This window comes from Podarcis raffonei, chromosome 13, assembly GCF_027172205.1.
Source record: "Podarcis raffonei isolate rPodRaf1 chromosome 13, rPodRaf1.pri, whole genome shotgun sequence".
In the NCBI taxonomy this organism is placed as follows: Eukaryota; Metazoa; Chordata; class Lepidosauria; order Squamata; family Lacertidae; genus Podarcis; species Podarcis raffonei.
The window spans coordinates 55,049,128-55,185,290 of record NC_070614.1 but is presented as its reverse complement, the minus strand read 5'-3'; the positions used below and the strand labels follow the sequence as shown (position 1 = coordinate 55,185,290).

General features: G+C 50.9%; 10 protein-coding genes, 2 long non-coding RNA genes and 1 other non-coding gene across 20 annotated transcripts in view; 7 read left to right on the top strand and 6 right to left on the bottom strand.

The window, feature by feature from the left end:
• The window catches only part of LOC128400722 (2-acylglycerol O-acyltransferase 3-like), a 12,168-nt gene extending 9,587 nt beyond the window's left edge, over positions 1–2,581 (bottom strand). Inside the window, exons 1-3 of the mRNA XM_053363166.1 lie at positions 2,408–2,581; positions 2,095–2,190; positions 739–846 (exon numbers count right to left, since the gene is read on the bottom strand). Coding sequence (XP_053219141.1) covers positions 739–846; positions 2,095–2,161 — 175 coding nt within the window. The 5' untranslated portion in view covers positions 2,162–2,190; positions 2,408–2,581. The remainder of the gene's footprint in view (positions 1–738; positions 847–2,094; positions 2,191–2,407) is intronic.
• Positions 1–9,388, top strand: part of LOC128400729 (uncharacterized) — an 11,803-nt gene extending 2,415 nt beyond the window's left edge. The window contains exon 2 of the long non-coding RNA XR_008327365.1: positions 8,535–9,388. This is a non-coding gene — a long non-coding RNA (uncharacterized LOC128400729). The remainder of the gene's footprint in view (positions 1–8,534) is intronic.
• Positions 9,389–10,044: 656 nt separating this feature from the next.
• LOC128400724 (uncharacterized) lies at positions 10,045–14,109 on the top strand. Its single transcript, XR_008327361.1, has 2 exons — positions 10,045–10,136; positions 13,335–14,109. It is a non-coding gene; the product is annotated as an uncharacterized LOC128400724 (long non-coding RNA).
• On the top strand, positions 11,512–11,635 carry LOC128401088 (small nucleolar RNA SNORA13). The gene has a single exon (XR_008327436.1). It is a non-coding gene; the product is annotated as a small nucleolar RNA SNORA13 (small nucleolar RNA).
• A 7,393-nt stretch (positions 14,110–21,502) lies between the features above and the next one.
• LOC128400705 (2-acylglycerol O-acyltransferase 2-like) lies at positions 21,503–30,048 on the bottom strand. 2 transcript variants are annotated; one of them, XM_053363137.1, is made up of 6 exons: positions 29,901–30,048; positions 28,585–28,781; positions 25,597–25,801; positions 24,722–24,896; positions 22,988–23,187; positions 21,503–21,700 (listed from the first exon to the last, which is right to left on the bottom strand). In XM_053363137.1, exons 1-6 carry the CDS (start codon positions 29,992–29,994, stop codon positions 21,546–21,548), a joined length of 1,026 nt encoding a protein of 341 aa, XP_053219112.1. In that variant the 5' UTR covers positions 29,995–30,048; the 3' UTR covers positions 21,503–21,545. The 2 variants fall into 2 exon arrangements, with proteins under 2 accessions (XP_053219112.1, XP_053219113.1); XM_053363138.1 differs by having other exon boundaries at positions 28,585–28,763.
• A 1,158-nt stretch (positions 30,049–31,206) lies between these two features.
• LOC128400723 (paired immunoglobulin-like type 2 receptor alpha) lies at positions 31,207–41,644 on the bottom strand. The gene is made up of 7 exons (XM_053363167.1): positions 41,498–41,644; positions 39,330–39,446; positions 36,754–37,140; positions 34,942–35,055; positions 34,654–34,681; positions 33,098–33,162; positions 31,207–32,219 (listed from the first exon to the last, which is right to left on the bottom strand). The coding sequence occupies exons 1-7, from the start codon at positions 41,541–41,543 to the stop codon at positions 32,038–32,040; spliced, it is 939 nt and encodes a 312-aa protein (XP_053219142.1). The 5' UTR covers positions 41,544–41,644; the 3' UTR covers positions 31,207–32,037.
• A 5,740-nt stretch (positions 41,645–47,384) lies between these two features.
• On the bottom strand, positions 47,385–55,222 carry LOC128400715 (paired immunoglobulin-like type 2 receptor beta-2). The gene is made up of 4 exons (XM_053363154.1): positions 54,976–55,222; positions 53,128–53,514; positions 49,519–49,635; positions 47,385–47,507 (listed from the first exon to the last, which is right to left on the bottom strand). The coding sequence occupies exons 1-4, from the start codon at positions 55,190–55,192 to the stop codon at positions 47,467–47,469; spliced, it is 762 nt and encodes a 253-aa protein (XP_053219129.1). The 5' UTR covers positions 55,193–55,222; the 3' UTR covers positions 47,385–47,466.
• A 16,693-nt stretch (positions 55,223–71,915) lies between these two features.
• LOC128400721 (calpain-5-like) lies at positions 71,916–90,191 on the bottom strand. The gene is made up of 12 exons (XM_053363165.1): positions 89,961–90,191; positions 88,288–88,419; positions 87,362–87,570; positions 85,018–85,210; positions 83,581–83,777; positions 82,615–82,692; positions 81,627–81,810; positions 80,606–80,731; positions 78,966–79,162; positions 74,115–74,236; positions 73,474–73,610; positions 71,916–72,563 (listed from the first exon to the last, which is right to left on the bottom strand). Exons 1-12 carry the CDS (start codon positions 90,123–90,125, stop codon positions 72,384–72,386), a joined length of 1,920 nt encoding a protein of 639 aa, XP_053219140.1. The 5' UTR covers positions 90,126–90,191; the 3' UTR covers positions 71,916–72,383.
• A 1,814-nt stretch (positions 90,192–92,005) lies between these two features.
• On the top strand, positions 92,006–98,018 carry LOC128400714 (uncharacterized). The gene is made up of 3 exons (XM_053363153.1): positions 92,006–92,149; positions 93,965–94,070; positions 96,545–98,018. The coding sequence occupies exons 1-3, from the start codon at positions 92,048–92,050 to the stop codon at positions 97,096–97,098; spliced, it is 762 nt and encodes a 253-aa protein (XP_053219128.1). The 5' UTR covers positions 92,006–92,047; the 3' UTR covers positions 97,099–98,018.
• Positions 98,019–98,328: 310 nt separating this feature from the next.
• Positions 98,329–115,735, bottom strand: TAF6 (TATA-box binding protein associated factor 6). Of its 3 annotated transcripts, none has more exons than XM_053363123.1 (14): positions 115,591–115,735; positions 113,471–113,858; positions 111,897–111,983; positions 110,595–110,748; positions 109,555–109,611; positions 109,132–109,251; positions 108,405–108,547; positions 106,693–106,770; positions 105,026–105,127; positions 103,327–103,509; positions 101,625–101,699; positions 101,410–101,535; positions 100,341–100,514; positions 98,329–99,300 (listed from the first exon to the last, which is right to left on the bottom strand). In XM_053363123.1, the coding sequence occupies exons 2-14, from the start codon at positions 113,624–113,626 to the stop codon at positions 98,707–98,709; spliced, it is 2,049 nt and encodes a 682-aa protein (XP_053219098.1). In that variant the 5' UTR covers positions 113,627–113,858; positions 115,591–115,735; the 3' UTR covers positions 98,329–98,706. The 3 variants fall into 3 exon arrangements, with proteins under 3 accessions (XP_053219098.1, XP_053219097.1, XP_053219099.1); XM_053363122.1 differs by having other exon boundaries at positions 113,471–113,645; XM_053363124.1 differs by lacking the exon at positions 115,591–115,735 and adding an exon at positions 114,783–114,883 and having other exon boundaries at positions 113,471–113,645.
• Positions 115,736–115,870: 135 nt separating this feature from the next.
• MBLAC1 (metallo-beta-lactamase domain containing 1) lies at positions 115,871–118,211 on the top strand. Of its 3 annotated transcripts, none has more exons than XM_053363150.1 (2): positions 115,871–115,982; positions 117,293–118,211. In XM_053363150.1, the coding sequence occupies exon 2, from the start codon at positions 117,410–117,412 to the stop codon at positions 118,190–118,192; it is 783 nt and encodes a 260-aa protein (XP_053219125.1). In that variant the 5' UTR covers positions 115,871–115,982; positions 117,293–117,409; the 3' UTR covers positions 118,193–118,211. The 3 variants fall into 3 exon arrangements, with proteins under 3 accessions (XP_053219125.1, XP_053219126.1, XP_053219124.1); XM_053363151.1 differs by having other exon boundaries at positions 115,961–116,007; XM_053363149.1 differs by lacking the exon at positions 115,871–115,982 and adding an exon at positions 115,990–116,119.
• Positions 118,212–118,464: 253 nt separating this feature from the next.
• On the top strand, positions 118,465–125,571 carry LOC128400717 (transmembrane 4 L6 family member 5-like). Of its 2 annotated transcripts, none has more exons than XM_053363157.1 (5): positions 118,465–118,658; positions 121,713–121,778; positions 123,110–123,273; positions 124,315–124,504; positions 125,523–125,571. In XM_053363157.1, the coding sequence occupies exons 1-5, from the start codon at positions 118,473–118,475 to the stop codon at positions 125,535–125,537; spliced, it is 621 nt and encodes a 206-aa protein (XP_053219132.1). In that variant the 5' UTR covers positions 118,465–118,472; the 3' UTR covers positions 125,538–125,571. The 2 variants fall into 2 exon arrangements, with proteins under 2 accessions (XP_053219132.1, XP_053219133.1); XM_053363158.1 differs by lacking the exon at positions 118,465–118,658 and adding an exon at positions 120,822–121,030.
• Positions 125,572–125,679: 108 nt separating this feature from the next.
• On the top strand, positions 125,680–133,481 carry LOC128400718 (transmembrane protein 272-like). Of its 2 annotated transcripts, XM_053363160.1 has the most exons (5): positions 125,680–126,056; positions 128,524–128,633; positions 129,672–129,722; positions 131,921–132,112; positions 133,248–133,481. In XM_053363160.1, the coding sequence occupies exons 2-5, from the start codon at positions 128,546–128,548 to the stop codon at positions 133,466–133,468; spliced, it is 552 nt and encodes a 183-aa protein (XP_053219135.1). In that variant the 5' UTR covers positions 125,680–126,056; positions 128,524–128,545; the 3' UTR covers positions 133,469–133,481. The 2 variants fall into 2 exon arrangements, with proteins under 2 accessions (XP_053219135.1, XP_053219134.1); XM_053363159.1 differs by lacking the exon at positions 125,680–126,056 and having other exon boundaries at positions 128,224–128,633.
• Positions 133,482–136,163: the final 2,682 nt, after the last annotated feature.

Sequence of the window (136,163 nt, the reverse complement as noted above, 5' to 3'; positions counted from 1 at the left end):
TGGATGCACATATCCGAAATACAAGATAAAAAATAAATAAAATAAAACCTACCAACAGGAACAGTGTTTTGTGTTGTGTAGGCTCCTGTGATGTAAGTCAAGGGCCTCACCTGCTAGCCTGTTCCCTTAATTATCCCTGGTTTGCTCATTTCTATATATAGGGTACCTACGACCTGCATCTGGGACGCAGGTGGCGCTGTGGTTTAAATCACTGAACCTGGGGCTTGCCAATCAGAAGGTCGGTGGTTCGAATCCCTGCGACACGGTGAGCTCCTGTTGCTCAGTCCCTGCTCCTGCCAACCTAGCAGTTCGAAAGCACGTCAAAGGGCAGGTAGATAAATAGGTACCGCTTCGGCAGGAAGGTAAATGGCGTTTCCGTGCGCTGTTCTGGTTCTCCAAAAGCGGCTTAGTCCTGCTGGCCACATGACCTGGAAGCTGTACGCCGGCTCCCTCGGCCAGTAAAGCGAGATGAGCGCCACAACCCCAGAGTCAGTCACAACTGGACCTAATGATCAGGGGTCCCTTTACCTTTATCTTACGATCTGCATGGACTGCTTGCATGGCTTTAGATACTTATTAGGTCCATCAATCACCTTATAGCATATATTCAACACAAAAAACAGTGACAATTTGTTGTGGACAAAGGACAGCTGGACATATAAAGGGCCCCATCACCTACAATAGCTTAGGGCCTCATCAAACCCCAATCCGGCCCTGGTTGGGGAGAATCGAACTCACCTCTCTGTGGTGTATGCCAGTCAAAGATCCACCAGGCGAAATACAGGACGCTGATAGGCCAGTAGGAGGTGAAGAGCAGGTAGACCAGGAGAACGGAGAAGAAGGCACCTGGGGGGGGGGAGGAGATTCTGTGGAATCTTGTTTTTATGTTGTATGCTGGATATGTGATTGCAAAATTCTGATTTGAAAAACCAAATAAATTAATTTATTTTTTTAAAAAAACCAGTATCACAATGTAGACTTCAAACCAGTTTTGGATCATATATCGATATATCTTCCAACTCTGAGCGCAAGAGCAGCGCTCCCCCGTCACTGGGATTCAGAGCCCTGCCTGGGACCACAACCCCAATTTCACGGTACCCCCGAGGATGTGATCTGAAGACCTCCTAAACCCAGAAGGACATTTTAGGTTGGAAGGGGCACCCCAGGGTCATCTAGCCCAACCCCCTGCGGTGCTGACTCCCTAGTCCAGACTCACCTGGCCCAAAACTGCTTTGAAAAGAAGAGGGGGTTTGGCTTTTGGGGGATGGATGTGAAATAAAAAATTAAGGTGTTTTATATATATAATAAATGTTTGTAAATGTACCAATCAAACACGTACATAAATATATAAATCACATGTCTGAAGCAGCACAGGAAAACATCCCTGGAACCATTTTGGCTCCCAAACTGACCAAACGATTTCTCTGCAAGGTTAAAGAAAAATGGAAAAACCTCCCCATTGTCTTTTCCTTCACAAATCCTGTCTTAAGGGTATGTCTGTGTATGAATAGGGTGAGCCTGTGACCTGGCTCAGGAACTAAGTATTTCTCATTACAAAAGACTGGCCAGGGTATCCAGTCTAGTGACCATTAAACAGGTAACCTGCCAGACATAAGGTAAACAACGCACTCAGATTTCTGTTGTAGACTGCCCTTTCTGTGATGTAGGTATGATGTGTCTGGGGGTGGTCTTGGACTCCAGGGCAGGCAATTTAAAATGTCTATATAAGGGTGGGCACACCTTTGTTCGGGGTCCTCCTCCTTCTCCTGCCTGTGAAGGGGGCACCCTGTTGCAACAGTTCAATAAAGATCAGACTAGCTTCTTTGCTTCTCAATATTCTCTGCTTGGCCTCTGTTCTTTTCTCCGACTGATGGAGAACCTGCAAAGGACTCTCTAAGGGCACTTGTGTCCCCCATACGGAATAAGGGCAGTTTTCCTTTTATTACAGGGGCCTGGCCTGCCAGAGGACCTCCCAAGGGCCATGGCCCCAGGAAGAGGAGGAGGCCAAGCTGCCCCTCTTCCCTGAGCACCCCCGCCCCTCTTCCCTGAGCACCCCCTGCCCCTCCCTCCCTCCTACTCCAGCTCCCAACTTACCAAAGAAGAGGAAGGTGAGGACCCACTGGAAGACGCTAAGAGCCTCCAGGTGTTTCTTCAGAGGCATCTTCTGACCCTGGGTGGCAGGAAGAGATCCTGGGGAGAAAATCCACAAGGGGGGGAGTTGGGGGGGGATGTGCAGCAGGACTCCAACCAGGAGGGGCCCCTGCCTTGGCAGAAGGGAGAAGACGCAGGTGTGTTCAGCACAGGTGGCCTCTGACCTGCATCCCAAAGCCCAGCTGCTCCCCTTCAGCCGTGCCCTCGGGAAGGGGGCAGCATGTGGGGCAGGAGGAGGAGGAGGAAAGAGCCTCACTTGTCCAGGAGAAGATGTTGTCTTGCCCGCGGCTGCAATGCACAAGTCTCTCTCTCTGCCACCTGCACTTTGGTACCCAGGTGGGCCTGCGATAAGGATGCTGCTGTCACCCAGGTGAGGCAAAGGGGACCTGGCTGAGCTCTCCTCCTCCGAAAGGAGACAAGCCGTGTCAGATTCTTTTGACTCCCAGCCCTGCCTGGCACCTATCTTGCTGGCCCTTGGCTCCCTCCCCTTGGCCCTCATCCCAGGGTCGCCCCGCCCTCTTGGCCCACGAGACAAAGGTTGGGGTGCCAGGATCGATTGCCCCATCTGCCTGCCTCCCTTCTCCAAACCACGGAGGAAGCTGCTCTTGAGGAGATGATGATAATAATAATAATAATAATAATAATAATAATAAAATTTTATTTATATCCCGCCCTCCCCAGCCAAAGCCAGGCTCAGAGCAGCATAAAATGCAATAAAAAGCAGGGAAAAACCGTTTTCAAAACAACAGACGCATTTCAAAAACAGTGAGACTTACGGTGGAACCAGAAAGCGGTATAGTTACAAGGGACCCCCAGGGGTCATCCAGCCCAACCCCTTGCAGGGCAGGAATCACAGCTTTGGTGGCTCTAGGGAAGAAAGAGTGCCTCTGAGCAGGTGAAGAGTGCTCTGAGGATCCGCAGTTGCAGCTGCCTTCCTTTCAAAGGGACCAAGCGCAGCTCCTCCTGACGGCCTTTTGGTGCCCCTGGAAGAAAGACAGGGTGAGAAATCACCAGGGTTTCTGAAGCACCCTGTGGGTGGGGGTGTTGGGTGCAGTTCAAAGGTTGCCCCCTCCTCCTCCTCCTCCGTCTCCTGCCAGGCAGGCCAGTGAGGTCCAAGCTGACCTGAGCCTGGCGGGGGCAGAGGTAGAAATTACGCAAACCTTTCCTGGCAATGACATTGCTTCCTGCCTCAGGGCAGGGCAGCCTCTCTATGAATTAGCATTTATATATCCCAATACTTTCCTCCAGAAATCTGTAAGCATCAGACATTGCATAAGCAGAGGCTTCAAAGAGGTGTATTCTCGTTTTGCTCGTTTTGACACCTCCAGCAACACATCCTTGTAGATCATCCCTTTCTATACTGATGTATCGGAGCCCAATATTATTTTTGGTTGTATAAGACGTACCGTATTTTTCGCCCTATAGGGAACTCCCGCCGGACTTGCAAGGCTTGCGGAGAGCTTCCTGAAGCTTGGAGAGCGAGAGGGGTCGGTGCGCACCGACACCTCTCGCTCTCCAGGCTTCAGCGAAAGCCTGCATTCGCCCCATAGGACGCACACACATTTCCCCTTCATTTTTGGAGGGGGAAAAGTGCGTCCTATAGGGAGAAAAATACGGTAGTTTATAATCTAATGGCACATTAGCCACAGAAGGTAAAACACTGGTTTACAAAAATATATATCCAAAAAAGAAGAACAATCCAATGAAAACATGAACACCCACAATTAAAATTCACAAATAAACATCAGAAGCCTGGAGAGCCTTCGAAATTCTGGGACTGTCCCTGGAAAATCAAGACATTTGGAGGGTATGGCAGGAAACTCTTAATCTCAAGGTTGCGGGTTCGAGCCTATGCTAGGCCAAAGGTTCCTCTTTTTCATTTTTTTTCATTTTCAATTTTACAAAGAATCAAAATGCAAACATATTTCCTTTGACTCCCCCCCCCCTTTGTGGATCCTTAGGTTACAATTTTTGTTCTGCATCTCCTCCCTGACTCCAGTTATTATAAGTCCTTACTCCAATCCATGATTCGAATTTTTACTACACGTTTTCTGTCAAACCTACGAAGGATTGTAGTTCTTTACAATATTTTTTTTTTCAAATGCATATTAAACACTCCCCATTCTTTATTGAAATTTGATTCTTCCTGGCTCCTGATTCTTCCAACGAATCCTGCATTGCGGGGGGGGGGGTTGGACTAGATGACCCCCCGGGTTCCCTTCCAGCTCTACAATCCTATCAGTGTTCATAAGTTGCCCATATATACAATAATAGAATAGCAGAGCTGGAAGGGGAGGGTCATTAGTCTACCCTCCCCCTGTGCAATGCAGGAATATTTGGCCCAGCGTGGGGCCGAACCCATAACCCAGGAATGGGGAGGTGGGTTGGCTGGGGGTGGGGAGAGAGAAGAAAGAGACCCCAGCCAGGAAGAGCAGGGTTTTTAAGGAAGGGGGGGAGGAGAGGGGGAAGACTGATTTCCACCTACCCTATTTTTCGCTCCATAAGACGCACTTTTTTCTTCCTAAAAAGTAAGGGGAAATGTCTGTGCGTCTTACGGAGCGAATGTGTGGTCCCTGGAGCCGAATTGCCCAGGGGCAAAAAGCAGATCATGCTTCTTTTTTTGAAAGAGGGAAGTGGGTGTTGAAACAAATCCTCTGATCGGCAAGCGATCGGAAGGGAGATAAGGGACGCTAGCGGAGGCTGCCTGGGAGGGGGGAGGTAAAGACAGCAAACTTGCAAGGAGAGGCGACAGGAAGACTAAAGCAATGAGGAGAGAAATGAGAAGAAAAGGAGGAGCAAAAAACTGCTCCAGCTAAGGAAAAAACACTAAGCCAAACAAGAGGGAAGGGAGTGTTGAAAGGAAACAGCTGATCGGTGGGATCGGGAGGGGAGATAAGGGAGGCTAGCGATAAAGGAGGCTGCCTGGGAGGGGGGAGGTAAAAGCCCAGGGGTCCTCAGGATTTTAGCATTGGGTCACCCCAAATTCACCATCAGATCACATAGCATGTCCGTGACTACAGCCTGCACCAAAAAAATCACGCACCCACTGTTTTGTGGGGCCGCAATGGCGCAAAAACGTGGTTACAAAGCACAGATCCACATGGATCCTCAGGGTTTTTGCATTGGGTTATAGCCTTTCAGGCCTTTCCCACGGGTCGGGTGTGCATTGCTCCCGTCAGCGAGCCAAGAAAGTTGCCAGCAGGCTGATCAGCTGGATGCGCTGCTGGCCAGGTCATCTTTTCCTGAGAAGAGGAGAAAGCTTTGTTCCTCAGGCAGTATGACCAGCAGTTCAGGATGATGACATAACAGCCAAGAGATAACCATGCAAAACTGATGTCCTACTACTTGCATGAATTGAGAAACAGTCTCAAGATCCAAGCCGTGCTGTGCTGTTGCTGCAACAGCCTTTAGCAAGAACAGATGAGAAGGAATCATTTGTAGAAACCTTATTCTGTATGCTGAACAACCATTGTTGCATCAGGGCCGTAGTCTTCCCACACAAAATTATTACTTGAGACAAAGTATTGCCAACCATTCAGCAAAGGATGATCCAGTTTCTGGGACAGTGGGGGTGCACTGTGTTTGTTTGTTAACAAAGGGGAAAGCAAAGAAGAATCTGGAACCAGACCCCTTCGGCCGCTAGGCGTGGGATGGGATACTGTCTAGCAGCTACGGGATTAGCAGATGGTCATGGGGAGTATATTTCTAGCCATGCCTGAGGGGTTATCTTCGGCCCATAACTCAGGATTCATGAGGCGCCAGTGTTCCCTGTTACAGTGTTGACCTCATGGGAAGCTGCTTTTGTTGGGCCCGGTCTATCCTGGCAAGTCTCTTCCTCCCCTCTCAGGGCCATTGCCCCATATGCTCCCGGCTGGCGAGGTGGGGTCCAGGCAGGTCCCCCGGGGGTGGGGGTGTGCCATGGGTGCCGGTCACAAAATGGCTGCCATGGAGGGGGGGCGGTTGTAGGAGAGGCTGAGCGGGGGGGGGAGGCAAACAGCCTCCTGCCCCTTTTAGGGTTTCAAGGTGAGGGTATTGTTGTAAGAATTCTAAGGTCTCAAATATAAATTAAATGCTCATAAACGTACAAGGCAAACACCTACATAAGTATATAAACCAGGTGTCTGAAATAGTACAGGAGAGCAATCCCGAAGCCATTTGGACAGGCTTATTTTTCACATCCACTGACACCAACATGCTTTCTCTATTTTCTTCCTGCACCTTAGTAAGAAGAATGATACATTGAATAGCGACAGCTGTCTGGTTATATTTCCTAAACATAAAACAAACATTTCATTGATAAATGAAGTGGTCTCTTGTGAATTACTCATACCAAAAAGTAGCTTAGAGCATCTAATATAGGAATTCAGTCAGTGGGCTCCCTTTATGGAGTTTTGCTGGCAAGCTCTGCATTTCGCTGGGGAAAGAGAAGGGCCCTGAGCAAAATGCTCTCTGCCTGTATTGAAAAGTTTTTAAAAGCCGAGTACCTCTCAGGATGCCCAGAGGCCTTTGCCACACACCCTGAAAGGAGCGAAGTCAAAGACCTAAAGCCAAACTGACCCTGTTTATGTGTAATTGGGCTCATTCTCAAGGACCGGCTCCATCTGGGACGCAGGATCAGACCCTCCCTGTCCTCAGACTGTCTGGCCAGAGTGGTGCATGCTCTGGTTGTCTCCCACCAGGACTACTGCAATGCGCTCTACGTGGGGCTACCTTTGAAGGTGACCCGGAAACTACAACTAATCCAGAATGCGGCAGCCAGACTGGGGACTGGGAGCGGCTCCTGAGACCACATAACACCAGTCTTGAAAGACCTACACTGGCTCCCAGGACATTTCCGAGCACAATTCAAAGTGTTGGTGCTGACCTTTAAAGCCCTAAACGACCTCAAAGGCCCAGTAGACCTGAAGGAGTGTCTCCACCCCCATCGTTCTGCCCGGACACTGAGGTCCAGCGCTGAGGGCCTTCTGGCGGTTCCCTCCCTGTGAATGAAGGAGGTGAGGACAGGTGCCCACCTAGGCCCAAAGTCACCCCTCCCCAAAGCAGGCTCAAAGCTTCTCAAAGCTTTTCAAAATCTTTTTATCAGCAGCTAAGCAACTGCTCATTTGCTCTGCTGTTGCAAAGGCAAAATGTTATCAGTATGAGAGAGCTTCAAAAAGGCTAATGAATAGGCTCTGTCATTGCCAAGAATACTCAGGCCTGGGAACTGACTCTTATCTCACTCTAGTTGTAACACATCTTGAACATGCTGAACCGCAAGGCTCCTGAACCCCCTTGGCTTCTCATCCCCTCCTGGGAAGGGCGCCAAGAGTCCACAAGAGTCCCAAGACAGGAGCTTTCTGTTCATGCTCAGGGGAACTCATGGGGCAGGACTCTTGAGGAGGCGGAGGAGGAGAAAGGGGAGGGAACTGAAGGGGAATAAATGCTCTGTGCAAATGGCTGTGAACTTGTGCTTGTTTGTGAACCTATCACACTTGCTCCTTCTACCAGCTGGATGGTAGAAATAAAGCTTTTTCTCTGAAACTATTCCTTGAGTGTCTGTTGACTCCCATTTTCCCCGTCCCGGGCGCAAAGCTCTTCTCACCCGAGGCTAAAAAGGCTACATGAGAAGCAGTTTCAGGGAACCAGGCAGAGGGCCTTCTCGGTGGTGGCACCTGCCCTGTGGAACGCCCTCCCACCAGATGTCAAAGAGAAAAACAACTACCAGACTTTTAGAAGATATCTGAAGGCAGCCCTGTTTAGGGAAGCTTTTAATGTTTAATAGGTTATTGTATTTTAGTGTTCTGTTGGAAGCTGCCCAGAGTAGCCTGGTGGGCGGGTTATAAATAAATTATTATTAATTATTATTATTACTACTACTACACTGCAATGATTTTGCAAAGTTTTTTGCAGATAAAATCGTTCAGATTCGGGATCCCTTCCAGTCGGGATTCAGGCCTCATCATGGGACTGAAGCTGCCTTGGTCGCACTGGTTGATGATCTCCGGCGGGCTAGGGACAAAGGTGAGAGCTGTTTGCTAGTTCTGCTGGGTCTCTCAGCGGCCTTTGACACCATCGACCATAACATCCTTCTGGACCGTCTAGAGGGGCTGGGAGCTGGGGGCACTGTCATACAGTGGTTCCGCTCCTTCCTCCTGGGCCGTGTTCAGAAAGTGGTGGTGGGGATGAGTGTTCAGACCCCTGGACTCTCACTTGTGGGGTGCCTCAGGGTTCTGTCCTCTCCCCCATGCTTTTCAACATTTACATGCAGCCACTGGGAGAGATCATCAGGAGGTTTGGGCTGGGTGTTCATCAGTATGCGGATGATACCCAGCTCTACCTCTCTTTCAAATCAGAACCAGTGAGGGCGGTGAAGGTCCTGTGTGAGTGTCTGGAGGCGGTTGGAGGATGGATGGCGGCTAACAGATTGAGGTTGAATCCTGACAAGACAGAAGTACTGTTTTTGGGGGACAGGAGGCGGGCAGGTGTAGATGGTTCCCTGGTCCTGAATGGGGTAACTGTGCCCCTGAAGGACCAGGTGCACAGCCTGGGAGTCATTTTGGACTCACAGCTGTCCATGGAGGCGCAGGTCAGTTCTGTGTCCAGGGTGGCTTTCTACCAGCTCCATGTGGTACACTGGCTGAGACCCTATCTGCCTGCAGACTGTCTCGCCAGAGTGGTGCATGCTCTGGTTATCTTCCGCTTGGACTACTGCAATGCGCTCTACGTGGGGCTACCTTTGAAGGTGACCCGGAAGCTACAACTAATCCAGAACGCGGCAGCTAGACTGGTGGCGGCCGCCGAGACCATATAACACCGGTCTTGAAAGACCTACATTGGCTCCCAGTACGTTTCCGAGCACAATTCAAAGTGTTGGTGCTGACCTTTAAAGCCCTAAACGGCCTCGGTCCAGTATATCTGAAGGAGCGTCTCCTCCCCCATCATTCTGCCCGGACACTGAGGTCCAGCTCTGAGGGCCTTCTGGCAGTTCCCTCACTGCGAGAGGCCAAGTTACAGGCAACCAGGCAGAGGGCCTTCTCGGTGGTGGCGCCCGCCCTGTGGAACGCCCTTCCAGCAGATGTCAAAGCGATAAACAACTACCTGACATTCAGAAGACATCTGAAGGCAGCCCTGTTCAGGGAAGTTTTTAATACGTGACATTTTAGTGTATTTTTCATCTTTGTTGGAAGCCGCCCAGAGTGGCTGGGGAAACCCAGCCAGATGGGCGGGGTACAAATAATAAATTATTATTATTATTACTACTACTACACAAGATCCAGTGTAACCAGTAGTTCTATAATATCACGTAGCAACTTGTTTGTCTTGTCTATACCTAAGCTATTTCGTTTTCTTGATTTAGGACGGTCGATGGCAAAGAAAGGCAAAGGCGCTGCAGAAACTCAAGGCCCAGTTTGGTGTGTTTCCTGACCCGACGTTACAGGGCATCTTAAAATAAAACAGAGCCTTTCATCCTCTGTGGCCCAGGCAGGGAATCTGCTTAAATCACCAAATAAACAGAAAATGACAAAATGTGTTCATTAACCCTTCCAGGTGTTGGGCAGCGGGGAGCGGAATCTGACCCGCAGCATCTCCACGTGCATCTTGCCGCGCTCCTCTGCCCTGCTAGCTCTAGGGTCCAGCAAGCGTTTGAATGAGAGCAGCGCCAAGAGGAAGGAGGGGGGGAGAAGCACAGTTGGTACATTCCACGTCCTCCTGTTTCGACAAGTGACCCGAGTGCGCCTTCGGTATCTATGCCAGGCCTTTGAACCCTGTCTGGGCTACGACGGTTTCCTGAAGAAATCAAGGAATGGCGCGGTCTGACCTGGTCTTCTCTCTTTCTTTCTCTCTCTCCCCCCCCCCGCTCCAGCAAGCAATGGTTTGGCCCGAAGCGGAGGCTACAAGAAGCGGCCGGAAGCGGAAGGGCGTCCCTTTTTCCCCGCGCGCGAGGGAAGCGGCGGTTGAGGGAGACGCTGAGGGCAGAAAAGCGCGGGAAGAGCGGAGCGAACCAAGTGAGTAAGGCTGGGGGGGGAGAGATGGGGCTGATATGTGAGGCGGTTGGCCGGGGAGGCGGGAAGCAGAAGGCCGAGGGGAGGCGCGGGCCTGGAGGGGGAGCGAAGGGAGCCGGATTCCCACAGCCTCCGCCGGCTCGTCTCTCCCTCGGAAGAATCCCGGGCTCCGCGCTTTATCCCCCCCCCACTCCGCGGAGATGGTATGTCCCGGCTCTTAAAGGCGCCGCTGAGGGGGGAAGAAAGCGCTTCCTTCGAAGGCCTCGGTCGGCGGAAGGGGCGGAGGCTCCGCGCGGATCAGCGCAGTAACGCCGAGGTATGAGAAATAGAGAAGCCCGGCGGATAAAAGTCAAGGCCCCGCTGCGCGCCCTTGTAACTGCGCGAGGCGGGCGCGTGAGAGGCCTCGCCGGCCCCTGAGGGAGCTCGTCCTCTCGCGAGAACGGGCCTCTTCCCGCGTGGTCTTAGTGGGGCCGCGGAGGCCGGCAATGGCGGCGCAGCCTCGCGAGGAGGCGCTGTTGGTTGGGCTGGACGGGGCGGGCGGGGAGCGGGGATGTTTTGCAAACGCACCCGTTGTTTTCTTCCCTAGAGAGGAAAGGGTGGAGGTAATAATAATAATAATAATAATAATAATAATAATAATAATAATTTATTATTTGTACCCCGCCCATCTGGCTTGGTTTCCCCAGCCACTCTGGGCGGCTTCCAACAAAAATGAAAAATACATTAAAATGTCACACATTAAAAGCTTCCCTGAACTGCCTTCAGGTGTCTTCTGAATGTCAGATAATTGTTTACTTCCTTGACATCTGGTGGGAGGGCGTTCCACAGGGCGGGCACCACTACTGAGAAGGCCCTCTGTCTGGTTCCCTGTAACCTCACTTCTCGCAGGGAGGGAACCGCCAGAAGGCCCTCGGAGCTGGACCTCAGCGTCCGGGCTGAACAATGGGGGTGGAGATGCTCCTTCAGATATACTGGACCGAGGCCGTTTAGGGCTTTAAAGGCAGATGAGGTTTTGTGAGAAAGAAGCCGTAGAGCAGGCACCCCCAGACTTGGCCCTCCAGATGTTTTGGTTCTACACCTCCCCATCATCCCTAGCTAGTTGTAGTCCCAAAACTACAATTTTGGGGATGCCTACTGCAGGGGGGGGAGCAGAGGAGCAGTGACATGAATAGAGGGGGGTTGGCAAAGGCTTAACAGTAGTTTTTCTTTCTATCCTTAATCCCCCCCCCACTTCAATATTCTTACAAACAACCAGGCTTATTAAAATTCAGCATGCTGAGCTGCAGGAAATGCTAGTTCCTGTGCACATTTCCTCCTTCCCCTGCGTATAATGTACCCAGCTCCCTGCTTGCTTGGTTCCGGTTCCTTTGTGTCATCTTGCCTTCAGTGTTGCCCGTTCATTTTGGTTGCTAATGAATGTGGTGTCAGAGAAGGCATAAATCAAATCCACCCACTTGCAGCATTTTCCTGCTGCAAGTGGGTTTGCTGTATGTGGGACATCTCTAGGTTTGTTTGCCTATGACTCCTTGAAAGTCTTTTGTGTAGCTTCTTTTAAGTTTTTTGAAAACTTGAAAGCTCCTACCATGATTGCAGATTCAGGTAGGTAGCCATGTTGGTCTGATGCAGTCGAAATAAAATAAAAAATTGTTCAGTAGCACCTTATAGAGCAACTAAGTTTGTTCTGGTATAAGCTTTCGTGTGCATGCATGGTATCTGAAGAAGTGTGCATGCACACGAAAACTTATACCAGAACAAACTTAGTTGGTCTATAAGGTGCTACTGAACAATTTTTTCATTATTTTAAAAGTTCCTGTCTGTATGAAGACTTAATGCTTCAGCTTGACTGAAGGCCCTATTTTCACAATGTGGGTAACAAAGAGCAAAGGACCAAACGACATGATACAATTAACAATTGCCTGAATGTTTTTTTAAAAAAGTAAATTGGCACAGACACCTGAGCAGTGGATAAGGGAGGGGCCCCCACAATGCAGTGGCATAATGTGTAGTTTGCTCCAAAGACTAATCTCATGCCAGTGCTTAGTTAAATCAGCCTCTTTTCAAACTTCAAAATTACTGGGTTGTTATCCCTGGCATAATCATTTGTTTACTTGGACACACTGTTGTACAGGCAACACTTTCTCTGATTCAAGGAACGTGTGGGGAAAAACTGGTGTATATGCACTTCCTTAGCAGGTTCACTCTTCCTTGCAACCACATGGGTTGGTGACAGTGTACTACAGGGGTCCTCAGACTATGACTGCGGGCCAGATCTGGCCCACCAGGATCCTGAACCTGGCCTGCCCAGCAGTTGCAGAACCCGCCGCTGTCTAACGGGTCTGTGGCGAAAGGAAGTACAGCGGTACCTCAGGTTACATACGCTTCAGGTTACAGACTTCACTAACCCAGAAATAGTACCTCGGGTTAAGAACTTTGCTTCAGGGTGAGAACAGAAATCGTGCTTTGGCAGCGCGGCAGCAGCAGGAGGCCCCATTAGTTAAAGTGGTGCTTCAGGTTAAGAACAGTTTCAGGTTAAGAACGGACCTCCGGAACGAATTAAGTACGTAACCCGAGGTACCACTGTATGGCGTCCCGTGCGCGACCTCTGCATCTGGTGTCTATTGATACTTCAGGTGGGTGGGTGGTCGCGGGGAGGGGTGCGCATGCAAGAGAGGGATGGTGTGATCCTGTGCACCTGCAGCAGGCGGGCCAGAGCTTTTGCATTCTCTATAGTCCATGGCTGAGAGTTCCTTCGGCTGCACTGCACAAGGTGAGCGACTCAGGTGAGGCAGCTGTGGGGGGGGGGAAGGTTGGCCGCCCCCCGCTTTCCCTTTTCAGCCATTACGCTCTGAGGCGGGACAGGGAAGTGCCCATTTTGGGCCCAGGGAGCCTCATTCTGCCACCCCTCAGGATTGAGACGGGCAGCTGCTGAGGCATCTCTCCTCCAGCCTCCTTGGTTGGGGGTCAGCCATGACTAGGTTTTGAAATGGGCTCCCATGTATTTAATGTGCATTATCACTAGCATTGCAAGATATATTTGGAAATAGATCCATCAGGTTTAATATAATGAAAATACAGCATGAGCACTGACCATTTGCATTACTGCTCAGTGCTGACGTTTTTTATTTTAGTCATTATTGCTGTTACGTTGTTTTTGTAGCTCTGTTTATTGGCATTTTACTAATAGCAATTTTCAACCCCTAGGAAATCGTTATGTCAAAAAAAAGAATTGATTCTGAAATATTGAAACTGAAATATGGATTGACAACTTGGCAAAATACTTTTGTGAAGCAAGAGCAGCTAAATATATCATCATTGCGAGCAAGTTTTCAAGTTGCCAAGCTGATAGCATGCACTGGCAGACCCTTTGTAGAGGGAGAATTTGTTAAAGAGTGCATTCTTTTTGCTTCCAAAGAGATGTGTCCAGAGAAGACTGATTTATTTAGTACATTGAGTCTTTCAGGATGTACAGTTACACGTAGGATTGACGAAATGGGGGGAAATTTGCATCAACATTGGCAAAACTCCTCAAAAAAAACTTTATTTTTCATTGGTACTTGACGAAAGCACTGATGTTCATGATTCTGCACAAGTAATTTCCATTTGTGGGACAAATGATAATTTTGAAGCCACAGAGGAGCTTGCTGCACTGCAAAGCACCAAGGGAACAACAACAGGAGAGGATATCTTTGAAAAAGTTTGCCAAACTGTGTGATTTGGATCTGGACTGGCTAAACTTGCCAGTGTGACAGCTGATGGTGCTCCTAGCATGATGGGGTCTATGAGAGGAGCGGCTGCATGCATTAACCAAGAGATGGACAAACACAACCATTCACATCCAATAGCCATACACTGCCTCATCCACCAACAAGCACCGTGTTGTAAAAAATCACTGAAGTTTGACTCTGCCATGAAAACTGTCGTATCTTGTGTTAACTTCATTAGAGCTTATGCACTAAACCACAGTTAGTTTCAGGAATTTCTGTCTGAGTTAAATGTTGATCATGAAGATATTCTGTACCACACAGAAGTCATTTGGAATTTTGAAACATTTTTATGACTTACTTCCGCATGTTTCAGATTTTATGCTTATGAAAAACAAAGATGTACTAGTGCTCAATAATAATAATAAATTTTATTTATACCCTGCCCTCCCTGGCAAGAGCCGGGCTCAGGTCAGCTAACACCAGTAAAATTACAGTAAAAACAATTGGGGGGGAACCAATTTAAAATACAATTTAAAATGCAGCCTCATTTTAAAAGTAGCCCATAGATCAAAACCATAAGGGGAGGGAAACAAGGGTCAGACTGAGTCCATACCAAATGTTTGGACATTTGTGGACCTCAGGGTCCTCCATGTGGCATACCAGGAGAGGCAGTCCTGTAGGTACGTGGGTCCTAGGCCGCATAGGGCTTTAAAGGTCAAAACCAGCACCTTACACCTGACCCTGTACTCCACTGGGAGCCAGTGCAGTTAGTAGATCACTGAATGAATGTGATCCCGCAGCAAGGACCCTGTAAGGAGCCTTGCTGTGGCATTCTGCACCCGCTGGAGTTTCTGGGTCAGCTTCAAGGGCAGCCCCACATAGAGCGAGTTACAATAATCAAGCCTGAAGGTAACCATCGCATGGATCACTGTGGTCAGATCAGGGTGAGAAAGGTAAGGGACCAACTGTTTAATACGGTAGAGATGGGAAATGCCACCTTTCCTATGGCTGCAACCTGCGCCTCCATGGAAAGGGAGGCATTGAAGGTTACACCCAAGCTCTTGACAGAAGGCGCTGGCACTAATTGAACCCCCGCAAGAGATGGGATTTGGCCCCCCAACCCCAAGTCACCCTGACTCAGCCAGAGGACCTCTGTCTTTGAAAGATTTAACTTCAACCGGTTCCCATGCAACCATCCAGCCACAGCTTCCAAGCATCTGGTCAGTGTGTCTGGGGCCAAGTCAGGGCAGCCGTCCATCAACAGATAAAGCTGGGTGTCATCAGCATATTGATGACAACCCAGCCCAAAGCTCCGGACAATCTGGGCAAGGGGGTGCTTAAAAATATTAAAAAGCATTGGGGAAAGGATTGTGCCCCGCGGGACTCCACACACCAAGGAGTGCTGCGGCAACAACTTCCTCCCTAGCGGCACCCTCTGTCCCCGACCTGAGAGAGAGGAGCGTAACCATTTTCGAACTGTGCCCTGAATCCCCATGTCGGCAGAATGGAAATGGCACCTTGCCTTTCTGACAGACATAACAGAGCTACTGAACAGTTTCCAGTGTTCAGCTTCAACGAAAGGGAAGCTCATCTGTGATATGTTTTCACTTTTGAAAGCATTTCAAGCAAAATTAGACCTCTTTAAACAAGTGAAGGAGGAAAACTTCTGCCATCTCCCCATGAAACGTGTGGATTTACTGGAAATGTTGCAAAAGGAGTTTCAAACTCGATTTAAAGAGCTTCACACCCATGAGCAGGGCATACAGCTTTCCCAGAACCCATTCTCGTTGACTTTGAAACTGCTGATCCAATTTATGAAATGGAATTGATCGAACTACAGAATTGTGACTCTCTGAAAGATGCATTCAAATCAAGCAGGCTCACTAATTTCTGTGCATCTCTCCCCTCTGAGACATCTGAATCTCAGGAATCATGCCCTCAAATTTGCAACCATCTTTGGCAGCACCTATGTCTGTGAACAGACTTCTCCCCGAATGAAACATCTAAAATCCCCAACCAGATCCAACACTTGCATCACTTGCCACGACTAGCAGTGACAAAAATGGAACCGGACACTGACTATCTCATTAGCCAAAAGCAGGCCCATACTTTCCATTGAAATATAAATTTATGTGATTAAAATTGTTCTTCATTTTAAATTTTGTATTTTTCCTGTTTTTAGTGCACTATGAATAAGATATGTGCAGTGTGCATAGGAATTCGTTCATTTTTAAAAACTAGTCTGGCCCCCAACAGTGTCTGAGGGACAGTGAACTGGCCCCCTGTTTAAAAAGTTTGAGGATCCCTGCTCTACATTGCCTTTTCCTTACCTGTCTTAAGGGTGCATTTGTGTACAAATAGAGTGAGCCTGTGACCTGGTTTCAGGAACTGAAATTTCAAAAGGAAATGCAAATAGGCATCAAAATGTGAGAAGCAGCCAGAGACATTGGGACTCAAAATGCCCTGGTGGATAATTCGCAAACCATGCACTCAAATATCTCCTTTTTCTCTTACGTTTCTCCCACTTTTTGTGGAGAGGGTTTTCAACAACGGCTGGGAGGAAAGTGCACTTTGTTCGGGGTAATATAAGAAATTGAAGTCCCAACAAATAAATGCAGGAACATGTGCATTATCGCACGTCCACAAGCACCAAAACATGCCGCCCCCTTTAAAGTCTAAAAGGACCATGTTATATTTTTTTTGCAAGAGCAGCCCCTACAGGAGCTCCTGCTGCTACTGCAGCCTTGCAAAATAGTGCTTGCTGACACCTTAACTGTCAGCCAGCAAGGGGTCAATTATTACTCCATTTCCAGCTTGTCTCTAAATGAAGTGTTTGCTGAATCTAGAAGATCCTCTCCTGGGAGGCAGGAACTCCTGGATGGATCACCTGTCTGACAGGTGCTTGCCAAAAATAGAGCAGACTTGCAAAGCAGGAATGAATGGGGTGACAATCATCTCTGGGGCCACAGTACTTTTGCCATCCCTAAAGGATGCACTAGGAAGGACTATTATCAAGCATCTTAATGGACAGGTGGGAAGTCACGCCCTCAAATTTTGCTTGCCAATTCTTCCTTCCTTGACATTTTGTTATGCTTTGGGGTGGCCTTTCTGCCAAATTGGGGGGATACTTTCTGAGGTTTTAAAAGGTGCTACACACCTTTGTGGGGGTCACCTTGCAGTTTGGCAGGGAGACACTGCTACCAGGCCAATAAAGATCAATAGTTTGTGTCCTTTTCAGGTTTATACATTTCCTTAATTTCACAATCATTTTAACATTTTAAAACTTGACTTCCTTCATTGTATTTGTATTTTAAACCAATAAAGATTTACCATGTGGGGGGGGGGAATCAGAACTTCCTTCCCCCTCTTTCTGCTGTTCCTTAAAACTATTATTATTATATCTTCTGCATATGCAAATTCATTTAATTTGCTCACCTATTTTAAATATATACTCTTCTCAAACTGCAGGTCATTACAACAATCCTGCTAATGTTTTTATCTGTTTGCAATTTATCTGTAAATATTCAATAAGCCATTTCCATTATTCTATAAAAAGTTTCTTTTCCTGATTTCTTCTTCTTCCATATTCCATAAGTTTTTGTATCCATTTTTCCTTTGTGGGGACTCCCATGTATGTATATCTCCAACCGACAGCTGACCTTGAGGGACTCAAATTCCCTTGGATGGGGATATGGGCTGTAAAAGCCAGCCAGAAGTTTCTTACAACAGGGGGTCTCTCTTCTCTTGTCGCTGGAAGTAGGAACCCTGTTGCGGCACCTGGAAGACCCCCCACCATGAGAAGAAGGCCCAGAGCCCCCCAGGGAGTGGGATGGTGATGAGTGGCCAGTGGGAAAAGACAGGGAAGAGGTGGTGTTGGAAGCAGAAGGGGTGACGGGGCTTAGTGAGCAGGGGGAGTCTGTGGCAGAGAAAATTTATAATAATTTATTACTTGCACCCCACCCATCTTGCCGGGCCTCCCCAGCCACTCTGAGCGGCTCTCAACAGAATATAAAAAACACAGTAAAACATCAAACATAAAAGACTTCCCTAAACAGGGCTGCCTTCAGATGTCTTCTAAAAGTCAGGTAGTGCTTTATCTCCTTGACATCTGGGGAAGGGCGTTCCATAGGGCGGGTGCCACTACTGAGAAGGCCCTCTGCCTGGTTCCCTCTAACCTCACTTGTTGCAGGGAGGGAACCGCCAGAAGGCCCTCGGAGCTGGACCTCTATCAGGGCTGAACGATGGGGGTGGAGATGCTCCTTCAGTTCTACTGGGCCTTTGAGGCCATTTAGGGCTTTATAGGTCAGCACCAACACTTTGAATTGTGCTTGGAAACGTCCTGGGAGCCAATGGAGGTCTTTCAAGACCGGTGTTATGTGGTCTTGGTGGCCATTCCCATTTCACCACTCTTGCTCCTGCATTCTGGATTAATTGCAGTTTCCGAGTCACCTTCAAAGGTAGCCCCACGGAGAGCGCATGGCAGTAGTCCAAGCATGCACCACTCTAGCCAGAGAGTCCGCGGACAGGGAGGGTCTCATCCTGCATACCAGATGGAGCTGCTAGACAGCTGCCCTGGCCATAGAGTTGACATGCACCTCCATGTACAGCTGTGAGTCCAAAATGACTCCCAGGCTGCACACCTGGTCATTCAGGGGCACAGTTACCCCATTCAGGAGCTGGGAGTCTTCTAGAAGTGCAAAATCAGGGGCAGGAAAGGAGGGAGGCCAAGAGGCAGAGATGAGTCAGATGGTGAAAGGTCACAGGTGTCTCTTCCTCCTAATGCAACAAGCTCCCCTCTTTTCAGGGTCTTGCAAAAAGGGAGCCCTGGAGAGGAGGGGACTTAGGTGGCTGTGTGAAGGCAACTGGTCCATGGGGCAAGACCTACTGGGGTTGAGGGGCTGTGCTCATGAGGCCTGACTCCCGACAAACTCTGCAAATAGTGGCTCTGCTAATAAAGAGTAAACTCCATCTGACCGGTGTGATTTATTGCCTGGTCTTTGACCTCAGGCTTAGCATCCTCTGTGTTTACTTAACCTGGTGGCTGCCTCTGATCTTAATCTGACCGATGAGGGAACCGTGAGGCAGTGCTAGTCTGCCGGGGGGGGGGGGCGTTTTTTCTGCTCCCCACGGCAGACAGAGCGTTTCATCACCAGCACCTGTTGGCTGGCTCTCAGGACGTGGAGGCAGATCTTCTCTCTCTTTGCCCAACTCTCTCCAATTCCGCCCTCCGGCAAGGAATCTTGGCAAAGGAAGAGGAATGTGTCCCCAATGAAGGTGGAAGAGTCTCTGCTGCTGCTCCATAATTAATCTGATCCAAATGACAAGAAAGGGGAATCCGACTAAATATCAGGAAAAACCTTCTGGCAGCAAGAGCCTTTCGATGGTGGACTCTCCTTCTCTGGAGGCTTAAACAGGGGCCAAATGGTCACTTGCCAGAGGGTTCTTCACCTGCGATTCCGGCATTGCAGGGGGTTGGACTAGATGACCCTCGGGGTCCTTTCCAACTCTACAATTTGATGGTTCTTGTTTGGTTCCACTGAGGGTTCTAAGTTGGGAGCTTTAAATCTCCTTTGGCAACATTTAAATCATGGTGGGGAGGAATCTAGTGTATTAAATCCACATTTGCCCAGTTGAAGCTGGGGGCTGGGGAATGAAACACGCCCCCCCCATTCCAACTTGCACCCCGAAACGTATTTGCCAGCATCAAATAGCAAGAAGGAGGGAGGGTCTTCCCCCATCCCAAGCTGTTGGGCTTCACCCCAGAACCTATTTGACCACCTTTGCTCAGCACATGCGATGCTTAGCCAAGAGTGCCTCTGAGCATGCGCAGAGCAGCCTTCCTCCTCACCTGACAGAGCTAAAGAGCTGCAGCTGATGTGGCCGGCTGCACAGGGCAAGCGTTAAGCCGCCTGCAGGATGCCAGCTCTGGCTCGGCTCTCGTCTGCGATTCCTGCATTGCAGCGGGTTGGACTAGATGACCTCGGGGTCCCTTTCCAGCTCTACAATTCCATGACTCTGCATGCAGCCAGTAATCATCGGCTTTAGGCCTCTCCGCACCTCCCCAGCCAGCCAGCCCTTGGGCAAGAAAGGTTATTCTTAGTCTTAGAGCAGGCCGCCGCCGCCACAGCCTCTCCTGGGATCCATTTTCCAACATGGCCTTTGGAACAGCTGGATAGGTCAAGCGAGGCTCTGGAAGGGGGAGCAATGCCACTGTCACAAAGCTCAGGAGGGGAAAGAGACAGAGGCAGGATGAGGCCAGGGGCCGACGATATGCCTCCAAAGAGAAGCCAGCAAGCAGGACTTGAGGGCACAAGTCTTCTGCAGCTGTGGTTCCCCTGTTATCTGGTATTCACAGGTAGACTGTTCCTGGGCATGGAGGGTCAGCTGCAAAAAAAAGGCCTCCATAAGAGGAGCCTGCTGAATCTGGCAAATGGCCCACCTAGCACAGCATCCTGCCCCCCGCCCCCCAGTGGCTGAATCAGAAGGGACCTTGGCGGTCCTCTCGTCCAACCCCCTGCAAGGCAGGAATCTTTTGCCCAAGGTGGGGCTCAAACCCACGACCCTGAGATTAGGAATACAGTGGTACCTAGGGTTACGAACTCTTCAACTTAGGTTTTTTCAGGTTACGAACGATTGTAACCCGGAAGTAAGTTGTCGAAGCTCAGAGGCCTCGCTGCTGCCTGGAGGCAAACCTGGACATTGGCGGGGCCTACAGAGCTCTTGGTGGCCTCCGCAAATGCAGGGAACCAAGCCCCGACATCCACGGTGCCTGCAGGGCTCCGTGAATGCCAGGAGCCAAGCCAATTGTGATTCTGGAAGAGGACTCTGAGCCCCCTCCAAACAGTGAGTGCACGTAAGAAAAATACTGTCTTATTTTTTTTATAGTACAGTACATTATTGCCTTCATTTTATGGATCAATGGTCTCGTGAAACAGTAAAATTGGTGTTAAATTGCTGTTTTAGGGGGTGTTTTTCATTGTCTGGAACGGATCAGTCCACTTTCCATTACTTTCAATGGGAAAGGCCGCTTCAGGTTAAGAACAGACTTCCGGAACCAATTAAGTACTTAACCTGAGTTACCACTGTATCGTGCTCTGCCAGCTGAGAAACCCACAAATCTCCACTCCTTGTGCTTCCCAGGCTCTGGAATTCAGACCAGAGCCCTCCTGGCTAGGAGCCATCGACAGCCTGAGGGAGTTCCGCAGTTTAACTCTGCGCTATGCAAATATTTCATCCTTGCCTCTTTCTTCATGCTGTATTTTTCGGGAGTGGATTGGGGGGGCAGTAGGAGAAGAAGGTGGCAGCCCATCTCTGAACCAGCTAAAGGTGGCAATGAGGGCAGGCAACTTTCTGTCTTCTGCACAAACCCTGCACCACACATCATTTTGGAAAGACAGTTCTGCCCTTTATTACTTCTGCAGAAGGAGAACAGGGGGGGGGGGCAACTGCTTAGAGGCTGAAGGAGCATTTCATACAAGGGGGGGCAACCCACACACCCCTTGGTTCAATCCTTCAAGGGTCAAAAATCAGGATGCCCCCCTCCTGAGACTGGGGGACACCCCCCCCCCAGTATTGGAATGGTTCCTCATCCGTCTCCTTCTCCTTCATGCAGTCCAGGAAATAGGCTGTGATGCCCCTCCTCTCCCCACAGGGGATTTCTTTCAGGGTGGGGGGGGGGTGTCCGTGGGTTTCTCTCCCCCACCCTGCCCTACACAATTTCGAGGTGCCTGTCTTCGGGGAGGCCGTACGCGGCCTTGTTCTCCTCAAAGAGCTGGTTGAGCTTCTCCAGGTAAGTTTTGTGCAGCTGGTCGATGGCCTCGGATGACGGGTGAGGGGTCTTGGGCACGAGGATCGGGGCCCCCACTGTGGGTGGGAGACAGAGAGAGTGTTAGTGCTTGAAGTCAGCACAAAGAAGTATCCCAGCTGCTTGGCTTGCCCCAGATTGCATGGGGTTGGGCTGGATGACCCCTGGGGGTCCCTTGCAATTCAGTTCCATTATTCTGACTCTTGGGGTTACCTCCCCCCACACTGATGGCTTCTTTTATAATAATAATAAAATAATAATAATAATAATAATAATAATAATAATAATAATAATAATAATAAATTATTTATATCCTCCCTCCCCAGCTGAAGCCAGGCTCAGAGTGGATCACAACAAACTCCTCTGCTGGCTAAGTGGAAAGAGCAGGACTCAGCGGGCAAGGCCAGGATTCGGCCCTGAAGGATGCTAGTTGCACAGCCAAGTGCTTGACTGCACCCCACTCTCATAAAATCCACACACACCCCAGGCTTAGGGGTGCTGGGGCAAGGGATTCCTTCACTACAACTCCCAGCATTGTGAAAGGGGGCTGGACTAGAGGACCTTTAGGGGGGCCCTCCCAATGCTACAGTTCTATCCCAAGGCAAACGCACCAGCTCCTCCCCCCCCCCCATAGCATTCGGGTCGCAAATATGGAAGCTTGCAGCAAAAAGTCTGGGCAGGGACTGGGAAAGGAAGGCGGCAGAGGGAAGGTTAGCCTTTCCCCGCCAAAGGGGGGAGTGTCAAAGGGTCCGGTTTTTGGCTTCTGCAAAGAGAGACCCCCCCCCCAGGAGTTGCAGCACGCTGAGTCAGCCCAAAATCCCCCCCTTCTGCCAAGGCCAAATTCCAACGCGACAGCTCTGCTGCCAGGAAGGCCCCGAGGGGAGGGAGGGTTGCAAAAGGCAGAGCTGGTAGAGAAGTCAGCGTTGGGGGGGTGTTGCATCAGCCGTGGGGCAGGCAGAAGAGGCCCAGGTTGGGTGGTTAGGAGGGGAGGCCCCACCGACCTCATCCAGAAATGGCTTTGCATAGAATTGTAGAGTCGGAAGGGGTTCCCTGGAGGTCATCCAGCCCAACCCTCTCAAATGCAGGGAGTGACAGCCGAAGAATTCCTGACTAAAAGCCTCTCGTGAGGGAGAGCCTGCCGCCATCTGAGGTCGCAGAAGCAAAGAACCGTACGCGGGTTGGGTGGGACCCCCCAGAGGCCATCTAGCCCAACCCCGGCAATGCAGAGATGGCGGCCAAAGAGTCCCAGGCAGGCGGATTGTCAACTTTCCAAGGGAGTCCACTCTGCTGTCAAACAGGTCAAGCCCACCTGGGAGACCCCCACACTGCCCCAGCGCTCTACCCACCGACGGTGTAGATGGGCCTCCGGAATGGCAGGAGCCCGAAGTTGTACTGGAAGACCCCCCGGGCGTGGAAGAGGGGCAGCGCCAGCCCTATGGCCTTCTGGAGCCGCTCCTGCGCTGCTCGGATGAAGGAGCCCTGGGGGTTGGAGACCTGGTTGAAGAGCTCGTTCTCCCCAAAGGAGAAGACGGGGACCAGGGCAGCTCTGGAAGGGAGGGAGAAGTGGGGGGCAGAGAGAGAGAGAGAGAATGAGCAATGGGGCGCAAGATGGGGGCCTGGCCAGCAGGCTGCACCTTAAGGACGCTGCTGGATCAGACCAAGGGGGGCACCCAGTCCAGAAGCCTGTGGCCAAATACCCCAAAGAAATCTAGAAATCTGCTCTTTGAACAGAAGGTTCCATAAAAAGAGCCCTGCTGGTATAATTCGTAATCAGTTACAGCTATGCTTTAATAATAATAATAATAAATTTTATTTATACCCTGCCCTCCCTGGCCAGAGCCGGGCTCAGGGCGGCTAACACCAATAAAATTACAGTAAAAACATAATAGGAAGGGAGAAGCCAATTTAAAATACAGGTTAAAATGCAAATGCAGCCTCATTTTAAAAGTAGCCCATAGATTTTTTTTGGGGGGGAGGGTACGCAGGGGTACGCATACGCCTAAATATTTTGTGAATCTTTGTACTTTTGTCCATTTACTTTATTTATTTTTCCTGATTTGAACTATAAAATGGTGATTTTCTTGAGTCAAAAATGCGAGCACTCCCTAAGCACTGTCTTTTTCTACAAACGCAGCAAAAAAACTCATGAGGAATAAAGAATAAGGAGTGAATATTTCTTTCTAAATCTGGCAGTGAAGTTGTGAGGTTGGGCCTGGAGGAAGATGAAGGCTGACACTTACAACAAATAATAATTTTTGACTTTTGGGTGGGAAGGAAAAGGAATGAACCTGTGGTGCCTGGATTTAAAATTGGGAAAGTGTCAGCTAGCAGAGGGAGGAATATCTGGGCATTACTTGGGGGATTGAACGTCAGATTATTACGAGGAATTTTGCAGGAATAACTGATGGGCGGATACTTGCAAGTCATTTTTACAGTGGGGGGGGGAATATTTGATTCCCTGCTAAATTCGCCCGTTTGCCCTCTGACGAAGAAATGACCCGTCCATAATTTTAATGGTAGGTTAATTTTAGCTGTGAGAGACAGAATAACAACAGAAACCCAGAAGACAAAAGTCAGAGATTGATGTGAGTTATAATGAGTGAAATAAGTATTTGTGAAGATACCAGGTAGTCCTGACACCTGGCTGGTTGATAGGGGATCAAATACTTATTTCACTCATTTATAATGCACACCAATCTCTGACTTTTGTCTTCTGGGTTTCTGGGGGGTTTTCCTGTTGTTATTCTGTCTTTCACAGCTACGATAAACCTACCATTAAAATGATGGACGGGTCATTTCTTCGTCAGAAGGGCAAATTTAGCAGGGGATCAAATACTTCCCCCCACACACTGTTACTTCTCCCTCCCTCTCTCCTGTTACTATTCCTTTCTCTCTTTCCTCTTCGTTCTCTTTCCGATATCTTTGTTTTGCTTCTGTTGTTCTTGTTTTTTTAATTGCATGTTGAAAAGCCTTAATAACATTATATTTAAAAAGAGCCCGGCTTGATCGGGGCTAGCGGATTTCGCTACGGACAAGTCGCGAGGTGCAACAGCAGAGGTCCCCTGCGCCCCCAAACTCACCCGTGCTGCAGCGCCATCTTGATGAAGCCCTTGCGGTTGCGAAGCTGGAGGGTCAGAGCTCCGGGTCGGGCGTCAAGCGACTCGGGAGGCCCCCCAACAGCGATCACGGCCACCTGGCCCCCACCTTCGTGGCCAAGGAGGTAGGCGGCGCTGCTCTTGTCCGAGGAAACCAGCCCTGCGGGGAAAGAGAGAGAGAAAGAGCTCCCTTCCAACTCTACAATTCTACAATTCTAAAGACAACGAACTTGGTAGCCATCCCCTCCTCCTGTGGCACGGAGTTCCACAGTCTGTGCTACAAGAAGGACTTTCCTTTCTGTGTCCAGAACCTTCCAACATTCAGATTCCCCCAAGTCCCAGTGCTTTGAGAAAGGGAGAAAAACTTTCCTCTGTGATGTTTTTATTTGCTGTTAAGCCCCCACAGAGTGGGTGGGGCAACCCAGTCGGATGGGTGGCCTATAAACAATAAATTATAGTAGTAATAATAATAATAAATAAAATTTTATTTATATCCCGCCCTCCCCAGCCGATGCCGGGCTCAGAGTGGCTAGCAACAATAAAAGTAGCACAACATTCTAAAATCAATTCATTTTAAAATCAATTCAATAATAATATTATTATTATTGTTATATCCACCTTCTCCATGGCACGCATGATTTCATAGCCTCTTGCTTGTCTTTAAACTTAAAAGCCCCCCCTTTCCTCATAGGAGAGTCGCTCCATCATCTCCTTCTGAACCTCTCCCAACTCTTCGATATCCTTTTAAAGGAGAGGCGACCAGAACCGTATGCAATATTCAGTTCATATAATGGCACATGGAGGTTCCTCTTGCCCCACAAGCCCGGCAGCCCCCTGCCCGGGTCCCCCAAGCCTCTCACCGCCGCTCATGATGTAGTCTCGGAAGAAGGGCACCTTGAACCAGAAGGGCAGCATCAGCAGGTGTGAGGTGAGTCCCGGGAAGAGGGCAGAGAAGCCGGTGCCCTCTGTGCAGAAGTTCCCGAAGGCGCCAGCCACCAGCACGCCGTGGGGGTGGAAGCCAAAGAGGTAGTTGCGCGAGGGGTCCAGATCCACCGTCTTCACCAGCTGCCGTGGGGCGGGGGGAGAAAGAGGGGGGCAGGGTGAGGAAGCAGCCAGAAACATGGGGGGCAGGCAGCACAAAGGGGAATGAAGGCAGGCAGGGGAGATTTCTCACACACACCCCTCACTTTTCGGGCAGGGGAGGGCACCTGAAGGTGGTAGGGGGAGAGGGCTATTTGGTGACCCCCGCAATGAATTACCCTAGAGGGATATGGGTGTTTCCCCCAGATGTTGTCACTGGACCCCTGCACTGCAGAGGGTTGGGCTGGATGACCTTTGGGGGTCCCACGAAACCCTACAATTCTGCGGCTCAAAGCCATTCTCTGGTTCCCAGGGCCAGCCCCATTGAGGGAGCCCCACTTTTGACCCCAGATGGAAACCTGCAGCACACCTGTGTGGTTTTATTTACACACACACAAACACACAAAACCTGAGAGCTATTGGTGAATAATAATAATAATAATAATAAGACGAAGAAGAAGAAGAAGTTTAATTTATACCCCGCCCTCCCCAGCCAAGACTGGGCTCAGGGCGGCTAACACCAGGTATAAAAATAATTGATTAAAATACAACATAAAAGCAAGATTAAAACACAACGTTAAAATGCAGCCTCATTTCAGTAGAAACTCAAATCAAAAACTTTTTGGGGATGAAAACGTCAAATCTTCACCCAGGCCAACTAAACTGAAGAGAGTCAGTCAATAAAAGTATTGGTAAAAGCAACTCTTCAGAACAATCAAAGAATAAAGCCAGCAATCAACTAAAAACAGATTAAGACATCGGCTTTCTAAACATCTGGACAGGCCTTGGAATAACAGTTGGAAGGGAACCCAAGGATCATCTAGTCCAGCCCCAGGAATAGGCAGCTATGCCACACAGGGATTGAACCTACAACCTTGGCGTTATCAGCACCACGGTCTAAATATCTGACCTATCCTGAAGGTCTGGCACTAAGCAGAAATGTTCTCAGCAAAAAGAGCCTTGCAAAAGCGCCTGACGGATATCAACAGGCAGGGAGTTCCAGGGTTTCCTTACAAATGCAAAGAGGTTATTATGAGGCACCTGCAGCAGCGCCGGCACCACACTGTGGAAGGAAAGGCACTCTGCGCATGCTCCGCGTCTCAGCTCAGCCTTGCCATTGCAGCCTCCGCCTCCCACACACCTCTCCAATATGGGGCAGACACTGACCCCCCCCTTCCATGGGGCTGCAGAGCTTTTATGGGTCTGCGAAGGGCTCCAGGGAAGACCTCTCTATTCCACAGGACAGAAGGAATGTGGCTTTTCCTGAATGTTTGCTCCTGCTGTTCAAACAGAGGTGGAATTTGTGCCCAGGTCAAGTGGGGCAGAGAGGGAAGTCCGGCGAGGGCATGGGGAGGCGGGCAGTGGCCAAAGGAGGATGTGGAGAAGCCGGAAGGATATATAGATTATATCTCTCTGCATATTAGATTTTCATCACTTTAACCAATTAATTCTCTATTTCTTACACTTATCTCTTATTTGACTTTACAGATAACTTTCTGTCTGCAAGAGGCATTCGACTGACCCAAAAGGCAGTGGGCTCCACTTCCACAGAGGGTTTTTAACAGAACTTGGCTGGCCATCCAGATCAGGGATTCGTTAGCTGCAATTCCTGCAAGGCAAGCGGGTTGGGCTAGATGTCCCTTGGGGTCCCCCTTCCTGCTCCTGCCTTTGGCATCTCTCTGTCTCCTGGGGTGAAGTCTGTCTTTGCAGCATCGAAGTGCACAGGCCTGGGCAGTGTGTCTGGAGGTCCTGGGCCGCCCAAACGCCAAGATCCCTTGGCCTCCAAAGGAAAGTAGGGCAAGACATCTGGCACCAGCTGGGCTGCAATTCTCTGCACGCCACCCTGCCAAGGAGGGCACAGGCCACGCCAGGCCCTGTTGCAGGAATTTATGTATAGGCTGGGGGGGTTGCCCCTCCAGCAGATATCGTGCACATGCAGCCCACTACCAAAATCAGCACAATCACTTTTGTGACTTTTGTGATTTGCCCCCATCACAGTTTCTCCCTATCTATTCAAAGGGCCTCTGCTGCACGATACCAAATGTAAGAATTCACTGATCAATGTACCTATGTACTGGCTCCCTAGGAAAACTTGTCCAGGATGCTCAGATTCCTGCCACCAGACCTCCCCTTTCATGATGTAACCATGATGTAGTTTGGGGGGATGTAACATGGGGATTAAAGGTAAAGGGACCCCTGACCATTAGGTCCAGTTGCGGCCGACTGGGGTTGCGGCACTCATCTCACTTTATTGGCTGAGGGAGCCGGTGTACAGCTTCTAGGTCATATGGCCAGCATGACTAAGCCACTTCTGGCGAACCAGAGCAGCGCACGGAAACGCCGTTTACCTTCCCGCCGGAGTGGTCCCTACTTGCACTTGACATGCTTTCGAACTGCTAGGTTGGCAGGAGCTGGGACAGAGCAACGGGAGCTCACCCTGTCGTGGGGATTTGAACCACCAGCCTTCTGATTGGCAAGCCCTAGGCTCTGTGGTTTAACTCACAGTGCCACCCGTGTACCTCTTAACATAGGGATCAGCAGCTAATAAAAGTTTGGGTTCTCTTGTTTGGGGCTTCCACCTTGTTCCACCTTGTGGCAGGTGGGAGTCCTGTGGCGACAGTCTTCAATCAAGACCAAGCCAAGAGGCTGCTGTTTTGCTCTGGGATTCCTGGCTGGGGCCTTTGTTTTTTTGTCCAAGGGAGAACTCAGATTTCACAGCCCCAAGACACACACACACACACACACACACACACACACACACAGCTCACCGTCATGGGGAAGTAGTCTCGGAAGTAGCGCCACACCGACCAGTTGCGGACCCAGTTGGAGCGACGGCCCCCTCTGGCCGGGGTCTCCCAGTCCAGGTACAGCCAGGCAGCGTAGAGGACAGCCAGCACCCAGCCGTCTCCCAGGAGCAAGACGAGGAACAAGACCAGGCAGCATTGCGCTGGGGAGAGAGGCAGGCCTGGGTTAAGTTAGGTGCCCTCAAGAGGCTAGTCCTCAGCGTTCGCCCCCCCCTCTGGAAAACCAACACACATACAGTGCCTGCAGATCCCACACCACAAGCCCCTCCGAGAGGTTGGCTGCTGGGAAAGGGACCAGCCCCTGCTCCACCGCCGCCGATTCCTGCCTCGAAGGGGGTTGGGCTGGATGACCCCTTGGGGTCCCATTCAAGGGAGGTTCAGTTTGCTCCTTCATGATACATAAAAATGTTTCTCTTGGACATGATATGATGAAAATAATTTTATTATTTATACCCCACCCATCTAGCTAGGCTGCCCGCCACTGTGAAAGGAAAGGCACTCTGTGCATGCTCCATGTCTCAGCTCAGCCTCTGCCTCTGGCTGGTTAACACCCAATACCTTTTGAAATATGTATTTCTTTGTCTTTGCTCTTCTTTATCATTTTGTCTTATTATCTATTTTGCGTTTTTTGGGTGGCATTTTTAAGCTGCAAACCGCCCCAAGACGAAGGTCAGTATGCAAAGTTAAACTATACAAAGCAAGAAAGTGGCGATGACTGTCTGCTCAAACAGCCAGCAAAAGGGACCTCTCACTGCACATGCTCAGAGGCACTCTGCTGTGGCCGTGGCTCTGGAGCAGACGCTGATGGGATGCTGCAGAAGAGACCCCTCTCCAAGCCCCCCCCCACCTGCGCAGCCGACCCAAAGCCCATTCCCTGCTTCCTCCAAATCGACACCCTCTTAGCAGGGCGGATTCTGCACCCTGCTTTCAACCAAGGCGGCAGAGTCGCCCCCTTTCCAAGTGGGGAGCTGGGAGGAGGGACCCCCCCGGAGGCAATGCATGTTCAGCCCAGCAGGGCAGCCCACAAACTCCTTGAGAGGCGCCAAACTCTCCCCGCCTCGACTTCTTTTGTTAATTGCACAGCCCCCCCAAAAGCGAAAATCCTGCAGCCCCCCCTAAAATAGGCACTGGAAAGTCTCTTCTCCCCCCGTCCCGAAATGAATACCTGCCTCTTCGCCACCTGCGGGCAGCGCTCCCCCCCCGAAACCAGCCCCTTCCCAGCGCGCCCCCCAGGTTCTTGCCCCATAGGAGGAGCCCGCACCCCTTTGCAGAGCCCTCACCCAGCGCCAGGAAGGAAAAGACCCACTGCAGCACCGCGGCGGTTTGGAGGCGGCGTCGCAGCGGCAGCCGCAGCGGGGCGAACTGGACCAGCATCGCGAGCGCCGCGGGGCAGAGACCGGAGGCAGAAAACGCCGCCCGCGCCGGAGACGAGGCTTATCAGGGGCAACGTCCCGCCCCGCCTCGCCCCCAGGCTCCCATTGGACGGGCAGCGGCCCCGCCCGCCTCCCAAATAGGCAGGCTTCACCTGGCGGGCCGGCATCCCAGCGGGCAAAAGCTGCGCCGGTTGGATTTGCGCCTGGGAGGCGGGCAGGCTGTTTCGGGCTGGGGTGCGGCAAGGAAGGGCGAGCCTGGGCGGGCTCGGAAGCTGAAACGCCGCTTTTATTCAGGGGCCTAAGGAACCCTAGAATTGTGGGGCTGAGAGGGACCCCAAAGGCCATCTAGTCCAGCCCCACTTCAACGCAGCTGACGAATCCCTCGCAGGTGGCCTGGCCCTCCGGCCTCTTTTAGAAACCTCCGCCACCTTCCCAGCAAGTTAAAGGGGACACAGGCCGAAAAAGGAAGCCACCCCAGGCACAGCCTCCAGAGAATCACTTTGCACGTGCTCAGGGGCACTCCTTTGCCATGAGTTCACACGACGCCCCCTCCCAGCCGACCTGTGTCCCCACTTGCCTCTGCCCCAGAGGGAGGTGTGGTGTCTTGAATGTGGGAAGAGAGCAGCAGCAGCAGCAGGATCAGGCCCAAGATGCCCCCTGCCTCTCCCCCAGTGGCCAAGCAGGTGCCCCATCATGCAGTACTCCCCTGCCCCCCCTCCCATCATTCCATCCCATAATGCCACCCTATTGGGTCAGTCCTCACCTCTGCAAATATTTGGAATGGAGACACACGAACCCGTTGGGACTTTATTATTATGCAAGTAGAAAGGTGGTTTAGCCCCCAAAATCGCCCCTTTCCTTTGAGAGGTTGGGCACCCTGCTCTCTGTTGGCCTCAAGAAAAGCGCCAGGGCTTCATCCTGCACTCACAGGAGGAGGACCTGAGAGAGCAGCAACAGCGGCAGCAACTCTCCTCACTGCTGATTTCCACCAACTGGAATTATTTATTATTATTTCCGAAGCTGTTTATTATTATTATTATTATTATTATTATTATTATTATTATTATTATTAAAGTTTGAAAAACGGAAGAAAAAGCAACATACAGAAATCAACATCTAATAGCAAGCACTATTTTTTACTACAACAACAAAAAGAAAATAAAGGAAAGGCAAAGACTTAAGGTTACCAGATTTTTTTCAATGAATGCAGGGACACTTTTCAACTTCAATGGATTTTGTATGGGGACTGATTTGTAAATCTGGGGACTGTCCCTGGGAAACGGGGACGTCTGGTAATCTTATTCTAACTATCAGCTTTAAAAACTGCAGACCTCTTACTCCATAACAACGTGCAAATTTCCTACTTTCCGTAAACCAAACTTTTCAGTCTTCAGAGCTCTTTTTCCTTTTTTGCACAGGAAGTCCGTAAGGGGTTTCCAATCATTCATAAATCCAACAATGTTTTTTCCCTTCTAATTCAGAAAGTCCACTTGGCCATCTCTGCCAAATCCCTTAATTTCAGCAACCGTTCTTCCACAGGGGGCAATAATAATAAGTCATAGGTCATTGAATCGCGGTGTTGGAAGGGATCATCAAGATCATCTAGTCCAGCCCCCTGCAGTGCCGGAATCTTCCGCCCCACCTGGGACTCGAACCCACCACCTGGAGATCAAGGGTCTCACGCTCGACTGACGGAGCTGTCTTTCCCTCTCTGCGCATCTCTTGCCGCTGTGATCCCATGTTGCAATAATTCGTTCGGGCATTATTCAGGGGCAGTGGGCTGGGAGCAGAGGAGGGAGCGTTTACAGTACGCCCCCCGGGTTGTCTCAGGGCTCCTTACGACACCCCTGCAGAGCAGGCCGGCTGCAGCAGGTTCCCCTTGCAGCCTGAAGGCCATCCACTCAGGGCCCTGATCCTGCAAGGGAGGTCGCTTGCTCCCACCTGGGAGAGGGAGAAGCAAGCGGAAGAGGAGGAGGCTGGCGGCAGAAGGGGGCTGGAGGCAGCCAAGGAAAGTGCCCCCCCCCCGGTCGTCCCTTGCCCCCTCTCAGTGGCGCAGGATGGCATAGGTGCTCTCTTCGCCCCTTCCTCCCTCGGACATCTTCTTCTTGCCTCTGCCTCCGACCAAGTTCAAGTCGGCGTACAGGAGGCCGCCGGAGTCTTTGGGGGCAAGCGGCGGTGGGGCGCGAGGAGGAGGCTGGGGGGAGGCAGGAGGGGGGGCTTTTGGACCTGGAACAGGAGGAGGGAGGGGGACAACGCAGGTTAGAAAGAGGAACAGAATATCACCCTTCTCCTCCTCCTCCTCCCTCCAGTGGCAGAGCAGCTCAGAAAGGCCCTGGGCAGAGGAGGAGACTGCTCAGAGGAAAAGCCCAGCACCCTGTCCTCACAGTGGCCAAATACCCCCAAGAACCTAGGAACCGAGGTAGACTGCCCCTGGGCATGGAGGTTCCACAAGAACATCAGAACAGCCTGGCTACCTGCATCAGGCCACAAGAGACCAGCCCATCTAGTCCAGCATCCAAAGTGAACCCTGCAAGCGGGGCCTGGCTACAAGAGCAACTCTCCCCTCCTGTGGCAGGGAGTTCCGTAGTTTAACTTCACGCTGCACGAAGGTGCAACTTCCTTTTATCTGCCCTGAATTTTCTGCTTCACGGTATGCCCAGAGTTACAGCATTATGAGATTCAGGTAGGTGCTGGTCTGAGGCAGTCGAAATAAATTAAAGAATTAAAGAACATCCAGTAGCACCTTAAAGGTAAAGGGACCCCTGACTGTTAGGTTCAGTCGCGGACGACTCTGGGGTTGCGGCGCTCATCTCGCTTTACTGGCCGAGGAAGCCGGCGTACAGCTTCCGGGTCATGTGGCCAGCAGGACTAAGCCGCTTCTGGAGAACCACAGCAGTGCACGGAAACGCCGTTTACCTTCCCGCTGGAGTGGTACCTATTTATCTACTTCGCCAGAAGTGGCTTAATCATGCTGGCCACATGACCCGGAAGCTGTACGCCGGCCAATAAAGCGAGATGAGCACCGCAACCCCAGAGTTGGCCGTGACTGGACCTAATGGCCAGGGGTCCCTTTACCCTTTACCTGCTTTTCCACCCCAGCTCACCTTCAATGGGAAACTCCTCGTATTCTCTCTCCTCTGGCGTCTCCTTGCTCTGGGGTGAAGCTCTCCTGCAAGAAAAGTTCTGGGTGGTCACATGGGTGCCCCCCCTCGAAGCACCCTGGGGCTGTAGGGGGTGCCTTGCAAGAAGGACTGAATTCAAAAGAATAACTGATGTAAAAGGAAAGAGGCAGATTTTCACCACCAGGCTTAAAACGGTTGTTTATGCCTGTAGCTACAGCAGCTAGAATTCCTTATACCCAGAAATGGAAAGATGAAGAAATTCCCACCGAAGAAGAACGAATAATTGGTAAAGGGATGATGAGCAGCCTTGAATCAGAAAACATAACAACTTAAAATAAGAGAACCAAATGATGATTGTTTCGTGGATGAATGGAAGCTTTTTTCGGTCTATGCAAAGAAATGTTATAGAATGATGAATTTGTGGGCAGAATTTGAACTGAGCAACAGATGGAATGAGAGATTACTGCATTGTTATGATATAAGAGAGGGAAGACAGGGCTGTTGCAGGAATTTATGTATAGGTGGGGGTGTTTGCCCCTCCGGCAGATATCATGCACAAAACACTTCATCACAGTTTCTTCCTGCCTATTCAAAGGGTCTTTGCTGCACGATACCAAATGTAAGAATTCACTGATCAATGGATCTCTGTACTGGCTCACTGGGAAAACTTCAGAAATTCATATCAGTGGTGCCTCGCAAGACGAAATTAATTCGTTCCGCGAGTCTTTTCGTCTTGCGATGTTTTTCGTCTTGCGAAGCACGGTCCGTCACAACTGCGCCTCTTCAAGCGGCTTTAAGAAAAAAGCGAACAAACTCGCAAGACGTTTTCATCTTGCGAAGCAAGCCCATAGGGAAAATAGTCTTGCGAAGCAACGCAAAAACCGAAAAACCCTTTCGTCTTGCGCATTTTTCGTTTTGCGAGGCATTTGTCTTGCGAGGCACCACTGTAGACCTGTGAGCTCAGCTCCTCAGCAGCCCCTCTGCCTGAGGGATAATCCCTGGCATCCTGATACCTGAGTGCCAGACAGGTAGCCATTCCAGATGAAATAACAAACCCAGATGGAGACAAAAGGGTGGGATTCACTTGGCTGGGAAACAGGGAAATGTGAATATCTTTTTTGTTTGGTGGAGGGCAAGGGGTCCAGGATGCTCAGATTCCTGCCACCAGACCTCCCCTTTCATGATGTAACCGTGATGTATTAGTGATGTAGTTTTGGGGGGGTGTAACATGGGGATAAGCAGCCAATAAAAGTTTGGGTTCTCTTTTGTTTGGGGCTTCCATCTTGTTCCACCTGGTGGCAGGTGGGAATCCTGTGGCGACAGCCTTCAATCAAGACCAAGCCGACTGGCTGCTGTTTCGCTCTGGTATTCCTGGCTGGGGTCCTTGTTTTTTTGTCCAAGGGAGCCCTCAGATTTCTCCATTAACAGGATGTCCTGCCCACAGGTCACCAGCCATGGCAGAGCCAATCTAGGGCCACAGTCAGCCCCCCGCCCCGCAGTTAGGAAGGAGACCAGCAGGAGGCAGGAAAGGCACTCACCTCCTTGGGGCACACTTTGGGCAGCAACCTGGGAGGAACAGAGAGGAGAAAATGTCCTTCAGAGAGAGCAGCTCCTGGGGGGGGGGAGCCCTGGAGAATGGGGTGGGGGCAGTGGTTTGGCCCAGGCTGAGCCTCACAGGGCTGGGGTGCCAGGTGTTTGCGCAGGTGAGATGCAGGAAACATCGCCACACTGGGAAGAAGCCCCACCTGGAGGGCCAGGTCAGAGGGAGTGCCGGCCCCTGGCACAGCCACGACCTTCTCCCTGCCCCCCCCAAACAGCCCCCGTACCTTTTCTCCAGGCGACGAATGCCAGCAGGCCCAGAGCAACAGCAACGGCAGCAACTGCCCCGCCGGTCGCCAGACCCACAAGGTTGAAGTTGGGGGGGTCTGGCACTGGAGGACCTGGTTGTGGGGGGAGAGAAAGCAGGGGTTGAGGCAACAGCAGGGGGCACCCCCAAGCACCCTCCCCACTGCAGTGGCCAGGCATAAGGGCATTTCTTCTGAGGAGGGGGGCCCACACCTAGCTGCCCCCAGGTGAAGACAGTTCCCTGCGCCCTGAGTTGGGCGTCAGCGTTAGGCCGAGAGAGGCAGACGCCCGAGAAGAGGCAACATCTTGCAGAAACAGAGAATCGTACGGTTGGAGGGGACTCCCAAAGGTCATCCAGCCCAACCCGCTGCAGTGAAGGACTCGCAGCCAAAGGCCCTTTGACATGTGCTCATCTGACTTCAGTTTAAAAACCTCAGAGGAAGGCAGGGTTGAGGGCTCCTTTCTAGCAGATGGAAACCTTTAAGCACTGTACACCGGCCAGATTGGGTGAAAGGCTGAATGTCCAAAGCTTTGGGAATGAAAGCTGATCGTATTTTGCCTACGGTAGTAACTGGTTAAGGGATGCGGGTGGCACTGTGGGTTAAACCACAGAGCCTAGGGCTTGCCGATCAGAAGGTCGGCGGTTCGAATCCCCGCGACGGGGTGACCTCCCGTTGCTCGGTCCCTGCTCCTGCCAAACTAGCAGTTCAAAAGCACATCAAAGTGCAAGTAGATCAATAGGTACCGCTCCGGCGGGAAGGTAAACTGCGTTTCCATGCGCTGCTCTGGTTCGCCAGAAGCGGCTTAGTCCTGCTGGCCACATGACCCGGAAGCTGTACGCTGGCTCTCTCAGTCAATAAAGCGAGATGAGCGCCACCAACCTGAGAGTTGGCCACGACTGGACCTAATGGTCAGGGGTCCCTTTACCTTTAATAATAGAAAACCTCCAAGGAAGGAGAGGCCTCATGAGTGAGTCTCTTCCACTGTCAAACTGCTCTTACTCTCAGGAAGTTCTTCCTCATGTTTACTCCTGGATCAGGCCCTGTCATCCGGAACGGCACCAGGGAGCAGGCTGGCTCCACTTTCCACAGGGCAACCCTTCAGATGTTTGAAGGCGGCTATGCTCTCAACCTAGGGACGCGGGTGGCGCTGTGGGTAAAACCTCAGTGCCTAGGACTTGCCGATCGCATGGTCGGTGGTTCGAATCCCCGCGGCGGGGTGCGCTCCCGTCGTTTGGTCCCAGCTCCTGCTCACCTAGCAGTTCGAAAGCACCCCTAAGTGCAAGTAGATAAATAGGTACCGCTTTATAGCGGGAAGGTAAACGGCATTTCCGTGTGCTGCTCTGGTGCCGGAGCAGCTTCGTCACGCTGGCCATGTGACCCGGAAGTTTCTTCAGACGGCGCTGGCCCCCGGCCTCTTGAGCGAGATGAGCGCGCAACCCTAGAGTCGGTCACGACTGGCCTGTACGGGCAGGGGTACCTTTACCTTTACTATGCTCTCAACCTCTTGTGTTATTTCTGCAGCCTGGGAGGAGCATCACTTGCGGAACTCCCTGCCTCGGGTGCTGAAATACCTTTGGGTACCCTGCGACCCCTCAGCTGGGGGAGGGTGGAGACCCATTTTCTGGTCTGCCTCAGGCACCACGGCCACACACACACCCCATACTCCTTTGAACCAAGCAGAAAAGAGGGCCAGCCCTGGGGAGAAGGGGGGTGCTGTGGAGAAAGGTGTGGGGCAGAGGGCCAAGAGAGATCCAGGCACAGAGGGGTCCTCCTGAGGATGGGGCAGCTCACCTGCGACCGTGAGGTTTGTCCCCTCGATGTTTCGCCAATACTTCACACCTTCATGAAGTGTCTGTATGGAGACGGAGCAGAAATATAGATTGGAGTCCGACTCCCGCAGATTCTCAATCTGGATTGATGCATCGAGCCCCTTTGACAGGTCCCCGACCAGAGACACGCGCCCTGTGTAGTTCGGGTGGGTGTCCCAGTGGGTGGGGTCGTGGGTGTGGTTGAAGAGGAACTCTCCGTGAAAGTTTCCTAAGCGCCAATACACCTGGGCCGTCTCTTGAGCCTTCCAGGTGTAGTTGAAGGTGCAGGGCAGGGTGACGGATCCCTTTGTCCTGGCCGTGAGATGGCAAGGTTGCCAGATGTGGTATTTCTGGTAGCAAGTGGTACAATCTGCCAAGGAAGCAGAACAGAGAGAGAAAGAAAGAAAAACAGAAGAAAAGACTGTTTATTTTAGTATTGGGGTTAACGGAGAAAATGAAATTTTTCTGGAGGCATAAATCCAAGTTTGGGAGCAAGTACTTTTTGACGAGACAGCCCCAGCAGAGATTTAACATCACAAAACAGGCAGCAGACGAATATAGGCTGTTTTACCTTTAAAATATCTCCTTCTAAGTCTCTTCCCAAAGTTTCCCACCTCCCTTAGCATAAAAATAGACCACCTGTTTGGTAAGTTAAAAATGGTTTACTTACAAAGTCTTTAAAGGTCATTTTCATGTGTTTTCCCATACAGCAGCAAGAGAACACAGGCAGTGCAACTTAGTTTCAAAAAGGGTAATAGTTTCAAAATTATTTGTACAGAAACACAATGGTAAAAAGGGTAAAGGTAAAGGACCCCTGGATGGTTAAGTCCAGTTAAAGGTGCTCATCTCTGCTTTCAGGCCAAGGGAGCCAGCTCCTGCAGGGCGCTTCTTGGCTTCTTATGGTTCCTAAAGGGAGCCTCCATGGGCAGAGCTAGTCTGTCTTAAAACACTGGAGAATAAGAGTGGGAGAAAGTTTTGCTCTCCCCTACTGCCCGGGGCTTTCCTATGTTCTTATGCTCCTTCCCAATGAGTTTTTGTGGGATAAATCCAGCCTTATATAACCAACCTGATTAATTGAAATGGAAATACTTGATTGTCACTTGTACAACTTGTATACAGTGAGATTACATGAGCATCCCCAACTCAGCTCTCTTAGTCTTAATTCCCCTCGTTTACTGACGCACACCCACCAAACCCGAAAGTCCGTTGCCCTGTTGTTATCTTTTCATTCAGCAGCCTAACAGCCCAGGATAGAAGCTGTTCTTTACCCTGTTGGTGCGACTAATCCTGCTTCTATATATCTTCTGCCTGAGGGTGCTGGCTTGGGGGTGAATAATCATCCCTGAGAATTTTCCTCACTCTCCTGAGGCAACGTTCTTCAGTGATGTCATCCAGTGGATTCACGGGACAGCCCATAATATCTCGTGCTGTATTCGCCACCCTCTGTAGGCACTTCCTATCAGTTGATGTCAAACCAGCGTCCCACACCGTGATTAACCACCTGGGTTGTATTTATTTTCCAAGTAAGGTCTTCACTGCGATAAACTCCTAGGAATTTAAAGGAAGAGACTCTCTCCACACAGCGGGGCTAGTTCTCCTCTCTTCCTCCAAAAGTCCAACACCATCTCCTTTGTCTTGCTGATATCAAGGTGCAAGTAGTTCCCTAGGCACCATGTAGATATTTTCTGGACCTCCCCTCTATACACTGATTGGTCTCCACCTGTTATTAAACCCATTATGGTGGTGTCATCTGCAAACTTAATAATTGCAGTAGACGGGTCAGATGATGATCGTATGTATACAATGAATACAGGTAGGGACTTAGCACACATCCCTGTGGGGTGCCAGTGCTGATTTTTAAGGAATTAGATGTTACATGTCCAACCCTCACTGTTTGTGTCCAATCTATCAGAAAGTCTTTAATCCATTTTTAACTCTACTGCACGAAGAGGTTAAGATCATAGAGTAAGCTGTCCTGACAGGTTAGCTAGGTCACATGCCCTCAACTTGGGAGGAAGAGTTATCAAACTCTTGGTTCTTTCTCTCTCTTCTTTTCACCATGTGAACGTCCCAGTAAGGATTTTTGAGCTAGATGCCATGAGCTCAGACCTTGTGGAGTTAGCCAGCCACCTTTGTGTTTCTACGGACGTGGGTGGCGCTGTGGGTTAAACCACAGAGCCTAGGACTTGCCGATCAGAAGGTTGGCAGTTCGAATCCCCGCAACCGGGTGAGCTCCCATTGCTCAGTCCCTGCTCCTGCCAACCTAGCAGTTCGAAAGCACGACAAAGTGCAAGTAGATAAATAGGCACCACTCTGGTGGGAAGGTCAACGGTGTTTCCGTGTGCTGCTCTGGTTCGCCAGAAGTGGCTTCGTCATGCTGGCCACATGACCCGGAAGCTGGACACCAGCTCCCTCGGCCAGTAAGGCGAGATGAGCGCCGCAACCCCAGAGTCGTCCATGACTGGACCTAACGGTCAGGGGTCCCTTTACCTTTACTTTTGGTGATAGAGCCACAGCAGAGATTTAAAATCACAAAACAGGCAATATAGGCTGTTTTACCTTTAACAAATCCGTTCCAGCTCGAAGGGTCGGGTTCCAAGCCCTTGCATCTCTGAAACGCCCCATTGCTCTCGCCAGCTGCCGCCCCATGCAGCGTTCTGGATGAGTCCGTACTCCCTGTTGCGGGTAAATAAGAATAACAATAATTCAAGAGGTGAAGCCATGGATTCAAGTCCTGCCCTCCAGGAGCAGGAGAAAACAAGCCTGCTCCCTCTTCCATGGGGAGATCTTGGGAGATGGCCAATATCTCAGCCTCCTCTTTCCCAGACCCAAAAACGCAGAAGTTTGTGGGTTTCTGCTTTGGAAAGGAAGTAGCAAAAGCTCTTGGTGGTTTCAGGGAGAAGGAAATGGCATCACACGTCAGCAGGGGCGGCTCTGAGGGACACAACCGAAAGTGTCCTGTGACAGCAAATCAGGGGACTAATTTATCATTCAAGAACATATACCAAGAGCCCTGCAGGCTTAGACCAGGGGCCCATGTGGTCCAGCCTCCTGTCCTCACAGGGACCAAGCAGATGCCCCAATAAGAAACCCACAATCAGGATTCGAACACAAGAGCCGCTCTCCCAGTTTTCACCAACTGGCATTCAGAAGCACCGCTGCCTCTGACAAATGGAGGCAGACCAGGGCCATGGATACGTCTCGTCCTCCTTTGAAGCCATCCAAGTCAGTGGCCATCCCTGCCTCCAGTGGGAGGGAGTTCCACAGCCTAACTACCCGCATTTTTCGCTCCATAAGACGCACCTTTTTCTTTCTAAAAAGTAAGGGGAAATGTCTGTGCGTCTTATGGAGCGAATGCGTGGTCCCTGGAGCCGAAAAAACACTAAGCCAAACAAGAGGGAAGGGAGTGTTGAAAGGAAACAGCTGATCGGTGGGATCGGGAGGGGAGATAAGGGAGGCTAGCGATAAAGGAGGCTGCCTGGGAGGGGGGAGGTAAAAGCCCAGGGGTCCTCAGGATTTTAGCATTGGGTCACCCCAAATTCACCATCAGATCACATAGCATGTCTGTGACTACAGCCTGCACCAAAAAAACCACGTATCCACAGTTTTGTGGGGCCACAATGGCGCAAAAGCGTGGTTACAAAGCACGGATCCACAAAGAGCCTCAGGATTTTTGCCTTGGGTCACCCCAAATTCACCGTCAAATCACATGTCTGTGGCCACAGCATGAACCATAAAAATCATAAATCCACTGTTTCGTTCAGAATATTTTTTCCCTTGTTTTCCTCCTCTAAAAACTAGGTGCGTCTTATGGTGAGGTGAGTCTTATGGAGCAGAAAATATGGTATGTGCTGTGTGAAGAAGGACTGGATGGACCTCAAAGGTCTAGACTCGGTCTAGAGGAGCGCCCTGCTTTCCTAGGAGCCAGCATGGCCAATGGTGAGGGATGATGATGATGATGATGATGGGAATTGGAAGAGCAGCAAGATTTGGACTAGGACTTGAGACTCCCTCCCATGAAGCCAGCTTTGGAAATATGAGCCCCAAAAACCAACAAAGTCAAAGTCAAATGGAAAAGCCTCCCCATTGTCTTTTCCTGCACAAATCCTGTCTTAAGGGTATGTCTGTGTATGAATAGGGTGAGCCTGTGACCTGGCTCAGGAACTAAGTATTTGTCATTACAAAAGACTGGCCAGGCTCCCCAGGGTATCCAATCAAGTAAGCATTAACAGCTAACCTGCCAGACAGAAGGTAAACAACAGCACTCAGATTTCTGTTGTAGACCGCCCTTTCTGTGATGTATGTATGATGTTTCTGGGGGTGGTCTTGGACTCCAGGGCGGGCAATTTAAAATGTCTATATAAGGGGGGCCACACCTGGGTTCTGCGTCCTCCTTCTCCTCCTGCAGGTGAGGGGAGCACCCTGTTGCAACAGTTCAATAAAGATCAGGCTTACTAGCTGCTTTGCTTCTCAATATTCTCTGCTTGGCCTCTGTTCTTTTCTCCTCCCGATGGAGAACCTGCAAAGGACTCTCTAAGGGCTCTTGTGTCCCCCATAAGGGAATAAGGGCAGTTTTCCTTTTATTACACCTGCTTCCTTCAGCCACCGTGAGAACAGGATTCTGGACTAGGTGGATGACTTTGGCCTGATCCAGGAGGGCTCCCCTTCTGTCCCCCCCCCCGAGCTTCCTTCCTTCCTCCCTGCCGCTGCCTCGCCCTTTCACTCACCTCCACCCAGCACCAGCAGGAGCAGCAGCAGTCCCTGGCGGATCATATCCTTTGCTGGGGGGTGTTTCTCTGGTGGCTTCAGGGAGCAGGATCCAGATCTCCCTGGAAGCCCAGCTGCAGTTGCAGGAGCCACACACGGCCAAATCCAGCAAGCCTCTTCTCCCTTGAGCGCTGGAGATTCGGGTGGCAGATTGCGCGACAGCAGAGCCCATCTGACAGGGAAGTCCTGTTGCCACAGCCAGCAGATAGGCAACGGAGAAGGAGGAGGAAGTTGGATGTTGCTCGCCTGAAAATCTGAGAGGCCTCTGAGCAAAGGCACCCAAGCCCCCCAGCCCAGCAATGGATGAGGCCCCCACCTTCCTGGCTGCCCCACCAGGCGGGCTCCTACCTCCTTGGCCAAGGACATCCTCACTGGAGATATTTAAGCAGACGTCGGATGGCCACCTGCCTGGAATGCTTTCGCTGAGATTCCTGCATGGTGGGGGTTCAGCTAGATGACCACTGGGGGTCCCTTTCGACTCTCCCATTCTACGGTGCCCTGCAGAGCTGGCTCTCACACCACAACACTGACTGATGTTGTTGCCCAGTGAAGGTGCCCCCTTTGCCCTGAGTCTGCGCGTGTGGGCATTTGGATTTCCGCAGCTAATGCTGCTTCATTTGAAACCAGATATTTCATTTTTCTTCTTCTTCTTGGGATTATTCCTTCATTTTTCTCTTAAAAGGTAAAGGTAAAGGGACCCCTGACCATCAGGTCCAGTCGTGGCCGACTCTGGGGTTGTGGCGCTCATCTCGCTTTACTGACCGAGGGAGCCGGCATACAGCTTCCGGGTCATGTGGCCAGCATGACTAAGCCGCTTCTGGCGAACCAGAGCAGCGCATGGAAACACTGTTTACCTTCCCGCCAGAGCGGTACCTATTTATCTACTTGCACTTTGACGTGCTTTCGAACTGCTAGGTGGGCAGAAGCATGGACTGAGCAACGGGAGCTCACCCCGTCGTGGGGATTCGAACCGCCGACCTTCTGATCGGCAAGTCCCAGGCTCTGTGGTTTAACCCACAGCACCACGCACTTAGGCTGTTTTTATTTCTGTCCTGCAGGGGAAAGATCAGATTCTCAGAAGTGCTTTCAATCAAGAAAGAGATCACCCCTTCTTGCAAGAAACAGGCAAACAGGCATCTGCCGGACCCCCTGCAAGGTGAGAAGGGGATTCAGGGACACAGAACGGCACAGCTGGAAGGGAACCCCAAAAGCCATCTAGTCCAGCCCCCTGCAATGCCAGAACCACAGCTCAAGAATCCCTCTTTGGCCTGATCCTGCCACAATGAGCCAACACATGACCCCCCCCCCGTACCCTCCAGATATTGTTCTCAGGATCCCTTGCAATGCTTGCTGATGCCATCAAAATGCCCATCAGCTTTTAAGTATTTGCAATGCTACAGATGATGTTTCCGCTTCCTCCTTTGCAGTGACACAAGCAAAGTGCCGGGGGGGGGGCAAGGAGGGGGCAGTCGAGGTGGCCCCAGACGCCTGACTCACTGCCACAGAACCAGCCTCCTTCCTTCCTTCCTCTGAGGCAATGGTGCAACTGGACTTGAGCCCAGGGGGAGGAAAGGGGGAAGTTGAAGAGGGGTGGGGAGGGAGGGAGGCCCCATGGCACAAGCCTCCCAGCCTGCGGGGGAGGGGGGTAGAGTGGAATTACGAAACTTTGCCTGGCACCTCGTGCCATAACAGTGGAACCTGCAGACATTGAACAAAGCTGGATCTTGGAGGACTCAGGGCAGATGAAACAAAACCCTTCACGCAGTGCAGACTGTGGAACTCCCTTCCACCAGTAGCAGTGGTGGCCACCAGCTCAGATGGCTTTGAAAGAGGACTGGGCCAATTCATGGATCACATTCACCCGGTGCTATACCAGCTGCACTAGCTCCCGGTGGAGTACAGGATCAGGTTTAAGGTGCTGGTTTTAACCTTTAAAGCCCTACACGGCCCAGGACCCTCGTACCTATGGGACCGCCTCTCCTGGTATATCCCACGGAGGACCTTACCGTCTTCAAACAAAAACATCTTGGAGGTCCCGGGCCACAGGGAGGTCAGACTGGCCTCAACCAGAGCCAGGGCCTTTTCGGCGTGGCCCCGATCTGGTGGAAGGCTCTGTCCCAAGAGACTAGGGCCCTGCGGGACTTGACATCTTTCCGCAGGGCCTGCAAGACAGAGCTGTTCCACCAGGCCTTTGGCCAAGGCACAGTCTGACCCTCTCTCTCCTTCTGTAATCCTCACAGAACTCTAACCCAATGGTTGCCATTAATTGATTTGAATTGATTTTAGAATGAATTGGTTTTAGAATGCTGCGTTACTTTTATTGTTGTTAGCCGCTCTGATCCCGGCTTCGGCTGGGGAGGGCGGGATATAAATAAAAAATTATTATTATTATTATTATTATTATTATTATTATTATTATTAGGGAGGGGGCTATTGAGGGCTGCTAGCCAGGATGGCTCTGCTCTGCCACCACAGTCAGCGGCAGCAAAACTTCTGAATGCCACCTTCTGGAAACAGCAGGACAGGAGAGCTGGTCTTGTGTTCAGGTTTTCCCATTGGGGCATCTGGGTGGCCACTGTGAGAGCAGGAGGCTGGCCTAGACGGGCTCCCCTGAGCAGTGGCATAGCACGGGTTGCCAGTGTCCTGGGCAAGGCAAGCATTGCGTCAACTAAAAGCAGCAACATTGGATACCCACCAGCCCCGGAGGTGGCTCCTGGGTTTGCCACACGCCTCCGTCCGAGGACCACCCCAAGTTGGGCTTATGAAAGCTCGAAGGAGAGCCCGAACCTCGCCCTTTGCTTTGCCCAGGAAACCTGAAAGGTCTCCAGATGAGGGCAAGGGCTGTCGCCGCCTCCACTTTGGAGTTCAACCCCCCCCCCAGCAGCATTTGTGGGAAGGTGGCCCCAGGGTGCCACCTTGCTCCCGAGCTGAGGAGTCGTGACCAACTCTGGGGTTGCGGCGCACATCTCACTTTATTGGCCAAGGGAGCCAGCGTACAGCTTCCGGGTCATGTGGCCAGCATGACTAAGCCGCTTCTGGTGAACCAGAGCTGCACACGGAAATGCCGTTTACCTTCCCGCCGGAGCGGTACCTATTTATCTACTTCCACTTTGATGTGCTTTCGAACTGCTAGGTTGGCAGGAGCAGGGACTGAGCAATGGGAGCTCACCCCGTCACGGGGATTTGAACTGCCGACCTTCTGATCGGAAAGTCCTAGGCTCTGTGGTTTAACCCACAGCGCCACCCTTCTAATTCCTCTTAAAAAGAATAAACACAAGAATCTGATTAACGTTACGGTAATATAAAAGTAGTTTACTCACAGATTCATTCGGGTTCACAGACATATCCCTGAAGGTAGGCTGAGGTTACATAACAACTAGAACTATTCCATAAAGAAGTGAGTCCTGAGTGACTGTGACTAAGCAGTCGCTTCTCCGAACACACAGCAACATCCAAAATGGAGAAGACACACGGATCCGAACATGGAGGCCGTGGGCTCCTCCATGCTAGAACAGCAGGCCGCGTCCTCTTCAAGTCTGTCCCAGCTCAGGAGGAAACTGAAAGTCTTCTTCTGAGTGGGACAAAAGATTCCCTGACACGTCCACTGTAGGAATGTTGTGCTTGACTGCAGTTTTACATCCCACACTCCCTGCACCCCGTTGCGCTGCTCAAGCCCGGGTCTGCCTGCTTCCTCTATAATTTGGGCAATTGGCACGAATCAAGAGGCGCTCCTGAACCAAATTATGCTAATGGGCTGCAATCACTCAGCTGCCAAAAGGACTGGGCTTGGCTCTTTGAAGGCATCTGAATCTTTTTTCCTCTGAAGTTTGAGAATCCTGACAACAGCCTGGGAAGGAAGGGGAGGACAAGGGGCTTTGTGCTTTCTTATGGGTTTCAAATTGTCTCTTTTCTTCTTGTCCTCCCCTGCAAAATGAAAGAGACGTGTGCAGCCGCTGTTGTGCTATTCTGTTCGTTACTTCGGAAAAGGGGGAGAGGCTTTTGATTTATGCTCAGCAAGGAACTTAGCGGGACGCGGGTGGCGCTGTGGGTAAAACCTCAGCGCCTAGGGCTTGCCGATCACATGGTCGCGGTTTGAAACCCCGCGGCGGGGTGAGCTCCCGTCTTTCGGTCCCAGCACCTGCCCACCTAGCAGTTCGTTAAAGCACCCCTAAGTGCAAGTAGATAAATAGGGACCGCTTACTAGCAGGAAGGCAAACGGCGTTTCCGTGTGCTGCGCTGGCTCGGCAGAGCAGCTTCGTCACGCTGGCCACGTGACCCAGAAGTGTCTTCGGACAGCGCTGGGCCCCGGCCTCTTAAGCGAGATGGGCGCACAACCCCAGAGTCGGACACGACTGGCCCGTACGGGCAGGGGTACCTTTACCTTTCTAAGGAACTTAACAAGTCTTTACTATGCTCTCCCCCTCAACCGAGGCTGAATGGACTTTATTTAAAATTATTCCTGGACTGGACCAGGAGCGCTGATGGAGCAACACAGTGAAAAAAGAATGAACTGCTGCCGAACAGATCTGGCAAAGAGGCTGAATTTGAGAAAAAAATCTTGTTTCTGTTTGCCGAGGAAGAACTCCAGAGCAAAATTTTAATGGCAGAGACTGGAGATGCACTCTGTGAGTTATTTATGGCTGCAGCTCATACGCTAGTCTGTAAACAGCGGAAGGAACAGAATTTGACCTTGTACCATCCAGGTAAACACTGCAAAGAACTGAATAATGGAAGATAGTACAGTGATACCTCTGGTTACGTACTTAATTCGTTCCTGAGGTCCATACTTAACCTGAAACTGTTCTTAACCTGAAGCACCACTTTAGCTAATGGGGCCTCCTACTGCTGCCACACCACCGAAGCACGATTTCTGTTCTCATCCTGAAGCAAAGTTCTTAACCCGAGGTACTATTTCTGGGTTAGCGGAGTCTGTAACCTGAAGCGTCTGTAACCTGAAGCATCTGTAACCTGAAGCGTATGTAACCCGAGGTACCACTGTAATGAACTCTCCCAGCACACCAGGTCTGGAACAACAATGTACATGAAGGACTACACGCGTGAAAGGGATTACTTATTTTAAAGATGTAACGGAGGTGCTGTTTGTAAGGTGGGAAAAGCAGCCAGCTGGAAGAACGTCTAACGGCAAGTGAACGACGTCAACAGGACTCTAAATAAGAAATGATGCGCTAATGCGAGGAAATGATGATGATCGTATGCTTGGAACCAGAGCGGAAAACCTGATTTTAAGGAATTGTATTAAATTAATTCAATTTGATTTGTAATAATTTGGAAAACTAATAAAAAACATTTGGGGGGGAATTGCATCCCATTGTCCTTGAACAGTTAAAGAAACAGCGACCCCCTTGCGCAACAGCGACCTTGTCCGTCAAACAGCAGGCAGTGAAGTGGAGACACGGGCTGAGTCCTGTTTTGTGAATGGAAATAGTTTAATGAATGGAATAGCTTATTTGTGAATGGAACTCAAACCAAAGACCTCATGCACAGAGTGAACTGGAGTGGTTCTCTGAGCAACAGCAAGTGTCCTGGAATTTCGAAAGCCACCTCAGCAAAATAAATATCAGGCTTACTAGCTGCCCTGCTTTCTATATACCTGGCTGCAGTTTCTTGCTTTCCTCCTGACCCACAAGTAGACCTTGCAGGACTGCAAGTCCCTCGAGTGAAGCATGGGCTGCAGCAGCGACCCCTATTTTTCTTTAACCCTTGGCCATCAGGAGACAGCTATTATTAATAATAATAAAATATGTTTGATTCATTAATAAATGTATTTATTTGTTATTGTTAATTAAATTTATATACAGCCCACTATGAAAAGACCTTGTAGGCACCTTGTGGTTATCCAGGAGATCGATTTCTGAGACATTTATTCACACACGCCGGCAGAAATGGGTCGGTTTCTTTTGAGCAACAATCATGGCTTTGTGACAGATGGAGAAGCTCTCTTGGCACAGGCTGGGAAAAACAACAACAGGAAAAGAATGAGTCAGATAAAATTGCTATAAATTGTTTTGATGATTGGGAGGTCTAATCTGAAATCAAGATAGATTTAAGTGTAGGGATGTGTAGAGATGCGAGGAGAGAATTGTAAATATCCAACATTACATTTGTTGCTATGTCTGGCATCATCTCTCTCTCTTAACTCGCGGATGTTGGAAAATCTTAAAAAGGCGAAATATTGTTAGAATTGGAGCTGTCAGAGATGCACAAGGGAAACTGCATTTTAATGATCAGGAACTCTGCAAAGTCAAGTTTTTATATTGTGGATTTTAAGCCTATGGGTGGATGTTCTGTATAATTTTATTAATACTCTTGCCGAATACAAATTTGACATGGCCTTTGGCTAGAACACGAAACCAGGGGTCAGAAACCTTTTTCGGCAGTGGGCCGGTCCACCGTCCCTCAGACCATGTGGTGGGCCAGACTATATTTGAAAAAATAATAATGAACGAATTCAAGTCTGGCTGGCAGGAGAGCTCCCAGGGCTTGGACCGGGTGACCCAACATTAAGAGACCGTAGACTTGTAAAGTTGGGATTGTAGGGATGTGAATAGATGCCGAGAGAGCATTAGAGATTATCCGTCCTTCCTTGTGAGTTCAGCAAAGAGCATCCCTTTGCAGCTTAGAGAGGCAAGTTTTAGGCCAGGGGTCAGAAAACCTTTTCAGCCATGGGCTGGTCCACCGTCCCTCAGACCTTGTGGGGGGCCGGACTGTATTTTGGAAAAAAATATGAACAAATTCCTATGCCCCACAAATAACCCAGAGATGCATTTTAAATAAAAGCACACATTCTACACATGTGAAAACACGCTGATTCCCAGACCGTCCACGGCCGGATTGAGAAGGCGATGGGGCCTTAGATTGCCTATCCCTGTCAGGGCTGGCATCTCACAGCCTGGTGGCCCTCCAGATGCTTTGGGCTGCCGATCCTATCAGCCCTAGCCAGCACATCTGTTACACTGCGGAACTCCCTGCTGCGGGAGGCAGTGGTGCCAACTGTTAACGGAGAAATCTGAGGTCTCCCTTGGACAAAAAACAAGGACACAAGCCAAGAATACCAGAGCAAAACAGCAGCCTGTCGGCTTGGTCTTGATTGAAGACTGTCGCCACAGGACTCCCACCTGCCACCAGGTGCAACAAGATGGAAGCCCCAAACAAAAGAGATCCCAAACTTTTATTAGCTGTTAATCCCCATGTTAACCCCAACCAAACTACATCACTCATACATCACGGTTACATCACGAAATGGGAGGTCTGGAGGCAGTAATCTGAGCATCCTAGACCTGCCCCATGGTTCCCCTTGCTCTCCACCAAACACCCATCAAGTGAAACAAAAGAGATCTTTACATTTCCCTGTTTCCCAGCCAAATTAATCCCACCCTTTTATCTTCATCTGGGTTTGGTATTTCTGGCATGGCTACCTGTCTGGCACTCAGGTATCAGGAGGCCAGGGATCATCACTCAGGCAGAGGGGCTGCTGAGGAGCTGAGCTCACAGGTCTAGGTGAATTTCTGGAGTTTTCCCAGTGAGCCAGTACAGAGATCCATTGATCAGTGAATTCTTACATTTGGTATCGTGCAGCAAAGGCCCTTTGAATAGATAGGAAGAAACTGTGATGAAGTGTTTTGTGGGGACAAGTCACCAAAGTGATTGTGCTGGTTTTGGTAGTGGGCTGCATGTGCAGGATATCTGCTGGAGGGGCAACACCCCCCCCCTATACATAAATTCCTGCAACACCACCATCCTAGATGGCTTGGAAAGAGGAGAGGACAAACCAGGCCAGGCTGAGCTCAAAGGCTGCCCCCCCCCGCCCTCTCCTGGCTGGTCCTCAGGGGGCAGAAGGGCTGGCACAGAAATGCAGGAGGGGCTTCCCAGCTGCCGCCTCTGGAGGGCCAGGTTGGAGGGAGAGACCGACCCTAGCGCAGTAACTGCCCCCTCCCTCCCTGCCCCACAACAGCCCCCCTACCTTTTCTCCAGACAAGGAACACCAGCAGCCCCAGAGGGAGGGCACCTACCAGGGTCCCCCTAATCACCAGACCTACAAGGCCGAAGTTGAAGCTGGGGGTGTCCAGCAGTGGAGGACCTGGGGGGCAGGAAGAAAGCAAGACTTAGGCTGAGGCAAAAGGCAGAAGCTGAGGACTGGCGCACACTGCAGTGGCCTGGCACAAGGGCATTTCTTTCAAGGATGGGGGGGGCACCCACAGGAGCCCACAAGCCGTTTCATGCACTCTCAAGGGACTCCTGATCTGGGCACCTGCCATTTGCAATTGCACCTCCTCAGCATTGGGGAGAGAGCGGCGCCTCGTTGAAATATAAAATTGCATGTTTGGAAGGGACCTTCAAGGTCATCCAGCCCAACCCCCTGCCGTGCAGGAATCATAGGCACTTGTGGGTCTACCTGCCTCGGGTGGTCACTTTGGGTCCTCCGCAGCCCTTTGTCTGGGAGAGGGTGGATCCCCATTTTCTGCTCTGCCTCAGGCCCCACTGCCATCCCCCGGGGTCCCCTTTGAACCAAGCAGAATGGAGTGCCAGCCCTGGGGAGAAGGGGGCTGCTGTGGCAATTGCTGTGGGCTGAGGCAGCGTTCGAAATTAGCCAGGTGCCAGGCACATTTTGTGACTGCGGATTGTCAGAATGTGAGCACTTTGAGAAGTTTTGTCATCATGAATGGTGACTGAGGTTCAAGAATAACATTGCCGCCACCGGGAAAAGGCCTTCGACAATGTCTCATGGACCTTTATGACAAAGATCCTAGATTATATGGACATTGGATTGGCCTTTACGAATGGTGTTCAAGCAATTATATTATGAAGCAACCTGTCTGAGCTGCATGAAGGAGTGGGTCAAATTGAATGATGCAAATGTACTGGGCTTAGAAGGAGCTGATTTGCTCTATGGATGGTATGTGTAACTCTGGTATAAGAAAACTAGGGTGTGCAAGGGATTTTTGAATCACATGATTAGAAGGAGTCTATGGAAGGTGTTACAGAAAAATCTGGGTGCGAGGCTGCTCAGCCACCCAGCTCGTCGGACTAAGTCCGCGGGTCCCTGCGGAGGAAAATGAGCTCAGCCGGAGACAGGAGCAAGCTGCAGAAGATCCACGTTTATTGCGCAACAGGTTCAAGGCGAGATTGAACAGCGGGAAAGGGGTGACATAGACTTTTAAAACTTCCCTCCATGTCCCAGAATACAGTGCGAAATACATCATATTTGCGTCATGAATACATTACAGAGGGGTTGGATTACATGGATTACATCATGAATATTTAGGGGGAGGTAGGGTTACACAGATTAACATATGGAGGAGGGAGGGGGAATTATGCAGAGTCGAAGATATGCGCGGATAAGCGCTTCCTGAGTACCGGTGATAGGAGGACAATGGTCCGAGTATGCAAAGTCTGCCACCTGGCAAATACCCGGAGGAAAGGTTGGGCCGAGCGATTTGACCGGATTAGGGTCTTCCTGTGTACGTGACCCCTCGCTTGAGGGATGATGGAGGCAGAGGTAGAGGAAGTGTCGTGGAGTCCCAAAGGAACTGAGTCGATCGGCACCAGAACCAAGGAAATCGGTGTTACGGTTGATTTTATATGAATTTCTGAAGTTTTAGTCCATTCCAGTCCATTCTGATATTGGTAATTGAAGTCGGAAACAAAATAGATACATTGTTGCAAGGTTTGACACTTTCAGGGGTTTACGAGTTTCGGTTCCATTGTTCTCCCAGCGGGGAGCCGTCAGTAGCTTGGCAAGGGGCTAAATGAGGCGTGCAGGAGCTCACTGCGCTAGCTCTGCAGGGAGAATGCATGGTTCTGATTGGTCAAAACGCGGCCATTATAGCGAATGGGAGACACATTTTGACACGATCTATTCGCAGTAATGATAGAGCGAGAGGGAGGCTTAAGAAATGGAGGGCTTATTTCGCCCGTACAGAGGAAAGAGAAGGGCACTTTTGGGTAGAGTGTGGTGCTTGTGTAACAGTGGAGGGCGTTGGCAAGATGGGTGCCTTCGAGGTCATCGCCTCGGACCCTCGGGTGGCCAGTGAAAGGACAAGGGAAGATGCCCCCCCCCTTCCTTCCGTATCAGAAGGTTTAAGGTCCTTATAGTTAAAGCTCTGGTTTTCCCAGTAGTGATGTATGGAAGTGAGAGCTGGACCATAAAGAAGGCTGATCGCTGAAGAATGGATGCTTTTGAATTCTGGTGCTGGAGGAGACTCTTGAGAGTCCCATGGACTGCAAGAAGATCAAACCTCTCCATTCGGAAGGAAATCAGCCCTGAGTGCTCACTGGAAGGACAGATCCTGAAGCTGAGGCTCCAATACTTTGGCCACCTCATGAGAAGAGAAGACTCCCTGGAAAAGACCCTGATGTTGGGAAAGATGGAGGGCACAAGGAGAAGGGGATGACAGAGGACGAGATGGTTGGACAGTGTTCTGGAAGCTACAAACATGAGTTTGACCAAACTGCGGGAGGCAGTGGAAGACAGGAGGGCCTGGCGTGCTCTGGTCCAGGGGGTCACAAAGAGTCGGACACAACTAAACGACTAAACAACAACAACAACATGGAAGGTTTGGATGAGACATAAAGGTATTTTGGAAAGAAAGACTCCTGGTTGGATCTCACCGGTGGAAGTGGTTGCAGTGAAAAGGCTAGACGTGGACAGGATATGTACAAAGATCTCCTTGGATACAAAGATGGCAACATAACATTAAAAGAAAGGGAGGAGGCGTCTAATTGGATACACATCTAGTTTCAATACTTCCAGATAAAGGAGAAGCTTTAGAAAGACAAAGAGAGAGGATTTGTCCAAGAAGGATCAGAATTTGAAAGGGTGATTTTGGGGCCCAATAAAAAACTAATCTCTAAAATATAAACTGCTGCTAGAGTGGGAGACTAAAGACAAACTCATTAAGGAGGCTATGATAAAATGGGCTATTGATATGGGGCGTAATATCAGAATTGATGAGTGGGGAAAATTATGGACAATGAATTTTTCGGCATGTTATCAAATAAGAGAAAATAGATATAAAATGCAGTATAGATGGTATTTGACACAAGTTAAATTGGCTTAAATGTACAAAATAAATTCCAAAAATGTGTTGGAAAAGTCTTGAAGCAGAGGGTTCCTTTATTCATTTATGGTGGAACTGTAAACGGGCCAAAGGCTTTGGGGAGGTGGTCTACAATGAGTTAAAGAAAATCTTTAAATTTACCTTCCCCAAGAAACAGGAAGAATTTCTCATAGGTGTACTTCGGAATGAATTACCAAAGAAAGCCCACAACCTATTTTTATATGCGACAAGGATAGAATATGCAAGAGAGTGGAAACCAAGAGAATACCTAGGGGTATATTTGCAAAAAAAATGGACCTCAAATATAAATTCCCAGTAGGGGGTACTTTGTGACCAACAGTTGTTACTATTAAAATAGGGAGAAGAAATAATTAATGTATTTGCAGCTAAGCAAGATGTAAAAAGAACAGTCACGGAACGCTGGGTGGGAAGTCAAAGAAGGGGATGAAAGTGTAATTGTAAAACTGAAACACTCAAAAATAAGCATCATTTTTTAAAATGTGCCAGCTCACCTGTGACCGTGAGGTTTGTCCCCCCGATGTTTCGCCAATACTTCACACCTTCATGAAGTGTCTGTACGGAGACGGAGCAGAAATATAGATTGGAGTCCGACTCCCGCAGATTCTCAATCTGGATTGAGGCATCGAGCCCCTTTGACAGGTCCCCGACCAGAGACACGCGCCCTGTGTAGTTCGGGTGGGTGTCCCAGTGGGTGGGGTCGTGGGTGTGGTTGAAGAGGAACTCTCCGTGAAAGTTTCCTAAGCGCCAATACACCTGGGCCGTGTCTTTAGCCTCCCAGGTGTAGTTGAAGGTGCAGGGCAGGGTGACGGATCCCTTTGTCCTGGCCGTGAGATGGCAAGGTTGCCAGATGTGGTATTCCGGGAAGCACATGATACAATCTGCCAAGGAAGCAGAACGGAGAGAGAGAGAAGGAGAGAAAGGAGAAAAGACTGTTTATTTTAGTATTTGGGTCAACGGATAAAAGGAAAATTATCTGGAGGCATAAATCCAAGCTTGGGAGAAAGCGCTTTTGGTGATAGAGCCACAACAGAGATTGAAAATCACAAAACAGGCAATATACCCTGTTTTACCTTTAAAATATCTCCTTTTAAGTTGCGTCCAAATGTTTCCCACCTTCCATGGCATAAAACAGACTGCATGTTTGGTAAGTTAAAATGGTTTACTTACAAAGTATTTCATGTGCTTTTCCATACAGCAGCAAGAGAACACAGGCAGTATAATTTAGTTTCAAAAAGGGTAACAGTTTCAAACATTATTTGTGTTAAAACACAGTGATGGCTTGATAACTCCACAAGGCCTACAGGGTGGGTGCCACCACCGAGAAGGCCCTCTGCCTGGTTCCCTGTAACCTCACTTCTCGCAATGAGGGAACCACCAGAAAGCCCTCAGAGCTGGACCTCAGTGTCCGGGCAGAACGGTGGGGGTGGAGACGCTCCTCCAGGTATCCTGGGCCTTTCAGGCCATTTAGGGCTTTCAAGGTCAGCGCCAACACTTTGAATTGTGCTCGGAAACGTACTGGGAGCCAATGAAGATCTTTCAGGACCGGTGTTATGTGGTCTCCCAGTCACCAGTCTGGCTGCCACATTCTGGATTAATTGCAGTTTCTGGGTCACCTTCAAAGGTAGCCCCACATAGAGCGCATGGCAGTAGTCCAAGCAGGAGATAACCAGAGCATGCACCACTCTGGCAAGACAGTCCGCGGGCAGGGAGGGTCTCATCCTGCATCCCAGATGGAGCTGGTACACAGCTACCCTGGACACGGATTTAACCTGTGCCTCCATGGAGAGCTGTGAGTCCAAAATGACTCCCAGGCTGCGCACCTGGTCCTTCGGGGGCACAGTTACCCCATTCAGGACCAGGGAACCATCTACACCTGCCCGCCTCCTGTCCCCCAAAAACAGTCCTTCTGTCTTGTCAGGATTCAACCTCAATCCGTTAGCCGCCATCCATCTGCCAACTGCCTCCAGGCACTCACACAGGACCTTTACCGCCTTCACTAGTTCTGATTTGAAAGAGAGGTAGAGCTGGGTATCATCCGCATATTGATGAACACCCAGCCCAAACCCCCTGATGATCTCTCCCAGCGGCTGCATGTTGAAAAGCATGGGGGAGAGGACGGAACCCTGAGGCACCCCACAAGTGAGAGCCCAGGGGTCTGAACACTCATCCCCCAACACCACTTTTTGGTTGGCCCCTGGGGGAAGAGGATGCTGGGCCAGGTGGCCCCCCTCTGGCCTAATCCAGCCGGCCCGCTTTCTGGTCCTAGGAGGAAGGCCCTGGTTCCCCCTCTGCCCTGGGGGGTGAGAGTGCCCTGGGGGGTTTCTGTGCCCCCTTCCAACCTTGCATTGCTCCATTCCACCTCGAAGGGTCAGGCTCCAAGCGCTTGCATCTCTGAAACGCCCCATTGCTCTCGCCAGCTGCTGCCCCATGCGGCGTTCTGGATGAGTCTGTACTCCCTGTTGTGGGAAAATAAGAATAATAATTCAAGAGGTGAAGCCACGGGTTCGAGTCCTGCCCTCCAGGAGCAGGAGAAAACAAGGCGGCTTCCTCTTCCATGGGGAGATATTGGGAGATGACCAATATCTCCGTCTCCTCTTTTCCAGACTAAACAGACCCAAAAAGGCAGAAGTTTGTGGGTTTCTGCTTTGAAAAGGAAGTAGCAAAAGCTCTTGGTGGTTTCAGGGAGAAGGAAATGGCATCACACGGCCCTCTCCCTTCGTGTCAGCGGGGCAGCTCTGAGGGACACAACCAAAAGTGTCTTGTGATGGCAAATCAGGGGACTAATTTATCATCCAAGAACATAGACCAAGAGCCCTGCAGGCTTAGACCAGGGGCCCATGTGGTCCAGGCTCCTGTCCTCACAGGGGCCAAGCCAGGCAGAGGCAAACCCAGCCCTCCGGATGTTTTGGGACTACAATTCCCATCATCCATGACCACAGGTCCTGTTAGCTAGGGGATGATGGGAGTTGTAGTCCCAAAACATCCGGAGGGCTGAGTTTGGGGGTGCCTGTGAGGACAGGAGGCTGGCCTAGATGGGCCCCTGGTCTAAGCCTGCAGGGCTCTTGGTATTTGGGTGGAGCCCAAATTCACCTTTCTTTAAGGGTCAAAATGGCATTGGAATGAGGAGAGGAGGTTAAAGTATGGATTTTCTACGAATTTTAAATATGTGGCCGCCCCCACGTCATTTCTGTAACACCATCGCTTTATTATTTATACCCCACCCATCACTGACTGGGTTGCATTATGGAGCCTCCAGGGCCAGAGGAAGTCTACCTAGCTTCCTAGGTTCTGAGGGGTCTTTGGCCACCATGAGAACAGGATTCTGGATTAGGTGGGCCGCTTTGGCCTGATCCAGGAGGGCTCCCCTTCTGTCCGTCCCCCCCGAGCTTCCTTCCTTCCTTCCTTCCTCTGCCTCACCCCTTTCGCTCACCTGCACCCAGGAGCAGCAGGAACAGCAACAGCCCCTGGCGGATCATAACCTCTGGTGGCTTCAGGGATCAGAGCAAAGCCCAGCTGCAGCCACAAGAGCCACACACAAGCAAGTCCAGGAAGCCTCTCTCCCCTGAGTGCTGGAGATTCGGGTGGAAGATTGAGCAATGGCAAAGCACATACAGCCACAGCCACAGCCACAGCCACAGCCACAGAAAGGAGGAGGAAGTGAGGCGTCAGTCGTGTGAAAATTGTGCTGGCCTCTGAGCACAGGCAGACTGAGACCCCACCTGAAATATACTCAGAGTGGCAAAGTGATTTCATGCTCTTTATTCAGCTCATAGTGGTGAGGAGGAATGAATGAAAGTCCCCTCAAAGTATCTGCTTTATATACATTATTTACACAATGGGCTGCACATGATTGGCTAATTCCGGAATTCTACTGTAAGCCAATCAGGTTGTGGATTCACTTCTATCTGGAGCATGATTGGGTGGTTCCTGCCAACCAATCATACTGCTGCATTGTTCTAGGACCAATCAGACTGCTGCATTCTGAATCCTATTGTTCTAGGGCCAATCAGACTGCTGCCTTTTGGATCCTATTGTTCTAGGACCAATCAGACTGCTGCCTTTTGGATCCTATTGTTCTAGGACCAATCAGACTGCTGCAGTTTGGATCCTATTGTTCTAGGACCAATCAGACTGCTGCAGTTTGGATCCTATTGTTCTAGGACCAATCAGATTGCTGCATTCTGAATCCTATTGTTCTAGGACCAATCAGACTGCTGCCTTTTGGATCCTATTGTTCTAGGACCAATCAGACTGCTGCTTTTGGATCCTATTGTTCTAGGACCAATCAGACTGCTGCCTTTGGATCCTATTGTTCTAGGACCAATCAGACTGCTGCTTTTGGATCCTATTGTTCTAGGACCAATCAGACTGCTGCCTTTGGATCCTATTGTTCTAGGACCAATCAGACTGCTGCCTTTGGATCCTATTGTTCTAGGACCAATCAGACTGCTGCTTTTGGATCCTATTGTTCTAGGACCAATCAGACTGCTGCTTTTGGATCCTATTGTTCTAGGACCAATCAGACTGCTGCTTTTGGATCCTATTGTTCTAGGACCAATCAGACTGCTGCAGTTTGGATCCTATTCAACTCAGTACATAACACCACCCCACCCCAGCCATGAAAGAGGCACCCACTTTTATAGGTGTTACGGAAAGGGGGGGCATGTCTTCTTCACCTTCTTCTTCGCTACAATATATCAAGTTATTTCCAATTGTCAATGTCAAAAGGGACTAAAATTTATAAAATTCATAGAAAATCAACGTGCCAATTTGCTCAATTTCTCTAGGACTCCATCACACCTCCCCTGCCCTCCATAATCCCTCAAGCAAAGTGTCAAGACCCTAATCCTGTCAAATCACTCTGCCAAGCCTTTCCTCCGGGCAATGCCAGGTGGCAGACTATGCATACATGGACCATTGTCCTCCCATCACCGGCACTCAGGAAGCGCTTATCTGCGCATAGGCTGAGCTCATTTTCTTCCGCAGGGACCCACGGACTTAGTCCGATGAGCTGGGTGGCAGAGTAGCCCCGCACCCAGATTTTAGCCGTAACAGTTGGCGCCCAACGTGGGGCATGCGGTTCTCCCGCGTTGCTGACCGGGGCCCCCGAAATCTTCAGCCGGCACCGGGCCATTTTGCCTGGGAAGATCCTTTGGACCCCCAGCCATCCTCCGGGCGGTAATCAAAAGCCCCAGGAGTTCAGCCGGGGAGCAAAGAGGGATCCAGCCGGCTTATTCATCGATCCCGGGATCATCATAGAAGACACGTGAGTATAAGGAAAAGGAAAAAACCCAGTGCACTGGTGGGAAGGGGGTGGAATCTCCTGGCAACTGAATTCTCTGCCCTCCTCTCTATCGCTCCTTCTCGCCTGTCTCTTGGTCCAATTGGTGAGAGAGACCGTGGACTGCTGCTCGACCCAAAAGGGGGGTTCTGAGCTCTATCTCTTTCTCCTCTCAAACCCTCCAGTCAGCCGCACCAATTGAGAGTCCGAGAGTAAGACGGAGAGACCCGGCTTGGAAAGACAGCCGACTCCCCGCAACGGACAGCTCAGTCGAAAGCGAGGGGCTGGAGTTCTTCTTCCGAACTTCCCGAGCGCCCTTACTGAGGGGGCAGGAAGGGGTCTTGCTTTCTGTCTCAATCCCAGCCGCACTGGTCGGTGCCACGTAACACGTGTATCGTGCGTGAGCCCGCTTCCAAAAGCAAGGGGGATTTTCGGTTCAAAACTCTATCCAGGGATCACCCAATCTGGCACCGCACGGCGTGGGCGTTCAGTAGGGCCCCTTTTCCTGAGATTGTGACGATAGGTAGGAGGTTGCCAGGAGGGATAGCCCATGAGGAATTGGGCGGGATCGGCAGAGTGGAAAAGGACCCCAGGTTATTAAATAGGAAATAGGAAAGGAATAGAAAAAGGAACCGAGTGGGTGAAGCTCGTTAAATTGTTAGGAAGTTGCCAAGCAACAAGGAAAAGAAAAAACCCTAAATAGCCCCCTGTACAAGTTACCCAGATCCAAATCAACCCCTCTCTTTCTCCCTTCTCTATCCCAGAAAAAAAGAAAATACAACAACAAAAAAAGCAACAACAACAACGCATGCATATATAAAGGGGTACCCAGTCAACTAAGCATTGTGAGCCCTGCCAGTTTGGTTAACTGGTGGTGTTTGAAGAGGCAAGGAGGCTCTTAAAACCATGTGGGACCTTCCTACTAATTTCACTTAATGAAGCCAAAGGAAGCAGCCCAACTCCTTGCAATAACCAACTAAAGGATGAGAATATATATGTTTCCATGTTGTCTGTTATGTGTGTTGTGTGTTAATACATATATGAGAATATGAGAATATGTATGTTTCCATGTTGTCTGTTATGTGTGTTGTGTGTTAATACATATATGAGAATATGAGAATATGTATGTTTCCATGTTGTCTGTTATGTGTGTTCCTTCTGTCTCTGACAGACTGCCTTTTAAGTGTGCATAGTTTAAACTGCAAGCTTGCTTCAAAATTTTAAATCTAAGGAAGGCATGCTGGACCTTATCAGTCCTAAATAAGACAAATTGAGAGTGAAGGGTGCAAATGTTTACCCCACCTCTTGCTTTGCCGCAACTTTTGAGATTGTGAGTCTACAGTCTATTTTGGAATGTGAAGTTAACCTAATGTTTCTGCTGCAAAAGCGTAGTTGAGCACAACTGCTCTCTCAAGCTAAAATGCAGTGTCTGTATTTCATTAAGCACATGCCTATGAAAATAGGTGTTCTTTCTAAGAAAATTGTTAATAAAAGGTAGAAGCTTCGATAGACAACAATTGTCTATCTATAGAGTCCAGTCCTGATATCAGTCTCTAAGATCAGCCAGGGTTTCCTGGCTTCTTATTGGAAAATGCCTCTCCCACTTGTTTCAGTCTCTTTCAGGCCCCCCCCCTTTCTTACTTCCCTACCGAGTGAATTTACTCCCGAGTAAGCTTCCTTCAAAAAGGGGGGGGGCACATTCTTTGCTAAAGGTACCCTGCATCTCACTTTCCTATTGAAGGGAGAGGGGAACGGTTAATCATTAATATTATCTACACATAGTAAATTCCGGCACTCTGCTAGGATGGCTACACAAGCTCAAACTCAAAAATGCAGTTATTTGCAAAGCCTAAATCAGACAGGTCAGGAGACCGTTTCCTGTCTAACCAGCTATCTGAAACTGCTGATGCTAGCTACAGGTCAGAAGGTCGTTTCCTGCCTAGCCAAAAACTGCTGTCAACTAAAAACCACTAGCAAGATGTTTCCTGCTTTGCTTCTGCTTTAAGTAATGCAAGATAAGAAGAGATACGAAGGGAATGCTTAGCTGGCAAAAGAAAGACACGTGTACAAGAAGGTGGGAGGGGGTGCTTACTGAGCAGAGAAAATGCTTAACCAGCAGAGGAAGTGCTTAGCTAGCAGCCTTAGCCAGCAAATATTGATATGCCCTAAAAGGGAATGAGTTGAAAACTTGCCAAGCTGATTGGGGAAGTTTTGGGGGGAGGTATGGGAGGAGGGTGAATGCTTTCAGGTATAAAAATGCTTGCTGAACATGGTAACAACACAGTCAGATTTCAGAAACTATATTCTGCTGACTGTCTCTGTGCACAGATTTGCAATAAAACTCTTTTCTCCAAAGAAGAAACTTTCCTGGAATTTTTTATTCTCTTCTCGGTCCTGGGGACGCGGGTAAGCAATTCTCTGGCAAAGTAAAGGGCCTAAGCCTACAGCTTGGTGCGTTGGCTGGGAAATCTGCCCCACCCCAGGGGGGCCGGGAAGAGCCAGGCTCGACCAGGTGAACAGCTCGGACCGGAGTTTGCAGGCTTCAGCGCGCACCCTACTGATTCGTGGGGGAAACCGGCCACACCGCTCCTGAGTAGGGACCTCGGTCGAGGGAGGAAAGAGGACTGGCCAGGAGGGAATCCGCAGCGGAAAACGGTAAGCCCAAGGGAAAGGGCGTGGGCCCCAAGGAAAAGGGGGGCGAGGTCTGATCAAGCCTCACCTGGTTGTGCAGAGGGCCGCCAGGAAGGGAACTGGCCGATTGCAGTAGTTTGCCGCCAGTAAGGTTGGGTAAAAGGGAAACAGAGGGGAAATTGTATTGGTGTGTTTTGTGTGTTGCATGTTGAAATTATAATGGTGTGATTTGTATGTTATATGTTGCATGTCGGATACCCCAGTGACTGAATTGTTGTCAAGTGTGGGTCGGGGCCTAGTGTTCCCCTTGGCCGAGCGATTGCAGGGTTGTGCATTTTCTGCCAGGGCGACCTCGGCAGGTCACAATCTGTAGTGCGTGGAGTGTGAAAGAATTTACAGCCCATTAGGTGCGGGGTATCTGAAAAAAAAAAAAAAAAATGGGGTCTGGGGCAAGCCAATGTAGTCCTCTGGAATGTTTTTTAAAGAACTGGAAAGCGGCCACAAAGCATGATGATTGGGGGTTCAAATTGAGAAGACAGAGGATGAGGACATTGTGTGAAGTTGATTGGCCCCAACAAACTGACTGGCCCTTGGAGGGCAGATTTAATTTGCAACTAATCAACCCACTATATCAAAATATCTTGAAGGTCCACCCAGACCAGATCCCTTATATTTCTACCTGGAAAATCAATGTAGAAAAGAATCCACCGTGGCTGAAAGCCTGCCGAGGCGACGCCCCACAAAATACAATATGTGCAGTCCGACCGGCAGGGAAGTCAGAAAAGCCCCCGGTGATACCAGACCCAGAAGATGAGAAGAGGGGGAAGTCATTAAACCGCCGCCACCCTATGCTCCACCAACTGCCCCTCTAGCGAATCCCCCAGGCCCAGGGCCCCAGGACTAGGGAGGAGCCGGCCCTCAGCCTGAACCCTCCAAGGTTGATGAATTAGAGAGCAAAGAGGAAGAGGATGATGAGGAGTTTATGAAGGGACTAATTGAGTTAGCAAAGAAAGGAAAAATGTGGACACAGTATCAGACATTGAGATTGCAACAGTATGTACAACCCTATGCGAAAGAAGTGGATGTTAGTTCCCATTTGTTGGCAGCAGCAGGATGTTTCCCAACACAAGGGAAGTAATGGCAGAAGGAATGGATAGAAGCAGCAACCAGTGCGTCCCTCTATAAGTCCCATAAGGCACAGAAAAAGGGTGGGACTGCAATGATGCCTCTATGCAGAGTGTATGACCCACCAGCCCCCCAGGACAGGGTGGGGAAGCACCACCATGCACTTATACAGTCCAACATGTGCCTTTTTCAAGTGCTGATGTGTGCAATTGGAGAAATTAGAACCCTACCTTTGAGGAGAACCCAGATGATATTGCCAACGCCCCATTATAAAGGCTGCCTTTGTAGCTCAGGCAGCGTCCAATATTCGCCAAAAGAAAAAATCCAGAAGCATGAGGGGTGCATCGGCCATGGGCTGGAATAGATGTTGAAGTTAGCTCAAACCACTTACAATCAGAGAGATGAGGAGGCCCAGAAAAAAAAGGAGAAGTATCAAACAAGGAAGTTGACGGCATTACAGGCTACCACACCCACCCCTCAGGAAAGAGGAAGTGCCCGGGGAGGAGGGCGAAGCCGTCTGGGGAGGAATCAGTGCGCCATCTGCCGACAGGAAGGGCACTGGAAGAGAGAATGCCCTATTCTATTATTAGGAAGAGATTTGTTGGTAAAGTTGCAAGCCCAAATTACTTTTAAGCCATCGGGAGAAGCCACATTGTCCACTATGTCACTTGGGGAACTGGTTGTGGAGGCACCCCTGAGGGAGTACTGGCGCCTCATGATAATAAAAGAAGAGGAGGGACCCATCCCCGCCAGTATTCTGGAACAAGTGAACCCCCCAGGAATGGCAAAGAATATCCCACCAATAATTGTGAAGCCCAAGCCATTTGTCAATCCTGTTGCAGTAAATAAGTATCCCATCCCACGAAGGGCGACTGAAGGAGTGTAGGTGCATCTAGAGCGACTGCTCCAACATAGGATCTTGAGGCAATGCCAATCACAGTGGAACACCCTTTTGTTACCAGTGAAGAAAGGAAGCAGGCTATTATCCTGATACCAGAGCCAAAGAACTGCAGAGAACTCTGTGGCTTTCTGGGGTCTGCAGGATTTTGTAGGATATGGATATTTAATTACAGCATCATTGCCAAGCCTCTACATGAGTCAACCAGAGGAACTGAGAGAGACCCCTTTGTTTGAAACACAGAACAACAGCAAGCCTTCGTGGATTTGAAGAGGGCACTACAGCAAGCCCCAGCGCTTGGCATCCCAAACCCTGAGAAACCCTTTATTCTATTCGTGGATGAGGACCAAGGGACGGGGAAAGGGGTTTTGTGCCAAAAATTGGGAAGCTGGCAACAGCCAGTGGCATACCTAGAGCCCTGACCCTAGCAAAGGGACAGAAGATAAACATTTATACTCTAAGTATGCCTTTCTGACTTTACATGCCCATGGAGCCTTATGGAAGGAAAGAGGTTTGCTTACCTCCAGAGGAAACCAGGTGGCCCACCCACAAGCCTTATTGGACCTCCTGGATGCAGTATGGGAACCTGAGGCAGTAGCAGTGGCACACTGTTATGGACACACAAGACTGGACCAGGAGAAGTGGTCAGAGGAAATTGACTGGCAGACAGAGTGGCCAAGGAAGCAGCCCGGGAACCAGCCCCCAGCGTCAGTTATTGGAGCACTGGTCCCTGGAAGGATCTTGAACACCGCTGATAAGCCAATATACACCAAAAAGGAAAGGGACACTGCAGATGCCCAGGGGCTGACTATGTCCAAAGAAGGATGGTACCTTACTCATGATGACAGAATATGGATTCCAGAGTCCCTTTCTCAGCAGATTATTCAGAGATACCATGAGTCCACCCACATGGGACCAGATGCCACAACCAGACAGCTGAAGCAGTGCTTCTATATAGCCCACCTTTACCAACTGGCAGCCCAGATCTCCAGGAAATGCTTGCTGTGTCAAAAGAATAATCCCAGAACCGGACCACTGGCTCCCCCAGGGATTCAGCACAGTGGAACGGCACCTATGGAAGATCTTGTCGTGGACTTTACTGAATTACCCCGTTGTGGACCATACCGCTACCTGTTCGTGGCGACCTGCACGTATACAGAATGGGTTGAAGCCTGGCCCACCAGAACTGAAAAGGCATTTGAAGTAACCAGGTGCCTGCTTAGGGAGATCATTCCCCGCTATGGGCTACCTAGGTCAATAGGATCTGACAATGGACCAGCTTTTGTCCACTCAGTTTTGCAATAACCCCCCCCCCTTGCTAGTCAAAATGTGCAGTTTAATAATTATGTGCAGTAATTCTCCCGAGATTTTCTCTCTGTCTTAACAGGTGGACCCAGGCCCATTGCTGTTAAAGTTGCTGACCTCACCCCTTGGGTCCACCACACTTAAGTGAAGAAGGCTATTTTAGATTGGACAGTTACACCAAATCCTGATGATCCTCTGAAGCTAACCATCTCCAGAAGAGCGCCAGACGACTGGACAAGTGGATGGGAGGGACGCCCGCGGGCAGCGTCCCCAACGTAGAGACTTTTTTTTTTCCCAGCAAATTCTGAGGCACCGCCAGGACTTTTGATATTGGGGCCAGAACTCTTTGATATGGTCACTCCGTGTGTCAGGCCTCTGCAAGGGTGGATATATATTCCTGTGGGTATATGTTAATATATGTAGAGGGAGAAGCCCCTTTCGGATACAGTATGTTGGGAGGAAATCATGAGAGTATTAAGCATCCACAAGGACAGGTGGGAAAATTGGTTAAGATAATAGGCTCCTCCTCAGAGAGGTGGGACACAACCTCCCAAAAAGCAAGGCAGCTGATAGAGCACGAGTATCAGTGGGCCCTTCAGCAATAAAATAGATATGTCCTAGATAATATTTCAGTCACCATCAACCACATGGAAACAATGATAGCCAGAAACCCGCTGAAAGCCACAGGGAGTGATGCATGGGGTTGGTTGTATTCCTGGCTCCCTGATGGCAGTTGGCTCAGGAATGTTATAGTATTATTGGCAGGACCGCTATTAATCCTTTTGCTTCTTTGCCTCTGTATCCCCTGCTTATTGCAATGCTTGCAGCAAATGATGCAAAGACTCCTGTCACGGAAGCTAGGACCCACAGTCATCGCTGTGATGAGGGAGTATAGGCCCATACCCCAGAACGAACCTAAGTATTAGGTTGTTCAGAAGAAGAGGAGGGAGTGAAGGGAGAGGGGAACGGTTAATCATTAATATTATCTACACATAGTAAATTCCGGCACTCTGCTAGGATGGCTACACAAGCTCAAACTCAAAAATGCAGTTATTTGCAAAGCCTAAATCAGACAGGTCAGGAGACCGTTTCCTGTCTAACCAGCTATCTGAAACTGCTGATGCTAGCTACAGGTCAGAAGGTCGTTTCCTGCCTAGCCAAAAACTGCTGTCAACTAAAAACCACTAGCAAGATGTTTCCTGCTTTGCTTCTGCTTTAAGTAATGCAAGATAAGAAGAGATACGAAGGGAATGCTTAGCTGGCAAAAGAAAGACACGTGTACAAGAAGGTGGGAGGGGGTGCTTACTGAGCAGAGAAAATGCTTAACCAGCAGAGGAAGTGCTTAGCTAGCAGCCTTAGCCAGCAAATATTGATATGCCCTAAAAGGGAATGAGTTGAAAACTTGCCAAGCTGATTGGGGAAGTTTTGGGGGGAGGTATGGGAGGAGGGTGAATGCTTTCAGGTATAAAAATGCTTGCTGAACATGGTAACAACACAGTCAGATTTCAGAAACTATATTCTGCTGACTGTCTCTGTGCACAGATTTGCAATAAAACTCTTTTCTCCAAAGAAGAAACTTTCCTGGAATTTTTTATTCTCTTCTCGGTCCTGGGGACGCGGGTAAGCAATTCTCTGGCAAAGTAAAGGGCCTAAGCCTACACTATGTGTAGTTATTAAAATAATAGTAGTAATAATAATAATAATCTAAATTAGGCTTACTACTCCTCTGCAAGTTCAGGAAAAATTGTTCACTTTTGTATTCCCTTTAAATCAAATCTATGGCTGTTTTAATTATGCTTAATAAAAGATCCTCTCCCTATCTTAGAAAAACTGTTCACTTCAATCTTCCTTTAAATATCATTTCACTAGGAACTTGCATTCTTTAGTCTAAGGAAGTAAACTCTCACTCAGGCTGGCTTCAGGATCTGCTAGAGGGGTTCTGTATGGGGCTGGGTACTTTTGTTTTCCTCTTCCTTGGTGCATGATGGGAGCATTGATTGTGCTCTCTTCCCCAGTGGTGCCTGTGTGCATGGGTGTGTGTGTGTCTCTTTGGTAGTGCAGGTCTTGCTGTGGGGTCTTGCTGTGAACCCTATGTTTTGGAGGGTTGGACTGGATGACCCCGGGGTCCCTTGCAGCTCTCCCGGTTTGTGGCTGTGTGGAGGGACATGTGTCCGCGGGCATTGGAGGGTAATTCTTAAATTCTGGTGTGGTGATGGAGTTGAAATTCAGCCTAGCTTTGCTCTTTAGTTTTAAAAAGTGAGAGGTGAAGCTGTGATGTTTTGAAGCACAACTGGTAATATCAAGCATTTGAGTGATTACGGTGTTTATCATTTTGTCTACTATTTAAAAATCAGACTTCAAAGTCAATTCAAAGTTTAAGCACATACAAATACATATGGGCCTTGACCAATCCTGTAAATAAAGGGCAGAAAAATTTTGTCTGCAAATGGTAAGGCTGAAATGACTTAGAATGTTAAAATCCTATGAATTCTGACTCTCTGGCCATTTTTCCCATATATAAGGGCGTGGCATTGTTCCGCGAATGATCACACAAAATGATAGCCCTTTCCTGTAAATAAAGGAAGCACTCCCTTGCTTGGGCTACAGGAAACATGATCCCTTAGAAAATTTCTAGCTTTGGTAAATGCTTGAATTGCGGAGTTTCTTGTTTTGTTTTAAATCTAACCCTATTTTAAAAATCTACTCCTTATCCTTCATTTCCTTTATTCAAATGGTAATTTAGCCAAAAGATTCAACATTTTCAATAGTATAAAAGGTTTGCTGAGACATGAACTCTGCACATGCACAGAGGCTAGATCAGCTTAAAAAAAGGGAAAGAAAAAGAGAGAGAGAGAGAGAGAGGAAGGAGGGGGAACTGTAGGGGGGGAGAGGAGGTTTGGAGAGCTTGGGCTGCAGGGAGAAACTTATCCAAATTTCCTTATGTAAAACTTGGAACCATTGAGGGAAATCACCCTTAATGTACCCTTAAGTACTGGACCATCAAAGTCAAGAGGTTGCCAAATTTCAAATCTTAACATGCCAAATTCTTTTCACAGGTAAATATCAAAGCATTCCCCCCTCAATGGGATTTAAATCACAGACTTTGTGTGCATTTTAGGAACAGCATTTCCTGACAGGCTTCTCACATGAAATAATTTTCCCTTTTAACAGGACATGTGAACCCCGATAACAAAGTGTTTGTCCCTTCTTTTCTCCCACAGCAACTTTCTTTCTGTTCTGTGAAACAAGTCTGAATCCCTGCTATATTAGTGACTTCCATCTCTTTGTGGCTTTGACACTTTTAAGTTACAAATAATCTGTTTTCATTTATTTAATCCATTTTTCCATGATGTCTATGAAATTAATCGAAGCACAAGCAAACATTATTTGTGGAATGGTATTTGTTTACCTTTTGCCTGAGCATTTCTTATTGATTCTGTCATTTTGGCTAGTTCAAGGTACTTGCAGAACTTTAAATTGTCATTCATTTTTTCTTGGTATTAAGTCATTTCCCAGTATTTTGCTATTAACATCCTAGCCGATATTGTCACATCAAGAAACACTCTTTTATTTTCATTGTTACTGCAGGTTTCTTAAAATTGTGTGTCTTAGCATTTATTTATTTTTGGTTCCTCATAGGTCATTGTGTGTGTGTGTGTGTGTGTGTGTGTGTGTGTGTGTTTTATTATTATTTTAACCTTGTATTTTTCACAGTTCTCTTTTTAAGTTCCCAAAACCCTGCCCCCTACAGGATATCACTTCTACAAATGTGTTACTACAGATCCAATGAAAAGCTTCGCCACCACAAGACCTGCAGCAACAACAACAGACACCAAAGTTTTCAAAGTGGCCACAGCAATTCCTTTCAAAGGGGGGTGGAGTAGAATTGTAAGGACATCTTCTCACTTTTGAACCTCAAGACTGTGCTCCAGGATTCAAAAGATACATACATAAAATATCACAATTGTCTCAAGATATGCAACTGATACTTAATTAGTTTGTTTTGTATTATGTGTTATTATGTAGGAATGTTGAAATGTGTCTGACAGTGTGTTATTTCCACAAATGGGGGGGGGCTATTTTGTGGCTATTTTTGTGTGTAATTGTTTTTATGTTTAATGTCTTATTCCTTACAACCCAGTGGAGGATTCTCATACATTTTATGCTTTTAACAGACCAGGCTATTATGTAGTCCAATGTTTAGAACTAGATAAATTTATAACCACATTTAGTTGTTTCACCTGGCACTCTGCCAACTTCCCTACCCATTTTAAAATGTGCTAAAAACTCGCTTAACCAAAGAGAAGCTGATAAGATACATGAAAGTGCATATGCTTTGGTTTAGCAGGAATAATCCCTTATAGAGTTAAATTGACTTATTTGGACAAATGCCCTCTAAGAATGGTTTTATTTTAACAGATTGGTTTGAGAAGTTGGGAACCATGGGGCAAGATAAATTCAAATTGGACTCATTTTGAATTGGGCAAGTGTATCCAGGCTGCAATTAGCTTTTTGGTCCTTAAAGTGCAAGTGAGCAACTTCCCATGACTGCAAGACCAGAGCCTATAATAATAAAATCCCATAGAATGGCCAAGGCAAGGACATTTCCCTCATGACGTGCCCAAACCTGTGCCAGCTGGGGTGAGTGCCAGGCAACATGGTTAATATGAAAGCCCTAAGTGGATTCACCAGGGATTGCCACTACTGTGACACCAGGCCGGTGTGAGACCACAGAAGAGCTACCTTCGCACCTGAGAACACAAAAACGGTGGAGCTAAAAAAAACCAAACTGCATTTTTTTTCAGTCAGTAGCGGACCTTCCTGCTAAATGTAAAGCATAGACCACTATTGAACAAAATACAACAGGTGTTCTTTTATGTGATATCCTATATCCAGCTATCTGCACTACTATACTTGCAAATGACCTTAAGAGGCATGGCTTGCAAGTCCCCTTCAGGTTTGCACAAACCCACACATCTAGTACGGTGGATACCAAGTTATTAGTGCATATCTATATAACATACACATACATTATTGTATTGGTCCGTGTTGCTCCCTCCTTTGCTGCCCTGCTCAACCCACCTCCTTTTCCATTAAAGCCTATTCCCACTCACAGGGCACCCCTACCTTCACCGAGATTTAGGGTGCGGAGAAAAGATTTGCAAGTTCTTACAGAACTTTAATGCAAATCTATCTCCGAATGGGGGACTGTTACGGAAAGGGGGGGGCATGTCTTCTTCACCTTCTTCTTCGCTACAATATATCAAGTTATTTCCAATTGTCAATGTCAAAAGGGACTAAAATTTATAAAATTCATAGAAAATCAACGTGCCAATTTGCTCAATTTCTCTAGGACTCCATCACACCTCCCCTGCCCTCCATAATCCCTCAAGCAAAGTGTCAAGACCCTAATCCTGTCAAATCACTCTGCCAAGCCTTTCCTCCGGGCAATGCCAGGTGGCAGACTATGCATACATGGACCATTGTCCTCCCATCACAGGCACTCAGGAAGTGCTTATCTGCGCCTATCTCCAGCTCTGCATATTCCCCCCTCCCTCCTCCATATGTTAATCCGGTGTAACCCAACCTCTCCTTAATGTATTCATGATGTAATCTGTGTAACCCAACCTTTCCTTAATGTATTCATGATGTAACTGGGATGTGTTTTGCACTGTATTCTGGGACATGGGGGGAGTTTCAAAAGTTCATGTCACCCCTTTCTCGCTGTTCAATCTTGCCTTGAACCTGTTGCGCAATAAACTTGGATCTTCTGCAGTTTGCTCCTGTCCGGCTGAGCTCATTTTCTTCCGCAGGGACCCACGGACTTAGTCCGATGAGCTGGGTGGCAGAGTAGCCCCGCACCCAGATTTTAGCCGTAACAATAGGACTGGGAGTAAGCCGGCCCCACCAGGTGGGCTTCTGCCTCCTGAAGGAATAGGCTAAGGACCTGCCCCCAGGGGAGTGGTCTTCCCAGCTGTAATAGAAAAACCCCCGCTCCTTTGTCCCTCATGGGGAACCCAAGAACCCGTATAAAGTCCTTATGCAGGTTCCCTCTGTAATAAATGAACATCTGCCCTTATTCCCTTATGGGGGGACACAAGAGCCCATATAGAGTCCTTTGCAGGTTCTCCATCGGTCGGAGAAAAGAACAGAGGCCAAGCAGAGAATAATGAGAAGCAAAGCAGCTAGTCTGCTCTTTATTGAACTGTTGCAACAGGGTGCCCCCCTCACACGCAGGAGGATGGAGGAGGACCCAGAACAAAGGTGTGCCTGCCCAAATATAGACAATTTAAATTGCCTGCCCTGGAGTCCAAGACCACCCCCAGAAACATCATACATACATCGCAGAAAGGGCGGTCTACGACAGAAATCTGAGTGGTTTGTTTACCTCCTGTCTGGCAGGTTACCTGTTAATGCTTACTTGATTGGATACCCTGGGGAGCCTGGCCAGTCTTTTGTAATGACAAATACTTAGTTCCTGAGCCAAGTCACAGGCTCACCCTATTCATACAGAGACATACCCTTAAGGCAGGATTTGTGCAGGAAAAGACAATGGGGAGGCTTTTCCATTTTCCTGGGACCTTAAAAGTATTATAACGCCAGCCGTAGCTGGGAAAATGTGCTCCTAGCCATAGAGGGTTCTTGAGCATGACAGAGAGGGGTCCAGGAGCACCCCAAAAACCCACTCTTTCCAAGGGGGGGCTACCCTGCCCCAGCCAGCCACTCTCCAGCCCCCCCCCAACCACAAAGCCAACATCCTCCCAGATTCAAACTCTGTTAATTTCTACTCTTTACACAAGTGCAGCTGTGCTTTTACAGATCCTGCTGGGTTTAGAAGACTTTATTAAAGCAGAATATAAAATTTGAAGTTCAGCAATTCACCAGCAGCACTTGAAAGCAGCAAAGAAGCTCCAGAAGCTAAAAGCTTCACAGCTAAGTTCCTGGTGCCCAGCAAAGAGAGGTTTTGTAAATGTTTATAGCTTCCCTTTTCCGTTTGTGGCATCCAAGAAGAGAAGGGTCTCCCTCGGAAGGTCCCAGGAACTGGACTTGACAATCAATTCCACCCATGCGCAACCGGACTCGTCCCGTGTGCCTCTTTTCCCCTTTTGTTCCCCACCTTTCGCTTCTCATTGGCTGCTGAAACCGTCCTCTCCATTTTACGTACACGTTATAAAGTGAAATTTCAAGAAATGTCTGCAGAAATTGTAGTGATCAGGTGGGATTGCTATGAGGAATTATGAAATATGGAGCAAGCCATTTGTGTCAGCAATGAAAGCATGGCGTTGACTGGGTTTGATTCATTGACAATAATTTCTAATCAAATCCCACAAGTCTCTGCACCTCTGCCATTTGCTTTCTCTACGCCTGACAGGCACGTAGAAGCATTCTAGACACAGGCCAGTTGCTTCATCAGGCATCCTCAGTACATAAAGATAGTAGGTTACTTTGATGTAGTTTAATCTTTAGATAAATCCTAAGGGCCAGGAAGAGAGTTCACAAGGAAATGGTAAATACTCTTTCCTTGCCTGTTTATGACCTCTGGGGTTTCCTAAAAGCATTCCTCCTTGCTTTCTATTTTATTTACTCTGAACTACTATGCATGCTCAAGTAGGAAATCGTTTCTTTGTAGTTAACAGGATTTCTTCTCATCTGACTTTGTCCTACGAGGGGTTTTCTGAAATGCTCAGAGGAAATCTGATTGGTTCTTACGGACACTGTGTAAAAAATTCTTTTGTGAATAAAACGACCTGGGCCAAGGGGTAGAGAAGGAATTATTATTATGCACTCCTCCCAGAGTCTTGCTGGTCAAGCCTCGTGTGTATTCTATTAATCAGGGTCCAATCCTTCCTTGCTTTGGGAACGCAACAGAAATCAATGACAACAAGCAGCACAGCTTCTTCTTGAGCAGGACAGCAGTCCTTGCGTGTGTGCCTACAGGTCTCTGCCACGGCACAGAAAAGCCTCGCTTCACATGCCCCTGTCACTGCCGGGATCGGATTGCAGCCATCAGCAGTCTTACTCTCCTGTAAGCGCCGAAACCATGTTGTTGGGATACTGCCGGGGAGACGGGGGCATCAGGCAGGCCCCCAGCTTGCTCCGGACGATCAGCGGTCTCCCGTGAAACAGCATGAGTCAGCCAGCGACACGAGCCTCAGATACGCTTAGAGACTTGTGCACACTCTGTCAGCAGAGTGTGTAAACCATCACACAGCGGATGAGGCGGACAGAGGCAGATGTAAGCATTATTTACAGCATTTATTCAGCATAGTTCAGGAACAAAGGAAAACATGTCTGCATCCCTTCGTCTCCGGCAAAAGAGCAGTATAGCAAAAGTAATACACAACGGAAGTTCCCAGCAGACTGTGCTGGACGTAAACAGGCATGTGATACACGAATATCATGTCTGTACCCTTTTAAGGTGGAATGGAACTATATCCTAACACGCCCACCCATAGGCGGGCACCCAGTGCACTCCCTGGCGTCCACAAAGGGCTCCTCGGCCGAGCTCACAGAGCCAGGAGGTCGGAGCTGGTGGAGGTCTCCACGAGGATGGAGCCTGGGGGACAGGCAGGGGGTCCCCCTTGCAGCCGCAGCACCTGCCCACTGCCGGCATCCGGGGGGGTCTCCGCGGCCAAGACTTTGACGTACCCCAGCCGGGTGCTGCGCAGAAACCGCCTGGCCCACACCTGTGGAGCGGGGAACAAAAGGAGAGGAATGTGAGATGGTAGATTGGGAAGGGTGATGCAAAACAGATTTGTAATTTACGGTGTGTTGTGAATTGAAATAAAACTACAGTAGTACCTCCACTTACGTAACCCTCTGGCTTGGTAAATACTATCTTTCCTCGCCATCCTTCCTTTCCTGTTTACTGCCTGTTTATGACCTATGGGAGGGATGCGGGTGGCGCTGTGGGTTAAACCACAGAGCCTAGGACTTGCCGATCAGAAGGTCAGCGGTTCGAATCCCCACGACGGGGTGAGCTCCCGTTGCTCGGTCCCAGCTCCTGCCAACCTAGCAGTTCGAAAGCACGTCAAAGTGCAAGTAGATAAATAGGTACCGCTCCAGCGGGAAGGTAAACGGCGTTTCTGTGTGCTGCTCTGGTTTGCCAGAAGCGGCTTAGTCCTGCTGGCCACATGACCCGGAAGCTGTATGCTGGCTCCCTCAGCCAGTAAAGCGAGATGAGCATCGCAAACCCAGAGTCGGCCACGACTGGACCTAATGGTCAGGGGTCCCTTTAGCTGTACCTATGACCTCTGGGGTTTGCTAAATGCATTCCTCCTTGATTCCTGTTTTATTTACCCAAAATGTATGCATGCTCAAATTAGTTCTTTGTAGTTTTAACTTGGTAGGTTTTTTTTTTTATGCTCAGAGGACACCTGACTGGTTCTTACAAGCGCTGTGTTAAAAGTTCTTTTGTTAATAAAAGGGAGCTGGGTCAGGGTGTGGCAGATTATTATTCGCACTGCCTCCCAGAGTCTTGCTGGCCAAGCCTCGTGTGTATTGTATTAACCCGGGTCCAATCCTTCCTTTGCCTTCAGAACGTAACAGGTGGGAGATCATGTTGCTGCCTGTGTGCCCCCCCCCAATTCCACCCACCTCTATGCGGATGGGCTTCTGCGGGCGCCGGCGGCAGAAGACGGCCTTGAAGTTGAAGTCTGGGCTGGAGGCGGCCTTGTGGAGGCAGGACCGCACCGCCTGCCCTTCGGAGCAGACCTTGACGTAGACATCTGGGGCTGGAGAGAGAGAGGGAGGGGGACACACCCCGGTCATTTGCCCCCAGGCCTCTTGTGGGACCCCTCGCCCAGGGCCTAGGCCTTCCTCAAGAGCCCCTCCCTCACCAGCAACCCCCCCCCCGGACACAGGTAGACTATCCCTGAATGTGGAGGCTCTGCAACACAGCTCACAGCTGCTGGCAGGCCTCTCCTGCCGCCTCCCCCTTGAATTCGCCCCGTTCCTTTTGGCAAGCCATCTAGGGCATGCCCTCAACACCCGCCTTGTGGCAGCGAGATCCACAAAACAATCTGCCGTTCCTGCATCACAGCGGGTTGGGCTGGATGACCCTCAGGGTCCCCCCTCCAACTCCACCATTCTGCAATTCTGGTCAAGGCTCCCAAAAGGGGTGGCATTTGGGAGAGAGGAGTGCCTTTCTTTGGAATCACAGAACCGTACAGTTGGGAGGGACCCCCAGAGGTCATCTAGAACAACCCGCTGCAACGCAGGAGTCATCGCAAGCTCACCTTTGCTGGAGTTGGGGAGCGCCAGCCCCACGGCCCGATGGACCCAGACGGAGGTGATGAGCTGGTGGGATCCGGAGCAGCAGCTGCAGCGCGGAGGTGGGGGGTCATTGCGGTTGATGGCCCTGGGGGGCGCAGAGAGGGAGGGAAAGAAGTGTATTTTTATTGTAATATGGGGGGGGGAATAGCCTTACAGGAACATAGATCCCTTACCTTTCTCACCCTGACCTGGCCACAGTGATTCATGCAATGGTCACCTCCAGGCTTGACTACCATAATTTGCTCTACACGGGGCTGCCCTTGAAGCTGACTCAGAAACTCCAGCGGGTGCAGAATGCTGCAGTGAGACTCCGCACAGGGCCCTTGCTGCGAGATCACATTCACCCAGTGCTTTTCCAGCTGCACTGGCTCCCGGTGGAGTACAGGGTCAGGTTTAAGGTGCTGGTTTTAACCTTTAAAGCCCTATGCGGCCTAGGACCCACGTACCTACAGGACCTCCTTGTTAGGAGAGGCTCAGAACTTACAGGGTTAAGAGTTCTGAGTGATGACGCCTCACATTCTGAGGGCGGGCTTAGAACACTGAAGGGAGTGGTTTACTGTGTTCTTTCAGTGTGCGTGTTACCTCCGTTGAGAGAGCAAGCGACATGTCCGCTCTGTCGCCAGGAGATTTATAGCTGTTGTGTTTTGCTAAGGAATAAAGACTTTAAGATAAGGAGACTGCTGCGTTTCAGCCTGAGTTATTGCCTTCACACGAAGAACGTTTCTGCTTCTGCTTCCGCTGTGTTTTACGCTCTGCTGAGTCAAAGGTCCCAGGGGGGAAGACCAGAGCTGCGCAAGAGAAGTGTGCCGGACCCCTGGACGTCATTGACCCCCTACAGGTTATGGAGGTCAGCAATAAAGATAAGAAACGTTCGTGCGTGTGAGGAGGCTGCAGCCAGAGGCCAGCCGATGAGACGCTGGGAAAGGGAGACTGCAGGCAAAGAGGCTGAGGAGCAGCCAAAGGCCAGCTAAGGAGTAGCTGGAGCCAGCCAGGAGTTTGCTGGGAGGAGCTGAGATCTGCCGGACCGGGAGGTACTCGTAAGTAAGCTGGGCCCCCGGGGAGAGATGGCAGACAGCCAGAAGTTGTCAATCCCTTTTGATAAGGTGGACGGGAGCAAGCCCTGGGCCGGGAGAAGGCAGGCACTGAAGAAGACAGTGGGAGCCAGGCCAGAGGGGGCTGAGAATTGCTCTGAGGAAGCACCATGCCCAGGAGGGGCTGGTGGACGCCCAGGAGGTCCAGAGGGGGCTGGGACTGTGTTGGAGGGCTGCCAGAATGCCCCAATACGTGAGCTGCGTGCTGGAGAACAGCTGAGAGAAGAGAAGAGCTTTGCACCTGAGAGTGGGGTTGCAGGCCATTCCAAGGGTCTTGAGAGTGCCCAGGCTGTTTGGCAGGAGCTGGAGGGGGTTTGCAGAGAAACCACAGCAGAAGCCAAAAGCCATTTCCCCAAAAGCAGCAGGCAAGCCTCAAGGAGTGCTGCTGGAAAGGTTGGGGGGGGCAGAGAAGACCAAAGGCAAGTTTGCAAAGTTTTCCACTAGGCGATGTTTTGTTTGTGCCTCGGCTGACCATCTGTGTCGCAGCTGCCCACAGAGAGCAAGGGAGCCAGGGCAGGACGTTTCCAAGGTCGCTTCCCATGGGAACCAGCCGGGTTTCCATGGCAACAGAGGGAGCAGGCGTGAGAAAGCTTATCAGCTGACTGCTTCGATGGCTATTTTGGAGAACACCACCTGCAGCGAGAGCCCCAAGGTCGGGGGCAGCAGGAAGTCAGTTGCTAAGGCAACAAAGAAGGACAACTCCGGAGGGGGGAGAGTCCTACGTTGGGTTGTTGACTCGGCTGCGAATGCCCATTTGGTAACAGCGCCACCTGATGGACAAATGTGGAACTGCAAGGCTGTTTCAACTGAGAAAACAGTTAAATTTGCTACAGGTTCACAGGGACGTATAACCCATGTTGCTAACATGTTTGTCTCTTTTTTACAGGCTGAATTGAAGGTTTATGTTCTCCCTGAGATAAAACATTGCCTGCTGTCTGTACCGTGTCTTTTACAGGAGGGATATTCTGTGAGTTTTGAAAACAATGTCTGTACGATTTCCAGAGGGGGGAAGCAACTGGCACATGTTGAGAAAAATCAGAACAACCTCTTTGTTCTGGAAACTCCACTGGAGGAAAAGGGAGTGGGGAACACTCATGTTTCATGTGCATGCGTGTGGCACAAGAGGATTGCACATGGGTCTTGTGAAGACTTGCAGATGTTATCAGAATGCACCAAAGGGTGCAAGGTAAGAGAATGTGGTGCAACCCTAGATTGCAGGGCTTGTAGAAAAGCCAAGAGCAAGGGATGCAGTTATCCCAGAGTGGAGAGGGTAACCACAAAGCCTTTTGAGCTTGTGCACGCAGACCTGTTTGGGCCTATGCCTCAGCCAAGTCTGGGCAAAGCCAGGCATCTGCTGATTTTGACAGATGATTATACGCAGAACGCATGGGCGTTCACGCTGAAAACGAAGGAGGAGGCAACGCAACTTATCAAAGATTGGGTTGCTGAGGTGGAACTAAGGTTCTCCACCAAGGTGCAAGGGTTCAAATGTGACCGAGGTTCAGAGGTCACTGGGTCTGCTCTAAAGGGTTTCTTTCGCCAGAGGGGGATACGTCACAAGGTGACTTCTCCTCAGGACAGTGGCGTGGCAGAGCTTAGGAGTAAAGCTCTGGTTCGAGCATCCGAGATCCTACTGGATGACTCTGGTTTGCCTCAAAGTTTTTGGGGGGAGGCGGTAAAGACGGCCAATTTCACGATGAACAGGTGCTACAATGCAGAGGTAGGTGACACCCCGTATTTCCTGCTTCATCAGCAGAAGCCGCTTGTGCATTTCTTTCGCACTTTTGGTAGCAGAGCCATGGTGCCTGTACCAAAGTTTCTGCAGCAGGAGGGTGGCCCAAGGTACCAGGAAATGATCTTCTGTGGATATGAGCCTGCGACAAAAGGGTGGAGATTCGCATACCCAGAAGGTGATCAGACCAAGCTTCTGGTCAGTAAACAGGCTGAGTTCTTTGAGCAGGATGGTTGGGCAAGGCGCAAAGCGCGCTCTGACGTTCACTCAGATTGTCTGTCTGACTCTGAGGAGGAAGGAGAGCCAGAGCCTGAACCTGCTGGTGGAGACCAGGTCCCTGAACAGAGTAGGGCGTCTTCACAGGTTGTTAAGGGAGTGTCCAAGAGTGAGCCCTCATCTCCTGTGCGCATAATGGAGAAAGCTCACAGACGTGTCAAGTCAGAGGGGGAGTCTTCTGATGAGGAAGACGCACATGCTGGCCCCAGTGGGTCAAAAGGAGCACCCCAGTTTGTGCCCAGGCGGTCATCGCGGGCTACAAAGGGAATTCCACCTGAGAGGTTTCAGGTCACAAATGCGTGGGTTGGTTTCGCACAGTGCGAACCTGAGGTTTGTGAGGTTCAACAGGTGCCCAACAACGATGCCAGGAAGGGGCGGAAGGCAATGGGGAAGGTGTTGAACACTCAGAAGTCCTCTCAGAACGTGATTCGAGAGGGGGTGTTAGGAGAGGCTCAGAACTTACAGGGTTAAGAGTTCTGAGTGATGACGCCTCACATTCTGAGGGTGTGTTTAGAACACGGAAGTGGGAGTGGTCAGTATCTCTGAGAGAGAGAGAGAAAGACACACACAGTGTGCGTGTTAGCTCCGTGGAGAAGGGAGCAACATGGGCGAACTATCGCCAGGAGATTTATAGCTGTTGTGTTTTGCTAAGGAATAAAGACTTTAAGATAAGGAGACTGCTGCGTTTCAGCCTGAGTTATTACCACACGACAGAACGTTCCTGCTTCTGCTTCCGCTGTGTTTTACGCTCTGCTGAGTCAAAGGTCCCAGGGGGGAAGACCAGAGCTGCGCAAGAGAAGTGTGCCGGACCCCTGGACGTCATTGACCCCTACACTCCTCTCCTGGTCTGCCCCATGGAGGACCTTAAGGTCCACAAATGACAACACCTTGGAGGTCCCGAGTTGCAAGGAGGTTAGATTGGTCTCAACTAGGGCCAGGGCCTTTTCAGCCCTGGCCCCGACTTGGTGGAACGCTCTGTCACAAGAGACCAGGGCCCTGCGGGACTTGACATCTTTCCGCAAGGGCCTGCAAGACAGAGCTGTTCCGCCTGGCCTTTGGTTTGGACTCGGTCTGACCCTTATGTTTCCTTCACCTTATGGTTTTGACTTTTAAAACGAGGCTGCATTTTAAATTGCATTTTAACCTGTATTATAAAAAAATAATTCTTTTTTTTTCTTATTATGTTTTTACTGAAATTTTATTGGAGTTAGCCGCTGTGGAGGGCGGGGTATAAATAAAACTATTATAATATTATTATTATTATTATTATTATTATTATTATTATTATTACGGGACTCCCAGGGGTCATCCAGTCTACCCCCCTGCCATCCCTGCTTAGGGCCCCTTCGTCCAAAGCCCACCCACCCGCTAAACTCCCCTGTGAACTGCATTTTGCCAACAACACCAGGAACCAGAGCTCTGTGAGGGGCACGTGAGCTCCCAGGAACTTTTTTTTGGGGGGGTGCTTTCAAATTAAATACACAGCCAAGGAGAGAAGCCCCACCAGCCTCTGTCTTTATGTTATCCCACAACCAGCTCCATCTGTCGAGAGGGAAAGGCACTCTGCCCATGCCCAGAGGAACACTTGTCACCATCGTGAAATCGCAAGTTGCCAAGCTGAAAGGGGCTGCTGCAAAGAGACCCGTCAGGTGAGGCGAATGCACTCTGCAGATGCTCAGAGGGAGGGAGACGGGGGTTCGAGGGGCCCCGCTCACCGCAGCCTGGCCGGGCGCTCGCTGTAGATGCGCAGGAGGAAGGCGCTGCTTTGGCCGGGGTCGAAGGTCGTGGGCAGGAGGGCGTAGCGGCCCCCGGGCACCTCCGCCCGAAGCAAGACGCTGCGGGAGTTGATGTAGGTGGAGCCGGCCGTTCGGGGCGGGATGCGGTGCAGGCGCCAAGTCCGGTTCTGCTCCACCTGTGAGGAAGGGAATTACATGGGACGGGGAGGGGCCCCCAGAGGTCATCCAGCCCAACCCCAGCAGGGCAGGAATCGCCGCTCGAGAATCCCCCGGGGGGTGACCAGCCGGCCTCTGCTCAAAGGCCTCCGTTGGGGTAGATGAGTACCGGGGGTCCCTTCCAACTCTGCCGTTCAAATTGCAGCGCCAATGCCCCCCTCCTCAGCCCCTCCCCTGCCAGGTCAGGCAAGGCCTCCCCCCTAGGGCCGTTCATTAAAAGCTTTGTTTTGAAAATTTCTTCTCCAAAGGTCTTATCTTACCACACTAGGGATTGTGTAGCTATTTCTGAAATTTCATGCATATCAGTTAATATCTTGACCCTCCTCTATGAAAATAGCTCTTTACTTGGCTGTTTTCCCAAGTCATGAAGGCTGAAATTTCAATTCAGCAGAGCAGGGTCAAAATATTGCCGTATTTTTTGCTCCATGAGACGCACCTGACCATAAGACACACCCAGTTTTTAGAGGAGGAAAACAAGAAAAAAAATATTCTGAACGAAACAGTGGATGTATGATTTTTGTGGTTCATGCTGTGGCCACAGACATGTGATCTGATGTTGAATTTGGGGTAGCCCAATGCAAAAACCCTGAGGATCCATGTGGATCTGTGCTTTGTAACCACATTTTTGCGCCATTGCGGCCCCACGAAACAGTGGATGCATGATTTTTTTGGTGCAGGCTGCAGCCATGGACATGCTATGTGATCTGATGGTGAATTTGGGGTGACCCAATGCAAAAGTCCTGAGGATCCATGGCCTTTTACCTCCCTCCTCCCAGGCAGCCTCCGCGTCCCTTATCTCCCTCCCAATTGCTTGCCGATCAGCTGCTTCCTTTCAACACTCCCTTCCCTCTTGTTTGCCTTCGTGTCTTTTCCTTAGCTGGAGCAGTTTTTTGCTCCTCCTTTTCTTCTAATTTCTCTCCTCATTGCTTGTTTTAGTCTTCCTGTCCCCTCTCCTTTCAAGTTTGCTGTCTTTACCTCCCCCTCCCAGGCAGCCTCCTTTATCTCTAGCCTCCCCTCCCTTATCTCTCTCCCGATAGCTTGCCGATCAGCTGCTTCCTTTCAACACCCACTTCCCTCTTTTTTTAAAAAGAGCATGATCTGCTTTTTGCCCCTGGGCAATTCGGCTCCAGGGACCACACATTCACTCCATAAGACGCACAGACATTTCCCCTTGCTTTTTAGGAGGAAAAAAGTGTGTCTTATGGAGCGAAAAATACGGTAACTGATACACTTGAAATTTCAGATATAGCTATATAATCCCTAGTGTAGCAAGATAAGACCTTTGGAGAAGGCATTTTCAAAAAAAGAGTTTTTTATGACCTGCCCTACTCTCCCCCGCACCCAGAGCTTCCTGCACCTCCCAAGCCGCCCCCCCCCCCGCAGAATAAGGTGCTTGGACTCACGCTGAAGAGCTCAAAGCCAATGGGGAGGTTGTGCCCCCCAGAGCCGGACCCCCGGAGCTGACGGGTGTCTTCCTGCTGCAGTGAGATCAGGACCGAGTCTCGAACCCCAGACACGTCGAAGAAGAACTGGGGGGAGAAGAGAGAAGACGTCAGCCTATTGTTTTGACTGCTTATATGGTATACATACACACACACACACACACACACACACACACATATATTTGTTCTTGTTCTTATTTTTATTATGTACCATACAGTGGTACCTCTGGTTGCAGACACGATCCGTTCCGGGGTGCCTTTCGCACCCTGTAAAGTCCGTAACCAGAGCGGCACTTTTGCGCATGTGCAAAGCGCAATAGAGCACTTCTGCACATACGCGAACCATGCAGAACGCTTCTGTGCATGTGGCGAAACACTGAAATAAACACTTCCGGGTTTGCCGCGTTCTTAACCCGAAAAAAACACAACATGAAGCATTCGCAAGAAGAGGTATGACTGTATAGGCCTGACTATAAGCCTCACCTTTTTTCCCCCAAATTCCGACCGTGAAAAGTTAAAGTGTGCCTTAAATTCACGACCTTACAAAAATGGGCTTTTATGATATCACTGCTGAAACAGACAGACGGTAAAACGGAACAGGTGTGAGTGCCTGCGGAATTTTAAGGGAGCGGCTTATATTCGGACCAATATGGTATTTTGTGTTTTTATCTTGCGTTTTTATGCTGTGCACCTCCCTGAGATCTATGGATGGACGGCAGTATACAAATTTAATAAATCAATAAATTTACATAATCGAACTGCAGAATTGGGAGCGACTCCCAGTGGTCATCTAATCCAACCCGCCTTGCAATGCAGGAATCGCAGCAAAAATGGAAAAGCAAGGGCATTTAAAGCAAAAGAAATAAAACGCTCAAAAAGAGAACTCAGCCTGCCGCCCTTATTCTCAGCTTGCAAACAAACGAAACTGATGAGGTTTTCGAAATATGGGGTCCCAGAACGTCCATCGCTTTCCCCCAATCACCTGGGGGTTCTCCAGGAAGGTGTCCCGGTGGTTGAGGCAGCCCCCTGCCCGCCTCTTCTGGGGATCCCACTCCCCAAACTGCAGACCCTCCACCCAGCTCCTCCGGCAGCTCAGCCTCGCTGTGTTCATGCGGCGGCAGATGACGACGTCTGTGAAATGGGCGCAGAAGTCCTCAAAGCTCATCCTGCCGGGAAAGTCAGGGAGACGGGGAAGAAGAGTCAGGCTGGGACTGTTGAGGTCAGAAATATTCTCCTTCAACCTTCCTGTACATGTGTGTGGCTTGGCTCACTTACTCGAGCCGCCTGGAGCTCCTTAGACACACTCTCTCAATGAACCAAAGAGAGCGAAAGATTATGAAACATTGGGGTGTGTAGACTTTGCAGCTTATTTTTTAGTTGCAATTTATTGAATATTGCTTCAGAGATTAAAACGCCTTATTGGTTTGCTAATCAGATGGTGTGTCATGCTCCAATTGTGATGTCCAGCTATTTTTTAGTTTGCTGGTTTGCTAATATAGTGTTTTATCGGTTGCAATTACTGACGTTGTGTGGTTATTTGTTGCTTGTGAGCTGCTCTGGGGCTCATTTGAACCGGAACAGAAATACTATCCGTCAGTCAGTCAATCAATCAATCAATCAATCCATCCATCCATCAGCTGTCAGAGTCTGGTCTTGGCAGGCTGGGAGTGGGGCTGCAGGGGCTGCCCCATGGAGAGGGAAAGAGGGGCCAGCCTGCCTTGGGGTCTTTCCACAGGCATAGGCAAACTCCGGCCCTCCAGATGTTTGGGACTACAATTCCCATCATCCCTAGCTAACAGGAACAGTGGCCAGGGATGATGGGAGTTGTAGTCCCAAACATCTGGAGGGCCAGAGTTTGCCATTGCCTGTCCTAGAGACCCTGAAATGGAGCCTTGCAGGATCTGACCCCAAGGGCCACCACAATCACAGAGAGACCAATGGAGACCCCCCCAAAAAACCCCCAAACTTACCAGAATTCGCCATCGTCCCGGACAGTCACCCCCATTTGCTTCCGGTTTCTCTGGCTCACCTTCTGCCATTCTGGGGACCTGTGAGGGGGGGGGGTTGAAGTGAGACCCTCTGCCCCTTGAGCAGGACCTTCTCTAACAGCCCCCCAGAGCCCACCCGGTCTCCTTTCCCCTCCAGGAGGACCCCACCACATTGCATTGCAGGGGGTTGGGCTGGATGACCTTTGGGTTCCCCTTCCCACTCTACATTCTAGGATTTGTTGGAGGTTTTTAAGCAGAGATCAGGTGACCATCTCTTTAGGGATTATTCAACTGCGATTCTTGCTTTGTGGGGGTTGGACTAGATGACCGCTGATGCGCCCTCCTATCTCTACAGGTCCATAATTCTGTGACTAAGGGGGCTGGCTGCTCCCCCCCCCAATTATTGCATTGTGGGGTTGGACTAGATGACCACTGGGGTCACCCTACCTCCACAGATCCATAATTCTGCAACTAAGGGGGCTGACTTCTCCCCTTGACTCCTGCATTGAGGGGTTGGAGTAGATGACCACTGATGCCCCCTCCTATCTCTACAGGCACATTATTCTACGACTAAGGGGGCTGGCTGCTCCCCCTAGATTCTTGCATTGTGGGGGTTGGACTAGATGACCGCTGGTGCCCCCTCTTATCTCTACAGGCCCATTATTCTGCGACTAAGGGGGCTGGCTGCTCCCCCTAGATTCTTGCATTGTGGGGGTTGGACTAGATGACCGCTGGTGCCCCCTCCTATCTCTACAGGCCCATTATTCTGCGACTAAGGGGGCTGGCTGCTCCCCCTAGATTCTTGCATTGTGGGGGTTGGACTAGATGACCGCTGGTGCCCCCTCTTATCTCTACAGGCCCATTATTCTGCGACTAAGGGGGCTGACTTCTCCCCCCCCGGCCCCCTTCCGCCCACCCCAAAGGCAGCCTTCCCGCGCGCCCCCTTACTTGTCGCTCCAGGCCCCGTTCCATTCCACCGTCCCCCAGGGGTTCCGCATGCGAATCAGCTGCAGCTTCTTGACCTTGAAGAGCTCCAGGAGGTTCCTCCGACGCAGGTGGACAGTCCTGACCGCCGTGACCCCGTAGGCGTGGCCCCGGACCAGGCCACAGGGCAGCTCGGCCTCTGGCCCCTCGCCAGGGAGGGACTGTGGGGGGACACAACACACACAGATTCAGAGATTGGCCATGCAAGACAAAGAACGCCATGTGGTGGTCTTGCAGGAAGGTTAAGGCTTCCTGGGAAACGATATACAATGAAACGAAAAAGATGTTTAAAATAACATTTGTAAAGAAAACAAAGCCTTTCTCTTGGGAATTATAGGGACAGAACTAGCTAAATTGTACAGAAACTTAATTCATGTCTGCAGCTACAGAGGCAAGAATGTTACTTTCTATCGTATGGGGTGGTCTTGCAGTAAAGTTAAAGCTTACTGGGAAACGATATACAATGAATTGAAAAAGATGTTTGAAGTAACATTTGTTAAAAAACAAAAAAAACCCAAAAGCCTTTCTCTTGGGAATTATAGGGTTAGAACTACCTAAATTGTACAGAAACTTATTCATGTCTGCAACTACAGCAGCAAGAATGTTATTTGCCCAAAAAGGGAAAGGAGAAGTCTCAGCAAAAGAAGAATGGACACAAAAACTTATGGAATACGCAGAAATGGCGAAACTTACCGGAAGAATAAGAAATCCAGATAATGAACTTTTTTATAAAAGAGTGGAAATGGTTTATTGAATTATTTACAGGTAAATTGCAAGCAGGTAAAAAAACACTGGCAGGATTATTGTAATAACCTGCAGTTACGTAAGAGTAAATATTGGAAGAAGATAAACGAGCGAGTTAAGCGAATTTGGATATGAAGAAGATGTTTAAAAATAAATTTAAGGAACCGCAGAAAGAGGGGGAAGGAAGTCAAGTTCTGAAATGTCAAAAGGATTGTAAAATCAGTGAAATGTATATATCTGAAAAGTAGTAATAAAAATTGGGGGGGAACACAAAGAACGCTGGCCCTGCAGGGCAGGCCAACCAGACCACAACTGAAGCACACGGACACCCCCAGTTTATTACTGATTTCTTATTTATTTATTGAAAGCCTTTGCAGCAGTAGCACGTGCTGAGCTTCTCCCCTGCTTCTCTATTTACTTATAATGCCAGTTTAACCTTTATTTAATTTATTTATTGCACTGGCATCCCAACCCTTTCCCTCTCTCTCTCTCCCCTTCCTCATTCAGTCCCCAACAACAGCCCTGCAAGCCAAGAGTCAGAGTCTGGCCTTCAGGGTCACACCCAGCGGGCCCCGGGATTATTCGAACGCTGGTCTCTTTCAGCGCTCTAACCACTGCGCCGCGCTGCCTCTCCGTCACCTCGGCCTCTTTTCTTACCCGGATGGAGCAGCTGACGAGAGCCGCCCGGGCGTGGGCTTTCTTCAGCTGCTGGAAGAGCTCCTTCCGCTTCTCGGGGTCCGTGCCGAAGCCCCCCTCGTCCAGCGCCAGGGGCTCCGAAATGCCCCCCGAAAAGTCCACCAGCGCCTCGGCCGTGTTGCCGCCCTCCAGGGCCTCGTAGCATCCATTCAGCCTGGGGAGGAGAGGGGAAAGAGGGTGGGTGGGCTGGAATGCCCAGTGGTCAGCGGGGAGGGGGACCCCCCAATGCTGAAGATGGGGCTGGGGTGTGCAGGTCACTCCCCAATGACCGGTCTTTTGGACAAAGGAACAAGGCCCATCCTCAGAGCAGGTGCTCTAACCATTTGACCACACAGCCCTTGAAGGGGGGGAATTACAGCCAGCCAGCTGCCCCAATGGAGAGTCTGCCAGGAGGAGGGTCTATGCATCCCAGCCACCCTCCCCACACTTGCAAAGCCCATTATTGACATTTATTAAGACTGAAAGCAGACTTTAAATTAACTTCCTTTTCCTTCTGTGATGGAACCCCTGTTTGGGGACTTCCCTGTCTTTTCTGACCCACGTAGAACCAGTCTGGAGAGTTGGCCTTGATGAAGATTTGCCGTTTTCTCCCCCCAGACAGTTTTCGATCTGGGCTTCCACTGAAATGAGGCTGCATTTGAAGTAGTATTTTAATCTTGTTTTTAAGTTGCATTTTAATCAAGTGTTTTTATAGCTGGTGTTAGCTGCCCTGAGCCCGGTCTTGGCCGGGGTATAAATAAAATTAAATAATAATAAATAATAATATCTGGCAAAACATAATGGTTGATAGAAAATAGAATAGCTGGATATTAATCTGAGCAAATATATTAGTATATTTAGCTGGTGGGCGGAGAATCAGAAGCCATTTCATTTTTCTGTGTTTCCTTTCCTTTTACTTTTCCCCTTCTCCCATTCGTTTTTCTAGATTAGATTTTTTTTTAAGTACTCTGGAATATTATAAAAAGAGCCACATGACATCTGACGGCTGTCCATCAGGGGTTCTTGAGCCGCGATTCCTGCGTTGCGACTGCGGAACTCCCTGCTACAGGAGCCAACCTGGATGCCTTTAAAAAAGGATCACACAAATTCATGGAGGAGGAAAGAGCTATCGATTATTGCTCTGCGTCCACAGTCAAAGCATCAGAATCACAGTTGCAGGAAATCGCGGGACGGGGGAGCGCTCTTGTGTTCGAATCCTGACCGCAGGCTTCCGCACTGGGGCATCCACTTGACCACTGTGAGAACAGGGCTAGATGTGCCCCCATTGGCCGGATCCAGCAGCCAATGGGGGCTCTTCTGATGTTCTCATGGAGCCTCCAGGTGCAGAGTCAGTCTATCTTGTTAGGAAACTATGTACGTGCAGCTACTGACACAGAGTCAATTAAGGTTTGGCAGACAGCCAGAAGGTCATGTGAAGGAGTAAGTCTGCCTGGTGATAACAGAGACATGGAGACAGCTCCCTGATTGGTCAAGCTCTCTCAAGGGAGCGATAATTAATGGCCTACTAACAGGAATGTGTTAGTTCAGGGTTCAGTGGTTCAGTGTGTCAGTGAGTGCAGGAGTTGTGAGTTGTGTCAGAGAGAGCTAGCAAAAGGTCCGTGTTCTGTTCCTGTAAATAGGTCAAGGGAAAGGGACCCCTGACCGTTAGGTCTAGTCGTGGCCGACTCTGGGGTTGCGGCGCTCATCTCGCTTTACTGGCCGAGGGAGCCGGCGTACAGCTTCTGGGTCATGTGGCCAGCAGGACTAAGCCGCTTCTGGCGAACCAGAGCAGCGCACGGAAACGCCGTTTACCTTCCCGCTGGAGCGGTACCTATTTATCTACTTGCACTTTGACGTGCTTTCGAACTGCTAGGTTGGCAGGAGCTGGGACCGAGCAACGGGAGCTCACCCCGTCATTGCGGGGATTCGAACCGTGACCTTCTGATCGGCAAGTACTAGGCTCTGTGGTTTAACCCACAGCGCCACCCGCGTCCCGGTGTTCCTGTATAGTCCGCTGTATATAATAAACACCTAACTCCAAGTTCCTAGTTCCTGCTTCGTCTATCCTGTCTGCAGCTTAGTCGCCAATTGCTTCCGTGGATTCTGCGTTGACTCTGCTAGATCTGGCTGAGGTCCTGCAACGAGTCGGAAAGTTGCAAAACACCAATAGGTTTTGCCAATATATCTCGCTCCCTAGGATCCTGGGGTCCTTCCGCTATTTTGAGGCCAGGAAGCTGAACCAGGCGGCCTGATCCAGGAGCAGGTCTCTCCTTACGTCCTTGAGAAGACCCCCCACCCAATTCCCCACCCATTTTGCCCCACCCACTTGGCGTAGGCCTTCTCCAGGAGGGCGCTCCAGAACTCGCGGGGCTCGGCCGAGCGGCAGAAGAGGAGCTGTCCCTGGCGGCAGGGCAGCCGGTCGTCCACCACAACCTCCGTCCAGCTGCCCCAGCGCCAGAAGCGGAAGCGGAAGATGCCGCCGTAGGCGTGGGGCCGGCCAGGATCCCAATCCTGCTCCCGGGGGTTGGGGATGACCTGAGGGAAGAGAAGCAGGAAGGGCTTTGGACTCTGGCAGGAGGAGGCCAAAGGAAAAGGCAGAGACACAAACTTGGTCGATCAGGGGAACGCTGAGGACATAGTTTATCTTGATTTCAGGAAGGCTTTTGACAAAGTCGAAAGGATTTTCTCGCGAGGAAGCTGGTAAAATGTGGGTAAGATGAGGCAGCTGTTAGGTGGATTTGTAGCTGGCTGACTGACCGAACCCTTAATGGATCCTTGCCACTTTGCACATGCTCAGAGGCACTCAAAGAAGCCAGAATCAAGGCTAGGATCTGGGTTTGTTTGTTTTTAAAAAAGAGAGACTTTTTCTCTTTATTTTTTCTTCTTTTTTCTTTTCTTCTCTTTTATATATATATGTGTGCTTATCTGAAATATATATGTATGTATTTGCAATATATTGTAATAATTATGTTAAATTAATTAATTTTAAAAACAAAAAAAGAGAAAGGCTGGATTCTGCTTGGGCGCAGCAGGCCTGGCACCCGGACACCCCTCAGAGGGCAGCCCTCTGGACAGGGCTGCATCTCTCTTTTGAGCACTCTGCACATGCCCAGAGGCACCCTGGCCTGAACCAACCAGCCCCGGTTCACATTACGGCTAGATTCCGCTTGCAAACAAGAGAGAGGCTGGTGTCTGCTTGGGCAGGGGGGGGCAGAGAAGGGGGATGGGAGTGGGCAAAGGAGGGGCCCCTACCTTCTTCCAGATGCTGGGCTCGCTGGCCAGGCAGGAGGCGGCCGCCACGAACCAGCAGTTCCCAAGGCTGCCCTGGTGCAGGTCCCTGGGGCTGATGCCGTCCACAAAGAGCCGGGGGTCAGCGCACAGCTCCTGGCCAAGGGAGGGAGAGAGGCTTTCTGGACATTGGAACTCCAAACGCCCCCCCCCCATTATGGGGCAGGACCTGGCAGACCCAGGGGGCTTCTCAACACCCACCTCCCCCTGAGAAACAGCCCTGCCGGGTCTGCGGCTGAAGCAGCAGAAGCCGGAAGCAGCATCGCACGGATCATAGCGCTGGAAGAGGCACCCAGAGGCATCTAGTCCAACCCTGGCAATGTGGGAAATGACGCTCCTGCCTTCCCTGCTTTAAATAATAATAATAATAATAATAATAATAATAATAATAATAATAATAATAATAAATTATTTATAACCCAGCCACTCTGGACGGATTCCAACAAAATATTTAAAATATTTTTTAAAAATATATTAAAATACCGTAATACATCAAACATTAAAAGCTTCCCTAAACAGGGCTGCCTTCAGATGTCTTCTAAAAGTCTGGTAGTTCTCTTTGACATCTGATGGGAGGGCGCCACCACCGAGAAGGCCCTCTGCCTGGTTCCCTGTAACTTGGCTTCTCGCAGTGAGGGAACCGCCAGAAGGCCCTCAGGGCTGGACCTCAGTGTCCGGGCAGAACGATGGGGGTGGAGACGCTCCTTCAGGTATACTGGGCTGAGGCCGTTTAGGGCTTTCAAGGTCAGCAGCAACACTTTGAATTGTGCTCGGAAACATACTGGGAGCCAGTAAAGGTGTTATGTGGTCTCGGCAGCCACTCCCAGTCACCAGTCTAGCTGCCACATTCTGGATTAATTGCAGTTTCCGGGTCACCTTCAAAGGTAGCCCCACATAGAGCACATTGCAGTAGTCCTGGTGGGAGATAACCAGAGCATGCACCACTCTGGCCAGACAGTCTGCGGGCAGGGAGGGTCTCATCCTGCATACCAGATGGAGCTGGTAAACAGCTGCCCTGGACACAGAACTGACCTGCGCCTCCATGGACAGCAGTGAGTCCAAAATGACTCCCAGGCTGTGCACCTGGTTCTTCAGGGACACAGTTGCCCCATTCAGGACCAGGGAGTCCCCCACACCTGCCCAGGCCCCCACTCTCTCCCACCCACCCCTTTGGGGTCAAGGACACACCCTCCTCTTGGAGGGGACCCCATGTCTATGGGGGTCTGCCGAGCTGAAGTCCTTTGGGTACAGTAAGATTCCCCATCTCACCCCAAGACCCCATATTTATGTATTCATTTAATTCCCACCCCACGTTTCCCTCCTAATACAGGGATAACTCAGTTGGCAGACTCTTAAATCTCAAGGTTGTGGGTTCGAGCCACACGTTGGGCAAAAGATTCCTGCACTGCACACGGGGTTGGACTAGAGAGCCTCTGAGGGTCCCTTGAGACTCTGCAATTCCCTGATTCCACAGAGTTCAAGGGGGGCTCCACTTCTCAATAATCCCTGCAACAACACGGCGAGGGAAGCGAGGCAGGGACTGGCCCTCAAGGGAGCTTCACGGGGGCTGAGTGGGGGAATGTGAACCCTGCCCTCTCCAGCACTCTAACCACTAGGCACCCCTGTCTCCTGCTCACCCCGGGGCGCTTCCAGGAGACTCCCTGCAGAGGGTCTCTGCAGTAGAAGAGGGAGGCGTTGGTGGCCGGGAACTCGGGGTCCTCAAAGAGGCTCTGCTGCTGCAGGCAGCGCTTCTTCAGGTGCTGGTAGCGCTGTCCCCGGAAGAACTTCAGCCTGGAAGGCATGGCGACCTAGAGAGATGGGGGGGACATAGGGCAGGGGACTGCAGCCTTTGGAGGAGGGACGAGGGACCCCGGTCAGAATTATGGGGGTAAGGGGTAAATGGAACAAAAACACAGGTTAGGAGGCAGGTTTGCATAGCTAGCATTTGATTGACGTTGGAGTGAGACTGAGTTGAGAAAGAAGACTAAGAGCACCTATTGATCTAGGAATGTATTAGATAATATGTAAAGAAATAGACAATAATAAGAGTACATTCTCTTAGGACTAGACGCCTGAGAAACAGTTTCTACCCAAATACAATTCTGGTTTTAAATGCAGTATAAGCAGTGGCGTAGCGTGGGGAGTGCCAGGGGTGCCAGCCGCACCGGGCGCAACATCTGGGGGGGCGCGAGTCCAGAGGGAAGGGACAAGTTCCTTCCTCCGCCGGGCTCCCCGCCGCCACCGCCAGCCTTGCGCCCTAGCGGCTGCGCTCCACTCACTGCTCGCAGGAGGACCAGCCGCTGCAGCAGCGCCGCCACCGACGCCTGGCCGGGCACGGGCAGCCTCCGCACCCCGCCGCCGCCATCCCCTCGGCCCAGCCACAGGCGGCGGCTGCTTCTGCCGACTGGAAGGGAGGAGAGCTCCGAGGGGCCTCGCCGTGCCCTGCCCTCCCCAAAACCCTCCGAGAGGAAACCGGTGGGCGGGCGAGGGTCTGCCGGCGGAAGGGGGCGCCGCTGGCTCCGGCTCTCAGCGCAAGTCTCAGCCGCGGGGGGGGGGGGCGAGGACGGAGCGTGGCTGGAAGCCCCCGGAGAGGCGCTCGCCAAGCCCGGATCTGGAGCGCCTCGGAGCGCGGGCTCCACCTACAGCCCAAGGAGAGGAGGGGGCGGGGAGGCGCCTGAGGGGAGGGGGCTTCGGCTGCCTCGGCCCGCGGGGGCTCCGCAAATAATAAATTTAATAAATTCCTGCTGAGCCTTTGGGGGGGGTCCTTGGCTCCTTCGCTCGCCCCCAGCCCCAGTGGCGTAGCGTGGGGGGGTGCAGGGGGGCCGGCTGCACCGGCCGCAACATCGGGGGGGGGGGGGCGCGCTCACACTCGAGTGCTAAAATCCACGGGTTAGGGGGCGCAAATTACTTGCCTTGCCCCGGGTGCTGACAACCCACGCTACGCCACTGAGTATAAGGAGTCTCTATAGGAGTATATTGTATTTTAAAATGGGGTTTCAGAGTTTTTAGGGGGTTTTGATTTTTCAGTTTCATTGTTCTGTATGGGAGAATGACAATAAAGATATCGTATTGTATCGTACATTCATTTGCAAAAAAGGAATATACAATGGGAAAGACAGTCTAGTGTGTTGGTATGTATATGATTTGGGGGGGGATTGGTTTTTGTTTTTTCTCTTTCTTTTTTTGTTTTTCATTTTCTTTCTAGGTACGTAAAATTTGTATATAATTTTTGTATACACGTTGGAAATTATATTACAGTAAGTGCTGTAATGTAATAGGACAAGGTTTACCGATGTAATATAAGAATGTTAACAAATAAATAAAATGCAAATTCAAAAAGAAGAAGCAGCAGCCCCCAAAGCGACAGAATAAAACAGGAAGAAGAAAAAATAGGAGGCAGATTTGACTTTTATTCTTTTGAAATCTAATCACGGAATTGCTGAGTGGGAAGGGAGACCCCTAAAGGCCATCCATCCCAACCCGCAACACAGGAATCAACGCAGCCTGTCAATTCCTTTAAAATTCCTGAGAGTTTGCCTTTCGCGGGTCAACTGGGGGGCTTATAGGGCAGGGAGGGAAGACCCCACACAATGCCAGGCCTTCGCTGCCCCCACCTCTCCTACTGTGAGATCATCGCTGCCGCCTCACAATGGCTTCTCCTCCCTGCCCCCCCCCACCGGCTGGTTTCTTGGTCCTCAGTCTGCAATGGCTGACACCTCCTGCCATGTCTTCCAAGCACAGCTCCTGCCAGGAGGTCGGGGACTTGGCCATCAAGTTTCTGGGCGGCCTGGTCTTGCTCTGCGTAGCCAACAACGTCATTGCTCTGGTGAGGACGGGCGAGGGGTTTGGGGGGGGAGTAATGCCCTACTAGTCCAGAGCCCCCTGTTGCAGGAATTTATGCATAGGTTGAGGGGGGGTTGCCCCTCCAGCAGATATCCTGCACATGCAGCCCACTACCAAAACCAGCACAATCACTTTTGTGACTTTTGTGACATCTCCCCACAAAACACTTCGTCACAGTTTCTTCCTATCTATTCAAAGGGCCTTTGCTGCGCGATACCAAATGTAAGAATTCACTGATCAATGTCTCTATGTACTGACTCACAGGTGTTGCAGTAAAAAACACCCCCCAATCATTCAGTTTGTACAAACTTGACACACACACACACACATTCACACATGACATACATGACACTTCTGTTATAAATTCATAGAAAATCACCCGTGCATCGGATCTGTACCGTTCCACTTTTATTTTCCTCTATGAAGGAAGAACTATCAAAGGGGGGTGGTTTGATACAGGGCAGCCATAATCCCTTGAGCATGCCAACACGTCTACAGGAGCCCTTCCCAGTTGGCATGCCAACCTTCATGGTCCTAGACAGCCTCTTGGGCTTGCCGATCAGAAGGTCGGCGGTTTGAATCCCCGCGACGGGGTGAGCTCCCACTGCTCAGTCCCTGCTCCTGCCAACCTAGCAGTTCGAAAGCATGTCAAAGTGCAAGTAGATAAATAGGTACCACTCCGGCTGGAAGGTAAACGGAGTTTCCGTGCGCTGCTCTGGTTTGCCAGAATCGGCTTAGTCATGCTGGCCACATGAAGCTGTATGCCGGCTCCCTCAGCCAGTAAAGCGAGATGAGCGCTGCAACCCCAGAGTCGGTCACGACTGGACCTAATAGTCAGGGGTCCCTTTACCTTTACCTTGGGGATTAGCAGCTAATAAAAGTTTGGGTTCTCTTTTGTTCTGGGCTCCCATCTTGTTCCACCTGGTGGCAGGTGGGAGTCCTGTGGCGACAGTCTTCAATCAAGACCAAGCCGACTGGCTGCTGTTTTGCTCTGGGATTCCTGGCCGGGGTCCTTGTTGTTTTGTCCAAGGGACCCTCAGAGTTCTCCGTTAACACCCCCAAATATTAAGTCTCCAGCTGCCAACAGTGGCCAGCTAGGGGTGCTGGAATCCACCCCTGACCTCCTCCCTCTGGCTCTGGGGCAGGAAATTCAACAATTGCAGACTTGTAGATTTGGGAGGCACCCCTAAGGGTCATCTAGACCAACCCCCTGAAATGCAGGAACGACCCAAGCCCAGGTGGCCCACCTGAAGCTGGGACTGGTTGTTGGAGGAGGACACCTGATGCCCCGCTCACTGGACCTGCTGACCTGGCCTCATAAAAGTGAGCAGGGAGGGGCTGGGCGATGGGCTCTGTGGGGCGGGGAATGCTTTCCTCTGTGAAGGAGCGTTCCCAGACCCGGTCTCAAATCTTCCATTCTTGGGCAAGGTGATTGAGCAGGTGGTTCCTGAACGACTCCAGGCACACCCAGAGGATGCGGACCATTTGGATCCCTTTGAGTCAGGATTCAGGCCTCATCATGGGACTGGAACTGCCTTGGTCAGGAGAAGTGAGGTCACAGGGAACCAGGCAGAGGGCCTCCTTGGTGGTGGCACCTGCCTGGAACACCCACATAAACAACGATCTGACTTTCAGAAGACACCTGAAGGCAGCTCTGTTTAGGGAAGTTTTTAATGTTTGATCTTTTATCGCTATTATTATTCTGTTGGGAGCCACCGAGAGTGGCTGGGGAAACCCAGCCAGATGGGTGGGATATAAAGGAATTATTATTAATATTATTATTATTCCCCCCCCCCAGCTCTGCCTGCCTCCACCGCCCTTCAGCAGCAAAGAGGTTCCCCGGAGCAAGCGCAAGAGAGAGAAGCAGGAGGCGAAAGAGGCGCTGGAGCCGACAAGCAGCCGAGGTCGGGGAGTCATTTTTTGTGGGATGAGAAAACTTGGGGAGCCACCAGAGGCCGGGGGGGGGGAGGAACAACGCAGGGCAGCCTTGGACCAAGATCCCCATTCACATCACAGCCCCTGAAAGATGCTCTCCCCCAGACTCTGCAGGGACCCCAGAATGGATCTTTGCCTGGACTCTGCACAGTCCAGGATGGCCTGTGTTGCTCTGCCTGCAGCAGGCCCTGAGTTCGAGTCCTGACAGCATCTGCAGGCAGATCGGCAACCCAAGGAGAGCTGCGGCCGGCCAGTGGGCGTAGGGCCCTGTTCTTTGACTTTGGGCTCTTGGGGTGTTGCCTGGACTGCAATTCCCACCTCCCTCAACCACGAGCTGAAAGGGGGTGATGGGAGTTGTAGTCCAGGCGCTGTCTAGGCGCCGCTGGCCTAGCTTGGAGCCTCAGGCAGGTTCTTCCAGGCTCCCTCCCTTTGCCCATCTTCCCACCAAGAACAGCCCCCTTCCCAAACTTCTGGGGCTTGTCTGCACTGCAGTTAAAAGCGGATCTGAGGTTCCTCCTGTCTCTTCGCCCCATCCCAGGTGAGGATTTCCCCAAGCCCCCCTTGGGTGCATCTATATCAGCACTGTCTGCACGGGCCGGCAGCAGCAGCGGTTCTCTGGGGTTTGCCAGGGCTAGCTGGGTGTGTTGTCAGGGGTGGGGGGCTGCACCCAAGGCTACAGGGGCCCCCCCTTTCAGCTGGAGGTGGTACCGGGAGCCCCACGGTGTGTGGGATGGGAGATTCTCTTCCCTCTCTGCTTTTAGGTCCAAGACAGGGTGCAAATCAAAAGTCAAGGAAAAACTGAATTTAAGTGCCGGGCAGCTTGGAGATGGCACGGGTGTAGCCGGGGGGGGCAGGGGGCAGCCGCCCCCCCATCAAACAAAACAATTTTATTTGTTTAGTCGTTGAGCCGTGTCCGACTCTTCGTGACCCCCTGGACCAGAGCACGCCAGGCCCTCCTGTCTTCAGCAAAACAATAGAAACACTTAACTGACCAACGTCATTGGTTCTCCCCCCATCCAACAAAAGTCCTGCCCCACCTAACATGAATCCTGGCTACACTCGTGGCTGGGGGGCAGAGTCACTTGCACCCAGGAGGGCCCAGCCCTCCCATTCAGCAGAGTGAAGTGGCCTCCTCAGGCAACTGGTTTTGGGGTGCTGAGAAAATGAATTTTAAGAGTTGCATTTAAAAAGTAAGGGAAAGAGAAAGAAAACCCGCTGCTTGCAGGATTCTCTAGCTCAGATGATGATGATGATGATGATGATCATTATTATTATTATTATTATTATTATTATTATTATTATTATTATTAATATCCTGCCCTCCCCAGCTGCTGAAGCCAGGCTCAGAGCGACTAACAACAGTAAAAGTAACACAGTTTACATAAAATCATGGTCAATTAATTGAAATACATTCTAAAATCAATTCATTCTAAAATCAATTCATTCTAAAATCAATTCAAATCAAATTAATGGCAACCATTGGGCTAGAGTTCTGTGAGGATTGCCAAAGGAAGGGGTCAGACTGTGCCTTGGCCAAAGGCCTGGTGGAACAGCTCTGTCTTGCAGGCCCTGTGGAAAGATGTCAAGTCCCGCAGGGCCCTGGTCTCTTGCGACAGAGCGTTCCACCAGATCGGGGCCACAGCCGAAAAAACCCTGGCTCTGGTTGAGGCCAGCCTAACCTCCCTGTGGCCCGGGATCTCCAAGACTTGGCTGACTTTGGCTGCTATGCACACACACACACACACACACAGAGAGAGAGAGAGAGAGAGAGAGAGAGAGAGAGAGAGAGAGAGAGAGAGAGTCTTTGCTGTTGTGCTTGAGGCAGGAAAACACCAGCCCCTGCTTCCTCGGCTTGCAACCCCAGCAGAACTCAGCCCAGTAGCAGCTGGAGTTAGGCGCATAGGACAGGCTGCTCTCAAGCATGTGCAGAGCGCCTTCCTGCAATGCTCCCTTGGAGGGGCTTCCCTTGCACGAAATCTATAATTTAGTGTGGCAGCACATACAACTTCGGAACTCCCTGCGTTTTGACACCAGGCAGGAACCTTCAAGGGCACCACTTCCGGCGCCAGGTACTTAGAAATTGCATTCGGTCCTACGCGCATTAAAGTCGGGTTGCAAGTTATTCCCCGTTTCCCTGGGTAACGGTATATTTTTCTGGTAAACCGCTCGAGGGCGTTGCTGTCGCCGTTTCCTACAAACAGGCAGTTCCAAAAGAAATCTCATGCAATAAAAACCTCCCCTCGGTGGGCCGGTGTGACTTTGGGTACCGGAACGGCCGAGTGCCTCTGGCGCACGGAAAGGTCCGTAGATGGGGGTGCGCAGAGTTGCTCCAAATTGGGACGGGGGCACAGAGAGGGAGCAGCAATTTGGGGACCCTCCTCCTTGGGGCCTCACCCTCTCTCTCTCTCTCTCTCTCTCTTCCCCCCCGCACCCGAATTTGCAGAAGGCGGACGCCCCCAGAGCGCGCGCAGCACCCACCGCGCCTCCTCTCGTCCAGAGACGCACAGACACAGCTCCAGCCGGGCGGCCCTCGACGGCGGCGGCGGCGGCAGCAGCGGAGTGAGCCGTCGGGGCTCCAGGCGGGACGGGACCGACGGGAAGCGCCCCGAGCCGTCGAGCAGCGCCCGGCGGCGGGAGCAGCAGCAGCAGCAGCAACCGGAGGAGTTGGAGGCGGCGTCGGGGCGGCACCGGCGCTCGCGGCAGCAGGTGTTGAGCCGCTCGCCGTCCCCTCGGGAGCGCCGCCTGCGCGCGCCCTGCCCCTCCAAGATCCTGATCCTGCGCACGGACTCCAAGGGCGAAGTCCCCAAAGGGAGCTGCGGCGGCGCCCCTCGAGGGCAGGTGGTCTACGACGCGCGCTGGCTCCCCTGCGTGCTGGGCGAGGGCGGACAGGCGACGCTGCTCCCGCAGCAGCTCCGGGAGCTGTGCAGCCAGACGCCCCCCGTCAGGCGGCCAGGGGGGGCCTCGCCCGCCCGGGTCAGTAAAGAAGTCGCCCAGTGAGCCCCAGACGTGTCCGCGTGTTTGTGGGGAACGGAGGCTGCTGCCGCCGCCGTGCGCCCGGGTACTCGCGCGTCCTGGAAGCCTCGCCTCCGAAAAACGGCCTTGGTGCGGGGCTAGGAAGGGATCCGTGGGAAAGGAAGGCGGATCCTGCCCCTCTCCGACGGAGAGGCGGTGAGGGGCACCGTGCGTCGCAGGGGGCTGGACAACTAGAGGACCCCTGCCAGCCAAAAGTGGTGGCACTCGCCATCTCCGGAGGCAGCGAGGGCGTCCAACCTGGGGACTTCAAAATCAACCCTGGAATTGTAGAGCTGCAAGGCACCTCCAGGGGCCATCTAGTCCAACCCCATGCGCTGCAGGAATCCCTGGCCACCCAAACTCTTGTTTAAGAACCCACGAAGGAGAGGCCACCCCCTTCTGAGGATCTCGCCCTCAGAAAGTTCTTCCAGAGGCAACCCTTTCTCGCTTCTGCCCCAGGCTCTTTTTGGCATGGGTGCTTTTACACAACCCCTTTTCCCAGGCCTGGCGCTCTGCCTCTGGTCCCACCCAAGGGACTTCTCCTCCTTCCCTCCTCTCCCAACAGGTGGGCAAAGGTGAGGCCTCTCACCTGCTTCCTCCCGGCAGGTCCAGCGCAGCTTCCTCTTTGCACGAGGCGCAGGCTGGGGCTTGCAGAGAGGGGCAGGCCCACATGCAGACCTACCAGGAGCCCCACGGGAAGCTGGCAGAACCGGTTGGGGAGCCAGGATCCCCCACGCCCTGGACTGGCGTGCCAAGAAAGCGCCAGCATGCAGCAAAACCAAGGGCTTCATATGCACACGGCAGCAGCAGATGGAGAACTGGGGGCCCTGCAGTGTCGTCCACACCAGCAAGATTCTCCAAGCAGATGTTAGGAAGAACTTTCTGAAGGGTGGAGAAAGGGCCGAGCGCCCTCAGAAGAAGGGGGGCTCTCCTTCCTCAGAGGTTTCTCAGCAGAGCCACCTGTCGGGGATTCCTGTGCTGCAATTCCTGCATTATTATTTCGGGGTTGGGCTGGATGACCCTCGAGGTCCCTTCCAAGTCCAGGACTCTCTGATGGGAGCTGCATCTGGCGCACTCACAGCTGCCTGCTTTGGGTGAGGCCTGCCCTGCCAAGCCCAGCTGTGCCTTTCAAGAGGAAGGGGGTTCCTTTTACTGTGTCCTAGATTTCTTTGGGGGGGAATCCCACAAGGGAACAGGGCGAACACCACTCTCACAGACAGGTAGAAGAGTCGAGTTTATTGGAACTTAAAAGAGGATCTATTTACAGTTCTGCGACACAGACAAATGGACAGAGGGGCTTTCCTACTACACCAAACGTGGGACCCCCCCAACGTTCACAAACACCCCCCCCATTCGGCCCTGCTGCTCGCAGGCAGAAAAAACAACACGCAAGAGTCTCGATTCCTTCTCCTCTGCCCCCCAAGTCGCTCCAAACGTGGGGAGAGAATAGACAGCACCCTTAACGTCACGCAGAGGATGTTGAGATGCCACCGTCGCCCCCCCTTCCTTGGCACGCAGTGGGCAAGGGGAGGTGCTGTGCCGTGTTGCGGCCCCCCCAGCCGTCTTGCGATCCAGGGACACGCCTGGCCTCCCTCACAGGGAGGGCGTCTGCGGGGACTCCGGCACCAGGCCCTGGGCCCCGTTGGCCTTGGCCAGGAAGGCAGTGGCGGCCGAGGTGCTGGCGCTGCTCCCGGAGGGCGGGGGGCTCTCGCCGTGCTCCTGCTTGATGCCCCCCGCCAGGGCCAAGCTGCCGGCCCCCGAGGAGGAGGGCGAGAGCTGGGCGGCCCCCGCTCCTTTGCCCTCGGCAGCGGCGGGCAGCGAGACCACGATGTACTTCTGGACGCTGCCCGAGACGGGGGGGCTGGGGGCGGCCTGCCCGCCGGAGACCAGCTTGACCAGGGGCTGGGTGCTGGGCACAGTGGTGGTGACGGGGGAGGTGGAGGTGCAGGCGGGGCCCCCGCTGAGCGTGATCACCTGCTGCGAGGTGGGCGTCCCAGAGGCCGAAGAGGACATGACGATGAACTTGGTGGGCGGCGGGGAGGGCTGGGTGGGGGTAGCCGGCCGGGCAGAGACCAGCGTCTGCATGGGGAGGGCCAGCGAGCCGGGCATCTTGATGATGCTGGGGGCCCGCGAGGCGCTGCCGGAGCCCCCCTGGGGGGCCTGGGACAGGGTCAGCGTGGGGCGAGGCTGCGGAGAGAAAGAGAGAGGATCCCAGGGGGTGTTAGATTTTCCCTCCCAGGTTCATTTTAATCTTGTTTTTTAAACTGTATTTCAATCAATTGTTTTATAGCTAGTGTTTGGCTGGGGAGGAATAATAATAATAATAATAAATAATAATAATAATAGTAATAATAATAATAATACAGTGGTACCTCGGGTTACATACGCTTCAGGTTACATACACTTCAGGTTACAGACTCTGCTAACCCAGAAATAGTGCTTCAGGTTAAGAACTTTGCTTCAGGATAAGAACAGAAATCAGGCTCTGGTGGCGCAGCGGCAGCGGGAGGCCCCATTAGCTAAAGTGGTGCTTCAGGTTAAGATCAGTTTCAGGTTAAGTACGGACCTCCGGAACGAATTAAGTACTTAACCCGAGGTACCACTGTAATAATAATTTTTTATTTATACCCTGCCCATCTGGCTGGGTTTCCCCAGCCACTCTGGGTGGCTTCCAACAAAATGTTAAAATGCAATAGCCCCTCAGATATGAAAAGCTTCCCTAAACAGGGCTGCCTTCAGATGTCTCCTAAAAGTCTGGTAGGTGTTTTTTCCTATCTGGTGGGAGGGAGTTCCACAGGGCGGGCACCACTACCGAGTGTGAGTTCCTTCAGTGGCGGGGCAAATGCACTCTGCACATGCACAGATGCCACCCAGTCTTCTTAATGCATCCTAGGCGTGCACACCACAGACCCCAGGCCCTTGTTCCAGGCCCTAATAATATTAATAATAACAATAATTTATTATTTATACCCCGCATATCTGGATGGTTTCTGCAGCCATTCTGGGTGGCTTCCAACAAAACACTAAAATACAGTAACCTATTAAACATTAAAAGTTTCCTGGGCTGCCTGTTTAAATAAAATTTAAATATTTAAAATTTATTTTTAAAAAATTAAATAAAATTTATTATTATTATGAAGGGAGAGGGGAACCGCAGCCATGGGTGGGACCGCCCAGTGAGAGACCCGGAGCCCGTGGGTGCTTGGGGGTGGGGGTTCTGCCCTTACCTGGGTGATGGTGAGGGTGGTCCGGTTCACCTGCTGCGCCTGCATGGCTGCCTGGGCGCGAGCCTTGACCACGTGGGTGCACAGGAGGGTGCCCAGCGCCCCGTACTCCGCCCGGTAGGCCTCCTGGTTGTCGGGCTGGGGGCGCAGCTTCGCCAGGACGGGAGCACAGTGTTTCTGCGGTGGGGGGAGGGCGTAGGAGAGACTTAAAAAGAGCAGCGGGGGGAGAGGACCACCCAAGCCCAGCGTCCCGCCCTCGCGGCAGCCGTAAGCGACTAAGAACCCGGGAATCGAGAAAGACTGTCCCTGGATGTGGAGGTTCCATCGAAAGAGCAGAAGAGCCCTGAAGCTGGTGGAGCAAAAAGGGGACCCACCTATTCCACCGTCCTGCCCTCACAGACGCCAACTAGATGCCCTTGGCAAGCCAGCAAGCAGGATTCAAGCGCAGGGAAGTTGTGCAGGAGGAGACTGATGCACTGCCCAGACCCTGCACTCAGAAATATTTTTCTGAATTTCCCACCCATGTTGTTCTCCTTGCTGCATGCAGTAACACTTGAATATGACCTTTGAAGTTTGTAAGTAAAGAGTTTAAGCTTACTAACGGTGTGGTCTGCTTGTTGCAAGAGGGGCAGAGAAGGGCAGCGCCGTTAAGTGGACTAAATGGGATGTTTAAAGGATCTAACTGCCTATATAGGGGACGGCTAAGTCGGTAGAGCATGAGACTCTTAATCTCAGGGTTGTGGGTTCAAAAGATTCTCGCGTTGCAGCGGGTTGGACTAGATGACCCTTGGTGTCCCTTCCAACCAATTCTACTGTATTCCTCATGCTTCATCACTGGGCTGCATGATTCTGTGACCTTAATACTTTTCTGGGAGCTCCCCTCTTGCTGGAGAGATTGTCCGGCCCCACACTTTGGATCTAGGGCTCCAGCCGATCAATTACCCCACATGGGTGACCTATATTTTCCTCCCCACAGCTTCTCCATGTGCTTGGGACCAGCTCTTTCTCTGTACGCAGGAAAGCCATTCGGCAGCAGCCACACACAAACACCCCCCGCCGGCTGCCCCCTTACCAAGAGGAGGCTCTGGACGTGGTCGGCCCCGATCTTGTCAATGTTGCTCACCACTGGGCCCTCAAGGACGGAGCGGACCCTCTCCCCCTCCACCTGCAGCCGTGGGAGGATGAGGGTCTTGATCACCTAGGGAGGCAGGAGGAGAGAGTGTGAGGCCCAGCGCCTGCCCCCGGGATGCCCCTGCCGTACCCACAGCTGGGTCCGAGGCTACTCACGTCGTGCCCCAGCTCAGCCAGCCCTGCGATGGAGCCGTAGCGCGTGGTCCAGGGGGTCTTCTCGTCCACCCAGCTCTAGTGGGGGAAGGAGAGAGAGAGAGAGAGAGAGGAGTCAGGGGTAGGGGAGGGGGCTCCCAAAATGCATATTTTGATCTGATTTCTTTCCGCAGGGCCTGTAAGACAGAGTTGTCCCGCCTGGCCTTTGGCTTGGAATCAACTTGATCCCCTTCCCCTCCATCCTTTTTCCTTTCCTGTGATGGAACTCCTACTTGGGGACTTCCCTGGCTTTTTTCTGGCCCACGTAGGACCAGTCTGGAAGGGATGCGGGTGGCGCTGTGGGTTAAACCACAGAGCCTAGGACTTGCCGATCAGAAGGTCGGCGGTTCGAATTCCCGCAATGATGGGGTGAGCTCCCGTTGCTTGGTCCCTGCTCCTGCCCACCTAGCAGTTCGAAAGCTCATCAAAGTGCAAGTAGATAAATAGGTACCACTCTGGCGGGAAGGTAAATGGTATTTCCGTGCGCTGCTCTGGGTCGCCAGAAGCGGCTTAGTCATGCTGGCCACATGACCCGGAAGCTGTACGCCGGCTCCCTCGGCCAATAAAGCGAGATGAGCGCCGCAACCCCAGAGTTGGTCACGACTGGACCTAACGGTCAGGGGTCCCTTTACCTTTAGGACCAGTCTGCACAGTTAGCCTTGGTAAAGACTTGACGTTTTCATCCTCCCAAAAGTTTTTGAGTTCCTGCTGAAATGAGGCTGCATTTTAATGTTGTGTTTTAATCTTGTTTTTAAGTTGCATTTTAATCAATTGTTTTTATATCTGGTGTTATCCACCCTGAGCCCGGTCTTGGCTGGGGAGGGCGGGGTATAAATAAAAATTATTATTATTTATTATATGAACAGGAGGAGAGCCTGGCTGGTGGATCAGGCCAAACGGGGCTCATTTAGCATCACAGCGGCCAAAAAGTTGCCTATTATAGGAAAGCTGCAAGCAGGATCCGAACCCAAGAGCCCTCTCCCCTCCTGCGTTTTCTAGCAAGTGGGATTCAGAAGCATCGCTGCCTCTGACTGGGGAGGCAAAGCAGAGCCATCCTGAGAACAACAGCAACTATTATTATTATTATTATTATTATTATTATTATTATTACTACTACTATTATGACATACCCCGCCCATCTGGCCGGGCCTCCCTAGCCACTCTGGGCAGCTCCCAACAGAATATTAAAAACACCATAAAACATAAAAGACTTCCCTAAAAAGGGTTGCCTTCAGATGTCTTCTAAAAGTCAGATAGTTCTTTATCTCCTTGACATCTGATGGGAGGGCGCCACCACCAAGAAGGCCTTCTGCTTGGTTCCCTGTAACTTGACTTCTCGCAGTGAGGGAACTGCCAGAAGGCCCTCGGAGCTGGACCTCAGCGTCCAGGCAGAACAATGGGGGTGGAGACGCTCCTTCAGGTATACTGGGCCTTTGAGGTCGTTTAGGGCTTTCAAGCTCAGCACCAACCCTTTGAATTGTGCTCGGAAACGTCCCGGGAGCCCTCGATAGCCCTGCCCTCCGCCATGAATTCCCCCAACCCTCTTTTAAAGCCCTCCAAGACGGTGCCCCTCGCTGCCTGCGGTGGCAGGGAGTTCCGCAGTCCAACTCAACCTCCCCACGCTCAGCTCCATCGGAGGTCCGCGGGTTCCGGCGTTAAAATGCACCTTGGTGAAGGTCTTGGTGATGCGCGACTGAATGTTGTTTGTGGTGGTGCTGAAGTTCTTGCAGATCTGGGCGATGAGCCGGGCGGCGAAGTCCCGAAGCGCCCAGTGGTTGTCCACGTCCGGACGGAGGCACAGCTGGCGGCTGACAATGCAGGTCATGACGGCCGGGATCAGTTCATGGAGCTGCCGGGGGTGGGAAATAAAAGATGCCCATGGCGTTAAGGTCAGCGCCGGCTCCCGATTCACTTTGGGGCACCCCAGAACCGCCCCCCCAGGGCTGGACGAGGAAGAGGAAGGGCTAGGAGAGGCCCCCAGCCCCCCACAGAGAGCAGAGCTGGATTAAGACCTTTCGCACTCAAAAATATTTTGGTGCCCCTGTATATACCTAATTCAAAGGATAATAAAAAACCAAGCTGCTTGCAGACGGAGACTTTATTTGGACCAATACAGTCATACCTCGGGTTAAATGTGCCTCAGGTTGAGCATTTTCAAGTTACGCTCTGCGGCGACCCGGAAGTAACGGAGCGCGTTACTTCCAAGTTTCGCCACTCGCACTGGCGCTCAAAATGACGTCACGCACTTGCGCGGAAGCGGCAAAACACAACCCGCGCAGATGCGTCTTACGTTCTACTTAGGATGCGAATGGGGCTCCGGAACGGATCCCGTTCGCATCCAGAGGTGCCACTGTATAGCGATTATCTGGAACGAGTTGATACGTAAATATTAATAGCCTGCTACGTTTTGTATTTATTAGGATAATAAATATAATTTATAAAAGAATGAAAAAGTTTTTTAAAATTGTCCAGTAGCACCTTATAAACCAACTAAGTTTGTTCTGGGTATAAGCTTTTGTGTGCATGCACACTTCTTCAGATACAGTGAAACAGAAGTTGCCAGACCCTTATATATAGTGGGAGGGTGGGGTGGGGTTTTTCTCAGGAGGGTAGTGGGAGATGGGTGATTGACTCAAGGGGTATGGTAAACCTACGGACGACTGTTAACGACTGCTTATAAAAGAATGTGTGGGTTAGGGTAATTTTCACCTTGATTGGCTCCTCAAAACTAATCTTACGTAGCACACCTGCTTCTGTACTTTGTCGAGACTGGGCATCCGGCCTGCCTAGTTGCTCTGCTGGGACTTCTAGCTGAGAAAAGGAACGCTCAGCTGAGCCATTTGTGACCGTTCTTGTTAAAAATACACCAAGGCAAATACTGTGGTACCTTGGCTTAAGAACAGCTTAGTTTATGAACAGCTTGGATTAAGAACACTGCAAACCCAGAAGTAGGTGTTTTGGTTTGTGAACTTTGTTCTGGAATAAGAACATGTTCCGCTTCCTGTTGAGTGTGTCCCATTTGTAAATTGAGCCCCCCGCTGCTATGGCAAAGCACGCCTTGGTTTAAGAACGCTTCGGTTTAAGAACGGACTTCCGGAACGGATTAAGTTCGTAACGCAAGGTACCACTGTATACCAAAGCATTTAGATGAGGCACACTCAATATAGTCTTCTACACTTATTTAATTAAGTTCAGCCTTTTTCTCCCCCACCCACCGGTGGAACCTGGTTCAGCGGCACCATGTGGCCCATGGACCATGTCTGTGGTTTCTCCTGCTTACTTTGGTGCCCTAAGAACGGGCTTACTTTTGCTTAATGGTCCCTCCATCCCTGAGAGAGAGAGAGAGAGAAGAGAGAGAGGCTCACGTATTTCTCCAGGTATAGGGTGGGGTTGTCCATCAAGGCCTTCACCATCCGCATCAGGTAGATCAGCAGAGCCAGGTTGTTCTGTACCACGTTCACCCGCACCTGGAGAGAGGGAGGAAGGGAATGGCACCTCAGGCGAGAGGCTCCAGGTCAGACTGGGAAAGGCAGCTGGCAGCTACAGAGATACGCCTCTAGGCATCTTTTACCGTATGTGGTGGACATGTACATTGGTAAAGGCTTTCTGGGAAATGGTATACGGTGTATAATGAACTAAAGAAAATGCTTAAAAATACGTTTGTCAAAAAACCAGAAGCCTTTTTACTAGGTATAACAGAGTCTCCAAAAGAAGATAAAAGACTTTTTATGTATGCAATGGCGGCAGCAAGAATGCTTCTAGCCCAGAGATGGAAGGAAGGAGAAGTACCAATAAAAGAAGAACGGCAGACGAAACTGATGGAGTAGGCAGAGATGGCAAGACTGATGGGGAAGATCCGAAACCAGGAAGCTCAAGTCTTTTCTAAAGACTGGAGTAAATTTGTAATTTGTTTAAAAGACCACTGTAAACAGTTAAAATCTTTGGCAGGGATGTAAGGACACTTGTAATGTGGGACTATTTATGGTAACTATGGTTATATAATGGATGGGTAACGGTAAAAGATGCAGCAATTTAAACATGGAACTCATGAAGAGAGGGAGGGAAGGAGGTCTGGAGGTTCAAAAGAACCTTGTCTTTTAATGTTTGAAATGGTTTTGATTCATATGTATAAAATTATCAAAAACTCAATAAAAAAATTGTTAAAAAGAGATGCGTCCTCAAACGCAGGGCATCTTTCGCACCTGACCCGGAGGCTGCAGTAGGCGCAGGATGCTGCAGCACGATTGCTGACAGGAGCAAGGAGGCCTTGCCTGCACTGTGTGCCTTTGCTGCTGAGGGGTCTGATCCAATACAGGGCCAGGTTCAAGGTGCTGCTGCTACTATCAGGATAAAAGGTAAAGGGACCCCTGACCATTAGGTCCAGTCGCGGACAACTCTGGGGTTGCGGCGCTCATCTCGCTTTACTGGCCGAGGGAGCCGGTGTACAGCTTCCAGGTCATCTGGCCAGCAGGACTAAGCCGCTTCTGGCGAACCAGAGCAGTGCATAGAAACACCATTTACCTTCCGCCAGAGCAGTACCTATTTATCTACTTGCGCTTTGACGTCCTTTCGAACTGCTAGGTTGGCAGGAGCAGGGACCGAGCAACGGGAGCTCACCCCGTCATTGCGGGGATTCGAACCGTGACCTTCTGATTGGCAAGTCCTGGGCTCTGTGGTTTAACCCACAGCGCCACCCACGTCCCTCACTATCAGGATACAAAGCCCTTTAAAAGCTTGAGACCCGTTTACCTGCATGATCGCCTAACTCCTCATGCGCCCAACTCAACAGCAGGAGGGGCGCCACCACAGGTGCCGTGCGACACCCATTCCACATTTGCAAGAACTCGACCGTTCAGTGTGACGGCGCCTGGACTTTAGAACTCCCTGCCTCTTGAGATCATGCACAGGCGCCCTCGCTGTACTCTTTTCGGCGCCTGCTGAGAACATGCTTCGCTTTGGCAAGCCTGTCCGGATGCTTAGGAAGCGGATGCAAGTTTTAATCTGGTTTTGAAAGACTTTTCTAACCCCTTACCCCTTCGGAGATGAACGTGCTGAAGCGAGGCAGCATCTGGTAGAGGCCGGGGTCTGTGGCGATGCTCTGAAGAGCCTCCTGCAGAAAAAAGGCAGAACGTCAGGAATCAGGGAGGGCGTTGCAGCCGGATCAGGCCACTGGCATCCTCACAGCAGCCGACCCTTCGCCCCAAAGGGAAGAAAGCCCCCAAGGAGGATGCGAGGGCAGCAACCTCCTCCCACTCTTGTTCTCCACCATTCTGAGGTAGACTGGCTTTCTCCGTGGAGGCTCCACATGGGAATCGTAGGAAACTTGCCAGCATCCTGGTCTCACAACCAGACACCCCAAAGGGAACCCCACAAGCAGGATCCGAGCAACAGAGCAATGGTCTCCCTTCCGGTGGTTTCCAGCCACCGGCCTCCAGAAGTGTTGGACTCCACTTCCCATGATGCATCAGCGCTGGGCATACAGGCTGCTGGGAGTTGTAGTCCAAGTCACCAGCAGGAGGGCTCCAGGATGGGATTACAGTGGTAGCTTGTTTTGAGTCTGGGATCAGTTCCGGAGCCCCGGACGCTCGACAAAGCCCTGTTCTGCGCACGCACGTGAGCGGTTTTGCACTTCTGTGCATGCACGGAGCGCGATTCAGCGCTTCTGTGCAAGCGGCAAACCCGGAAGTAACCCGTTCCAGGTTTGCCGCGGACGTTCCACGAAATGGATGCTAAGTGGGGCGGACTCACAACGAGGTCCTACTGTATAAACTGGCCACCCAAGCCCCTCACTGTCGCTTCTCCAAGGCAGTGCGGTGGTGGAGGGAGAGCTAAGAAGATTCTGGAGAAATAAAGCACTTCTTGAAAGACCTACATTGGCTCCCATTACGTTTCTGAGCACAATTCAAAGTGTTGGTGCTGACCTTGAAAGCCCTAAACGGCCTCAAAGGCCCAGTAGACCTGAAGGAGCGTCTCCACCCCCATCGTTCTGCCTGGACACTGAGGTCCAGCGCTGAGGGCCTTCTGGCAGTTCCCTCCCTTCGAGAAGTGAGGTTACAGGGAACCAGGCAGAGGGCCTTCTCGGTGGTGGCGCCCGCCCTGTGGAACGCTCTTCCAGCAGATGTCAAAGTGATAAACAACTACCTGACATTCAGAAGACATCTTAAGGCAGCCTTGTTCAGGGAAGTTTTTAACATGTGATATTTTAGTGTATTTTTGGTTTCTATGGAAGCCGCCCAGAGTGGCTGGGGAAACCCAGCCAGATGGGCGGGGTACAAATAATAAATTATTATTATTATTATTATTATTATTATTATTATTCATGCAGCGCAGGGTTAAGCTGTGGAACTCCCTGCCACAGCAGGCTGGGACAGCCACCAACCTGGCTTTAAAAGAGGATTAGGCAAATTAATGAAGGAGTGAGGGCTCTGCCACAACAGCAGGCGCTCTGAATCCCAGTTGCTGGCAACACCAGGAGAGGAGAGGGTGCACGTGCTCAGATCCTGCTGCCTGTTTCCCATAATGGGCACCTGGCTGCCCACTGCAAGAAGAGGGTGCTGGGCCAGATGGGCAACTGCTGGCCTGATCCTGCTGCCAGGCTCCTCCTGTACCCTAAGCCAGCTGAGCTTGGATTCAGAGCCGTCTCCCTCTGGGCAGGAGCAGGTCCCCAACTCCTGCGACGGCTGCCTTGTGCAGGGGGCTGGACTAGAGGATCTCAGGGGTCCCTGCGGACCCACGGTTTCTCACCGCCCGCTTTGCCTCGCAGGAGCCCACGCAGGCCTCCGTGATCTCCTTGTAGTACAGCTGCTGCTCGACGGAGAGTTCATGGATGCTCCGAGGCTTCAGCTTCAGGGGGGTGCCCTCCAAAAGAGGGCCCTTCTTCTCTTTGCCTGGCAGGGAGGGAAGGAAGGCAGGCAGGGTCACGGCAGGGCAGGAAAGGGTTTGGCAACTGCGCAGGTCCAGTTGCGGCCAGTTGGAGATCTCTGAGCGCCAGGTTGGTTGACAACGGACATCTCCATCTGGCTGACCCCTTCAGCTTCCTTACGCAGGTCAACAATGTCTAGGCAACACGATGACCATATACATACATAATAGGCAATCTTTATAGAATTCCTTCAAGCAATAACAAGTTCAAAATGAAATATTAGACTCAAAGTCTCTGAAAATCTTTAAATGAAGTGAGGTACCAGGGACTACGCATTTGCTCCATAAGACGCACAGACATTTCCCCTTACATTTTAGGAAGAAAAAAGTGTATCTTATGGAGCGAAAAATACGGTGCCTTGTCCAGTCCACATTTTACCAGCTTCTCTGCAAGAATATCACAGGGGACTGTGACAAGAGCCTTCTTGAAATCAAGATATTCTACATCCAAAGCGTTCCCCTGATCCACCAAGCTGGTAACTCCATCAAAAAAATAAATGGGCAAACATTTATCAAAATACAGAGCACCGCTGCCCTGCCAAGACCTGACCTTTGCCATCGGGGGCCGCAGTGGTCTGCCCTTTGCCCCTGAGGGCACCGTCCTCCTCCTGCCCTGGTTTGGTTGCCTTGAGGGGCTCAGTGGCCTCTGTTTTCTGCTGCTCCTTTGGGGCTGGCGAGGAAGGAAAAAAGATGGATTGAAGTCAGGGTCTGCTTCTTCTCTGTGCAAATGAAGTTTCGTTTATTGACTTCCTAACGTGCACCAAACAGAGAGAACGCTCCTAACATGGGAAGTCCCATTAAAAAAATTATAATTTGGCTGAATATTTGGATTATTGGATATGCATATGTATAATTTTGAATGTTTAATGTGATTGGATTGGATTGTTAAAGTGGAAAACTCAATAAAAATGAATTTTTTAAAAAAGAAAGTGCCCCATCAGATTCACGGCATCAACCGAAGCAGGCGACTCACCTGGGGGTGGGTTTTCCGGGATGGCGGGCTGGACCCCCTCGATGCTCAGCCAGTGGGCTACGAGAGAGGGGAAAAGAAACCTCAGAGAGAAAGAGTGAGGCAAACCTCCGCACGCTTTTGCTCAGCTGCCGACCCACAAGCTTGAGGATCCCAGCGCGGATCTCAAGAGTCGCTTCTCCCAGACGCTTGGAAAACACCTCTTCAAAGATCCCTGCAGTGCACGGGGTTGGACTGGATGACCTTTGGGGTCCTTACGAAGTCTACAATTCTAAGGTCCCTCACACCAGGGCCAGAAGGAACTGCCAAGTGTCTAATAATAATAATAATAATATTTTTTTTTTATTTATACCCCGCCCTTCCCGGTTCAAAAACCAGGCTCAGGGCGGCTAACAACAAATTTAAAACACTTAATTATAAAAGCAGCATAAAATACAGTATAAAAACATGAATAGCAACTAGGATTATAATAACAAGGATGGCAGTATCCTTGTGAACTCTCTTCCTGGCCCTTAAGATCTATCTAAAATTAACTACATGTACGGAGGATGCTTGATGAAGCCACTGGCCTGTGTACATGACTTGCCAAGCAAGAGAAATAGGACAGGGATGCAGAGGTGTGGATTGATCAGAAATCATATCTGAATGGCTCATATCCAGTGAACGCAATGCTTTCATTGCTGGCACAAATGGCTTGTGCCATATTTTTTATAATTCCTCCTAGCAATCCCACCTGATCACTACAGTGGAGGGCAGCGACTAGCCATTAATAATAATAATAATAAATTTTATTTATACCCTGCCCTCCCCAGCCAAGGCCAGGATCAGGGCGGCTAACAACCAATAATAAAAACAAGTTGAATGAAGGCAACTTAAAAAAGCGATTAAAATACAAGATTAAAACGTTGTGGCTGCTTGGCCTCCATCGCCCTCTCCTCCTGCATGAACCTTGCTTTGCCAGCAGGAGGCACCCACCTTCTCTGGAGCCCCCCCCCCCCGGATCTGAGCGCCACACAGCCCCTGGGCTCCCACCCCCACCTCACCTTTGAGGCAGACGTCGAGGGGCACGCGGGGCAAGGGGGTGTTGATGATGTCGCTCAGGTCCACCTCTTTCTCCTCGTAGAAGTGCAGCTCGCGCCCCCCGCCGCTGGCGTAGCGGAAGGGGATGAACTCCTGGGCGTGGAAGCCGTACAGCGGCTGGGGCGGAAACAGAGGAAGGAAGCGGGTCAAGGGGTCGCCCCGGATAAGGCCCTGCTGCCTCCCTCCCTGAATCCAACTCAAAACGCCGCCTGGCAGCCAACCCTGACTCAGCTGGTAGAGCAGGAGACTCTTAATCTCAGGGTCAAGGATTCAAGCACCACATTAGGCAAAATATTCCTGCCTTGCAGGGGGTTGGACTAGATGACCCTCAGGGTCCCTCCCAACTTTGCAATTCTATGAATCCAGGATCGCTCATTTATTTTTAATTCTTTCCTATGACACAGACCAGGAGAAAAAGCAAATATTGACGGGAAAGTACTGTTAAGTTCAGCACAAGGAGCTTTCGAGAACAGGGACAAAATCTGGGGAGAATGAAAGGGATGCAATTGTACCTGGGGCATGAAAACACAACTGATACAACGGAAGAGGCAGCGAAATAAACAAAAGGGTCTCATTCGTTTACAGATGCCGAAATGTAAGGAATTTGGCACCCACATCGCTGCAATGGAAACTCGAAAAATTAGAATATCTTGGAAAATTACTTTTTGAGGCTTTCCCTCCTTATGGAGGGTCTCAGTGATGGCTTTCTGCACAACTGTCAGGTCAGCAGCCTTCTGCATGTTTGTGCTTCCTACTGGACCAGACGGAGAGACCATTTAAAGGCTCAGGAACCCATTGCAGGTGTTGTGGATTGAATAGCTACTGCACCTTTTCACAATATTCTAATTTTCTGAGATTGTTAATTTGGGGTTTTCATCAGCTGTACGCCATGATAATCACAATTATAACAAATAAAGGCTTGACATATCTCGCTTTGCAGTCTATCTTATATATTAGTTTCACCTTTTAAGTTGAATTACTGAAATAAATGAACTTTCCCACGATATTCTAATTTTTCGAGTTTCACCTGTATGTGTAATAAAAAATAAACCCCAAATAGAGGTGGGATCACCCCTTAGCCACTATGCCAATTTCTCTGAGGCAGCAATGAACACAGAATCACAGAAGTGTTGGAAGGGACCCCACGAGTCATCTAGTCCAACCCCCTACAATGCAGGAACATGCAGCTCAAGAATAAGAATCTGCTTCAGTACAAACACCCCCAGCCCTGCCAAAATTGCCTGCCCCCCCCTAAAAAAACTCACCTCCACATTCTTCAGTTTGAGGGCCAAGTCAATGTCTCCAGTGGTGAGGGTCCGGCGTTTGCCCATGCGCATGAACTTCAAGGCGTCCTGAGCGGGTGGAAGTTGCAGCGGGAAAAAGAGAGACTGGGCAAAGGGTTGGGTGCGCCTCAAAGAGGGGGGCGAAAGCTCCTGCCCCCTCTTCCCCTACCCACCTCCCCAAACCCTGCAGGGCAACCGCCTGCCAATCAACCGATGGCACACTGACGCTTTCTGGGCCCTGCACAGTTAGAAGTCAAGCAGGGTGAGCGGAGGTGAAACGCACAGCCCCACAAACCTTTGGGGTCCCCCGAGTCTCTACTTGAACATGAGAAGAGCATTTACTGCCTCCAAACTTGGCGTAGCCATCATGGCTGGTAGCCTCTCTGTCATCTTTCAAAAGCGACACGATGACCAGAAACAATCACAATGTGAAAAACTTTATGGAATCATTCCAAACATCAAAACTAACAAACTGAAGTTTCTGAAAGTCTCAAAAAGTCTTTAAATGAATCAAGGTGCCAGACTTTACCCGGCGGAAAGCAAGCTGTGAACAGCTTTGTATAATCAGCAAATGTCCAACTCTGAACTCTGCAACAGTGTTTCTGGATAGCAACTACTGCTTTGTTGAATTATTTTTTTAATTTTCAAAGATCTTTATTGCAACTTAGCATATATACATAATAACCAAAATTCCTAATGATTCCCTCACATAAAATATAATACCTAAATTACAACAGCTGCATACTTATACACTTAATTATAAAACCCACCACCCACCCTCTACTTCCCTCCACAGCAATTCAACTTCTTTATATTTCTTTCTACTTTCCCCCCTTGCATTCTATAATAAGTTTTTTTTGTTAAATTCTGATTTTTCCTTCTTTCTTTATTGGTTTTGTTATTGCTGACATTTTTTACTCTAAGCCTATCAACATGTCATTTTTAGAACAATATTTTGACATGTTTCGTTGAATTCTTCATCAGCCAATTAGTTCAACACTCGTAAGTAGAAAGATATGTAATTTCTTCATTAACCAATCTTTTTACCGAATAGATATAATATACATGAGAATGAAAAATACTCCGGAACAGGGCTCATGCATGGTGAAGAATTCAATGTAACAGGACTTGCAGAGACTTCAGTTTCCTAGTTTTGATGTTTTGAATTATTCCATAAAGTTTTCCACATTGTAATTGTTTCCGGCCATCGTGTTGCTTTTGATATTGCTGATTCATATTTTGCAACACAGGGGTTGGTTGCTTTGCTCATCCACTTTCAGAGCTAGCCTTGGTGAAGACCTGATGTTTTCATCCCCAAAAAAGTTTTTGATTTGAGTTTCTATTGAAATGAGGCTGCATTTTAATGTTTTAATGTTGTATTTTAATCTTGTTTTTAAGTTGCATTTCAATCAATCGGTTGTTAGCTGCCCTGAGCCCAGTCTTGGCTGGGTAGAGTGGGGTATAAATAACATTTTATTATTATTATTATTATTATTATTATTAAGCTATCCTGTGGGAGGGAGTTCCGCAGTTGAACTTTGTGTTCAAGTACCGACCTGGGCGATCTCCTTGATGCGGTAGCTGACTTCGTCCGCCAGCATCTGGCAGGTCTCCTCAGGGACCTGCCCGATGCCCATCGACTCGGCCATGACCTTCATGGACTCGGTGGGCAGCTGCATGTTGCTCAACTTCATCTTCTTCTCTTCCGCCATCTTGGCTCAACGGCTGCCCCTGCGGGTGGAAAGACCACAAAGATCTGCTCTGGTCACCGGCATCCCTCACTCCAGGCAGACTTCTGCCTCAACCCCCTCAGACCCCAACATTGGCCAACCCATAGCGAAGCCTTTTCGGTGGTGGCTCCCCGCTGGCGTAATGCCCTCCCTGGAGACGTGCTGCTGCGTCCCCCGCTATTATTGCTTAGCCAACTGATTTTCATGGAGATTTCTTTGGACGTGTAAGAAGTACATGCTAAGAAACAAAACCGACATAACAAAACCTAACTGTGAACTCATTATTTTTTGGAGCACGGAAAAGAAACAGAGGCAGCTGAGGAAAGCCAAGAAGATATGGAGATGGTAATCTGGGTAACAAATGAAAGTAGTTTTACGCTTTGCAGGCCAAAGACCCCCAATGCTGAACTGCAATGCAGTCATACCTCAAGTCGCAGATGCTTCAGGTTGCGTTTCTTCGGGCTGTGGACCGCCGAAATCCAGAAGTACCAGAATGGGTCACTTCCGAGTTTCGGTGGTCGCGCATGCGCAGAAGCGATAAATCATGCTTTGCGCATGCACAGAAGCGCCGAATCCCAACCCGCGTGTGTGCAGACGCGCCACTGCGGGTTGGGGACGCTGCGGGTTGCGAACGTGCATGCTGCATGCATCACGTTCACAACCTGAGCGTCCTCTGTACTTGCCCACAATCTCTCCCTCTCTAGGCAGCCCTGTTTAGGGAAGTTTTTAATGTTTGATGTTTTGTCGTGTTTTTAATATTCTGTTGGGAAACCCAGCGAGATGGGCAGGGTATGAATAATAAATTATTACAGTGGTACCTCTGGTTACATACTTACTGTACTTCGTTTTAAACATGATGAATCTATTTCCAAATATATCTTGCAATGCTAGTGATAATGCACATTAAATACGTGGGAGCCCATTTCAAAACCTAGTCATGGCTGACCCCCAACCAAGGAGGCTGGAGGAGAGATGGCTCAGCAGCTGCCCGTCTCAATCCTGAGGGGCGGCAGAATGAGGCTTCCTGGGCCCAAAATGGGCACTTCTCTGTCCCGCCTCAGAGTGTAATGGCTGAAAAGGGAAAGTGGGGGGCGGCCAACCTTCTCCCCCCCACAGCTGCCTCACCTGAGTCGCTCACCTTGTGCAGTGCAGCCGAAGGAACTCTCAGCCATGGACTATAGAGAATGCAAAAGCGCTGGCCCGCCTGCTGCACGTGCACAGGATCACACCATCCCTCGCTTGTGTGCGCACTGCCCCCCCCCCCGCCACTTGCGGTATCAATAGACACCAGATGCAGAGGTCGCGCACGGGACGCCATACAGTGGTACCTCGGGTTAAGTATTTAATTCGTTCCGGAGGTCTGTTCTTAACCTGAAACTGTTCTTAACCTGAAGCACCACTTTAGCTAATGGGGACTGCCACTGCGCCGCCAGAGCATAATTTCTGTTCTCATCCTGAAGCAAAGTTCTGAATCCGAGGTACTATTTCTGGGTTAGCGGAGTCTGTAACCTGAAGTGTTTGTAACCCCAGGTACTGCTGTATTAGGGACTTTTGGAAGGAAAACTAAATACTCGTTATTCTAAGGGCTGGATGATGCTCTTCTGGGCCACTGCTGTTACAGTTCTTAAACTATTACTGTGGCGGAACAGAAGCAGAACAGCCATGGGGAGGGAATGAGGAGGGAGTGGGCGCCCAAAGGGCCGGTGCAGCTGCGTGTCAGCCTCGCGTCCCAGCCCCTTCCAGCCCCCTGAGCTGGCGGACTCGCGAGGGGCCGGAGGGAGAGGCGGCGGCGCCCGGACCACCGGGGGGAGAAGGAGCGGCCAGGCGGCTGGGACCGAGGAGGGACCCCCAGGGGCCATCTAGTCCACCCCCCCCGCCATTCAGGAAGCAGCTCGCCGGCTGCCCCGGAGGAGCGGCCCCCGGGGCATGTGCAGAGCGCCACTTACCGCCGGCGGAGGCTTCTCTGGCCACGGCCGCAAATACGGTCCAGCCGCCTCCGGGCGGCGCCCCTACATCCGCATATACGGTAGCCCGACCCAGGCGGCGTCATCCGACGGCGCCCCTGCCCCGCGACGGGGAGTCCCAAGCCCCGCCCACAGCCCCGACTGCGGCGCCGCTCAGAGGAGGAGGAGGTGGGCGGAGCTTCCTTCCTCGCCCCGGCGCCTGGTTGGTGGGGGTGGGTTTTTTTATCCACATGCGCATGCGCACTCCCCCTCCTCCTCCCAGGATAGGCGGAGGAAGACGCTGCGGCGAGAGCACAGAGGAGGAGGAGGTGCTAGAGCGGCGCCTGCGTGAGCGCGCGTACTTCCGGTGCGTGCGGCGGACGTGACGTCAAGAGGTGGGAAATAGAAAAGAGTCCACAGGTGTATTTACTTCTGTCACTGTTTGCTTGCAATTTAATTGCTTTTTCCCCAATTTTCGTTTATTTCTAGCGGTTCTCGGTTTTGTTTTCCTTTGGTAAAGGTGGTTTGACAGGTATGAATAAATTGTTTATTTCTTGAATTCCCCTGCCTCTCTCCTGGGTGATTTACGGTATAAAAAAGGGGGGGGGAATGCGTAAGGAGCAAGAGCCAGAGAGAGAGACGCAGGCAGGTCAGCCTGGCGCCTAAGAGACGCAAGGAAGGCGCCCGGGGAGCCTCCCTGGGCAGAGCAGCATCCCACAGACGGGGAGCCACCACAGAGAAGGCCCCGTTCTCACCTTGCCAGGGAGGGAGGTGAATGCCACAGCCGCCTTCTCCCCACCCCGGATTCCCAGCATGTGGCTCTCAGGGCACCTTTCCTGCCCACAAAAGTCAAGGGAGGAAAGGGCCGTTGTAGTGGCACCTCTTACCAGCCCCAGCCTACCTTCTCTGCCTCTGTCTGATCCTCTTGGATGAGCCTGATGGGTTTTGGATTTAGCAGAGCCTGGTGGAGGCCGCGGGGAGGCTGGGGGGACCACACCTGCACGCGCCTGGTCCATTGTCCCAGGCCAGGTGGGCGGGGGGGGGTTCTCCTTTCTACTGGCAACATTTCACCCCTGATGTTGCCATGAATGGTGCTGTGTCCTCATTTCTCCAGGGGCTTGGGGGCCACTAGCAACACTAGCGTATTTTATTTAATTGATGTCTGTTTTTATGCATATTGTGTTGTTTTTATGATGTTAGCCGCTCTGAGCCCAGCCTCAGCTGGGGAGGGCAGGATACAAATAAAAAATTATTATTATTATTATTATTATTATTATTATTATTATTATTATTTTCCTGTCAAAGGGCAGCCTCAGAAATCTCTGCCAGGTTGGCAAGCAGAGCCAAAGTTGCCCCAGCCCCCCATCAAGGATCCCTGTGTCACAGGCAGTTGGGCTAGATCAGGGGTAGACAACCTAAGGCCCTTGGGCCGGATGCGGCCCAATTGCCTTCTAAATCTGGCCCACAGACAGTCCAGGAATCAGAGTATTTTTACATGAGTAGAATGTGTCCTTTTATTTAAAATGCATCTCTGGGTTATTTGTGGGGCGTAGGAATTCGTTCATTTCCCAAAAAAATATAGTCCGGCCCCCCACAAGGTCTGAGGGATGGTGGACCGGCCCATGGCTGAAAAATGTTGGTGACCCCTGGGCTAGATGAACTTTGGGGGGACCCTTCTAACTCTTCCTTATCCTGTTTCTTAAAGGTCTTCAGGATCTTCTTTGCCAGGACCCGCCGGCAGTTTTGCCCTCAGCCGTCCCTCCACCAGACAGAAAGAAAGGACCCCCCCCCCGGACACTTTCCCTTCCGGATCTCCCTCTCCATGGCTCTCTTCTCCCCGGCCTCCACCTCTTTGAAGCCACGGACAGCCCCCTTCCCCTCACGGCTCATACCCGGCTCGCCCTACTCTGTGCTTGTCCTCCAGGAGGGTTTTTCGGAGGAGCTTTGCGACGGCAGCACCCGAGCGGACGGGACCGTCTCCCTGGTCTTGGGTCCCCAGCTCACCCTTGTGGACACAGGGGGTCCCTGGGGACGTGAGCGGCTGCTGGCGGGGCTGGCCGAGCAGGGCGTGTCCCCTGGAGACATCCGCCACGTGGTCTGCACCCACGGCCACTCGGACCACGTGGGCAACCTCAACCTCTTCCCCGAGGCTCAGCTGGTCGTGGGCACGGACATCAGCCGGCCTGATGGACGTTACCTCCCCACGGATCTGCGCCGGGGGCTCCCCTACCCACTCCACACGGGGCACCTGGAGGTGCTGCCCACCCCGGGCCACACGGGGAACGACGTCAGCCTGCTGGTCCGCGGCACTTCCCTGGGGGACGTCCTGGTGGCCGGAGACCTTTTTGAGCGTGAGGGAGACGAAGGAGAGTGGCAGCCGCTTAGCGAGGACCCTGCGCGGCAGGCAGGGAGCAGGGCCCGTGCCCTGGGCATGGCGGACCTCATCGTGCCAGGGCATGGGGGACCCTTCCAAGTCTTCAGGGAAGGAAGTGGGTCTCGAGGAGAGGGTCTGGGTGGACTCCACAGCCCCAGCCAAGAGCTGCAGAGCTGCTCTGTGTCCCCCAACAAAAATGGTGACCAAGAGGATGAAGGGTTTGGAAACTAAGCCTTGTGAGAAGCGGTTGAAGAAGAAGAGTTTAGACTTGATATCCCGCCTTTCCCTCCCCTTAAGGAGTCTCAAAGCGGCCAACAGTCTCCTTTTCCTTCCTCCCCCACAACACACACTCTGTGCGGTGAGTGGGGCTGAGAGACTTCAGAGAAGTGTGACTAGCCCAAGGTCACCCAGCAGCTGCATGTGGAGGAGCGGGGACACGAACCCGGTTCACCAGATTACGAGACTACCGCTCTTAACCACTGCACCACACTGCCTCTTGAGGGTGGTGGGGATGCTTAGCCTGCAAAAGAGGAGACGGAGAAGAGGTATGAGAGGCAACTTCAAATATCTCAAGGGCTGCCCCATGGAAGAAGGTGCCAGCGTCTTTTCTGCTGCTCCAGAGGGTAGGACTCGAACTGATGGCTTCAAGCTCCGAGAAAGGAGATTCCAACTCAGCGTCAAGAATAATTTTCTGATGGTGAGAATAGTTTGACAGTGGAAACTTGGGGGGGGGAACCTTCTCCTTCATTGGGGGGGTGGTGTTAAGCAGAGGGTGGACGGCCGTCTGCCATGGATGCTTTAGCTGAGATTCCTGCATTAGGTTTCTAGATGACCCTAGGAGTCGCTTCCACCTCTACAATTCTATGAAATAAATAAATATTTTCAAGTACCTGAATTCCAATTAATTCTGGGCTTTTAACCCTTGTACTAAGGGACGCGGGTGGCGCTGTGGGTTAAACCACAGAGCCTCTTAGGCTTGCCAATCAGAAGGTCGGCGGTTCGAATCCCTGCAACGGGGTGAGCTCCTGTTTCTCAGTCCCTGCTCCTGCCAACCCAGCAGTTCAAAAGCACACCAGTGCAAGTAGATAAATAGGTACCGCTCTGGCGGGAAGGTAAATGGCGTTTCCGTGCGCTGCTCTGGTTCACCAGAAGCGGCTTCGTCATGCTGGCCACATGACCGGGAAGCTGTATGCCGGCTCCCTCGGCCAATAAAGCGAGATGAGTGCCGCAACCCCAGAGTCGGTCACGACTGGACCTAACGGTCAGGGGTCTCTTTACCTTTACCTAACCCTTGTACTAATTGCGCCCAGAAACACCTTGACAGTGGCCACAGAAGACCCTCCTCCCTCTGTTTAGTGACCCGGATAGACTTTTTTTTTTACACTCCCCTGCCAGATGCGCCTTGGCTAGCTTCCTTGAGCCTCTTCTGGATCTTGTTCCTTTGCTTCCTGATTTTATCCCCTTAGTGGTCTGGAGGAGGTGGGCAGGACGCAGGATCCCTGTGTTGCAGGAGGTTGTACTAGCTGTGGGAACGTTTATATAATTTAGCAGAGTTTAAACGGTCCCCTGTTTGAGTTTATGCAGCGACAACTAACTCGTTTGAGTCCTATCAATACCTTCCTGGTTAATAATCCCTTTCTGTCACTCTTAAAGAAAACACACATGAATCTGAATCGTATTAACATAAACTGCTTTATTATCAGATTCATTCAGGTTTTACAGAGTTGTTCCTGAAGGCAGGTTTAGGTGACATAACAGATAAACTATATACTAGATAGTAGTGAGTCCTGGGAAGGCTGCATCTGAGCAGTTGCCAGTTAACACTCCCTGCAACAACTGACAAAACTGCCTGCCACACAGAGGCAGTTAGTCCTCTCAGAATGTTGGACTTGACTGACAGCTGTGTATCCCACACTAGATAGCCCTCGGAGGTTTTCCCAACTTCATGTGTTCGTTACGTTAAGGCTGGGCTACTGCAATGCGCTCACTGTGGGGCTTCCCACAGATCTGGAAGCTGCCATTGGTGCAGGATGCTGCAGCATGATTGCTGACGGGACGGAGGCCTTGTCAGTGCACAACACCTGTGCCAGAAATCTGAACTGGCTGCCGGTTTGCTATTGGGCCAAGTTCAAGGCTAGATAGCCCTATTAGCACACAAAAAGCCCTTAACAACTTGGGACCAGTTTACCTGCAAGATTGATGGCTTCAGTTGGGGAAGTTGGCACAATACTCCTTCCACATTTGTAAGAAGTGGGTCATTTACACTCTGGAACTCCCTGCCTGTTGATATGAATGATATCAAGCAGGAACCTTCCCTCTTCTCTTTCTCTAAAAACTTCCTTGTTTAGACAAGCCGTCCCAGATGCTTAGAAAGTGTTCAGTCTTTTAACGTTGGGTACGTTAAAGCCTTGAAAATGTTTCTTGGTCATTTTATCCTTTTGTGAAACTGCTGTGAGAGGTCTTTCTCTTTTTTTACAGTAATGCGGGGTGTAGATTTTAGGAGAGAAATGCGGCTCTATCATTCTGTGACCTCGGAAGGGGGCAGCTTCTACTTCCTTTTAAGCAGCGGTCGGGTGGCCATCGCATCAGCTGACACTCCTGCACTTGCAGGGGGTTGGACTGGATGACCCCTGGAGGTCCCTTCCACCTCTATGCCTCTCTGACTCATGCTTTGGAGGAGACGGCTCTGCCCACACCAGGAACCCCTTGCCCCCAGCGCCACTATCTGCTCACCCCACTAGCTTGACAGCATCCGAGGGGACAAAGGTGGCATTTACGAGCCAAGTGCGCTGAGAAAGTCCAAAGACTTTCCCCACTTCCTCCTCTCGAGTCTGCCGAGTGTATAAGGCTGCCTCTTGCCCCGCAGAGCCCCATTTCGGCGTTGCCATGTGCACGGGGGCCTGTTCCCGTGTGCTGGGGGCTGCCCTCTGGCCTTTCGCTCTCCTGTGCATTGTGTGCAACATCGTCCTTGCCTTCCCAGACTGGAAGACCCAGTATGTCCACCACTGGGGAGAGTACCTGACCCCCGAAATCCTCTACCTGGGCGGGATCATCGGAGGCGGCATCATGGTAAGGTTCCACGGCAAGAGGGAGCCGCTCTTAGGAATCCTGTACGGTCTTTGCAGCAGAAGGAATAATCTGGCAGAGGATATGGGGGGGGGCTGTGCCGAAACCCGGCTCTTTCTCTTCTACTCCCCCTTCTTCAACTCTCTCTGGGACACTAGCAGGATGAACGGCCCTTAAGGGAAGGATCCTGCGCAGTTTCACCTCCTAAGGTGTTTTCATTTTGCTCGCAAGCTGCCTTGCGAGGTTTTGAGAATCGTGGCATGAGGGACCCAAGGGTCATCCAGTCCAACCCCGGGCAAGACAGGGGTTGCGGCTATCACATCTCGGTGGAGAATTGCCTTTAGTGGGTTTTGCGACCACCTCATGACTGTGTGTGTGTGTGTGTGTGTGTGTGTGTGTGATAAGTAGAGTAAAGCTGGGAAACAGATTAAGAATTCCCCTTGTGGCAGGTGGGTGAGGACTAAGGGAGAGGGCATGATCTGTCTCCTGCAGGAATGGGATCTGAATGCCAGGCTGGCTGCCCTGCTCGCACCCAGTGCCAACAGCTGGGCTGTGGGTTCAGAATGGGGGGTGGATGTTGTGGTTATGGGGAAGCAGGAGACTGGGGGGGGATTGTATCTGTGTGTTTCAGGGGGGGACATTTTGATCACGTTTCTTGAGCTGACGGGTTTTCTCTCCTCCCCAGGTGATGGTTCCAGCCGTCCACATCCAGGCCACCGGGCGCAAAGGCTGCTGTGGGAACCGCTGTGGGGTGAGATGTGGGGCAGAAACTTCTGCTTTTCCCCACCCCCTTGTTTGTTTGCACATGCCAGCGTGGAGCGGGGGTGGGCAAAGTGCCACAAATTCCCAGGCAAAACCTCATAAAACCGTAGAGTGGCAAGGAACGCACGGGTCATCCTCGTCCAGGCCCCCTGCAGTGCCGTGAAACATCCCCTTTCTCCATTCTCACCTTGGCATCCTCCCCATTCTGCGCTCCCATGCTGTTATTTCAAAGCCCCCTCCCCAAATAAATATATATATTACTGCACTCCACCCCAGTCTCCGAGTGGCGTGAGATTCCAGGCGCTTCCGTCCGTGTTTCCTTTTGGGAATGAGGCACATCTGACGCTATGGCAGTCATTTCTTCTCTGTTCATTGCTATGGACTTGGCTGCCCGTCTCCAGGCACTGAGATCTCCTGCAAGGGATTCCCACACGGTGGGGTTGATGTTGCCAGTCTTCATGTCACGTTTGCAGACAGCTTTGTAGTGCAGAGTTGGTCTGCCAAGGGCTTGGTACCAGAAACCAGCTCCCCGTAGAGAATATCTTTGCGGGATCCTGCCCCCTTGCATGGACATGGCCAAGCCAGCGTCCGTGAGACAGGAGTGCGAACATGCTGGGAACACTTGCTAAATCTCAGGACGGGCACTCGAGTAAGACTCCAAGCACGGGTTAAATCCTAGCACCTACTGGAACCAGGAATTTAGGGGGTGAAACTCATAACAATATTAGCCCTAGGACCCTCGTACCTACAGGACCGCCTCTCCTGGTATGTCCCACGGAGGACCTTACGGTCTTCAAACAAAAACATCTTAGAGGTCCCAGGCCACAGAGAGCTTAGGCTGGCCTCAACCAGAGCCAGGGCCTTTTCGGCCATGGCCCCGATTGGTGGAAGGCTCTGTCACAAGAGACTAGGGCCCTGCGGGACTTGACATCTTTCCGCAGGGCCTGCAAGACGGAGCTGTCCCACCAGGCCTTTGGCCAAGGCACAGCCAGACCCCCTCCTTTGGTAATCCTCACAGAACTCTAGCCCAATGGTTGCCATTAATTTGATTTTGAATTGATTTTAGAATGAATTGATTTTAGAATGCATTTCAATTGATTGATTGTGGTTTTATGTGAACTGTGTTGCTTTTATTGTTGTTGGCCGCTCTGAGCCCGGCTTTGGCTGGGGAGGGCGGGATATAAATAGAATTATTTTATTATCATTATTATTATTAAATACCAGGGGGAACTGGTGCTCCACCCAGAACCAAGTCCCACCTTCAGGGCTCTTGTTTCCCTGGGGCTGGCCACTAACCCCCGCCCCACATTTCCTCCCCAGATGTGCCTTTCAATCATCTTCGCAGCTGTGGGGGCCTTGGGAGGCATTTACGCCGTCGCCACCTCCTCTCTGGGCCTTGTTCACGGGCCCATGTGTCAGTACCCCCTGGCCAACGGGACGCTGGAGTGGGGCCGCCCCTTTGAGAGCAGCCTGGAGGACTTCAGGTGAGCCAGGGGTCTGGAGGGTCTTGTGGGGAGTGGCTTCAGCTACCTCCATTTTCGGCGCAGGGGAAACCCTTCAGAGCAGGCACGGCGGAGTTTCTGATTTATTTTAAAGGAGACGTTACTCGCGCCGGGCGTCTCAAGTGGCAGGGAGTTCCAGGGGCTGAGCAAACCAGGCTCCCTTTGAAGGAAAGAGCTCTGGAGGCACAAAGCCACTTTTTGTTGGTATTTGATTTATGTACAGATGTGTAGAAATGGAGCGTCGCTGGAGGCAAAGAGAGGATGCCCCTTCAAGATCAGCTTTGCTGACTTAAAGCTTTTTTTGTCTCTTCCTAACCAGGGACACGGGTGGCGCTGTGGGTTAAACCACAGAGCCTAGAACTTGCCGATCAGAAGGTTGGCGGTTCAAATCCCCACAACGGGGTGAGCTCCCGTTGCTCGATCCCAGCTCCTGCCAACCTAGCAGTTTGAAAGGACGTCAAAGCGCAAGTAGATAAATAGGTACCGCTCCAGCGGGAAGGTAAACGGCGTTTCCGTGCGCTGCTCTGGTTCGCCAGGAGCGGCTTAGTCATGCTGGCCACATGACCCGGAAGCTGTACGCCGGCTCCCTCGGCCAGTAAAGCGAGATGAGCGCCGCATCCCCAGAGTCGGCCACGACTGGACCTAACGGTCAGGGGTCCCTTTACCTTTACCCCAGGGTGGGGCCCTGCCATAGCCCTCCTTGTTTTCTCCCATCCTAAGTCTGGGTCAGATCAGTGGCCCACCTGGTCCAGCATCCCGTTTGTTCTCGCAGGTGATCCGCAATCAGGATTCGAACACAAGACCAACTCTTCCCCTCCTGCGGTTTCCAGAAGCTTAACCCCCTAGGGGCTAGCAGCCCTCCATAGCCCTCTCCTCCTCCCTGAATCTTTCTCGCCCTCCAGTTTGGGGGCCCTCACTGCCTCTCCTTCAGGGACGAAGGAAAGGGGTCCAGGGCTTGTGCGAGGGAGACAGTTGTGAGCGTGACGAGACCCCACATCTCTTCTCTGCCCCGTTCTCTTCCAGCGAGAAAAACTACCTCTTTGACACGAGCTTGTGGGACGTCTGCCGGGACCCCCCCGGCGTCACCCGCTTCAACGTCATCCTCTTCTCCATCATCCTGGCCTCCGGCCTGGTGGAGTTCTGCCTCTGCGCCCTGCAGATCCTCAACGGGCTCTTCGGCTGCGTCTGCGGAACCTGCAACGAGGAAGAAAAGGTGGGTTCGCTGCAGCCCCCCCAAAGGCAGCCGTCTCCCTAGCCCAACCTGGGGGGGGGGGGAGCCAAGTCGCAAGCAGCCCTGCGGCAGGATGCCCCAATGAGCTCCAGGAACCACAGAACAGTCAAGCTGGAGGGGAACCCAAAGGTCCTCTAGCCCAACCCCCCCCCCCCCGTTATGGAGGGGGGTAGTTATTGGTCTGTACTTGTTCTTCTTTCTGGTACTTTGTGCTTGTGTCTTTATGTTGTCAACCGCCCTGAGATCTACGGGTGAAGGGTGGTATTCAAAGTTAGTTAATTAATCTCCAGCTGATAACAAAACAATTACCGTACTTTTCCGTGTGGAAGACCAGGGGGTTTTTTTATTTAAAAATTGTGTTCAAAATTGTGGGTCATCTTATACATGGTTACAATCTCCCCCCGTTTTCTCTATTTGGAGCCCCCAAAAATAGGGGGCGTCTTATACATGGGGGCGTCTTATACACAGAAAAATAATTATTTATTTGCTCAGTGGGATTGCGGCTCTTTGTGAGCAGAGGCCTCGCAGGAAGGCGGATGGGGGGAGACACAGGAGAACCTCCAGCAGCCCCCTTTCTCTGGAGGAGGAGACAGCAATGGGGCATGTCTGGGGGGGCCTCTTTCCTGGGGGCTTCCTGGGTGCCCTCCTTGCTTCCAACTCCTGCTGCTGCTGCCCTAACCAACATGTCCCAGTGGCGAGATGGAGAGCTTAAAGTGAGGGCGGGGCGGAGTCCGCAATTCCTGCCTTTCAGTGGGTTGGGCTAGATGACCTTTGGGGTCCCCGCCATCTCCACAAGATCCATAGCTGTGCCTTGGCCCCCATTGGCCAGCTAGAGAGGGGCGCCCCCATGGTCCTTCGAAGGGACAGTGCCTCTGAGCTGGACTGGGCCCAGTTTGCAAAGCCAGCCTTGGCAAGGGAAGCCTGGGACCTGCCCTGCTCCCCGCAGAAAGCCCCTTCCTCTGCCCCACATTCACGCTCTGCCTTGTTTTTGTCTCTCCAGGAAACCTACCACTGATCCCTCACTGGCTTCCTGACCTCCCCCTCTGCTATCCTGTGATTTGTTTTTAGCTGAGATTCCTGCATTGCAGCGGGTTGGGCTGGATGACCTCCGGGGGTCCCAACACGACGATTCTGTGATTCTTTCCCTGCAATCCGGTGCTTCTGTGTCGAAGCGAGAGGAGCACCTTTGCCCTCCGTCTCTCTCTCTCTGCCTTCTGAATCAGAGCAGCCGCAATAAACCGTTTTTTCCTGCCTCCGAGTCCTCTTGCGTCACCGGCTTCCTTCCAGCTGCTCTGAGATAGAGCCCAAGCAAAGGTTGATGATAAGAGGGGCTGGGCTGGGCTGGGCCAGCGTGGGCAGGAAGAGGTCATGGGGTCTCTCCGTCACCAGGGTCCCCCGCCCCACCCAACGCCCACCCCACGGCGAGGAAGGAAGTGGGGAGAGTCAGCTGGTGGCAGATGAAGGGTGAGGTTTCCCCACAAAATCGGGGTCCCTAGACTGCGAGGTCCTTTGTGCACAGTTTCCCCGGACGCAGGTAAAAGAGAGAGGGGCAGACCCCCTTCCCTAGGCCCTGGGGGAAGCCCTAACCTTGCAGTGTGGGCTGGGGGGGCTTTGGCAGGTGAACTGGGCACACTTTGGGGTCTCCTGGAGTGGTCTAGGGTGGCTAGGCAGGGCTGTGGGTGGGCCCCTATCTCAAAATAAGAGGGCTATGGGGTGGGCGCCCCATTTTTTGAACACCCAGCGCACTCACCCCAACCCCAGAAAAGCGCCCTGGTCTATAATGAACTTAAGAAAATATTAAAATTTACCTTCCCCAAAAAGCCAGAGCCTTTTTACTCGGCTCAGTGGGAAAGGAGATCAAGATAAAAGATTATTTATGTACGCTGCAGCTGCTACAAGGACTTTCTCAGCCCAAAATTGGAAATCAAAAGAGGTTTGGAGTGGCAGGCAAAAGCGAGTTCGCCAAACTGACCGGAAGAATTCGGGATCAGGACGATCGGAGATTCCAAGAAAATTGGAGTAAATTAACTGTATGGTTAAAGGGTAGCTGTATAAAACTAAAGGCACCAGCAGGACTGAAGGAACTCCTGCAATGTAGAGGATAGGAAATTGAAAGATAAAATAGGCGAATGGATGGGATATGGGATACCAACTGAAGGGAGGGAAGTCACGAACTTGTAAGAAAAGAATAAGGAAAATAATAATTACGGGAGGGGAGAAAGGGCCCCAGGGCCACATCTCCCAGCTGAACCCCACCACTCCCCCCAGACTTCCTGCCCCCATCCTCTCCCCGCTTGCTCCTTCCTCCAGTTTGCACTGGGGCAGGAAAAGAGATAGGATTTCCTGAATCCCACCGCAGAGCTTGGGTGCTGAGCTCAGGGTGCCAGCAGGGCCCAGGGAGGGGGTCCTGGGTGGGGCGTGGGGGGCATAACGGCAGGCCTCGGCCACAACCCAGGAAGGGATAATTATGGCTGGAGTTCCTCTGAGCATGTCAAGAGTATCCTTCCGTTGAAGCCTATCCTCTCCCCCATGCTATATGAAGCCACTGGGAGAGATCATCAGGGGGTTTGGGCTGGGTGTCCATCAATATGCGGATGATACCCAGCTCTACCTCTCTTTCAAATCAGAACCAGTGAAGGCAGTGAAGGTCCTGTGTGAGTGCCTGGAGGCGGTTGGAGAATGGCTGGTGGCTAACGGATTGAGGTTGAAGACAAGACAGAAGTCCTGTTCTTGGGGGACAGGAGGCGGGTGGTTGTGGAGGACTCCCTGGTCCTGAATGGGGCAACTGTGCCCCTGAAGGACCAGGTGCGCAGCCTGGGAGTCATTCTGGACTCACAGCTGTCCATGGAGGCGCAGGTAAGATCTGTGTCCAGGGCAGCTGTTTACCAGCTCCATCTGGGATGCAGGATGAGACCCTCCCTGCCCGCAGACTGTCTTGCCAGAGTGGTGCATGTTCTAGTTATTTCCCGCTTGGACTGCTGCAATGCACTCTACGTGGGGCTACCTTTGAAGGTGACCCAGGAACTACAACTAATACAGAATGCAGCAGCTAGACTGGTGACTGGGAGCGGCCGCCAAGACTATATAACACCGGTCTTGAAAGACCTACATTGGCTCCCAGTATGTTTCCGAGCACAATTCAAAGTGTTGGTGCTGACCTTGAAAGCCCTAAACGGCCTCAGTTCAGTGTACCTGAAGGAGCGTCTCCACCCCCATCATTCTGCCCGGACACTGAGGTCCAGCTCCGAGGGCCTTCTGGTGGTTCCCTCACTGCGAGAAGCAAAGCTACAGGGAACCAGGCAGAGGGCCTTCTCGGTAGTGGCACCCGCCCTGTGGAACGCCCTCCCATCAGATGTCAAAGAGAAGAACAATTACCAGACTTTTAGAAGACATATGAAGGCAGCCCTGTTCAGGGAAGCTTTTAATGTTTAATAGGTTATTGTATTTTAATATTCTGTTGGAAGCCGCCCAGAGTGGCTGGGGAAACCCAGCCAGATGGGTGGGGTATAAATAATAAATTATTATTATTATTATTATTATTATTATTATTATTATTAGGGCCTGGAACAAGGGCCTGGAATCTGTGCACGCCTAGGATGCGTTAGGAAGACTGGGTGCCATCTGGGCATGTGCAGAGTGTGCCCCCCTCGCCCCTGACCAAGCTCCACTGTCTGCGCATCGGAAGTGCTCCGGCGCAAAGTGTGCCCGCCCCCCCAGCACCCATGAGCCCCACTCCAAGGTGGGGGGCGCATTTGGCCCCAGGGCTGGCACCTGGCAATGCCAGACTCACCTGCCCTCCCTTCCCTTGACTGCAGGCAGGATGTCGGGGCCTGATCCTGCAAGGGCAAAAGCACAATCATCTCTTTCCCAGGTGCAGGTGAGGCCTGGCCACACCTGGTCCCAGCAGCCCCTAAGAGAGAAGCAAAGGCTACTTAAAGCTTGGAGGGGCGGGGGAGAGAGATGTTCTTGCCCCTTCCACCTTCCCGGTTTTTATTTCCTAGGCTCACAGCTTCCGTTGGCACCATGCCCGAGGAGACCCCGCTGCTGGAGGGCAGCCGTTCGGTCCTCTTGGAGGCCACAGAGGAGTCCACGCTCCACTCCGTCCTGATGGGTGAGTTGCTGCCTCTTCCCTCCCCAACTTTGCCAATTGTCGAGTTGGAAGGGGCCCCCCAGGCGTCATCCATCCCACCCCCTGCGATGCGTCATGCGAGGTCCTTCTCCCTGGACCCTGCTCCCCGCTGTGAATGGAAAAATCTGAGGGCTCCCTTGCGACTGTCGCGACAGGACTCCCACCTGCCACCAGGTGGAACAAGGTGGAAGCCCCGTACTGTTGTAAACAAAAATCTGCCCTTTTCCCTTATGGGGTATCCTAGAGCCCAAATAGAGTCCTTACGTAGGTTCCCTATTGGTAGGAGAAGATAACAGAGGCCAAGCAGAGAATATTGAGAAGCAAAGCAGCTAGTAAGCCTGATCTTTATTAAACTGTTGCAACAGGGTCCTCACTCCCCACACGCAGGAGAAGGAGGAGGAACCCAGAAAAATGGTGCGCAAGGCCTTATATGGACTTTTGAAATTGCCACCCTGTAGATCAAGACCACCCCCAGAATCATCATACATACATCACAGAAAGGACGGTCTACAGCAGAAATCTGAGTGCGTTGTTTACCTCCTGTCTGGCAGGTTATCTGTTAATGGTCACTTGATTGGATACCCTGGGGAGCCTGGCCAGTCTTTTGTGGTGACAAATACTTAGTTCCTGAGCCAGGTCACAGGCTCACACCCTATTAAAACACAGACATACCCTTAAGACAGGATTTGTGAAGGAAAAGACAATGGGAAGGCTTTTCCATTTCCTTTGACCTTGCAGAGAAAACATTTGCTCAGTTTGGGAATCAAAATGGTTCCAGGTCGGTCTTCCTGTGCTGATCTATGTACGTGCTTGGTTGGTACACTTATGAACATTTAACATATACCTAAGACCTCAAAATTCCTATCGCAACTCCCTCCTGCCACCAGGTGGAACAAGATGGAAGCCCTGAACAAAAGAGAACCTAAACTTTGATTAGCTGCTAAAGACATTGTTTACCTGGCAATACTGCAACCAATCCGTCATGAAATCTCTTATTTCAGATTTTTTTCTTCCTTTCAGTTCTGGTGAAGATCCTGTTCGCTGCCCCAACCATTGCTGGGATTGTTGTAGGTGAGTCGGGAAAAATAATGTGCAATGCTCTCCTTGCGCAGAGACTCGATCTCTGTCTGTCTGTCTGTCTGTCTGTCTGCCTGCCTGTCTGTCTCTGCACCTGTAGATTAATAATAAAAAATAATAATAAATTTTATTTATACCCCACCCTCCCCAGCCAAGACCAGGCTCAGGGCGGCTAACACCAAATATAAAAACAATTGGTTGAAGCACAGCTTAAAAAACAAGATTAAAATACAACATTCAAATGCATTAACCTGGATTAACCTGCTAATGCATTGCTGCTGACTAGATCAGTGATTCCCCAAGGTTTTTTTTTGAGTCCTTACCTCCCCTTAGTTCTAGAAACTCACCCCAACATCCCCAAACCCTGCGCACAAAAGCATCATTCAGAATAGCTGCTTGCACGACCCACTAAAGGAAGGCGATATTAACCCGATCCGATTCAGCAAGAGAGCATTGCAGGGCGAGGGAATTTGGAGCACAAAGCGTTTGTACCTAATTGCTCACAATCTCGGGGTTGTGGGTTCGAGTTCTGCCTTGGGAAAAGATTCCTGCATTGCAGGCGCGGGTTGGGCTAGATGACCCCTGGGTTCCCTTCCAGTTCTGCAGTTCCACGATTTGGCCACTCTCTCCCTGGAGAAGCCAGACTGGAGATTTCCTTGTTTGGGGAACAGGCTGCTTTTAAAGAAAGGGCTGGTGCTGTGCTGTTTTTATTGTCATTATCTGTTTAAACAGATTTTATGCACGGGATGTAGAGATATTTCTACCAGTGTTTAATGCTGGGTTTTCTCTACGGTTCGTATTTTTTCCCCGCAACATGCACAAACCTTCCCCTACCGCAGATGTGCGGCAACTAATTCATCAGGAAATCGACAGCTATCTTGCAATCTGTGACAGCTCAGAACTGCAAGTACAGATGCAACCGAAGGAAATGCGATAAGGAAATGCAACCTTGAAAGTGATAAGAGCAGAAAAACCTTGAGCGCAAAGTGAGGGAAGTGTTTCGCACCCAGCTCCAGCTCAGCTCAGGGAAGCTCTGGGCAGCAGCCTGTGTTGCTAAGAGGCTCCCCCAAAAACACTCCTTGTCCTGGACTTGTGGCCTGGTTTGTGGCCAGACTAGGGAGGGAACACCAGGGGTCATCTAGTCCAACACCCTGAAATAAAGGAATCCCAAGTAAAAAATTCCTGATCGGTGGCTGTTCAGCTAGTTGGTTGGGGTTTTGCATGTGGCCTGCATAGCTCTCCCCCAACTCTGATTATTTGGCAAACATCCTGGAGTCGGGTGCGAGTCTTCCTCCTGCTGCTGCCACAATAGGATTGTATTTGCTTTATTTATGCTCAAGACGGGATACGAGGTTCTCTACACTCCTCCTTTAATCTCCACAATGACCCCGAGAGGCAGACCACCACCACTACGCCAATGTCACACCCAGCGAGCTACGTGGTTGAGCAGAGGGATTCGAACCCTGGTCTCTCCCAGGTCCTAGTCTGGCGCTCCAACCACTAAGCCACGCTGCCTCTTGGGGTTGCCATTTGGAGCGGGGCGCCTCCTTCTGGCTCCCCACCCTGGCAATGGGCTGCACCCAAAGGGCAGGCAGCAGCTGTGATTCCTTGGACTGGGGGGGGCTCTCCCAACTCTGAGCACTGGGAAACAGCAGAGGGGGAGGGGGTCCACATCTGCGGCCAGGAGGAATAATAATAATAATAATTATTATTATTATTATTTATACCCCGCCCTTCCTGGTTCAAAAACCGGGCTCAGGGCGGCTAACAACAAATTTAAAACACAGTATAAAAACATGAATAACAATAAAATTCAAAAATCAATTTAGGGGAAGTAAGCATGAGATAATCGCCAGGGCTAGCTGGCTGAATTGGTCCTATTTGGACCAGCGTCAGGCTTAATTCAAATTAAAGGCCAGGCGGAGTAGCTCTGTCTTACAGGCCCTGAGGAAGGAGGTTAAATCCTGCAGGGCCCTGGTCTCCTGGGACAGAGCATTCCACCAGGTCGGAGCCACCACTGAGAAGGCCCTGGCCCTGGGGGAGGATAGTCTGACTTCCTTAGGGACCTCTAAACTATGGTTCTTCATGGACCTTAAGGTCCTCTCTGGGGCAGACCAGGAGAGGCCGTCCTGTAGGGGGCGAGTCCAGGGTTCCCGGGCGCTGAGCCTCTCCCGCTGTGCCTCCACCTGCAGGAGCAGTCTACCTGGGCCAGTGCCCCCAGCAGCCTCTCATCCCCATCTACCTGATCGTCCTGAGTGCGGTCGTCCTCCTGCTGCTGCTGCTCAGCTGCCTGCCCTGCGGAGATGGCACAGACCGACCCAATCCCTGGGCACAGCGCTTCCGGGCCGCCTGCTGCCTCTTCCTCTGCATCTGGTTCCTGGCAGGTGAGTCTTCCCCCACCTGCCTCTTCCCCACATACCTGGTGGGAACTGCTGCCCGGCAGAAGGGGGTGTTTAAGAGGTGGGAATCGAAGGTGGTGTGTGTGGGCTGGCCTGGCCCCGCTCCGGGCGGAAACCTACCCTCTCCCCATAAAAGGGAGCCCAGGACTTTCCATCACTTAGCAGAGGTCTGCCGGGATGCCTAAGCTGCGATTCCCGCATCCTGGAGGGTTGGGCTGGATGGCCTCTGGGTGCCCCTTCTGACTCCCATGAACCATTCAAAAGAGGGGTCTTCAGAAAGGGGGTTCAGAAGGGGGTTCGATGGAACTCCCACAATTGAATTGGGGGTTTGCCTCGGATGGGCAGGCAGGACATGCAGGTCAGCAACAGAACCCCTACTCCTCCCTTGTTCACCCCCCAAGGAAATCTCCAGGGGTGGAGGGGGAGAGGCAGGGAAAGGCCCTTCTTTTCCCGCTGTAATAAACAAAAGTCTGTCCTTATGGGGGACACAAGAGCCCTTAGAGAGTCCTTTGCAGGTTCTCCATCGGTCGGAGAAAATAACAGAGACCAACCAGAGAATATTAAGAAGCAAAGCAGCTCGTAAACCTGATCTTTATTAACTGTTGCAACAGGGTGCCCCCCTCACACGCAGGAGGGAGGAGGAGGACCCCAGCCATGCGCGCAAGCCTTTATATAGACATTTTAAATTGCCCGCCCTGGAGTCCAAGACCACCCCCAGAAACATCATACCTACATCACAGAAAGGGCAGTCTACAACAGAAATCTGGGTGCGTTGTTTATGTCTGGCAGGTTACCTGTTAATGGTCACTTGATTGGATCCCTGGGGAGCCTGGCCAGTCTTTTGTAATGACAAATACTTAGTTCCTGAGCCAGGTCACAGGCTCACGCTATTCATACACAGACATACCCTTAAGACAGGATTTGTGAAGGAAAAGACAATGGGGAGGCTTTTCCATTTTTCTTCGACCTTGCAGAGAAATCATTTGGTCAGTTTGGGAGTCAAAATGGCTTCAGGTCGGTCTTCCTGTGCTGATCTATGTACGTGCTTGGTTGGTACACTTATGAACATTGAACATATACCTAAGACCTCAAAATTTCTATGACACCGTTCTCCCTACAGGCAACGTGTGGGTCTACACCATCTACCCCCCCAACTACGACCCGGCCGGCCACCCCGCCTTCTGCCAGCGCACCGTCTTCCTCTTCGCCTTCGCCGTCACCACCGCCGTCTACGTGGTCCTGGCCGTGGCGCTGCTCTTCGCCCTCTGCGTCCTCCTGGGCCTCTTCATCTTTGACGCCGTCCGGCCGCGCGGGGGGTGTGGCACCTGGCAAGGCCCTTGACAGCCCTTGGGGTGGGGGGGCCTTTCTTTGGGGGTGTACATTTTTTGCTATTAAAGCTGCCGTTGCATAATTTCCCCCTTCTCTTAGCCTCTGGGGGAGGGAGGGGGCCAAGGCAGCTCAGCAATGCCCTCCACTCCAGCAACTACCCAGGCAGCCAGCCATGGCACAGGTGTGTTTTTCAGAGGGGGGGGGGGTTACAGGCTGGTTCGCGTCAGACCCCACCTAGAATCTGGTGTGGGTGCCACGGTTTAAGGAGATTGACAAGCTGGAATGGGAGGGTGACTGAGATGATCAAGGGTCTGGAAGCCAAGCCTGATGAGGAACGGTTGAAGGAGTTGGGGATGTTTAGCCTGGAAAAGAGGAGACTGAGAGGAGATCAGAGAGCCATCTTCAAATATCTCAAGGGCCGTCCCATGGAAGAGGGAACATGTTGCGTCCCAAAAGCAAGGCAGGATTGGACTCTGATTTGTAGCACCCTGCTTGTGGTTAACGCTTAGCTGGAATGAAATATTCAACGCAGCAATAGAGAAATTAAAATAATAATTTATTTGTCAGACAAATAAATGAGAGACACAGTGGTATATGGTTACCAAAGCTCTGCCCTTCCAGCCCTGACGGCCAGCACTTATATTCCCTCAGCCCAGCCCCCTTGCTCCTCCTTTGGCTGCCTTTGTCCAATCAGCCTGGTTGAAATTCCTATTGGCTGTTTGCTAGAACCAATCATAAAAGATACACCCATTTCCTATTACCTTTTATGGGAGACAAAGAGCTATATTTCCTTCTATTTATAAATGGCAAATAAGTAGTCATATATCTTACATATACCTCGACCAGGCACCTTAATTACCAGATAACCTTTGGCCCCTCTTGCCCTATTCCCTGCAAAACAGATGGCTAATGGTTCTCATTTTATCTTAAACAGAGATCTTGGGTTCATCTCCTCACACACCATCTATGAAAGATCTCCTTCTTTGGAGGTCTTTAAGCAGAGGCTTGACAACCATATGTCAGGAGTGCTCTGATGGTGTTTCCTGCTCGGCAGGGGTTTGGACTCGATGGCCCTTGTGGTCTCTTCCAACTTTATGATTCTATGAAATAAGAATCTAACATAAGAATCTAACATTTCTTACTTTCTGTAATTTGTATGGTCAGTGTGACCTTTTGCTCCTAGCCTGTAATTTCCTTTTACAACCCTGAGGTACTGCTATAGATCAAGAAGATAAACAGCTGCCAGAGTATGGTTTCTGCCTGGCATGAGAGATACAAACATTTACAAATATATATATATATTTTAAGCTCATTTTAAAATACAAATCTTGATCAGATGCCTCAGATTAATAAAATACACATGAGGCTTGGCCAGCAAGACTCTGGGAGGAAGTGCGTATCGCCACCCCCTCGTCCAGGCTGTTTTATTAACAAAAGAACCCTTTACAGTGTTCGTAAGAAACAATCAGATTTCCTCTGAGCATTGTTACCGGAAAAATCCGAGGGCTCCCTTGGACAAAAAGTAAAGACACCAACCAGAGTAAACTGGAGCAAATCAGCAGCCTGTAGGCTTGGCCTTTATTGATCTGTTGCAACAGGGTGCTCCCCTCACTTGCAGGAGAGAGGAAAGAAAAATGGTGTGCAAGGCCTTATAAAAACTTTTGAAATTCCCATCCTGTAGGTCAAGCCCACCCCCAGAAACATACCGTATTTTTCGCTCTATAACACGCACCAGACCATAACACGCACGTAGTTTTTAGAGGAGGAAAACAAGAAAAAAAAATATTCTAAATGAAATAGTGGATATATGATTTTTGTGGTTCATGCTGTGGCCACAGACATGTGATCTGACAGTGAGTTTGGAGTAGCCCAATGCAAAAATCCTGAGGAGCCATGTGGATCCATGCTTTGTAACCACGGAGAAGGGAAGGAAGGGGAACCATGGATCCTCTGCTCACGACTGCAGCAGATCCCCCCCCGCCACCCCCAGGCATTCACTCCATAACACGCACAGACATTTCCCCTTACTTTCTAGGAGGAAAAAAGTGAGTGTTATGGTGCAAAAAATATGGTACATACATACATCACAGAAGGGGTGTAACCTAAGACCACCCCTCAGATACATCACACCTACATCACAGAAAGGAGGGGTTGAGGGAGGAGTTGTGGTGGTAACCTGAGTGTCCTGTCACCTGGCTGGTTCCCCCTTTCCCCCCTCCCCATGAGCACTTTCCAGGTGACAGAGGGGAGTTTGCAGTTTCCTGCCCCCAGAGGGAAGATCTGATGATTGTCCTTTGTTCCAGTCCCTGCTGAATCTGTTAAGTTGGGGGCAAACATATCAGACGACACAGCGATTCTTCCAAAGCAACTCTTTATTTGTAAGCTGGAACAGAACAGAACTGAAGGGCTCAGCCAGCCTGCTTATATAGAGCTCCAGTACCTTGTTACTGTAACAACTTTCTAAAACTATCCAATCACTGAACGTCACTTTCGATCCTTCATTTGCATACAAACTATCCAATCACTGAACGTCACTTTCGATCCTTCATTTGCATAACTATCTACAGTATCCCCCTGCTGGCCCAGGGTGAGAACTTCAGTACATAACAGAATCCACTCCCATATGCAAGTTCTTTGTGATCTTGATGGTCTTCTGTCTAGGACAATCAGGGTTGGCATTGTGGAGAGAGGCTCAGAACTCACAGGG

Bases quoted from the DNA above. Each gene is read 5' to 3' on its own strand.
- MBLAC1 (XM_053363150.1), top strand. From the start codon at position 117,410: ATGGCTCTCTTCTCCCCGGCCTCCACCTCTTTGAAGCCACGGACAGCC.
- LOC128400723 (XM_053363167.1), bottom strand. From the start codon at position 41,543: ATGATCCGCCAGGGACTGCTGCTGCTCCTGCTGGTGCTGGGTGGAG. The intron at 37,141-39,329 runs GTAAAACAGCCT...CTTCCTTGGCAG, and splicing joins CTGGAACGGATTTGTTAAAG to ATTGTACCACTTGCTACCAG. The intron at 35,056-36,753 runs GTGAGCTGCCCC...CCCCACAACCAG, and splicing joins GACAAACCTCACGGTCGCAG to GTCCTCCAGTGCCAGACCCC.
- LOC128400718 (XM_053363159.1), top strand. From the start codon at position 128,483: ATGTTCTTGCCCCTTCCACCTTCCCGGTTTTTATTTCCTAGGCTCACA. The intron at 128,634-129,671 runs GTGAGTTGCTGC...TCTTCCTTTCAG, and splicing joins GCTCCACTCCGTCCTGATGG to TTCTGGTGAAGATCCTGTTC. The intron at 129,723-131,920 runs GTGAGTCGGGAA...CTCCACCTGCAG, and splicing joins CATTGCTGGGATTGTTGTAG to GAGCAGTCTACCTGGGCCAG.
- LOC128400717 (XM_053363157.1), top strand. From the start codon at position 118,473: ATGCTTAGCCTGCAAAAGAGGAGACGGAGAAGAGGTATGAGAGGCAAC. The intron at 121,779-123,109 runs GTGAGATGTGGG...TTTCCTCCCCAG, and splicing joins GCTGTGGGAACCGCTGTGGG to ATGTGCCTTTCAATCATCTT. The intron at 123,274-124,314 runs GTGAGCCAGGGG...GTTCTCTTCCAG, and splicing joins AGCAGCCTGGAGGACTTCAG to CGAGAAAAACTACCTCTTTG.
- LOC128400721 (XM_053363165.1), bottom strand. From the start codon at position 90,125: ATGCCTTCCAGGCTGAAGTTCTTCCGGGGACAGCGCTACCAGCACCTG. The intron at 82,693-83,580 runs GTAAGGGGGCGC...CCCCCCTCACAG, and splicing joins AACGGGGCCTGGAGCGACAA to GTCCCCAGAATGGCAGAAGG. The intron at 81,811-82,614 runs GTAAGTTTGGGG...CTTTCCCGGCAG, and splicing joins CGGGACGATGGCGAATTCTG to GATGAGCTTTGAGGACTTCT.
- LOC128400714 (XM_053363153.1), top strand. From the start codon at position 92,048: ATGTCTTCCAAGCACAGCTCCTGCCAGGAGGTCGGGGACTTGGCCATC. The intron at 92,150-93,964 runs GTGAGGACGGGC...CCCCCCCCCCAG, and splicing joins CCAACAACGTCATTGCTCTG to CTCTGCCTGCCTCCACCGCC. The intron at 94,071-96,544 runs GTCGGGGAGTCA...CCGAATTTGCAG, and splicing joins GGAGCCGACAAGCAGCCGAG to AAGGCGGACGCCCCCAGAGC.
- LOC128400715 (XM_053363154.1), bottom strand. From the start codon at position 55,192: ATGGAAGAGGAAGCCGCCTTGTTTTCTCCTGCTCCTGGAGGGCAGGAC. The intron at 53,515-54,975 runs GTTGGAAGGGGG...CTTCCTTGGCAG, and splicing joins GTGGAATGGAGCAATGCAAG to ATTGTATCATGTGCTTCCCG. The intron at 49,636-53,127 runs GTGAGCTGGCAC...CCTGCCCCCCAG, and splicing joins GACAAACCTCACGGTCACAG to GTCCTCCACTGCTGGACACC.
- TAF6 (XM_053363123.1), bottom strand. From the start codon at position 113,626: ATGGCGGAAGAGAAGAAGATGAAGTTGAGCAACATGCAGCTGCCCACC. The intron at 101,536-101,624 runs GTGAGTAGCCTC...CTGCCTCCCTAG, and splicing joins TGGCTGAGCTGGGGCACGAC to GTGATCAAGACCCTCATCCT. The intron at 100,515-101,409 runs GTAAGGGGGCAG...CCCCCACCGCAG, and splicing joins ACGTCCAGAGCCTCCTCTTG to AAACACTGTGCTCCCGTCCT.
- LOC128400705 (XM_053363137.1), bottom strand. From the start codon at position 29,994: ATGCTGGTCCAGTTCGCCCCGCTGCGGCTGCCGCTGCGACGCCGCCTC. The intron at 25,802-28,584 runs GTGAGCTGTGTG...GCCCCACGGCAG, and splicing joins GAGACTACTTCCCCATGACG to CTGGTGAAGACGGTGGATCT. The intron at 23,188-24,721 runs GTGAGTTTGGGG...CCTCCCTTCCAG, and splicing joins AAGATGGCGCTGCAGCACGG to AGCTGCCCTGGTCCCCGTCT.